The sequence below is a fragment of the Mixophyes fleayi genome, chromosome 6 (assembly GCF_038048845.1).
Source record: "Mixophyes fleayi isolate aMixFle1 chromosome 6, aMixFle1.hap1, whole genome shotgun sequence".
NCBI lineage: Eukaryota > Metazoa > Chordata > Amphibia > Anura > Limnodynastidae > Mixophyes > Mixophyes fleayi.
The window spans coordinates 191,106,399-191,250,577 of record NC_134407.1 but is presented as its reverse complement, the minus strand read 5'-3'; the positions used below and the strand labels follow the sequence as shown (position 1 = coordinate 191,250,577).

The following is a 144,179-nucleotide window of genomic DNA, read 5'->3' as shown; positions in this document are numbered from 1 at the left end:
AGTTTTGACACCAAGATTGTGGTTGTGAGCAATTGTGTTTATAAAGTAGTGCATCCCTCACTTCAAAATTAATTAAATAATTGCTTTTTTTGCAGGACCCCCACCTCCAGGCATGAGGCCGACAAGGCCGTGAGTCAAGCAGCTCCCTGCGTCCATCTGCAATACCTTTTCAACCTCCCTGTTTGTTTTTCCACCACAGGACTGTTCTGGTTATTGTTTTGTAACTTGTATTTTCTTTGTAAATTGACTTTTTAATAAACAAGTAAACTAATACTATGGTTATGATTACTACCCAGGTCTCTGATGGAATGTTTCTAGTATTGTGACTAATCCTCTTGCAGAATGGAGGCAATGCATTGAATGTCTTTGCCAAACTAATGTAGATGTAAATTTTGCATGAAGGTTAAGATAAAATTAATATAACAAATGTGTAATTCCACACTGAGAGGGGGAAACCAGGCCACAGGGAGGATGTTCCAATATCATGTTCAATGTTGCAGCAGCAGAATCACAAATGGGAGGATGCACATGTAGCCTGAGTTATACATGTACCCTGGACAGTCGTTTTGAGAGTTGCAGAAGGAACAGAATCTATATTGGGACCCCCCCAACTTAAACGTGTTATGTTAAAATAAAAATTGATATCCACACGTTTTTCATCTTGTGCATCCTTATGTCACTCACTAGTTGAAATTAGTGCATCACCCATCTGCTGTCTAGTCTATACCTTTGTCTACAGGAAAACTATGCAGAGAAAATACATTTTAAAGTCTGGCCCTTTGGCTTGTCCTAGTTCAGGGCTGCAGACCGCAGGTACAGTAATTGTAGGCAGCAGTGATTCAGAACTTTGAGATAAAGGTGTGTTGGTAACCAGGATGGGTTTCCCTTTGATATGATTGGTTACGTCATTCTACAGCCACATGTTTAAAGTCAACTGGAGAGGAACTTTAGATGAGAAATTGGTTTTAACAGTGGGACTGAAGTGTAAAACATACTGTCCTTTAACGCTTTCAAAGAGTTCCTGCCTTATAACCTTTCCTGAAGTCTACGGTCACAGGTCTCTGGGCATTTCAAACTAGGCCATGCATGGGTATCTATTGTTAAATTGGTTTATGTGCAGTACGACCCTTGTCAATCCTTGGTGGGAAAACCCGTTTTATGGTATGCCTCCTGCAGAGTGTGATAAAGCTTGCGGAGGATTATGAAACTGCTCTTTGCAGGGACTGTATACCACAGAAGATCTAGATCAGCCTCCTGCATAATGTAAAGAACTTAAAAATTGGGTGATGAAAGCTGTGGCAATTAAAGGATCTTTCTGCTTGCCAAGGATTGAAGAGCCAGGTCACAAATGCTTGAAAGCAGTGGACAGATGACAGTCTAATCCCAGAACATTGGATGAACATTGGCTAGCAGTAAAGACTAGAAGGTCTTTATAGGATGGATGACCTTTAAGGGATCCAACAGTAAAGAAGATTGAGAAGTCTCAAGAAATTACATGTTCCCTAGCAACCTTTACAAATGGATTAACTCCAACTGATCAAAAAAACAGGTAAAGGGAAACACCTGAACACTCTATTTGCACCTCCAGCTGAATTGGGCGGATGTCCGTGTAGAGTTTTGATTTCTTGAAAGGGACCTTGTTTTTCCTGGAATGGATCCAGAAGGTTTTGGAATGCTAGCTGAGATGGGGTGGCTTTCTGGACTACTGGATACTGCGTGCGGATTCTCTAAGGAGACATAATCAGTGTGTCACCAGTTGGAGACAGCCAGCAGCACACTTCTGCTTTGCCTGGTGTACAAACAGCAGCTGGTTACTTTCTTATTGCAGAAAGTGGTTGTAATATAGATGTTCTATATAATGGACCCAAAGCCTGCTGAGAAGCACAAGCTCAAGGTAAGCCACTAGGAAGAGTGTGATACTCAAAATACAGCATCTGTCAAATAGAGTACAAGTTGGAAGGCAATCATCCATACAGGAAAGTTTCAAGTTTCTAGGAATATTCTATACCATGATCTGAAACATACCATGGACAAGATGGCATATGTGAGATCTCCAAGTAGTTATTGACAAATTGGAATCAAAGTCCAGATATTGATCTGGAGATCAAAATCCAAGAGGGTAAGGAAATCACTATTGGTAGCATCCAGCATTGAGAGATCAGGGAGTAGCTCTCACAGACCCAGAGTGGGAAGTATTGACTACAGGCTGGGCTGCATAATGGACATAGCATGTAAGACATCTTTGTGCAAACAGTTTAGCTACCTACAGATAGACCTGATGTCAATGTGTCAAAATACCAAGCTAGTTTTTATTTACCCGTCACAGGGACCCAAAGCAGAACTATAGATGCCTGAATGAGGCCAAGGGTATCTTCCTTCCTTTGCTCCTCATTCACCAAATACTGAAGATAATTTGAAGGGAGGAAGAAGTAATAGCGGTATTTACCCTCTGATGGGCCTACCATACAGGGTTTTCGCTAGCCTGAAAGATGCTCCTGTACAAAACCTATGTCAAGGCCCAATGTGTCACCCATATCTGGGCACTGATGGGGATGGAAATTATGTGGGCGCTGCTCAAACAAAGACATTGTTCAATAAGATAATTGAAGTACTTTTACAAGCTAGGAAGAAAAATCAATGGTTTATTACAAAATCTGGAAAAAATATCTTCTGGAGTAAGCAAAATATAACTCGGGCACCACATTTATCTCCAGTCCTTGGCTTCTTTCAAGAGAGCCTGGAGACAAGGCCTTGTATGACACCTTTGCGGTACAGCTTAGGAAGTTACTCATATGTGAAGGACCTTCTGAGGCATTTCCCTTTCCTGCATAAAAATGGTTCCAGAACAAAACAGAAACCAGGAGGGAAATGTTGGATATATGTAGAATCGAAGAGCGAAAACGGAAATTGTGTTTCAGGGCACTCTTTTTGCTTATGGAGAATAATCCAATAATAAAATGTTAAACTTTATTAGTACACTCTAAAAACATGAATAGCAAAATATTTAAAAGAAATGCGTATGGAATGTTGAAAAAGTACTGTTAAAATGGGTAGAAAATACCCAGCTGTCTCGCTGTCCTAATGAAAAGAATGTATGTGGTAATCCACTCAAATAAACTACACAACAAAACCACAGTCTTAGTTTATCAAGAAAATTTATCATTTCAATAACAATATAGTATGCCCGTAAGATGAGGTGCGTACAACTAAATCTGTCCGGACAGAAAGTATAGCCTCAATAGGAAGTTCCTCATAAATAAGTTCCTTCCCAGGTATTCAGTAGTAACAGCGGCCTCTTGGATCCACACTTAGAACAGGCAACAGATAATCAGCTGACGCATTTCATCTGCTTATAGCGGACTTTCTCAAAGTATTTGGATCCTAACTTCTTATACTAGCAACATCTTTGGATTTTATTGTTCAATCTTGTCATTTGGTTATGATATTGAATTACTTCTATCTACCTCATTGATTTTACTCAATATTACTGGGGTTTATTATTATAATATATATTATTGTTATAATGTTTTAGAAAACAAATACTAGGTTATATTGATTTAGGATTATCAATAAATACATTAAATTTTTATACCGATTGGGTTTTCCTTATCATCTCCCATTTTTCCCTCCTGGTTTCTGTTTTACACTGGAATTCTCTGTTTTATGCTTCTATGTTCTATTAAGTGTTTTGTATTTTTTCTTTATTTAAACAATGGATTTATATTACTAGTGCATGTACAAGCCAATAAATAAAACAATAGAAGACTCCCTTTAAAAATAAGAGCTTGATGAAAGGTATATTTTGACCAACTCTACTTAGTGACTTACAATTCAATAAATCTAAAAGCAAATCATCATGTAAAAAGAGAAAAAGGTCACTAGAGGGGCACTCAGGGATGAAGAGCATAAATTAATTTATAGTCAAAACTTTATTGGTAAGTTATTAAAAATGAGTAAACCTGTTTGTATACACGATAGAAAAATATTAAACAAAGGCATTGCCAAATGCAATGAATGTAAAATTTCCCCCTTAAGTAGTTTTTTTCTCAACAAATTAAAATACTATTGTGCAACTAGAAGCACCAGGAAGCCCGGCATACACCGACTGTTTTGAAATGCTTGTGAATCTTACTACATGCGTTTTTCATCATGATCCCCTTAACGTACATCACTGCATAAAGCATCAGCACTTCTCTTTATAAAGGACAATAACTACCAGCCCCAGCTTGGTGGAACTACAAGCAGCAGCATGCCCTGTTAGACCACCAGGTATGCTTGAATAGTTTCACAAGTATTACATTGGTTCACAGTCAGTCCCGTTCTTTCCAACAGGGCTGGAGGGTCAGTACAGCGAGCAGCTGTGATTGACATGTTAACACTGCGATCCAGAGATTAAAGCCCATATAGCACCTAACTCAACAATACTTTTGTTAGGCTCAATGCCACTGTGTCAGTACACATTTGTATGGCACAAGAGGCTATTGGTAAAAGGAGAAACCTCTTTAGCTGAGGACAGTAGGTTGAATATACAAGTACAGTTAATTGTAAATGCTGAAGGTTATCTGGTTTTAACTCATCCATTTCTAATGATTTTTCTTTTATTACTGTATTATTATGGATGGGTCATGTAAATGATTCTGTGGTATTAGCACAATATTGTGAAATCACTAAGCCATATGAAAATACCATAGGAAGAGATTCCTAAATAAGTTATTAGCATAAACTGGCTTCAAGCTGTCACACAAGTACACAACTTAATTAAATCAAATAAAAACCAACTTTTTTTTTAATAAACATTTTGTTTTAGATCCCAAGCGCACAACTTCCAACAGAAGTCATCTGCGTAGTACGTCAAGTCCTTTTATCCACTGTTTTGAGAAGATAATCCTGGTAGAAGATCAGACTGAGCTGGAACAGGATACACTGATGATGGATTGGACACATTGTAAAACTGTACATAGCCCATGTGAAGGGCTGCTATAGTTGGAAATGATTCAGTCCAAACGCTGCTGCCCTCTACACTCAAAATGCGTGAGCGGTGTAGTACACGATCACTTCCTGCGATACCTGAGAGACACAAACATACTAATTAAAAAAAAAAATTGAACATTATAGTCATTGCAGCAAATAAAAATGTCACGGAATGCAAATTTGATTTAGAACACACCAGCATTAATTCTTGTAAATGCAACAACTTTCATTTTCTTTATATGTGTTTTTTAAATTTCACTTTCCTACCATCGCATCCCTCTGAATTTAGCCTACTTCCTCTTATCTGAGCTGCTGCACTTGCAGTAGGTCAGTAGCAGATGTTACTGGTCCCTGCTATTCTGCATATCCACTGCATATTGGACAGCCAGCACGGAGACGTGCAGAGGAAATGGTGTCCAACGTGGCGGCTGACAGCAGCAATGTACTGCAAGTGCCGATTACCCAATAATAGTTATCTACAGAAAGATCAATGCATGTTGCATTGTATACAGACATGCATCAGTTCTAAAACTTCAGCCATTGACTGTGAGCTGCAATGATCTCTATGACGAAAAAAAAAAAGTGTCCAGCATTATGCCACGACATAATTGTGTAATAACAGTATGTTTTATAATAAAATGTGCTGTATACACTGCTGCTAAAAGACCAGTTTGTTTATTGATAAAGGTCAGTGGCTTGTATGCAAAAAAAATAAAAAATACAGGAGTTGCCCAGATAATGTTCGAGCCATTTGGCTAAAAACGACAGAACCCCCCCGACTGACCCATGTTTTAGATTTTGGCACTGTGGGTGACCAATGCTGTGTGTCAATTGCATGACTGCTGCAGCTAACCGATCTGGTTCTACAATGCGCCACATCTACAACTCTTACACTAATTATCCATAATACAAGATTTTTTATTTTTTTTTGCTCCTTACATACTACATAGTAAATTATGCATGTCGAGTTGACAATCCCTTTAGTTAGATGGTTTTCACAGGACAGTCGTGGCAAAGGAAGGAAGCAGCGGTACTTGTGCCATGAATTTAGTGGTGTCTTCGTAGAGCCAGTTTTGACATAGTCGCCACAATGTACTTTTCTGCGAGCAAGCCGTCCATATGGGGTGCCAGATTTTTATATAATTATGGTAATTTATCTTTTACCTGTAAGTCAGATTTTCACTGAGATTTTTTTTTTTTTTACATTTTGACACATACCTGGATTTGGATTTAAAATTGCCTTTCCTACGTTGTTGGATTCCCAGCCTCTTCCTGTCCTCAAAGGATGGGCTGCAAAGAGAGACAGACCAATCAGAAAAAACTCCCAACACTTTCTCCCTTCATGAACCGTGACGTAGGATTCAGAGGTTTAAATGCTACGCACATGTCAGATTGTTGAATTCTGAAAATGTATTTATACGCGGTGACTAAATCATTTTCAGCACTTTCAGTAGCAGAACAACGTGTGCATGGGAACATTCTCTTTCGTTCTCTTCCTAGGGGATTCGAATGTGACAGAAAAAGTGCAACACATTCACATGATGTGGAACTACAAGCCCCAGCATAGCTGGCAGGGTATGCTGGGACTTGTAGTTTCACAACACCTGGAGAGCCAAAGGTTGTCCAGGCCTGATGTATATAATGTCACCTGCTGGACTCGTCAGCCACAGGTTAACCTACTGTTTGGGCTGTGAGAATATGACTTGGCGATCATATGATACTTATCTACAAAAGTAATTTGCAACCCCGATGTGGGATCATAGACCATTTCTGATGTGCCAAGCAAATATTTGTTGGTCCCTGGTCAACTCCTTTGACATAAGAGGCTTGTAGTAACTTACCCTGCTCTGTACTGTTTCAGGGCTTTACTACTTGTGTTCGTTAGTTCCTCATCAAACACTGTGTGTTTCTTCTGCTTCTTTGGTTTTGAAGCTTTAGCTGAAATAAATAAAATAATGCAGTTATCTACAAATTGCAGTGGCCACATTTTACTCATCCACACTGTCTCTCACTCCTGAACCTCCCAACTTCAGCAGATTCATTTTGAAGCTACACGTGTGGCACATATTGGGTTGTGTATGCTAACACATAAAGGCAGCTCTACTACGGATACCTGCAGCTTCCTCCTCAGGAGGCATTGCCCGCGCTCTCTTTGGTTTGCGGTCTCTCTTGGCTGCACGCTCTGCATACATCTGAGCTTTCAGCACCTCAAACTGAGAGCGTTCCTCGGGCTGTAAAGAGAGGAAGGACACCGGTCATGGGAGAACAGCGAACTATATAAAGAACAAAACAGTCTCTTGGGCTCTTCATTACCGTCAAATCTGCTTTATTTTTCGTTTTATCCAGGAATTTCTTCCTCTTTTTCTTTCCCCTCAGAGCCAGATCAAATTCCTGAAGAGCATGTGACACTGGAGTGGTTTAGAAATCAAAATATAGAGGAGGCGAAATATTAATCTTCAAGTCACACATATGACCCTATCATTTTACCATTCTGCATTAATTACAATTTTGATTAGATGATGATTTTTGGTGGACATCCTGTCCAGCATGCCATCTTGTCCATACCTTTAGTATGGAGGCAATTACCCATCTTGTAACACACTGGGGAGTAAGGATAGTGCGAGAGAACTCATTCACATCAGTCCCTGCCCCACTGGAGCTTACAGTCTAAATTCCCTAATATAGACACACACACAGACAGACAGACAGAGGGGGGGGACAGACAGACAGAGACTAGGGTCAATTTTTGATAGCAGCCAATTAACCTACCAGTATGTTTTTGGGAGTGTGGAAGTTAACCGAAGCACCCGGGGGAAACCCACGCAAACACGGGGAGAACATACAAACTCCACACAGATAAGGCCATGGTCAGGAATTGAACTCATGATCCCAGTGCTGTGAGGCAGAAGTGCTAACCACTACGCCACCGTGTTGCCCATTTATCCACTACCCTTGGGAAGTTCCTATTGGTGTTTACAACTCCATCATACAGTACTTAATAAAGCTGCAGTGAAAGTCAGGGTAAGAATGAACACTTAATTTTTTAAGTTTAATAGATGAGAATTTACTATATAAAGATCTATTATCTTATTGGAGCCTAAAAAAAAATAAAGTCTTGTTTTTTTGCTTTAAAAACCCCCCCCCCATGGCTTAGAGCTTTTGTACTTACATTTTTCCTTCTTTCGCTCTTCCCTTGTTTGAAACCAACTTCTTTCCATATTCTCAGGTTCTGCCCCTGACTGCAGCTTCTTTTGTGCAACACTGATCTGAAGTGTGAACAGAATTAAAGGTCTTCAATATGCACGAAAATATATAAATTACACACGGAGGAGGGTGTACTATCACAGCTTTATGGTGCTGCTTCTGCACAATATACCATATATAATATACCACTGCATGCAAAAGTGACAGCTACTTCATGGGACATCCTGAGCTACAACGCTTTAGAAATGGAGTCGAAACACTTAGTTATTGATAAAATCGATTGAGCAGACAGAGAGTTTGGAGATCATTCTATGACCAGAGTGAAGCCCACACTGCCTACATAAATCACTTGTATCTAGTTGTGTTTTATCCTCACTGATCTACTATGAACTCCACAGAGGGTTCCATATATAAAGCAAGTGGACAGACCCTGTCTATAGCAGATATACAGACAGAAATCAGGCGGAAAGAGGGCTTCTGCAGTTGGATAAAACATGTTTAAAGGAAGCAAACGCATTCACGTATTTGTAAAAGTCATCTTGTTAGTAGATATTCTTCCCACCTGAGCCTCAGATTTCTGCATCTCTTTCTCCTCTCTCTCCAGCTGTAACACCGCATAGATCTCCTTTTCCAATTTTGTAATCTTGTCCCGAAACTTGGAAATCACATCTGAGGAGAAACGTTACTGAATCTACTTGAGATATAAAGTTTCTCCCTCCCTGTAACCCAACCATAATGTTTAATTGGCCTCTCACCTTGTGGAAGGATTCTCGCCTTCACCGGCGCCTGTGCTTTCTTCACAATTTCCTTTAGCATCTTCCTCTCTTCTTCCCCAACTAGAGACACCGATCGTCCTGCCTTACCGGCACGTGCCGTACGGCCAACTCTGTGCACGTAATGCTTTACCGTGCCAGGCATGGTAAGGTTTATTACCTGAATAAATAGAATAGTTATGAACAGTGTTCTTTCAAATCTGACTGCCGTAATGTTTATTAGGTTACTGATGTAAACAGTTGTCTTGGTTTAGTGCTCACCGTTTTTACTCCGTGAATGTCCAAGCCTCGGGCAGCCACGTCTGTGGCAACCAGAATATCAATCTGCTCATCTTTAAATCGTCTGCAAAAGAGGAAGATAGTGGGAGGAATTCAGAGAGGTTGGAGATTTTCATATGTGTACACTGGACCCCATTACCCGGTCATATATAAAAGATGTAATCTGGTAGTTACCGGAGGGCCTCTAAACGCTGTGTCTGGGAGAGATTTCCGTGAAGTTCTCCCACCCGTAGCCCCATCAGCCCCAAGAGGATATGCATGCGATGGGCCTGCTTCTTTGTCTGAGTGAAGAGCATGACGTGGTCCTGGAAGGTGCGGGTGAGAAGAGCTGCAAGAGAAAACGGGTATGAACGGTGTGTGCCCAATACAACTGTTTTGTAGACATTGTACAGATATTTTTATATGTGGACAATAAATGATGGAGAACTATCAGATCCAGCCAAACAAGTAACTAATAAAAGTTGTCAGCCAGCACTTAAGTTTACATTGGCCTATGTTGTATAGGTGCTTCAAATGGAAACTTTGTATCATCACACACAAAACTTTGGAAGTTTTGTGTGTGACGATCAGATTGCTATCTGGCCTTTTTTGATCACTGATTGTTCCTATGCTGCCAGCTTAAATGGAATCAACATAAGCCACCATATAGATAACACAACATCTCGACAAATGGCGAGATTAAGCACCTTTACGCAGCAAGATGCCAACACTTTTTCAGGTACTTCTACAATGAGAAGTGGGCAGCGTTGTGAGGGCTTTGACGACACGGTGTCCAAATGAAAGGCGTTCCATTTGTAGTACGACTCGTGTAAAGAGCATCTATCACCAGACGGAGTGGCGTTTGTGTAAATTAACTTCAACATGACACAAACTTTACCTTACAAAAATACCAGACCAACATCACCTCATCCAAAACACCAATCTCTTCATCTCGCCAAATTCATTCCTTCATATTACTGCATGATCTAGATTCAGCACACTCTGCCAGTAGCTTGCCAATATCTTATCTAGACCATGCTAAACTAAAATTACCAGGACAAAGAGCTACTCAGGACAGGATGACATTATTTAAATACTACAATAACTAATGGTTATGTGTATCACACGATACCATAGTATTATAGCAGATTATCTTCTCACATTCAGCAAAGAGTCCCTGTGGGTGTTCACCCTGGAAATATAGCTGGTCCCTCTAGCTGTTAACACACACAGAAATGGCTTACCTGGGGTGCCATCTTTATAAATGATCAGTAAATAGGGCAAAGCAGGGGTTACTTGATATACTTTGATTCATTTAATGATCACTTGAAATGGAGAGACTAGTCAGTCTAAGAGGGCCAGAACACCTCCTCTCACGGACACTACCACCGACATACATAAGTACCACAGCGACGGTTGTATTTACCACAAGCAATGGCTTCCCGGTCACCCTCTCGATTTGGTCGGATCCTAACAAATTCTTGACGCAGAAACGGCGCAACATCGGTATTGCTGTTTACAAAGATACGCACAGGATTTCGAAGAGACACAGAGGCCAAATCTTGAACCTGCCAAAGAATGTAAGTCAGAATATTTTATTAGCTTTTGATATAACCATATATTCCTTACTTATCATAAAGATAAACCCTTATTTTCTTTCACACAATATTCATATACAGAAACAAGCTATTCCAGTCATCGTGTCACATGCACTAGTGTTTAGATGGTGACTATGAATATAAAAAGCAGCACCTCCTCAGACATAGTTGCTGAGAAGAGTAGAGTCTGTCTTTGATGGGAGCAAAGTCTGATGATCTCCTTCATCTGTTCTTCAAAATATTCATCCAGCATTCTACAGATAAAAGAATGACAAAAGGTTACGTCAATTCCTTGTAGCCCCGTTGGCCTATGTTGTCTATGTGTCCAATATACCACTCTTATATGACTGCTGGCATGTAGGGCTACCAACCCCCATCAGATGTCTGACTTCTCCTTCCCTGCTCTACGATACTCCTTGCACACCCTCAACAAATAAGCAGAAGAGACGTGTAGTCTGGCTCATCAGACACCACCCACCAACATATATCAACACACGAGAGGGGTTTATGTTTCACAGGTAAATTGAGTTACATGATCAAATGATTGCTTTAGGACTAAAAACTGACAGAATAGAGATAAACGGAGGAGAGGAAAAATGTATCAGGAAAAATGCGAGGAAGTATAAAATAAAAATAAAGGAGCAAGAGAGTTTGGTTAATGGGTAAGGGGTTGTATGTTGGTGGCAATCATTTTGTGTACTGAACAATAGTGGCAAGAATGCAGCCTAACGATTTGCTTTGAACTTGTGAGATCACCAAGGCAAGAAGTGTACAAAAGGACCACAAAATGGCTACCTCCATCGTGTATGTAGGAGACTTAAAGATGGACGTACGAAAGGACAGAATATAAACTGAAAGGTTGTCAGTAAAGTAATAAAATCATTGGAAATATTTCCTATGTACAGAAGATACACTGGCTATTTATAGTAATATAAAAACCACTTGTAGTACACACACCATAAATCTAAAAGCACAAATGAAAGAAGAGCACTTTTAAGAGGATTAGCACAGACTTCTCAGACAAGCACAGATGTTGCCTAAAGACCCTTTGTTATCAGTATGTTAGGTCGGGATACTCACCGATCTGCCTCATCCAGGATCAGCACTTCGATTGCATCAAGGCTGAATGAGGGGCAGTTGTGCAGATGGTCAATGAGTCTCCCTGGGGTGGCAATGAGAATATCGGGACCAGCTCTTAGGGCAGCTTCCTGAGATTTCACATCCAGACCCCCTGTAAGAAACCATAGGACAACCCAGTGTTCATACAGAGCAACACAATGTACATGAAGACACAAAAAAGGTAACAGATTTCTATGGGAGTGGACGGCACGTTACAACCCATCAAACAACCCAGGCTACAAGCGACCAGAGGAATCTATTGCTGGACTGACATCTACAGCGCACTTACCCACAGTCAAACAGCAGGTGACCTCTGTGAACTGGGCAAGTTGTCTGCTGACGGCATGCACCTGGATGCCAAGCTCACGCGTCGGGACCAGAACCAGCACCCGGGTCACTGGAGCCTCTCTCGGCTTGTAGATAAGACGCTCCAGAACCGGAAGCATAAATGCAGCCGTTTTGCCTGTCAAAGTAAAAGGTGGATCAGGGACAAGAACAAACATATGCAAACAATGAAAATGGCAAAATATTAATAGCACAAGTAACAATAGAAGCCTGCTGTAGCATACACGGCTGCCAAAGCCAGTAACTTAAGGATGGATTTTTAGTAAACATTTGACCATATCCGACAAGCAGAAATACACGCTTTTTCTTTTGTGAGCTGAGCGGAGAAGCACGGGAAAGTTACAAAATTTCAACACTAATTTCCCAGCTTTATTTGATGATATATGCGACACCCACTCCTCACCTGTCCCGGTGGCAGCACAGGCACAGATGTCCCTTCCCAACAGCCCCATGGGGATGCAGGCCTTCTGGATAGGGGTCGGCTGTGTAAAGCTCATGGCAGAGATGGCCTGGAACAGAAAGGTTGCAAATGAAAACATTTCCACAAAGTCCGATGAGACTGAAAAAAAATCCCAGAGAAGTGCACACTGCTTGGGTTCACAGGTTACAACACCAAGAAGTCTTCATTAAACCACGTCATGACCGGAGCACCTCTTATCTTCATGACCAGACTACAGTTCACAGCTTCTCTGTGTTGCTTAATCCGTGAATAACTTTACAATACTTTGGGTATTTAATATGATTTTATTTTACCTGACAAATAGGGAAATAGAAATAAATAATTACACATAGGGTGGGGGGTCCTAGTCGCCAAGTTACAAAATCTAGAAATACAGTTAGATTTTAGGTACAGCTGCTACTGATACCAAACGCCACTGAATATAACCAACATGGAACCACCGGCAGCCTGAAATGGCAATATTACAAAACAGAAGAACAACTTGCGCTCTGCTATGTAGAAGCACATGTTCAGTTTCAAACATCTAATAGTTCTGACAATGGAGTTTTTACAGCTATCTGCCAAAATGGATTAGTGGTATTTAAATTGACAAAGAAAGCATATACCCGTACCTTCAGCAGTGGTCGGGACAGGTTCATATCTGGGAAAGTCAAACTCTCATCAAACTGAGAAGCATCTTCAAAAAATCCAGATCTCTAAAAATGAAAGATCATAAGGCAGCTCAATTAGATACACATTAACATACATCCCCTGGACATTTCCCATGTCATACCGACACATGGATACATACATAAGCATATGAATATATAGTTAAAAAACAAAGGGCATATATAGGGAGACCACTTACATAACCAGATACATAGATAGGTAGTGTCTTACAAAGATTAAAAAGACCTAACAGACTATGTACAATCTAAACATAAATACATTATAATAAAAACACTAGTATATGTAGTATAAACATAAAACTGATTCATGAACATATCTCTAGTTCCACCACAGGCAATAGAGGCTACACAGGCGAGACCACAGAATGGATTACCCCCAAAAAGAGACAAGTCTATTGAACCAGTGACATAACACATACTAGCAGCCTGTGCATTGTACTTATACCAATGCTACAAAAGCTTTGACAATTACAAAGAACCATGTTGCACCAGTTCTAAGGCATCTTACCTGCAAATGTGCTCACATAAGTACATATTAGTGTGGATTGTATGCATACGTTGTACTTACCCCAGTGCCTTTTTTCTTCTTTTTCTCCTTTATTCTCAGTGTGTCTACAAGTAAAGCAACGAGAGGTGGTATGTTATATACTGAGAGAACGACAAGAGAGACTAGAAAAGGGGCGACAGTCAGACATCTCACCAGCTTTAGTTAACACACTCTCTTCCCCTGAGGAAAATTCCTCTCCGCTTTCCTCGTTTTCTTCAATCTCTTTCTCGTCTTCCTCCTCACTTTTTACTTCCTCGTCTTTCTCTGACTGTTTAACTTCCTTCTCTGCATTGTCCTGTATTAGATGGAGGAAGTGTTATAAGTGCATTGTTGGGAGGCTTGGAGACCAGAACCAAATGGTAAGTGGGTTACTGACCTGGTTCTTCCTCTTCCTTCTAACCGTCTCAATTTTGTCATCCAAACTGGTGGCAGTTCTCTGGGGGAAAAAGGAAATGAGGGTAGCGCAGAGTAATACCAAGGGAAGAGTTTACAGACCACTACTGGAATACTGACTGGTGCAGGGTCACCAGCTGTGGGAGCAAATAACCCTCCTCACCTTTTTTAGTTGCTTCATAACATCATCCATCACCCAGCTGTCATCGGCCTGTGCATCCCGCTCACCAAACACAAAATCTGCACTGAAGTCTCCATTGTGTTTAGCTTTGTCCTGCTTCTTTTTGGAGAGGACGATGGGCTTCTCCTGGTATACAAGGGAATCCACAAAGGGCAAATGTTATACTCCTTACAAGTTATTACCTCCTGCTATTACGGTACTTCCCATCCTACATGTCAGGCGTTATCTGTATTCAGTCCCGCGGACACACACGGAGAGCATGCAGGAGAGATCTGCTAGTACGGTTGGATGGGATATTCAAAAAAGCAATTTATAAATTATAAGTACGCTCTAATAACAAGACAGTATTTTTAATATAGTTGAAGCTACGGTCATCTCGTTAAGAAAGTGCTCATTAATCCTCTAAGAAACTCTCTTATGCACATAAGATTGCTGTCCCAATGGAACGTAAGCTATCTCATACTCTTAGGTTCAACAAATTACTTTTACATACATACATTCCTGAATGAGCCCAATTGCTGTTTCCTATAGCATGGATTTTAAGTACAGTATCCACCTAAACACGCATTACCACCTAGGAAAATAATTTCCTAAGGGGCTGCTCTGTGCAGCCGTTCTTCCCAGAATCCTCTGTTTCTCTCACAGCCCCAGCTGAAACGTTGGGGGAGAAGAGCCGGTTATGGGGAAGCAGGAGGACCAATCACAAGCTGCAAACTAGAGATTGCAGTTTGTGACACCCCCCCCCCCCCCCCTTTACATCCTCTGCTACCATTTGAAGATTTCCACTCTCTCACTATGCCCTTGGTGACAGCGGGGACATGTTTGAAAGTGATCTGTGGGTAACTGTGGATATAGCCGACAGGACAGTTACTGCAACAATGAATATAGGTGATCGACTGCTCCAGTCCAGACTTGGGACTTATGCAGCTCTACTACTGGGGGATGAGGAGAGGGTTATTTAAAAAATATTGATAATAAATGAGAACGCCTCAAAAGGAATACCAGCACAATCTTTACCTTCACTGTAGAAGGATCTCAAAGTACATATATTACTTCCTAACGCTAAAGGGCCTATTTAAAAAGGTGTGATGTGCTAGTGACAAAAATTAATATCACCACATTACAGTATTTTTTATTTTTTTTATATACTATTGCCAAAAAACTGCATAGAAGGCATTCATTATCATCCATATATTAAGTACCAGCAACATGATATTGACAATGTCTTTTAAACCATTAAAGTTGAAAACTTTTTACCTACTCACACCTGTCGTGAAACAAGAGTGGAGCCTGTATCATGTTATATTTACATACTAATGGGACATATTTTATGTTGACATCAAAATTGTCTTCTACACTTAACACATGTGCGCTCGATTACAGTGCCCCCCATACTTACCATGCCTTTTAAAGGAGCTCTATACCCCAATATGTCACACCATTCAGCCAGGCATTTGTATGGCAGACAATTGGTAACCTAGAGGCCTCCTTCGCAATAACAAATTAGAAACTGGGGACCAGGAAACACTTTCAATTTCCAACACACTTTCCTAAGTAAAAAGTGATATGCCATGAAAATCACTGAGTTCACCGAGTTAAGCCAAGGTACATTTTCAGTTTAACTATAGAACCCTGTTGCATTAGATTCCACTATACATCTTTATCATGACTTGCTGCAATAACAGATGAAAGCCTTTAGTTTTTTTTTATAGGCTAGGTGAGTAGTTTTCTAGCCAGTACAGGGGGAATGAACCATTAGCATGACTTAGTTTTTTTTCATGGCTTTTGATATGTATTTATATGTCAAACATGGACTATCCCACAGGACAGCCCACTACCCCTAATATTAACCTGCCACATTGATGCTTCTCACCTGCTCCTGATCACTATATCTTACCACAGGCTCCAGCTGTAGGTTATGAGGACTACAAGTCCCATCATGCCATGACAGCTGTACAGACACAACTTCCCATGCCCCCATTACAACAGATCGTCTACAGTAACTACCCCCGTTACCTCTTCCTCCTCCTCAGACTCCGGCTCCTCTGGGATCTCATCGTCATCCTCGATCGTCCCGATCAGATCCAGATCAGACAACATGTTTCCGACCAGAGTGTGTATCTCTGCAGGTATATGGATGTGGCCCTATCCTCCGTACACCCGGCTGTCTCTGTACGGACACTGTCTCCCCATACACTACACACGTGTGTACTACTGGCAGGAACCGGAAGTGATTGTGCACCAAACGCAGCCTCCCCCGGAAACACATGGTTTGTTAAAGGATTTAAGGAAATCTAAACACAGAGATTACTGTATCTGAGATGAGCATGATCTTTTCTGACAGGGACAATCCAATGAGATAATTTAATTTCTGTTAATATCTATCAACAGTGAGTTCTGATGTCATCACTTCAGTGTGCATTAGGAGATCTTATGTAGTGTAAGGAGTTGTACACTCCCTACTCCACATTCTTACTGGTATTAGAAGTCACATAGATGCACTTGGCCCTGGTGTATATTTTAATATCACACATTTGGTGATTGAGACACAGCCATGTCCCCTATAAAAAGGGGTGAGATCATATGTTGTGGGCACGTCATGTTGTTGATATGCTGCCCTAACTTCACTCCCCTAAATATACCCCTGCATACCGGTGCATGTGTGACACATACCTCCCAATCGTCCTGATTTTGGAGGTACGTCCCAATTCGCGGATCGCAAAATGGGTGGGACATAACAGGGAAGTGGATCATTTTTGGGTGGAATGTGGCGGAGCTTATTTTGACCTACCTTTAGGATTCTAAATGTTGGGATGTATGATGACAACCGACCACCACTGGTCGGCTGTGCAGAACGATGGTATGCAGAGACAGATCTCCAAATATTTTGACAGTAGGGACTGACTGGATGGACAGTCCATTTGAATTGGGACTCTCCAACAAAAATAAGGACAGTTGGAAGGTATTTTATATATTGTCATAGAACAGCAAGGCATACCTCCCAACATTTAGAACACAAAATTGGGACAAAATAAGCACCACTCCTGATCTGCTCAAATCCTGCCCAGAAATGGCTAATCTAAGCTGAAGCAACACTCATTTTCATATGATTTACACTCCTTTTTTCTGCAAAATTGGGACTGTCCTGCCTTTTGGGAGGTATCTAGGTGATTTCTAATATAATCATAATTTACAGTATGGAGTGCATTATTGCATTTATCGACTGCCAAGCTACAGGCAATTGTCAAACTTTGCATATTAATCTATGGGAACTGCGTTAGGAAACGTTAAGTGGGATATATATATTGTGACCGGGGTAGGGGAACAGGTGTCATCTCCTGGGGTAGATGGTAGTGTGTAACAGACGAGATATCACACAGGTCCAAGGCTTTCGGTACAACTGGCCTTAGCCAGTTTTATTAAGCAAGAAAATAAAAGAAACTTCAAAATAAACACCTTGCCTGTCCGGCACTGACTGCATACAAGTCACTCCTTACTACCAAACTAAAACAAAATATAAGAAGTTTCAGCACAGTTTTGTCACAGTAAAGATCTGGCTCCCTCTCACAGAGACTCTGCATCCTTTTCCTCAGGTGTGAAAGACTGAATTCACTGCCCTGCAGCCTTTTAAATAAAACCCACAGGTGCCAGCATTAATCGGTCTGACAGCACAACAGAAGACCCGGACTGGGCCTTGTAAATGGAGCCCATCCTTCTCTCTTCATTTACACCGTATTGACCCTACCAGCTTTTCCCTGACGCTGAACATCTCTCTGGGAAGCATTTCCCAAATATAATTTCCGGGAGGCTCCTGAATTTTGGGGGGTCCTCTCGGAAGAGTAGGTATCCTCCCGGAATGTGATGGAATAAATTTCCAGAGCTTAATCTGTGATTTTTGCCATTTTCTATCAGGGGGCGGGGCTACGTCCTCTCTTGCTCCCCTGTCACATGACCTCTCCTCTGGAATAAATTTGAAAAGTTGGCAAGGATGGTATATTGTTACTTTGTACTGAGTATAAAATATGTTTGTTTCAGTATAGTTCTTTCTATGTAGCCTATATATGGCCCATCACATTGCAGATTTGCAACGTGTGCCCCGTGGACTCTTTTGCCCTGCTTCTACTATTGCTGCAGAAGTCCATGGCCTTAACTTCCACAACATTGCAACCATATAATACAAATCAGCGTATTTAAGTATTAAAAGAGTGATAAAATGATCATAGATATTTTTATATCGCTACATATAAAAGAAAGCAAAAAGAAAAGAATCAAAAACTGTCAGAGGGACGTTAAGGACAGAATACCACCCCTGCAATTCTGTCTCATATGCGTCTTTCCACAAATCCAGGCTTGCTTTTCAGTCTGAGCTGGGTGCAATTTTCAAGATATATGATGGGTATTTGAGATTGGTTAAAAGTCAAGATGCAGCACAATTATATTTAGTTTTTTACATTACCATACATTAATTAAAAACTAAAGTATACAGCAACATATAATTTCCATGATGGATTCCAATTGAACATATATAATGGAAGAGTCCCAATTTTTTCAACAATTAGATTACCTTTTATGTCTAGGGTCACACAAGCTTGTGATGAGAACAAACTATTACTACATAGGACACATATGCTGCATCTTTCAGTCACATTACTCCTACAATTGTAAAAATGATTCAACCTTAAGGGTTAAATTTGACAAGCTGCGGGTTTGAAAAATTGGAGATGTTGCCTATAGCATCCAATCAGATTCTAGGGTTACTCCCCCTTTCTGATTTATCTGCCACTTGCTGACAACTGTCTCATTAACCTTTAGCATAAAGCTGACTACAGGCATCATCTCATAGGGATCAACTCACTGTCAGCCTGCCCGAGACTGTTGATTTTTACTATACATGTAATAAAAGAACAACTTTGAAAATAATATTTTGCAAAATCCGATATTCAAACAGTCTGTATGTTCAGTGGTGAAGATAAGCAACTCAATGTTAGTGAAAAAGATACCTCTTAGTTAGGCAGCTTGCCATCCAAAATGAATGGACATTTTAAGTCACCAAAAAGCTGCAATGTCTTATTGATACTGCAGGTTATTTAGCTTGTCTCAGCACTCTTTCGTAATGACACTACACTCATCACGTGTTCCCGTTCCTACTTAGGACTTTTTTTGGGCGGCACCCACTTTGTGGAATTTCCTTCTTCGCACTATAAGACTTTCCTCTAGTCTTCAAAATTTCAAGCATTCTCTGAAAACCCACCTCTTCAGGCAAGCTTATAAAATTCCTCAACCACTCTTAACCTTCCTAGATACCCTATTTCCACCCTTTACGCAGTTCACACAAGACATCAACCCTCTGACGCCCTGAGCAAGATTGCTGTGTGACTGGATCATATAGCCCACTAAGCGCTTTTTTCCTTTGAAATCTGGCTGGATCAATATGCAATATGTAGCTCTTAACCTCCCATTGCCCTATAGATTGTAAGTTTGTGAGCAGTGTCCTCTTACCAGTTTGTATTACCCAGTATTGTTTTATTACTGTGTTTGGTCCCAATTGTAAATCACCACAGAATATGCTGGCGCTATATAAACAAATGTTGAAGTTGAAGATAAAGAACCAAGTGTAAAAATCCACAAAAAGCAATATATAAATAACAGTTAATAAATAATGTTGATGTCACCACAGATCTGGGGTATTATTTGTTATTACTACAGAGATTGGGGTGGAAGGGGAGCATGTATAATAATGCCACCAGATATCTGGGGATTGCTTTCTGTCCTAATCTATGTTTCCTCTCTCTGAGGTTATCCATATAAAATGAGTACAATAGAGTTGTAATCTATACATTATTACTTCTATATAAACTATAATCCTGAATCGAGACAGCATTATGCATCTAATGATCAGTGCGAACATCAACCCCAGAACAATATCTGCCTCAGCTGCGCCAGAAACTATGTCTTCCACCAGGTAAGTTTTATTGTCAGGGTTAATGTAAGATACAGGCCATTCTGTTCTGTCTTGAGTATACTTGTCTACCCTGTATTGTATAATGGTCACTAGAATGCTCAACGTTTTGTATATAGGTCACTAAAATGTCTTCTACTGAATATAAATCACTAGAATGCTCTCTGTATCATAGGTTGGTGACTAGAATGCTCCCTGTATTATTTATTCATCATTAGAATGCTCTCGTTATTGTATATTCGTCACTAGAATGATCTCTGTATTATTTATTCATCATTAAAGTGCTTCTTGTATTTTTTATAGGTCACTAAAATGCTCTATGTCTTGAATATTGGTTACTTGTATGCTCCCTGTATTGTCGTCATTAGAATCGATCCTATATGGTAGATCGGTCACTAGATTGCTCTGTGTATTATATATAAGTCCCTTTAATGCTCTCTATAATGTATGGAGGTCACTAGAACAGTTTTTGCTAGGTTAGATGGAGCAGGTAGGTGTTTGATTATAGTTTTTTAACATAACACTTTTTCATTGACTATATAAACCACACCAATGTTAGACAAACCACGTCTGCACTGTTTTTGTCACTTCTATTTTTCCGTTGCAGCATGCTGGTAGAAAAACCAGGGTCACTTGCTTGTGTTTGCCCCCGGGCTAAAAGTTAAACTGCACAATATGTAGGCGAGCATTTTGTGTCAATGCACCTAAGTGTACCCCTTGCACATAACAAGGAGCAGGTTTGCTCTTGTAAAGTGTATTACTATTTCAAGGTCCATTTGGAAATGAGCTTGGTATAAAGAGTAAAAACATCACTTCAAAATCCAGCTGTGGTGAAATGGCGATACTGGCACATAATAATAGACCAACTACTTGGTACCTTAATGCCATCATTATGTTATGCGGACACGACAAGTATCGGCCTCCATCATATTCAGATGTACACCATAAAAAACTCTGTTTAAGTCATTGGATAATCTTGTTATACAAACTCACTGCGACTATTGTTCTACACTTATCAGGTTTTTATTAGAGTCCTGACACAGCCCTGAAAAAGGATAATTTTCCCAGTGAGGGTTGAAGATCCTGTTTGTTTTATTTTTTTATTTTTTTTAAAACTTGGTAGTTGTTGGCATGAAGACAGCAGCTCAGACAGGGCAATGCCATTCCTTGCCAACAGGGCTACCCAGGACTAAGAATGCAGACATTCTGTCTCTACTAGTGGGATTTGGTGGCTGTGACACCGTTGCAATGCGTTGGGGGGTGGGTAGGGTGGATCTATACATATACACCACCACTTGCAGCTCACTATCCTGTCAGACACCATGGAATCTTGCAGCAGAACACTCACAGAGACTACAGACTACACAATGGGACCGCTGCAAAACCTTAGTAGCCACATAGAATAACCTAAACTCGTCAGTAAGGTTCTGCTTGGGGCTATCTCCAACTGAGGAGATCGCTATAGAGCACTCTCATCTTATGAATGTGAGTGGTGGTCTGTAGAGGCTGAGAGACAGCGCAGAGGAAGCAGAAATGATGATTGGGGTGCTGGAAGTTACCTCTGGGTATAACTACTAAACACTACTAGCAAGCAAACATAACGCTGTACACAGTTGCAATGCTTTGGGGGTGGGTAGGGCGGGTAGGGCGGATCTATACATATACACCACCACTTGCAGCTCACTATCCTGTCAGACACCATGGAATCTTGCAGCAGAACACTCACAGAGACTACAGACTACACAATGGGACCGCTGCAAAACCTTAGTAGCCACATAGAATAACCTAAACTCGTCAGCAAGGTTCTGCATGGGGCTATCTCCAACTGAGGAGATCGCTATAGAGCACTCTCATCTTATGAATGTGAGTGGTGGTCTGTAGAGGCTGAGAGACAGCGCAGAGGAAGCAGAAATGATGATTGGGGTGCTGGAAGTTACCTCTGGGTATAACTACTAAACACTACTAGCAAGCAAACATAACGCTGTACAGTGATACTTAGATTTCTTAGACTTTACTTACATTTCTGAAGAAGAGAATGTGGATCTGGTTACTAGTCCAATAAAATTGAATGTCTACTCTGTCTCTATATATCCGGACTTTTCCATAGAGACACAGAAAAAGAGAGCACAATTCTAAGAGATGAAAAGGATTTTGAGAGACAGAAACCGGTGGAGGATCGATTGTACCTACGACTGAAGGTCCGATCAGTCTGGCGATTCATGCATACACACTGACACGATTTACTTTCAGATTTGTTCTCTTCATCTGGTCCTCTAGTCTTCAGAAAATGACAGCACAATATTTATTCATTCCTGTCACATTGTCACACTGATTAAAACGCCTAGTTATAGCTATCCACATGTCCTAAAGAATCTCGTTAGCTTCTGTGACTCTGAAACGAAATATTCTGTTTCAGAACATACAAATTCCTTCTACAGCACTCTCTACATTTTTTCACTGTTACATTCATCGCTAGCATCGGCGGAAAAGAGTCCAACTCTATGGAGATCATGAGCATGAGTGCATACACACTACATGATCGGTCGGTGATTGGTCAGAAAATATTAAACAGTACAACCAACCAAATGAAACGAAGATCGGCACTTTGGGAAGACTTTAGATCATTGTGTCACTATATCTACTCACACAATATCTGACCGAACGGTCGTATGTTGGCTGAAGTTCGGATGAAAAACCTCTAGTGTGTAGCCAGCCTAAGCCTTAAGCGAAGTCCTAGCCTTGTCAGATTACAGTATATTTCTTTGCTTATTCAATGTTAATATGTTTTTCCTCCACTGTGTCCATAGGTCTGTTAAGGGATTTGGGGAAACTTCTCCTGTAGCTATGGATTTTAAAGGATTTGCAGGATTCAAATATTCACCTGTTTACAGGTAGTTACATGGATATTTCAGCATGGCGACAGTCATAATTTGTATTGATACTCAATAAAAAAATTACCAACGGAGGGAATATGAACCACTATACTGAGTTCCCAATTAAAGATATAGGGGTATATTTACTAAACTACAGGTTTGGAAAAGTGGTGATGTTGCCTATAGCAACAAATGAAATTCTAGCTGTCATTTATTGAGTACATTCTAAAAATAACAGATAGAATATGATTGGTTGCTATAGGCAACATCTTCACTTTTTCAAACCCGCAGTTTAGTAAATATACCCCATAGTTTCTTGGAATGTAGTATATATGTACTTATGTACCAACATGTGTACTGTTGGCTGTAATGCACCATTTAACTTAATCAGGGAACTTAAACCCGAACTTTGTATTGTTGCTTGATGCCGAAAAGTTTTTTTATCTAGTCACATGGGATCATTTATTTGAAACCCCTCGTTGTTTCCTGATGGATTTGTGACACCTCAACAAACCTTATATAACAACCCACTAACCCAACCTTTAACTAATGGTTATCTGTCTGACCCAATATCACCATCAGGGCTGCCCATTATCATCGTTATTATTCGCTCTTGCACTAGAATCCTTGCCAATTGCCTTACGGTACAGTACGGCCAATCACAGTTGGTAACCTGGAAAACAAAGTGGCTTTGTTCGCTGACGACATGTTATTACTGCTTTCTGACCCTCTGCACTCTATTCCCTCTATCTTAGAAACAATCGGGATCTTTGGTTTCTTTGCTGGCTATAAAATTAATGTGCATATGCCGGAATCCCTTATTCTTTCTGACCACAAACTTTCTCCCGTTGTACGCAATGTGTTATACAAATGGTAAAGGATATACCGGCTAATTTGGCAAATTATAGTAATTTTTAGTAAAGTATAATTATCCACATACAATATATAGCATCTCCACTATTATTGACAATTATTGATCTGGCACTTGCCCGGTGGAGTGGACAGAATACGGTAAGAGGTATTGAGCAACCACAATGATTACAGCAGAAGTAATATCACAGCTGACTGGGAGCTGAAGGGAATCCTGTTGCTATTTACCTAGCAACCAGCTGAGTCAGTGAACTGCAGGATTGATCCAACACGTGATTGCAGCAGTAATGCACAGATGACAGATCAGACAAATGGGAGAGATTCTATTTCTTAACATTAGTTGGCTATTAATAAAAAAAATCTGGTGGAGTCCCGTGGTCACTATTTATACTACCATATGGGGCAACCCTGCCCTTGAACTTGAATTATCTAATAAACATTTTTTGGACTGGAAGTGTAGAGGTATAACTTCTATCAGATATGTATTTGACCCTGGGGGCTCTTTATATTACTTTCATCAACCCTCCCTAGATAATAAACAATTTTAAATGTACTTGCAGGTCCGTCATTTTAGCATGACTATGACTCATAAGAAACCTAAGTGGTCTGTACCAGATGTTTTGGATAATAAATCACATTTTTTGAAGACTAACACATTTAGGATTCGATTTTTATATCAAGATTTATTATACACTGATAACAGACTTTGGAAACACACACTCCAAAATCGGTGCATAGACTTGTATTACTATTACTAATGTATTACTATTAAGTACTTTTATTAATTATTAGTAATTAATTACTTGTATTAGTATTATTACTAAAATTGTATTACTAAAATTGGTGATAGACTTGTATTACTTGTATTACTATTTTGCTGAATTATTAGGATAATATTTGGAAATGCCTAACCTCAGCAAAATTGCAGGAAGTACATATTAAAACGATCCATCGAGCCTGTATTTCCCAGGCACAACGGAGACATTACATAACCGATGAACAGGGTCTTTGTTCAAAATGCCGCCAAGGCTCTGCTACCTTTTACCATAATTTCTGGAAATACCGGAAAATTACTTGATTTTGGAATAACATCCCAAATTTTCTGAATTCAATCTTTGAGGTCACCTTGGGAACGACTCCTATCCCACTGGTTTTGTGTAATTTCGATGTCTGCAGTGACAGCCTTCCTCCTATAAAATATCAAGCCAGTCCTAATAATTATACTTACGGTTGCATAGAAAGTGATCTTACACAAATGGGCGTCCTCCTGTCCTCATTTCCTAAGTGTGGTAAATACGGAATTATTGGAAGTTCTTTTCTTTGATAAGTGCGCTGCGTTTCCAGACATCGAAAAAGGGGTTCTTAAATTTTATTCCAAGTGGGGACCTTGTATAGAGATATTACCCAAAGTTAAACAAGTAAATATTATTAAGGTGTTTGAATCACCTGCAGATGTCTAATCTCATCCTGTGATCTCAAGTCTGATACACGTACTTCAACATCCCATATGTACGATGTCACTTGGCAGTGTGAGGATTGGATCCTGTATTACTATATTATTTGGTAAATTCTATTACTCTTCCATGGCTTTGGTTGGTTACTTTATAGCATAGGTTTGCCTGTACATATAGCATATCTCATATATTACTCGAACCTCCCTCTCTGCCGGTGACTAAGGCTATGCGTTGTATGTGTACTGGATGAAGGTTGTGTATCTCAGTGTGTATGGCCCACTTGCGTTGTTATTTGTTATATTGCGCATTTTGTTTTTGTTTAGTGTTTGTTTTGTTTTCTGTTTCATAATATTTCAGTATTTTCAAAGATGATGGTAATTCGAAGAATACTGTTTGTACATTAATCTTTCTTTGTATACATTTTTTCTGGACTTGATCAGTATTATATTTTGTGTAAGTAATGCCTCTTATGCTTTAAAATCTCCTAGCTGGGTATTGTTATCTTTACTGTCTGAAAATGCAAATATAAAGTTTATTTAAAAAACAAAAAAGGTATTGGGGTTGAGACCAGCTAAAGCAGGGAGATTCCAGTCTAATAGCATCAAAAGAAAGGAGTGTAAAATGACTCCCAGTCAGCTGAGGACACCAAGGGCTAGATTTACTAAACTGCGGGTTTGAAGAAGTGGAGATGTTGCCTGTAGCAACCAATCAGATTCTAGTTGTCATTTTGTAGAATGTACTAAATAAATGACAGCTAGAATCTGATTGGTTGCTAAAGCTAACATCTCCACTTTTTCAAACCCACTGTTTAGTAAATATACCCCCAAGACTTACCCAATAGATGTGAGAACATTTGGTAAGACAACGTGGTCATGCTGTGTGCATTATTCTCATTGTTAGCATGAGTTCCTCTTCTTTAGGGGCACACCTATCAACAGCCGCACAAAATGAAAAATAATTTTCAATCCTTATAGAATTGATAAGGATTTAAGTTTTTCTCATATATATTAAAAAATCTCCACAGGAGCAGCAGTCACTAAAAACTGCTGTTCCTTCGAAGTTAAAAACTAACCTTTTCACTGCCTCTTCGTACCCGAAGCTGCTGTGCGATCCATAGAAGTCTTGTGCGAATGCTCCGTCTGAAAACTTCCCTGCACTTCAGTGTTGCAGAGAGCGGAGTGTGACAGGCAGGGATCATGTGATGTAAAGCTCTGCTCTTCGGAGCAGAGCTGAACAGTGCTGAAAAATATCAGAAACGGTAATGTACGTTACCGTATGTGCTAAACCATTTCTATTCATTGTTAAATTGCGGTACATAGCAGTCCCCCTAGACATCCCCCCTAGACATCTACGAAAAAAAGTGCAAAGCAGCAGATATCTATTATATCTGCTGTGATGCACTGTTGATAGATGAGGCAAATACTTCAATTGGCATCTATTCCCCGAAAACTGCTGTTTTCAGGGAATAGACACCAATTGAAGGTTTAATAAATAGGCCCCTTAGTGTATTAAATATTTTTCATGCATGGCATCTCTTTCATGTACTGTTAAATTGAGTATTGTTCAAGATTTTGGTGTGAGCGATTATCTAAACCAGGAGACAGCAAGTGACGTGATTCCCTAACATTTACAGACAGAGAGAGAGGCTAGGTCAATTTTGATATCAGCCAATTAACCTACCAGTATGTGTTTGGAGTGTGGGAGGAAACCGGAGCAGCCGGAGAAAACCCACGAGAAATACAGGGAGAACATACAAACTCCACACAGATAAGGCCATGGTTGGGAATCGAACTCATGACCCTAGTGCTGTGAGACAGAAGTGCCGACCACTAGGCCACTGTGCTGCCCATGATATGAATTTGGGGCCCTACTGTGGGGCATGATATGAGTTGGGGGCACTACTGTGTGGCATGATATGAATTGGGGGGCCCTACTCTGTTACATGATATGATTTGGGGGCCCTACTGTGTGGCATAATATGAATTGGGGCTCTACTGTGTGGCATAATATGAGTTGGGGCACTAATATGTGGCATAATATGAGTTGGGGGCACTACTGTGTGGCATAATATGAATAGGGGCAATACTGTGTGGCATAATATGCATTTGGACACTACTGTGTGGCATAATATGAATTGGGGGCACTAATGTGTAGCATAATATGAGTTGGGGGCACTACTGTGTGGCATAATGTGAATAGGGGCACTACTGTGTGGCATAATATGCATTTGGGCACTACTGAGTGATATAATATGAATTGGGGGCACTACTGTGTGGCATAAAATGAATTGGGGCACTACTGCATGGCTTAATTTGAATTGTGGACTCTACTTTGTGGCATAATATCAACGTTTACTTGTTTGTCCCATTACTATTAATAGTATCATGTTATCAGCATGATAAAATAAAAAATAATTAAATGTGAGTTGGACACACCGTCCAACAGCCCCAGCAGTGTAAAGCTACATGTCACCTATCTCTTTCTGGTGGCTTTTAGCTGAATGGCTAGTTCCAATATAGAGGCAAAACTCAAACTATTAAAAAGAGTAAAAATGTAATTGTGTATGGCTTATGCTTTATTTGCAGTAATCACTTGTATCATTTTATACTTTTATATGTGCTATATATTTTTGTTATTGCATGATATATTTGAGTACAAAAACTTTTCCTAACCCCCCCCCCCCCCCCTCTTTCTATTTTCCTCCTCGTCCGATTCTAAAAGCGAGAATGGAAACTGAAAGTAGTGGATGGGAGTGTACAAAGCACACATACATATACAGCAGAGGACAGAATAGAAACTGCAGTCTCCTGGACTGATATAAGAGAGGAGAAACCAGCTGAGGGCGTACACTGAGACAGACGCAGAGAACGGGGCAACCGACCAGCTGATTGTGTGCGGTAGGAGACTGATGTGTTTGTATATTTGACTATAGATTGTTTGATAATATGATTCATTAAAACAAAGTCAGATATAGGTATATAAATACAAGCTGTCTTGAATGCAGACAAGTGGATACAATCCACAATCCAATATTGATGATTTCACATACAAGAGATGCTGGTATCTTAATTATACACTTCTGAGAAACTAGATGAGTAACTAGGGAGGGTTTGAGAGTAAATAAAGGAGCAGAACTGACATTGTTGACAGCCATTGCTGGTGAATAGACCTCACTTAGATACCAGAATGGAATATCTCTGAGCACACTGAAAATGTAGGCGCTTTCTGACCAGACTTGCGCAGAATATACTGTAGTAACTGTACTGTATTTTACTGCCCTGGAGATTTCATTACAACAGTTATTTTGTTGTGAGTGTTCCATCCGCTCCAGCCAGGCGACAATAGCTGAGAGTGTCTGAGCACTAGACAGGTGTTTTGATAGGAGCATTACATTCATGTGAAAATGACACTTGTAAGTTGTAACATTCATATATAAAGGTTTTTTCTCTGTCCTGCAAAACAAGAGTATCAGATTGTGGCAAATACTGTACTACATTCCAACTCTGTGCATAATATTACTAGAATCTATTTTAGTGATAAAATATTCCATACTTGCCATCTCTCCCTGAATGTCAGGGAGACTCCCTGAAATAGGAGTGATCTCCATCACTCCCTGAAGAGTCTGGCATTCTCCCTGATGCTGAGCCAGTACAAGACATGGTTGGCTTCACCATCTGTGTGGCATGATGACTGTTCAGAAATTGTGTCCTATGTCCATGTATTGATGCCTATGGAGGTGTCCATTTTCATGTAGACCAAGATTTAATCAAAGACTGACAGGTAAGACAACATGACTTCAGTAATGGAGAAAGAAATATAAAAGACACTTCAGTCTCTAGAGATTCATTAGCTGCTTTTCTTAAACGCATAGTTGCCTACTCTCCCGAAATGCCCGGGAGACTCCCGCATTTCTGGGAGACCTCCCGGGAGAGCAGGGCAACGTTCAGGTTCTCACCCCCACAATAGATAAGTGGCGGGAGCTGGGCTTTATGACGCAAATAGCGCGTCATCTTAGCCCCACCCCCTGCTGTAATTGCCCAAAATTTTGACAATCGTTTAGTGGGCGGGGTCAAAATTATGCGATTTTTCAAGCCCCGGCCCCGCACTCCCTCCTCCCCCGGGATCTCCCTGAAGCCAATGAGGAAATGTTGGCAAGTATAAAATATACTCTGAGTTTCTGTTAATTCAGTGCCACATTGCATAATACAATAATATGGCTTATATGTTTTACTTTCCTAATATTTCTTTGCAAACTAAAACGCGCCCTCACCACTCTCCTTCATACTCTGCAGTATCTCTTTGGGTCTATTATATAAATTGATATTAATATATTTCACTTTACTGCCTCTGAAAGGTGTGCTTGGTTTTAAAATGTATTCTCCTAATGTATTATAGAGGGGAGGGGGGCTGCACTAATTCCCTGGTACTACAGTACCCGAGCATCACATATTTTTTTTGCGCACCTCTCTGGAGTGCAAGGAAAAATCCATGATGTTACACGTGAGCCCACATTGCATCTGATATACGGGATAAAATAAATGATATTGTACAGTTTTGTGTCAGTATAGAAAACAATGAGCGATGTCTATATAAACAATGTACAAATGAATCAACATTCCGAGTCAAGGAGGGGCTGCGTGTCCCTAGACAAACTTTGTTTTGCTAATCCACCTGCCTTTTAGTAAAAGTGCTCAGTACTTCCATTTTTTTACAGGAAACTACTGAAAATATATATGTACTAATTAAATAATACAAGTATTCTACCATAATTCTAGCATCAACAAGGCCCACCCTCCTAGGAGTATAAAGGGTGCTGCGTCTGTAATCTTCTACACATAGTACAGGTCTCACTGCATTCTGCAGGCCAAACACATTCCACACAATTTTTTTTAAAAAACGAGATTACTTTCTTTAATAATGCAAGTTTTGTACCTATCTCAAAATGCCCCTTCTTTGTTAGTGAGATTAACGTATAAAAAATATTTTTGCACGGTTCCGGGCCATAATATCCTAATACAAAGCCGAGCTCACTCCATAGACAAAACCATAGCAGGACCTGCACAAAACTTATCCTCTATCGCATACTTGCCAACGTTTAGGATCTCCCCTCCGGGAGATCCCAGAGAGGGGAACCTGTTGCTGAGAGAGGGAGCTTGTGGCCGTGCGGATGGCATCATTAGGCTCCGTCCTCCGCTGCTCAAATGCCACAATTCGTGATACAGTCTGGAGTGGGGCTAGGATGATGCGAATCGCTGTGAATAATGTCATTAGGATTCACAAGAGTAGTGGGCAGATGCTGGAGGTAATACTGCTCTCCTGGGAGTCCAGGAGAACTACAAAATTGTGAGTGTCCCGGACATTCCGGGAGAGTATGCAACTATGCTGTAACGCTGCTAGTTAGAATAGGATAGTATAGCTTAGTTAATGATATAGCAGGTGATCTGTAACTCAGACTACAGGGGAATGACAAACCCCTGGAAATTCCCTGCTGACTGTACTACAGCAGCTCTCAGCTGACTCATCAGCCTGCAGTTCACCTTCATACAGTTCTCTATTCAGATAAGCCTCTGCTTTCTCCTGGATACCCTTAAGTGATTGTGTGTGTGTGTGTGTGTGTGTGTGTGTGTGTGTGTGTGTGTGATCCGGCAAGGTGTATGTTACATGCTGCATTTTCTTCCCCATTCCATCATTCAATATGAATGTCATGAGGCTGATGCAGAGTGAGTACTACGCCAGTTTGCTTAGTGCAAATTGCATTTCTCTGCTTTGTACATGCCTAGGCAATAATACATAGTAGCTCACATCTTCCAGCTAACAATCCCTATGCATGCAGAGGCTCAGGGAAGGGACATTCTCATAATAAAAACTAAACTGTGTGACACCCACCCCTCCAAAAATCCCAACCAGCGCTGAATTCCCTAGGGAATGCCAAAAGTGTTAGGGTGCTGGTGCATGTAAACTCCCACAGCTGTCAGAGCATTCAGGGCCTACTGGGACTTGTAGTTCACCTGTAAAAAAAACAACCCTGTAAAATATTTGTAATAAAGTAAACAAAAACACCTCCACACAACCTTGTTCTCCCCTTTATTTCTCACCTAAATCAACGGGGGTGTTGAGCAACATATGCCCGATGAGAGAACTGGTTGTGAGCCTGTCATTCTAACCAATACACTGTATTGGTTAGTAGTGAGATCCCACATTTTATCAACGAACCCCATTGATAGATTGTATTACATTGCTGTTAGTCAACCTCAGCATCACACCCCCTGTGTATTGTGATGGTGTCCTCCTCACACAGGGCACAGTTTTAGGGGACCAGAACTATCTGGGGTGCATGCTGGCAGTGGTGATCCTGGCTGAGAACTGTTTCTGAATCACAGAATCAGAAGCAATTTGTGGCTTTGATCATTGCCACCAGCAGGCCCTGAGACAGATGGAAGGAATCACCAGCCCCAACGAGGAAGAGACCGCCCCCATCAGTGTCAGTGAATATCATGTGAGGGTGACATCACACTTACAACTTCCCATCACTGCACATTGACTGTTTGCCAATCGTAGCGTAGCTATCTTTCTCTAAAACGTACCAGATAATTGATAGCTAAAATCTGATTGGTTGTTATGGGCAACATCTTCACTTTTCCTTTTTTACAATGTATCATACATTAACCCTTTAGTATTTCATTTATCTTCTACTCTACGCATATATTATTTCTACAAAATTTTTCCACACGCCGTTTTCTCAGATTTTAATTTATAGGCTGCAGTGGTTGTAGTAGCTATCAGACTTATCAATGCTGGGACCCACACGCTGGGAAAGTGGAAGGGTTCTTTGGCCATAATACCACAATACAACAATTTTAGCCTCAATTAGAGTTAGATACACACCTAGTAGGGTGTAAAGTTGCACCTGGACAAACCATGTTGTCAGGGAGGCTGAATGCAGTAAGCCTGGTAAGCTGGGCAGAGGGTGCCACGCTGTGTAGGTGCCCCGCCAGTTGGAATTTTTTTTACCAGCGTGGGCAGGTCGAAGGGGGCCTTCCACCTTCTGAGTCCCCCGCTCACAGCCTCTTGCTGGATTTACTCAAAACTCTCAATGAGGTTTGTCCCTCAACTACCCCTTTATTTTTGCGTACACTCATCCCCATATGTTAAACCTATAGTTGCTATTATGTGTGCCTCCACTTGGTGTGGTTAACATCACTCACTCTCCAGACTTGTCCTTGTTTCTTTCACCTATCCTTAATAGAATGACTAAAAAAAAAAATCAGAGTTCTGCCTTCATTGTGAACTGCTCCATAGGCGACTCTACCTTGCTAGGAGTGTCCAACCTTCCATGATGATTTGCTCACTCTTCTGGAATAAATTGATTATACAGCATCCCTGCATATATGATAATATAAAACAAACCACCTATTCGCTTATATCTTCTCATTTTGGTGTGTTACTGCAGCTAGGCCAGTGGGATATTGCTCACAATACTCACTACTGCTATCACTAGAAGAAGAGCTGTTCTGTTATCCACATGCATTTGCATCGCTGAACTGTGCCATTTTTTTGTTGTACAGGGAGTCCCAGGACCACCCATGGATCGCGAGGGAAGGCCTCGGGAGGAACCTCAAAATATTCCTTATCGCCCAAATCAAAGAAGTAAGACATGGGTTATAATCTGTAAATTTAATTATCGGGGACCATGGCATCTTCATTTAATACATGTAGTAGTGATTGTGGTACCAAAAAAAGTGAACATGCAACAGGATCTGACCCACACATTAATCTCTATACTGTACACTTAAATAAGCCACAATACACAACAGTACATAAAGACCACTTTTACCAGCTGAAGAAATCATTAAGGACCAAAAAAACTCACTTTATCACACAATATATCTATCTGACATATATATATATATATATATATATATATATATATATATATATATAAATATATATATATATATATATATATATATATATATAGATAGATAGATATAGATATATATATATATATATATATATATATATATATATATATATATATATATTGCACCAACATAAGAAAATAAAGAAAAGATGTGAGGTTTGTATCCTTGTATCTCTTTAAAAACGTGTCATTTTCTCCAGGCAGGACAGGATCAAGACATAGAAGAGAACCCAACAATGACCAAAGGCAAATACAGCATCAGCAGCAAGAACGAATGAATGAAGGTGGGAGACTAGAACTTGGGGCAGGACAGCCTGAGCTTAGAGCTGGAGGACGACCTGCCCAGCAAGCTGGTGGGCGGCGTGAGCAGAGAGGTGGTGTTCAACATGCACAACGAGGTGGTGGACGACATGACCATGGGGCTGGACGGCACTTTGGACAAGAAGGTGGTGGACAACATGCACAACGAGGTGGTGGACGACAAGAGCATGGGGCTGGACGGCACTTTGGACAAGAAGGTCGTGGACAACATGCACAACGAGGCGGTGGACGACATGAGCATGGGGCTGGACGACCCTTTGAACAAGAAGATGGTGGACAACATGCACAACGAGGTGGTGGACATCATGAGCATGGGGCTGGACAACACTATGGACAAGAAGGTGGTGGTCAACATGCACAACGAGGTGGTGGACGACATGAGCATGTGGCTGGGCGACACTATGGACAAGAAGGTGGTGGACAACATGTGCATGGGGCTGGTGGACGAAATGAACAACGAGGTGGTAGACATCATGAGCGTGGACCAGGACCACAAAATGAACAAAGAGCTGGTGGCCAGCAGGTTAATAACCAGAGAAGAGAAAACCACAACCAGAGAGGCAGGCAAGATGGAGAGGTAGAACACAAAGTTAGACGTTTGGGCTACAAAGCCCTTGAAGAACTGCTAGAAAAGGATCCCTCCGAAGTGGTGATCACACTAGCTGCACACTCTGGTCTCAGTGATTTGCTGTCAGCCACAGAAATGAGGCCAGATTTTGTTGAGTTGCTTTGCAAAGCAGTTTGCAGAGCATGTACCTCTAAGCTAGACAGGCAGAGCATTCAGCATCTCCTTGGACTGATCAAGTCATCCATGTACCTCCGCACATGCCTTCCACGCTACATAGTGGGAATGATGACGGAGGTTGTGCCTGAGAGGAGATATCGTTATCCAGATCATATTTCCAACATACTTTGTCTTCTTCAGGAACTTATTAGCTTATTCCCTGCCAGTAGCCTACAGGAGACCTCTTTGCTGGTCTCTCTCATTCCTGGCTCTATCAATGCTTTGCGTGCATCTGGAATAGATGTGAGAGAAGATATAGAGCAGAGCTTAGAAAGGTTATCAAATTTCTTACAGCACCTGCAGGATAGGAGGAGAGAGGGGACACTGCGAGTGGATACGCACATGGTCCTTGGACCAGAGGTTCCTGCTCAAGACTTCAGAACCATGAGTGTGTACCCTAATCATGATGAAATTCATTTGAATGAAAGTCCATTTCTTAGACCAAATACTCAAATGCACAAATATGAGAGCACAGGACTTTACCTGGACACTCACTTCCGACTTTTGAGGGAAGATTTTGTACGACCATTAAAAAATGGGATACAGGATATCCTACAGCTATATGACGATAAAAGGTTTCGCAAAATGAAGTTTGATGACATTCGAATTTACTTTGACACACGTGTGTTGACTCCTATGTGCACATCTTCAGGCATCATTTACAAGGTACAGTTTGACATTACACCCTTAAAGATGATTCGCTGGCAGAACTCCAAACGTCTGTTGTATGGATCTCTGGTCTGTCTGTCCAAGGATAATTTTGAAACCTTCCTCTTTGCCACGGTTTCTAATCGTGATGAAAAAGAGCTAGAACAAGGTGAAGTGCAACTGCAATTCAGTGAGCAGAGCAGAGGTCTCCTGGCAAGAACACGTCCAACAGATTCCTTCATGATGGTGGAGACCACTGCCTACTTTGAGGCGTATCGGCATGTCCTGGAGGGGTTACAGGAGATGAATGAACAGGATGTGCCTTTTCAGAAATATATTGTATTATGTGAGCAGAATGTGGAAGCACCACGATACCTCAATGCTGGTGTCCAGTATGACATTAACTGTTTAATAAGCAAGAAAGAAAAGGTCATTCCAACTATGAACAAAATCAATATCCTGAATCCAAGGGCGTGGCCTTCCAAAGAGACACTTGGCTTGGATGAGTCTCAAATAGAGGCTGTGCGACTGGCCCTCACAAAGGAACTTGCCATCATCCAGGGACCACCAGGCACAGGTGAATGTCTTAACGGAACAGAAATGTGAAAGGGAAAGTATGGGGAAAATACAGGCTATTGATAAATATGATTTATTTTATCTTTATGTTTCTATTAAAGGTCATTATCTACACCATACACACACATTTACACCACACACACACACAAACACACAAACTTCCGCACATCTACACCACACACACACCTTTGCACATCTACACCATACACACACACCTCCGCACATCTACACCACACACACACACACACTTCCGCACATCTATACCATACACACACCTCCGCACATCTATACCATACACAAACACACCTCCGCACATCTACACCATACACACACCTCCGCACATCTATACCATACACACACACACCTCTGCACATCTATACCATACACACACACACCTCTGCACATCTATACCATACACACACACACCTCTGCACATCTACACCACGCACAAACACACACCTCTGCACATCTACACCACACACAAACACACACACACACACATCCACACATCTACACCATACACACACCTCCGCACATCTATACCATACACACACACACCTCTGCACATCTATACCATACACACACACACCTCTGCACATCTATACCATACACACACACACCTCTGCACATCTACACCACGCACAAACACACACCTCTGCACATCTACACCACACACAAACACACACACACACACATCCACACATCTACACCATACACACACACACACTTCCGCACATCTACACCACACACACACACACCTCCGCACATCTACACCATACACACCCACACACCTCCGCACATCTACACCATACACACACACACACCTCCACACATCTATACCATACACACACACACCTCCGCACATCTACACCACACACACACACACCTCCGCACATCTACACCATACACACACACACACCTCCGCACATCTACACCATACACACACACACACCTCCACACATCTATACCATACACACACACACCTCCGCACATCTACACCACACACACACACACCTCCGCACATCTACACCATACACACACACACACCTCCGCACATCTATACCATACACACACACACACACACCTCCGCACATCTATACCATACACACACACACCTCTGCACATCTACACCACACACAAACACACCTCCGCACATCTACACCATACACACACCTCCGCACATCTATACCATACACACACACACCTCTGCACATCTATACCATACACACACACACCTCTGCACATCTACACCACGCACAAACACACACCTCTGCACATCTACACCACACACAAACACACACACACACACATCCACACATCTACACCATACACACACACACACTTCCGCACATCTACACCACACACACACACACCTCCGCACATCTACACCATACACACACACACACCTCCGCACATCTACACCATACACACACACACACCTCCACACATCTATACCATACACACACACACCTCTGCACATCTATACCATACACACACACACCTCTGCACATCTACACCACGCACAAACACACACCTCTGCACATCTACACCACACACAAACACACACACACACACATCCACACATCTACACCATACACACACACACACTTCCGCACATCTACACCACACACACACACACCTCCGCACATCTACACCATACACACACACACACCTCCGCACATCTACACCATACACACACACACACCTCCACACATCTATACCATACACACACACACCTCCGCACATCTACACCACACACACACACACCTCCGCACATCTACACCATACACACACACACACCTCCGCACATCTACACCATACACACACACACACCTCCGCACATCTATACCATACACACACACACCTCCGCACATCTACACCACACACACACACACCTCCGCACATCTACACCATACACAAACACACACCTCCGCACATCTATACCACACACACACACACCTCTGCACATCTACACCACACACACACACACCTCCGCACATCTACACCACACACACACACACCTCCGCACATCTACACCACACACAAACACACACACACACACACACATCCACACATCTACACCATACACACACACACACTTCCGCACATCTACACCACACACACACACACCTCCGCACATCTACACCATACACACACACACACCTCCGCACATCTACACCACACACACACACACCTCCGCACATCTACACCACACACACACACACCTCCGCACATCTACACCATACACACACACACACCTCCGCACATCTACACCATACACACACACACACCTCCGCACATCTATACCATACACACACACACCTCCGCACATCTACACCACACACACACACACCTCCGCACATCTACACCATACACACACACACCTCTGCACATCTACACCACACACAAACACACACCTCTGCACATCTACACCACACACAAACACACACACACACACATCCACACATCTACACCACACACACACCTCCAAGCATCTTATTTTTTCCCGTCATTTTGACAGGCTTTTACCTAGTATTCAATGTAATGATATACCTGTCATTAGTCAGTTAAATACAATCACTATTAGAATGTAGCCATAATGGCTCTTCTACGTGCTTTTTAAAAATGTTTCAAATGGAACCATTAGAGTTGACACGTTATACAGGTTCCCACTTGATAAATAACTTTAAAAAAAACAAATTGGAAATGTGTCTTTAGTTATATATAAATGATTTGTGCACTGATGCACACACACACAAATATATATATATATTTTGTAATTAGTACAAATATAAAATACATGCATTACTGAATTACTATTCTCTAGACATATTCCACAGCTAGATTATATCTACATCTCTGTTTCCTCCTCTTTGTTAGGCAAGACGTACGTGGGACTGAAGATTGCACAGGCTCTGCTCACTAATACTAGTGCCTGGCAAATAAATGATCGCTCATATCCAATCCTAGTGGTCTGCTACACCAATCATGCACTAGATCAGTTTCTGGAAGGTATGTACTGTATCGCCTATGAACAAACTTAACATACTCCTTGTTGCCAGAATTTATATCCAGACACACTGTGCTGTTGTGAAGTATAGCCTCCTCATGATCGTATTGCAATCATTTAGTACGTTTAATGCTTAAAGTTATTTAGTGTTTAGCTTAAAAACAGATAATAAAAAATGACATCCATCATTAAGAATAAAAGTAGTATTACTGTGCATTTGGTTAGTCTTAAAAATACACTGTAGGGTATAAAATCCTTGTTCAGAATAGCACATTTCTGTAGCCTTCTGAACATGCTGTCTGTTGCTTTCTGCTGTCACATTGACTGCAATACAGTTTCATTTACCTGTCGTATGGTGTTTAAAAATCTAACTATAGCAATATAAGCCTGAGTAAAGCCTAATTGCAATAAACAGCTATTGACACACATGAAAATAATTGTGCCGTCTTTTTCTCTAAAAAAGTGAATGTAAAAGTAACAATACAGCTGCAAAAGCATAAAAGCAAACACAAACAACACTTACTATAACACATGTTTATGTACAAGTTGCTTGTTCATATCATGTGTGTGGAAGAGGTACGTTTTTACAGATCACAGGACATTTTAGCTCATTGACCCTTGTTAGTATTAAAACCCCATTATGTTTTATAAATATTTGCATTTCCAAATGCATAAAGACTTTGTTTATAGATTATTTTTATGTATTTTGTTAATTGGTTATTGCATTTGGCTCTTTTAAATATTTTGCAACATATTCATTCTGTGCTAAGATTTACCCGTCAATATATGGTTTATTCTTATTCCATGTGTAATTTATATAGAACTTTATCATACCTCCCAACGTTTTAAGTTAGGGAATCAGCCTATCACATGGGGAATGCGTACCCAGACCCCTACCCCTTGTTAAAAACACAGCTTCAGTGTTACACGCACCCGCCACTCTGCAGTGCAGCGGTGAGCGGGAGACACCTTCCAAAATTCCACCTGCGGGATGGCAGGACAAAGCCATTAAACCGGGACTGTTGGGATGCAGGCTTCGTATACCATTTATATCCTCTAATACATATTGCACACAGGGCTGGCCAATTACTTGTGTTCCCCGTTTCTCAGAAGTAGCGACCCTTATGCTGTTTCTGATGGTCATGAGTGCTAGATTCTCGTCCAGAATTTTATTAAAATACTATTGGGGTTGTTAAAGCCCCTCTCTCACAAGCTTCTTCTTATTTAATTTTACCCAAATCTGCATTTTTAATTTGGGGTGGAATTATCCTTTGAGTAGTTATTTCTACAATCTCACCCTGCTCATTTCACTGAATGAGCCGACTTCTTTGGCTGCTGGCACCACATTGGTTCCTGCTCATAATGTTGGCTTAAACAGGGCATGCTAGGACCTGTAGTGCTACAACAGTAGAAGAGTGACTGGTTGTCTACCTCTGCATATCTAAGCTGAGGTTTCAGTGAATATGATCAGTGTATTTCAATGATTACATTTGCAGTTGGATAGATTGACTACTCTATCCGTTCATTCTAGAGCCATTGTGTAGATTTCTGAATTCTAGGCAATCTGAGTATCTTGGATTTGGTACATTGAGATCTTTTACTCTCATTGTATCTCATACTAAGTCTGTTATAGTAACTTTAAAATTAAAGTTTCATGAGTTGCGTTTCATCTCTTCTCACCTTTTCTATTCTGCAGTCTTTTACTGCAGTGCGACATAGACAAATGATACGTTATCCATTTTTGTCCTATTGGAAGCTGTTATACTACTCCTATTTCAGGAATCCACCAGTTCTTGGGTAAGGGAATTGTCCGTGTTGGGGGACGCAGCAGCAGTGAAGTTCTGAAAGAGTTTAATCTCAGGGAGTTGAGAGGACGTCATGACATCCGCAAGAGATTGCCCTTCCACATACGTCGAGCATGTGGAGAAGTGAGTTGTGATCATATTGCATCGTCTTCCATTTCTTTTTCTCTACTACTCTCCCATTGTTTCCTCTTTTCTTTTGTGGATGATATTATGCCTCATTCTTCTGTATATCTTTCTTTTCTCCTTGCCTAATTTTAGGTAATAACTAGTATGAAAGTATCAGAACAGAAGCTTCAAGAGGGGGCCCAGATTTTGCAGTGTTCCACCTCTGGGATCATCCGGGAACAGTTCCTTCAGAAATATATAAAGGATAAGCACTGGGATAGTTTGCATAAGGTCATGGTAAGAAAGAGCATCATCCTAGTGATTTCACATTCCTTTAGCTACATAGGCGAAACGGCAACATTTGATTGGCAGGAGTATCTGACCAAAGTCATATAGATGACATGGTGATGGTTTATGTTCATGCAGAATTCCCTACTAAAATATCATCTATTTATTCACCCATATGTATCATGGTGAGAAGGGTACTTGCAATACAACAGATTGGGCCCAATGCAAAGTAGAACACAACTTGGGCGTAAGTTACAACTCAAAATGAGCAGGCAAAAGTAACGTATTTCAGCCATATGAATCTCAAGCTCTGTGTCTGGGTTTGTGGGCGTACTACTACTACTACTACTTACGCCCACATATACAGAACCAGCTTGTAAGCTCAATCAAACTATGTACAGATTTGTTTTCATAGGGAACAGAGCATTTGCTATTAGGCAGCAGATATAACTTTCCTTCCCATGTACATGTTATTGACAAATACAGGTACAAGTACAATTTTTTTCTAAATACACACAGCAAATCATCCAACTTACACTACGTAAACAGTCGTACGTTCAACTCAGCATCAGCGCCATTGTGTTTTTAAATGTCTCCACTGTTATAACCATGCAGCAACCCTGTACAAATACCATGGCACTTAATAAATTTCCTTTTATATTCAGAATGAAGATGATTTCTTTATTGTGACTGGACGAGGAAAAGCATCAATAATCTTAGAGTGGCTTGGACTTGGAGTCTCTCCATTTATGCAGGCAGCAGATCCTACTGGAGCAGGTAGCCGCCATGTGTAGCTATAGTAACACTGACGTGCAATGGGGAATTAGTCTGTGATCATTATACTTGGCAGCAGAATTTATTTATTGCTGCTGTGCAGGACAGAAATTTGTTATAATCAATGGTGATAATGGGTTTGATGTTTAGATGGATACCAAAGGTTGGGCCACACTGAAACTCCTTTTAGTTAAAGTTTATGCTTAGCAGATAAGCTGCATTGGATAATGCTGTTTGAAGAACATGTATTACCTAAGTTGACCTTGAACTGGAACGTTCCCATTACATAAAACAATCAAATAATTCCTTAAATACAATATTCTGATGACCTAACAGTGTGGTCATTGCACATTTTGGGGTTCATTTCCAGGTTAGCCGGCGGCCGCGGTACCTTGATCCCCTCTGCGCCATAAAATTCTGGCAATGGTATTAAAACAAAAACACACGTGTGACCCATGAAATGAATCCAAATCCAGATATCCTCTCATTTTGAAAAAATGGCAAAGTGGTCCATATAACCAGCAGGACGTTCTTACATCTTTCAACATCTTGCCTTCAAATGGTTGCACAAAGCCTTTACAACGGGGCCCTTCTGGAGTGGGAAAGAGAACATGCTCTTATGTATGGTGGGACACAGATCCCATGTCTTATGTGTGAGGGACACAGATGGGTGAACTGGCGCTAAAGTAAATGTGTTGTGTGACCGTATTTGTTTTGGCTAGGAAATTACCTTTACTGTCAGATTAGCGGAAGAGCCGGGCTAATTTTACAAATAAAATGAAAACTTGGGATTAAAAAACATAATAAAAACAGACGTTATTTTTTTTGCACATTTATTTTACTTAATAATCTGAAAAAATGACTGATATCTTTGAGAGATATTTGGCAGACATTTATGCTATGTTTTCTCTCTTGGGATGATGGAAATCCTGTTTTGTTTTTTTTAATTTATTTCATTATGAGACGACAGTTACCTGTACATACATTTTTTTCTGCTATACAGGCTGAGGCATTTATTAATTCTCATTTAAGGAGTCATCCCCTCCATGTATAGGACTAATGGGTAAACAAAACATACAGACATCCATATAACTACAGAGTTTATCTGCAATCTTAAAAAGTGAGTAATGAAACTCATCTTGTTTGATCCTCTAGAAGCACAGGCTGAGCCTGATGAAGCGGAAGAAGAGGAACCAGAAGAGGACAGATTGATTGAGATCCAAGAGGAGGCTGACATAATTCAGGATGAACGTGTACTTGATGATGAGGATGAGGACGAGGCTAGGAGACACAGAAAAAGGAAAAGTAAAACTGAGGACAACACAGTGTCACAGCTCCTGCATGCATTGACATTAGAAAATAAAGAACCACAAGACACAGGGGAAGATGAAGAGGGCTGGCAGGTAATTGAGACTGTTAAGAACAGATAAATCTGCGTTGCCAAATTTGAGCATAAATATGCAGGACTACCAACTTTCTCTTCATTGGAGGCTAAGGACAAGATTTACTAAGCTGCGGGTTTGAAAGAGTGGGGATGTTGCCTATAGCAACCAATCAGATTCTAGCTTTCATTTTATAGAAAGTACAAAATAAATGAAAGCTAGAATCTGATTGGTTGCTATAGGCAACATCCCCACTTTTTCAAACCCGCAGCTTAGTAAATCTAGCCCTAAGTGTCCCTATCTCTGTGAATTGTACCTGTCTTCTTTCTCATATATACGGGTCTTTATGCATAAACTGCTCCATTGCCTTCCAGAAGTCTCTGTTTGGCTCTCACATTTATAATAGCATCCACTCTGTATATAACAGTATTAGATGTTGTAGTGCTTTGTGGTGTTTATAGCTGTGCGTATTAAGCTGCATTTTTGGTAACTTGCATATGAAAGTCTTCCAAAGGTCATGCCCATATTGAAGAAAGCATAAAGGTGTGCATTGTTCTTATAATGATTGTTAAATGTCCGTCTTGACTATAAGTGGTATAAACGTCTGATCACAATAACTCCTATCTTACACACAATGAATAAGAATGGGAACAGCGGGAACCTACTCAATGTAAAGATATAGCTTTCCTCTCTAGATGTCAGGGAAGCAAAAGAAGAGAAGGAAACAAAGGGTGAAGAATGAACTGAGAAAATTAGATGCAATGACAGAAGCTGAAGCTGAGCAGGTTACAGATCTGTGGCGTCTGGACCTAAATATGCGCTGGAGACTGTACAGGTGATGGAGGTTCTCAGTAAATAGAGATTTAACAAATCTGGGGTCGGTGGCAATGATAAAGAGAGGCTTGCTGGAGGTCCTAGTTTAAGTCAGAGCATCAATTAGATTTTTAATCTCAACATGCACGAAAAAGGAAAGATTTTTGTAATGGTTAATTACAATTGTGAGGTCTGACATCCCCTCAATTTGTGAGATCCTCAACCCTGATCGATAGCCAGTTCGTCTACAGGAGTAAGCAGGAAATGTTTGAATTTCAGCAATCCAAGACCTCTTGTTTAAATGGGATGGGTACCAAGCATGCGTTCGGTGCTGCTTCATATGCCTCCTTGTCCTCTGGCTTGGATACTGACTGATGATGGGAACGCCTGGTTTGTAACCACCATGGCTCTCTGTTTTGGTGAGGAGAGGGGATGTTATAGTATAATTTTACTTCTAGGTGGTCTTCTGTCATTACAAAATATCACATCTAAATCCAATATCTATTGTGTATTTCTTTCTGCCAATCTATAGACACTGGATTCAACTCTACCAGCTGGATATTCGTCAGAAGATACTGACTCACGAGCAGACTTACCAGGAGCTAGCAGATCGCTTGGTGGAGTTGAGACAACGGCAGGACCTGCAGATTCTTCAGCAGGCTGATGTTATAGGCATGACAACCACAGGTCAGTGCGTCTGTCCTATCAGTAGTGACCGTGTGGATGTGTGATGGTTTATATACCCTCTGGGTGTCTTAAACACTGCTGTGATCACTCTCTGCCCAGGTGCTGCCAAATATCGGCGTATCCTCCAAGAAGTAGAGCCGCGAATAGTCATCGTGGAAGAGGCAGCAGAAGTCCTAGAGGCTCATACCATAACCACACTCAGCTCGGCTTGTCAGCACCTTATTCTCATTGGGGACCATCAGCAGGTGAGGTCATATATATGTTATATATATCAAAATTCTCTGAGATAAAGACAGCACTGACTTCTGATGTAGATGTGGCAGTCGTCACGTAGGAACAGAGTCACAGTCCATTAGATATGGTACAACTGACCACAGACAGTTTTATTTGCAGTTTTAAATCGGCAATCCCCACACACATGTGGGTGGCCAAATTGGAGTAGACTTGGCTTTTCAGTGCCGGGATCACCTCTCGTTTCACCTGGACTTGTTATTGTGATCATAAGCCCGCACACACAGATGGATAGAGATCATATTCTGACTGTGTTTTCCAACATGTCTGCCATATCAGGCCAATTGGCAATTACTGCCTGCTATATGACAGTGTGTGTGGCTAGTATTACATAAAACATGGAAATAAAGCTAATGCCTGTCTGGCTCTCAATAAACAAGAGTCTAGCTATAGGATTCAGCAAAACACAATGATATAGTGCAACCTTACTTACCTGTGATGATTCCACAGGCTTTCTTAGGACACCAGGGGGTAAATGTATCAATGTCCGGATTCTTCAACTCCGGCGAGATCGGTGTCTTCAGCGCTTAAATTTAAAGCGGCGCTGCCTTGTAAAGGGAAGTTTCCCGTTACAAGGCAGCGCCGCTTTACATTTAAGCGCTGAGGACGCCGATCTCGCCGGAGTTGAAGAATCCGGACATTGATACATTTACCCCCATAACTGCTGCTCACCCACAGGGCTTTGTTGAACCACCCCTGTATATTAGGAAGAATATACCTTTTCAGCGGTTCAATGGCCGTAATCTGCTTGATATTCCAAAACCCAGATAATTTTATTTCACCCCATTTCACACCGTTCAAGCAAACCAGGCCCTTTAAACATCTCTAACAATGAGCAAATTAAAGGACATCCGCTCATTACACATTAACTCCTGGTCACTTTAATAAAGGTGGAATCTGGGCGACTCTGAATAAATGGTCAACCAGCAGGAAGAACATTGAGCAGTACAGATGAAAGTTTTAGATAATATGCAGATATAGCTGTATCTTAAATTGCAAAAACCACTGTGGCCTTGAGACTATGTAATGCTGTTCCACCAAAAATATTTGCATCTCATCATTCAGCAAACAGGACACTGCAATCAATACATCTTAACGGACAATTGATAGTAAGATTGTTTTCAATGGATTTATTGTAAAGAGACAAATTTCCATAACAAAATAATTGTTTAAATACAGTATAGTTTAGTATTCAGTATTGTAGTTCTCAGACCTCCCAAACTATATCTGAATATTTTTCACTACACTAATTTAGCAAAGCCAGGTACAGGAACAATAAATCGCCGATTTATTTAGGACAATCATTGACATGGAAATGATATTCTTACATTCTATTCCAGCTGAGACCTAGTGCTAATGTATATGACTTGGCCAAGAACTTCAACCTTGAAGTATCGCTGTTTGAGCGCCTCATCAATTCAAATCTACCATACGTGCGTCTAAACTACCAGGTGAGGAAACAGGGAGGAGTCCATAGAAGATTTGCCACACAGGATGCTGTGACTTAGGGAGCTTGCTTGTGCTTCATATTAATACAAACTGTGATTTATGTTATGGTCAATATGTCCTCCAACTAGCGGAATCCAATATAAAGACCCAGTATTTTCAATGGAATGGTAACCATAATTTTCATAATGAAATGACACAGTGTTGGTTCTATATGAGCCATACCTAGGATATTAGTGCTTTATTATAAAGATAATGGCCTTGGGTATTGGGATTGTGTACAAGGGGCCCCTATTTTCACCCATTAGTCCATCAGTCTTACTCCGCACCTACTGGCTACTAATTTAATTGACCTTAAATGATTTTAAAGACCCCCCTCCCAGGCTGTTAAGAACAGAGTGGGGGCCTTCTGACTGCTCCGTGTTTTCATGGAGGCTAGAGGGGTATGTGTGTGTAGTAGGGTATATAGATTGTAAGCTCCTCTGGGGCAGGGGCTGATGCAAATGAGTAAATATTCTCTACAAAACACTGTGTAATATGTTGGGTACTATATAAACAACTTTCAATATAAAGTTGGTTAATACTGGCTAAAATGTTACCTGCAATGCTTTAAAAAATTGACATTTACACTACTACTGTGACAATCCCTATATGTGAATTAACAATCTTAGCATTATTTGCATTGAAGCCATTACTTTATTTCTCCACTAACACTGGTATCTTATCCATTTCAGCATCGCATGCGGCCAGAAATAGCGAGATTATTGACTCCTCATATCTATAACGAGCTTGAGAATCACCCATCTGTACTAAGCTATGAAAATATCAAGGTGAGCAATATTGTTGCATGCAAGAAAGATCACAAAGACACTCGTTTATCGTTTAAATCAGTGTGTCACAATACCAGGCTGGATGTGTCACAAGAATATATAAGTGACTGTGGCATCACACTAGCTCTGCTTAAACATTCCATGTACAAGGGTTTATTTTGAAGTCCTATCAGGTCATGGACATCAGATCCCTGCTGCTCGGTTAGTTAGGAGGAGGAGGCGGTTTGACATTACAATACTTATTGTGGATGGACACAGTGGCGGTGCTGAAATCCCCAGCTCCCTCCTGCCCTGACTTTGCGCATGCGTCGAATCCTATACACCTGCGCTTTTTCCAATACACCATCTTATTAGAGGGAGCTTGGAACAAATACTTTTTCGGCACAGGTGGTCTGGCAGGGTGCCCAGGTAAGAGCCGAGCCCTCCGGCCACTCTTATTGTTCTTACCGTGTCCTGACGGTCCTGGGTGGACATCTCTCTTAAGGTGCTAGAAGGCTTCTATAAAAATATGATTGTCCCATTTACCATATATTGTACACAATAAAAACTCAAAGTATAATTTATATTGTTTTGCTTTCTTATATTAGATTGGAAATTATCAAGTGGCAGATGCACTTTTTTTTAATGATTATATGAGCTGTATTCTACATGATAGCTAATATCACAAAAGCTTTCACCTGTAGATTGCACTGTGATTATACCAGCTAAACCTTGTTAGGTGATTTCATAATATGCAATAAATGACGGCTATTACTGTACGACACATTTTAAGCACACTGCAGAAAATCCTTTAGAATGTAATCGCAAAGGAAACTTCAACGATCTCTTATCTCTTTTGTGAAATTCATAACAAAATACTCCGTAATAAAGCAGCACTGCACAATAGGTTGACTATATAAATTTAAATCATAGGGGGGAATTCAATTTCCCCCGAAGTACCGCCGCATTATAGATATTACTGTTATTACGGTATTATTAACCCGGCTTTCTGCTCGAGCAAAAAGCCAGCATTAGAACTACCGTAATAATAGTAATTACGCGCACTATTACCGTAATAATAGTTTTAGCGCTGTGGTACTTCGGGGGGAATTGAATTCATAAAGACCTTGGGAGATGTATGTGCAAAAATATGCATGCCATGTTATTAAGGTGTTCTCATTCACAATTAAAGTACATTTTTTGTAGTATTGACTATAAAACAGAAACAAATGAGACATATAAACTGCGGATTTGTAAAATTGGAGTTGTTGACTATAACAACCAATCAGATACAAGCTATGATTTTGTAGCATGTACTGAATAAATGACAGCTAGAATCTGATTGGTTGCTATAGACAACATCTCCACTTTTTCAAACCCACAGTTTAGTAAATATACCCCATAGACTGGATACTGTGATGGATTCATAATAATGGTGGTTTTCACTTATCTCGCTTCAGGGAGTCTCAACAAACATGTTCTTTGTGGAACATGAATACCCAGAGCAAGAGATTAAAGATGGGAAGAGTCATCAGAACCCTCATGAGGCGGAGTTCGCAGTGGAGCTCTGCAAGTACTTTCTTCATCAAGAGTATAAGCCGTCCCAGATCACCATCCTCACCACCTACACAGGGCAGCTATTTTGTCTCCGTAAGCTCATGCCAGCCAAGACATTCTCTGGGGTAAAGGTGCATGTTGTGGACAAGTACCAGGGTGAAGAAAATGACATCATCATTCTCTCGCTGGTCCGCAGCAACAAAGCGAGAAAAGTTGGTTTCCTTAAGATTTCCAATCGAATCTGTGTGGCATTGTCCAGAGCCAAGAAGGGACTGTACTGTATTGGTAACATGAATATGTTGAGCAGTGTCAATCTTTGGAGCAATATCCTTTGTACTCTACGACAGGGGGGACAGGTTGGAGACCATCTCACGCTCTGCTGTCAGAATCATCCTGAGAAACGCACCCTTGTAAGGAGAGGCAGAGATTTTAAGGATGTACCAGAAGGGGGCTGCAACCAAAGTTGTGATGTCAGACTGGACTGCGGCCATGTGTGTACACGCATGTGCCATCCGTACGATCAAGAGCACAAAGAATACCAATGTATCAAGGACTGCCAGAAGGTGTTATGTGACAATGGACACCGTTGTAAACGGAAATGTTTTGAGCCCTGCGGGCGGTGCATGGAGAAGGTGGAGAAACTCATGCCAAACTGCGGCCACGTACAAATGGTGCCATGCAGCACTCCTGTAGATAAATTCTGTTGCTCTATGCTGTGTAACAAGCTCTTGTTGTGCGGTCATCCATGTGAAAAGAGTTGTGGAGAGGACTGTGACCAACGCTGTAATAAACCGATAACAGTAAAGCTGAAGTGTGGACACAGTCAGCACAGTAAGTGCTGGCAGAGACGCGACATAGAGATGGGTATGCCAGTAAAATGCAGAGAACCTTGTCGTGTCATGCTAAGCTGTGGACACAAATGCCCTGGTACTTGTGATACTTGCTTTCAAGGACGTTTCCACGAAAGCTGCAGACACGCATGTAAGGCTCTACTAATATGTTCACATAATTGCAATGAGCCATGCATAACTGAATGCCCTCCATGCAATAGACCATGCCAGAACCGCTGTGTCCACAGCCAGTGTAAAAAGCGGTGTGGAGAGAGCTGCGTGCCATGCATTGAGCCCTGTAACTGGATGTGCCAACACTACGCCTGCACTAAGTTATGCTCTGAGCCCTGTGACCGCCCGCCGTGTGATGTGCCCTGTACAAAGAAACTCAAATGTGGACACCCCTGCATTGGTCTGTGTGGGGAGCCCTGCCCCCAAAAATGTTTGGTATGCCACAAAGATGAGGTCACCGAAATATTCTTTGGTTTTGAAGATGAGAATGATGCCCGTTTTGTGCAGTTGGAGGATTGTGGACACATTTTTGAGACGAAGGGAATGGATACACACATGGAAGAAAACAACAATTCCCAAAAGGAAACTGCAATCAAACTCAAAGTGTGCCCAAAATGTCAGACTACCATAAGGAAAAACTTGAGATATGGCACCGCCATCAACAGAACTCTCGATGAGATTGAGAAGGTCAAGGAAAGGATAATAGGTCCAGTAGATCAGAGAGCTGCAACTAGAAGCCGACTCAAAAGGACTCTAGAGCAGATGGTTGAAGTTAGAAGAACATTTTATGATGAATATTCAACTTTACAGGAGTCACTGGAGAATCCAGACACATCACTCAGAAAATTAAGTACCATAGAAAACATGATGTTGTTCTATAAAAGGTTGGCAAAACTGTTTATCAATATATCGAAAGTGGATGAGAGAGGAGAGCAGACGTCTCTCAAGGATCGCTTGTTAGAAATTAAAAAGTGGTTGGAGAAGTCTCGTGTATTTTTCACAGAACAGGAGCTCTCTGATCTCCAGAGTGAAGTGCAGCGCTTCACCTACCTTCTAGAACTACTTGTACGATGTAAAGAAAATATGGGGAGGATTACTCCGGAAATTCGTAGGGAATTAGAGAACCTAAGAGACATTTTAGAAGGAAATAAAAAGTTCACTGAAGAGAGTGAAATCTTTGTGAAGGGGAAATTAAAGGAGTTGAAGAGAATTCTTCCCCATTTAGGACTAGGGATAACAGAGAGTGAGCGAGTGATGATCGTACAGACTATGGGCCTCCAGAAGGGTCACTGGTTTAAGTGTCCCAACAATCACGTATATTGTATCACAGAATGTGGGGGAGCAATGGAACGCTCCAGGTGCCCTGAATGCCATGCAGCCATTGGGGGAGAGAATCACAATCTTGAGTCTACCAACAGGCTGGCACCAGAAATGGATGGAGCTCAACATGCAGCTTGGTCAGACATTGCAAACAACTTGATAAATTTCGAAGACTTAATATGAAAAGGATTGTCACACCAATTATTGAAATTATTAAATAAAGAACTCTTTACCCTATACTTTAATTTCTTAGACAATGCTCTTATAATAAGTGCTGGGTGCTACTACTAAACTGGGCTAAATATTAAAAGAGATAGAAAAGAGTTTCTTTTTGTAGTGCACATATAGTGCTTTTAATTTATATTACTGGTAGATTGTTAGTCTCACTATCATTAAAAACAACTTTTTTTCATTTTTACTTAAAACTTTATTAGTTCATTAAAATCAGTGAAATAACAGTGATTTGTGTTAAGTGACTAAATGAAACGTGATAATAAAATTGCTGAATTGACTGATATTTGTTGTATCATTTCAGTTTCTGTTCTTTATTGTGGTGCTGTTTGCTTTGTGGATCATCACATTGTAGATTTTATGCTAAAGAGGTTGTTAGGCTTAATTATTTGCTACGATTAAAACATCAAATTGTTCTCTCTCTTTTTAAATATCGAAGAATTAAGGAACGTGGCCTTATGAGCTCCCTGCAGCTAGAAAGAGATAGATGTGATGCACATGAACAAAACTTAACAAATACAAATGTCCAAGAACATAACCTTGAAAGCAGTTGGTAAAACTAGAGATTTTTCTATATAAAATGAATATAGACAATATTAATAAGCATCTATAACTAATATGCAAAATTAAAAGTGGGGCAGGTAAATAAAGTTGTGTAGAAATATATAGTCTGTATTTACTTCCAACTGGGAGATTGAATTATATAGGCAGGGATAAGGACAGTGATATGGCAGGACATGCTATGCTTTATTGTTTCAGATTTTTTTCCTATATCTTCAGAGCTTTTGACTTTATCTTAGAAATGGAGTGGTGGCTATGTCTGTTTGTGATGGAAGGGAATACTAATTTAAACTATGTTTTAAGAAGGCTGCAGTGAAAAGTTAGGGTAACACTGAAAAGTGAACTTTATCTTTGTGTTTCATATATAAAAGTCAACTTTACTTCAAGTTCTCACATTCTGAAAGGATGAACTACACCTAACTATAATACAAGGTTTCAAACACTGTGGGACACTGCTTGGGAGATGTATCAAAGCATAACCTAGACAATGTAAGACCTGAAAATACAGATCATCATCATCAACATTTATTTATATAGCGTCAGCAAATTCCGCAGCACTTTACAGATGTAATCTATATTAAGCATTTTAGATTAGAAAGAAGAGCTTGGCAACTTAACCTAAAATGTTTGAAAACATTTTTTATAATATTGAAAGGATAACTCCACCCAAAAATTGAAAATCCAGTTTTGGGTAGAATATTATAATTAAAACAATCCAGTCCTCCAACATCTTGTGCGTGCCCGGCACGGCTCAGTTTGTGCAGGCAGAGTATTGTCAGTGGTGAACACCCTACCCGAATAAAAAAAGAACAACTTTGCAGTAGCAGGTAGTGTGTGTCGGTCATCACTGTTTTCCCTTCATTCCTGCTGAGGCACTCTTTCTTTCAGATGGGCTTTCAGATGAAAACACACAATCAGTAGTAGCAAGCAGGAGAGCACATAGCAGCAGACTGGAACCCAATAAAATTATGATATTGGATTATCCTTTAAACTTAATTTATTCTCTCAAGGAATGCAATATGTAAGTTAAAAGTGGTTAATTTAAAATTGTTTTTCTACTGATTAATATAGCACTCCATAATCCATAATGCACCATATTTGGTAAGGTTGGAAATGCAGGCTATATATTATCAATCAGAAAGGTATTGTAGCATTTTGACTTGATGATCAATAAAAAATTTTTACAAACTGGAAAAAGTGCAGACCGATACTTCTTCTTTATGTGTATGTACCTGTCCACCCAGCCAATGTCAGGGGGCATGTCAACGTCACGGTCCTTGTAACTGCCCCCAGGAAACCTATACCAGGTTTGCATGATGTAAAGAGTGAAAAGTCCAATCTACTAACACTTCCCTTTATTCATTTAAATGGTGTCAGATTTTACCCTAAAATAAATAATAGTAAGGGGTCATTGGTACTATTATATGTTCAATTTTGTATGCTTGAAGAGTTTTATTACATTGGTGAAGTGTGCCACAGAAGTGCAACCAGGGCCGTCTTTCCGACTGGACACGAGTGGTAGGTGCCCGGGGGCCCAGTGGACAAGGGGGCCCGAGACAGGACTCCTTTAAAAACTTTAAAAAAACAAAAAAAACTTACCTTTTGCGGTCACCTGACCATTTAGGTCAGGTGACGATCCGGCTCCCTCCCTGGTCCCCTCTTCCGTGATGCCCTCGCAGTGAATGTTGGGCGCGATGACGTCATCACGCTCAACATTCACTGCAAGCACAACACGGAGGAGTGCAGAACAGCGACGAAGAACAGAAGAGGATTCGACTCAAAGAACAGGGCGATTGTAAGGTAAGGGGGATTTGAAAACAAAAAGTGATTTTATATATATATATATATATATATATATATATATATTTATATAATGGGCCCCAGTGCACTGCTTTGCCCGGGGGCCCATAATGTTGTTAAGATGGCCCTGAGTGCAACTGGAATATATCCCATTAAAAGAACAGAACGAGACATGATCTGATGCCAGATTAATCAAGTTATTCACTGGAGGAGAGAAAAAGAGAGTGTTTCCCCAAAACAGGGAACACTCCCATAAATGTGGCCTTGTCACCCCCTTGTTTTATTTAATCCCATTCCACAAAACAAGATCCCCTTTTTCATCTTGTTGCATAAGGGGACACACTCATGTTCCTTATCTGTACTCATAAAAGAATGCCCATGATCTGCCCAACTCCTCATATGATATGGTACAACATGCAACCTGCAAATCCATGCTCATGTGCAAAAGTAAGCGTATGACATCATTTGCGCTGCAGGACTGCACAAAAACTATTCTTAATTTGTTTCTACACTCCCGTCCTGCACTGTAACAATTAATTTTCATAGCATAATTAAAGATTAAAGTGTGACACAGTCCCCACTAGAGTATACTGGGTTTCATAACCTTTTAGCATCATAGCCACTACTTTTTTTTTTATCAATTTAGCTCCAGTACCCCCTAAAGCAATATTACTCAGCTAGTATCATTAAAGTACCACTTACCTGGGTTGGCGTTCGGGTGAAGGTCCGAGCTGAACACTGCTAAGTTTTGTCTTGAAATTTTTCTTTCTATCTTCAAGCATATGATCCACTATATTCAAACTATCTTAGTATCGGAAAATGGTTACAATCCAAGTAATGCTCATTTATGATTCAGAAGCTTTTTCCTGCTGAGACAGAGAACCAACAAGCAGCTTTGCAGATGCTTCACACAAGTAGTTGAGTTATTTCTTACCCGTTTCTAAATTTTGTTTTGTTTCGTAAATGTTGTTACATTACTACATTTTATAAGGGCCACAGGTGTGTTAAAATCATAGTGTCCATTCGTCCTTTAAATCTTGATTCTCTGTGTCTGCTTTCCTTTTGTACGCTGTGCTAGTCATGGCGTATTTTTCAATATCTGATAATGCTCTGAAAACTCAACATACATTCTCCCTCCAAGATTGGGGACATTGGGAGGTGTGCAACAAGTGCAATTGCTGAGCAATATGCATTAACATTCTGATTTAAAGGTTCTTTTTTGTTTGCCTGAGAGCTAAATTATATCAATAAATCCGATTTACAACCTGTGGTTCAGCTCTTGAATATTGATTATAGCCTCCTCTGGGGCAGCGGCTAAATGAATGATTAAATATTCTCTTTAAAGCACTTTGTAATATGCAGGAGCAATATAAATAACTGAAATAATTGATTAACAATAAAGTTGTAAAAATAATGGTTGTGAGAAAGAGACCTATTTGCCACACATCTCCTGCATAGGGACAGGTGAGATCCCGGGGAATCTGCTGGGGAAAGCTGCATACAGAGTTAATTCTTTACACAGTCAAACTCCTAACCTGCACACATACAGGTGGAATAATGAGGTAACTAGACTACTTGTGTATTTAAGCCTGTTTTTTTCCAGTTATACAATGTGACCGATGCTAGAAGAGCTGGCCGGTGTCTAGAGAGTTGGTTTCTGTGATTGCATTAGGGTCACCAGGAGGTGTAGGCAACTCGGTATTGTTTGCTGGTGTCATCCTGACAAGACTGCATGCTCTTATTGTGATGCAAACAGTAGAGCACTGTTTGGTTTGAAGCAAAAAGTTGTTCATTTATGTGTCAGAGTTGCAAGGTGTCAGAAGAACTACCAGTGGTGTCAGTGTGGGATTGCCAGGTCAAGCCAACTCACAGCTATCCACCCAGCTATCCAGATGAAAGTGTTGGTGAGCAAAATGTGTTGATTGCCCCTATTACTCACCAATCTTTTTATAAAGCTGTCAGTTGCAGAGAAAACAAATATTCTCAATGTGGAGAGATAGGAGCAATATTACTGTGAACTGTGCAGCACATGTTTTTTCTTTCCGAAGAAAGCAAAGGTTTTGAAAATTGCTGGGCATTGTAGTGACACACCAGTTGATTCACTGAGCTGTGAGTTGGGTGTGGTCCAGAAAAGTTTGCTATTTGCTTTTGTGGAAATCTAAAGCAATTGTGTGTTTTTCAAAGAAAGCAAATGTTTTAAAAATCGCTGGGCATTGTAGCGTCACACCTTGGTTGGTTGGTTATTTACGGAGCTGTGAGTTGAGTATGGTCCACAGAAGTCTGCTGTTTTACCTGTGTGAGGGGGCTAAAGCACCTGTTTTGCTAATTGCCTGTGAAAAGTACTGAATGAATGTAAAGATGTAGCTTGTGGTTTAAAGACTTCAATAAAAAAAGAGAAGTTATTGTTGAAAAAAATTGTCTTAATTTCAATCTCATGCTCTCTGCACAAAGCTGGTGTTACCTAGGTCAGATTACGTGGCCAGGGAAGAGTATGATTGCTTGGAGAAAACTGTTACAGAGGGAAACCTGCATGGGAGTTTGTAGTATGGAGATGAAGTTGGAGAATATCATGCTCTCTGCACAAACCTGGTGTTACCTGGGTCAGATTATGTGGCCAGGGAAGAGTATGATCGCTTGGAGAATTTTTTTAGAGAAGAAATCTCCTGGATTGAAAAAGAGTTGAGGAGCTCAAATCAACAGTTGTTTGAAAAAATTATTATATGAGGAAAGAGAAAAAACAGTAGAAACTCTTAAAGAAACTGCAGAGAGATTGCAGCAGAGAGGGCAAGAAAATGTGTTTTTTAAATCTTTGAAAGCTGAGGTGCAGAAGTCGTATGAAGAAAGAGAAAAAGCAATGGATGATCTTAAAGAGATAGCAACGGAGACAGACCAAGAGATTGCTGTGCTGAAACAAAAGTTGTCATGGTTCCGCAAGAGGTGCACACATCAAGTGAGTCTGTAAAGAAATTTGTGGAATGCAAATTAAAGAGGTTTCATCTGGCTGCAGAGTGTGGAAAGCTTGAACAATTGCTCCATGAGGAAAAGACTCTTTCTGATAAACATGCCGAGGAACGTAACAAAGCTGTGGCATTTGCATTCTGTCTGAGGCACCTAGTAAACACTATGGAAGAGAGTGTGTCCGATTGTGTAAACCTAAGGTCCCAGTAACCAAGGAGGTGTCCCCCAGCACTGTTCAGCCTGAGGTGTTCCCCAGCACTGTTCAGCCCGAGGTGTTCCCCAGCACTGTTCAGCCCGAAACAGGGCTGTTCTGTCAGCGGTGTCTCATAGCGCTGTTTGGTCAGAGATGCTATGTGGTGCTGCTGTTGGTCAAGGTCCGGTTGTGAAGGTGTCAGACTGGAGGCGTTTCAAGTTTTGGAGAGCTTGGACACCTTTAAAGCCAAGTGCACTAGTCCCCATAAACACCTTTTGAAAAAGGTCCGCTGTGAGCTGGTCCAACGGATATGCCGGCAACTAAGTCACTAGTCGGAAGCCCGGTCTTAAAGGATCTGCCAGGGAACTTACAGTTTGTAGCTCTCAATTGTGGGGAGCTGCTATCCCAGAATGTTATCCTGGGGGTCATGGCAGGACTTCCACAAAGGTCTCAGAATTCAGTCAAGCCTAGACAGCTGAAAACAAAGTTGGCTGGTGACATTGTGGATGAGACACTCCCATCTGTTGGTGATGGTATAGACTGGTCTAATTATCCAGAACTGTTGCATTTGAGAAACTTTGCACGAGACAAGAGGAATGATATGACTTTACAACATGTGTTTAAATAGGCTAATGTTGATGTTATGGTGGATTCTGTTAATTGGGCAGGCTGTATGCCATCATATGTTCTTAAAGAAAATGTGTTGTTTTCAATTGCTGCTGTGAAGGGGAGGATGGTAGAACAGCTAGTAGTTCTACAGGTTCATGTACCCTTGGTGTTGGAAGCTATGCACACTCAGGTGGGTGGCGGACACATAGTGGAAGGGAGAATGAGGGAACAGGTTTTACCTAGCAATGAATAGGTTGTGTAGGACTTGTGCGGTGTCAGAAAACCTACCCCAGGGTCACAGTACAGCCACCATTAGAAAGAGCTCATAAGCGCCTTGTTACAAAAATAAGGGGCTATGAGTGGAGAGAGGACAGGGTTCTCAGGTGTCAAGAAGATAAGAGCCCAGTACACGCCCTGATAGATGTGGTTGAGATGACACTTGAGGTGGTAAAGGAAGCTCTTTCAGAGATGTGGTGTCCACGCCACCAAGGTTGGCGATACTAAGGGGAAGGATATGTGGTAAAGAGGCCTATCAGCAACAGTTCTCCTGCATAGGGACAGATGAGGCCCCGGGGATTCTGCAGGGGAATGCTGTATACAGGGTTTATTCTTTAAACAGCTAGCTCCTGGCTTGCACACACACAGTGGTATAATGAGGTAAATAGACCAAAGAGAGGAGATTTGTGTAAGCATGTTCTTTCCAGTTAAACAATGGGGCAGATGCTAGAAGAGCTATAACGTATTTGCAATCATTAGCGACTGTAAAAATGTATTTTATGTTCTGTAGACATTAAGATCATCCTAATGTATTTCATGGAAAAAAAAACCCATAAAAGAAACATTTTTTTGTTTTAAACTGTTTTGTCATTGATTCTTATATTATTAACAGGTGACATTGTTTTTTTTGTTTTTTTTATGCGGGTTCTTTATTCAAATGTATATTCCACATAGGTCTTGGATGTATCCTACAGTCTCTTGTGCAGTAGAGTACAGCAGACCTACACACCCCTATTCATCAGCGCATGTATCTTCTGATCCGCTTTTTGTTGAATTCGGGAGTGCACAGAGTCGATTAACGTTAAATATTTTCCATAATAATCAGGACACAGACTGGCATTAGTGTATATAAATTTATAAGACATCAATTTAAGATAATTAAACTTGTGTGTAAGCCATATACTGCTTTTATAAATAATACCATTCTTGAAAATAATATGTTTTTGAGGTGTTCTTCTGGGGAACCAGCCAAGGAGCATGTTTTGAATGAAAGTGGAATTGAATAAAAGAAAGGATTTGACGTTCACCTTCCCTGCAGTACAATAATAACACAGACAGCGGTTTGTTATAGTAGTATCTATTGATAACTGAAACCTTCACAAACTGTTTATCAAAAAATATTTGAAGTTCATTGCTAACAAATAGTCATCACCTGATCAAATACATTTTAATCGCTTACCATTTCTTCTTACGCTACTCTCTTTTAAATCTTGATTTTAATATTTACATCTTGCAGAAATAATTCATTTTGATTTTAAGCGACGTTCAATAAAGGAATAATGTTATTATTAGTTATCCGGGAGTACACCCTATTATTATAACCACTGTCATTTTCTTCTACTCAGTGATTAAATGGCAATTATACATCTTCATATATAAGGCAAAGCAAAAACAAGCTCTATTGCCAATAGGCTTTTCGCCCTTTGATAAATTGTCTATAGAACACTCAACTCTAGATATATATGACATAAGAGCATAAACTTGGTAGCACCCAACTGTCCTGAAAACACAAATCATTTTGATCTACAGTGTTCTTCCATAAAGCTCCACCTCCCCTTTTAACTCCACCTCTATTGTCTCTCCTGCTAACTTCTCCCGCCCCCTCTCCTCCTACTAACTCCACCAGCACAACCTGCTAACTCATCCTGTCCCCTCTCCTCCTGCTAACTCCACCAGCACAACCTGCTAACTCCACCATCACAACCTACTAACTCCACCAGCACAACCTGCTAATTCATCCTGTCCCCTCTCCTCCTGCTAACTCCACCAGCACAACCTGCTAACTCCACCAGCACAACCTGCTAACTCATCCTGTCCCCTCTCCTCCTGCTAACTCCACCAGCACAACCTGCTAACTCCACCAGCACAACCTACTAACTCATCCTGTCCCCTCTCCTCCTGCTAACTCCACCAGCACAACCTGCTAACTCCACCAGCATAACCTGCTAACTCCACCAGCACAACCTGCTAACTCATCCTGTCCCCTCTCCACCTGCTAACTCCACCAGCACAACCTGCTAATTAATCCTGTCCCCTCTCCTCCTGCTAACTCCACCAGCACAACCTGCTAACTCCACCAGCACAACCTGCTAACTCATCCTGTCCCCTCTCCTCCTGCTAACTCCACCAGCACAACCTGCTAACTCATCCTGTCCCCTCTCCTCCTGCTAACTCCACCAGCACAACCTGCTAACTCCACCAGCACAACCTGCTAACTCATCCTGTCCCCTCTCCACCTGCTAACTCCACCAGCACAACCTGCTTATTAATCCTGTCCCCTCTCCTCCTGCTAACTCCACCAGCACAACCTGCTAACTCATCCTGTCCCCTCTCCTCCTGCTAACTCCACCAGCACAACCTGCTAACTCATCCTGTCCCCTCTCCTCCTGCTAACTCATCCTGTCCCCTCTCCTCCTGCTAACTCCACCAGCACAACCTAACTCATCCTGTCCCCTCTCCTCCTGCTAACTCCACCAGCACAACCTGCTAACTCATCCTGTCCCCTCTCCTCCTGCTAACTCCACCAGCACAACCTGCTAACTCATCCTGTCCCCTCTCCTCCTGCTAACTTCACCAGCACAACCTGCTAACTCCACCAGCACAACCTGCTAACTCATCCTGTCCCCTCTCCTCCTGTCCTGCTAACTCCACCAGCATAACCTGCTAACTCATCCTGTCCCCTCTCCTCCTGCTAACTCCACCAGCATAACCTGCTAACTCCACCAGCACAACCTACTAACTCATCCTGTCCCCTCTCCTCCTGCTAACTCCACCAGCACAACCTGCTAACTCCACCAGCATAACCTGCTAACTCCACCAGCACAACCTGCTAACTCATCCTGTCCCCTCTCCACCTGCTAACTCCACCAGCACAACCTGCTAATTAATCCTGTCCCCTCTCCTCCTGCTAACTCCACCAGCACAGCCTACTAACTCCACCAGCACAACCTGCTAACTCATCCTGTCCCCTCTCCTCCTGCTAACTCCACCAGCACAACCTGCTAACTCCACCATCACAACCTACTAACTCCACCAGCACAACCTGCTAATTCATCCTGTCCCCTCTCCTCCTGCTAACTCCACCAGCACAACCTGCTAACTCCACCAGCACAACCTGCTAACTCATCCTGTCCCCTCTCCTCCTGCTAACTCCACCAGCACAACCTGCTAACTCCACCAGCACAACCTACTAACTCATCCTGTCCCCTCTCCTCCTGCTAACTCCACCAGCACAACCTGCTAACTCCACCAGCATAACCTGCTAACTCCACCAGCACAACCTGCTAACTCATCCTGTCCCCTCTCCACCTGCTAACTCCACCAGCACAACCTGCTAATTAATCCTGTCCCCTCTCCTCCTGCTAACTCCACCAGCACAACCTGCTAACTCCACCAGCACAACCTGCTAACTCATCCTGTCCCCTCTCCTCCTGCTAACTCCACCAGCACAACCTGCTAACTCATCCTGTCCCCTCTCCTCCTGCTAACTCCACCAGCACAACCTGCTAACTCCACCAGCACAACCTGCTAACTCATCCTGTCCCCTCTCCACCTGCTAACTCCACCAGCACAACCTGCTTATTAATCCTGTCCCCTCTCCTCCTGCTAACTCCACCAGCACAACCTGCTAACTCATCCTGTCCCCTCTCCTCCTGCTAACTCCACCAGCACAACCTGCTAACTCATCCTGTCCCCTCTCCTCCTGCTAACTCCACCAGCACAACCTGCTAACTCCACCAGCACAACCTGCTAATTCATCCTGTCCCCTCTCCTCCTGCTAACTGCACCAGCACAACCTGCTAACTCCAATAACCTCCCCCTCTCACACAGCCATAAGTACTGTCCTCCAGCAGTGTCACATGACCACCTCCCGTTCTATCCCTGGAGCCGCTGACTCTATGACACAGGAAGTGACATCTATGTGTGCCGTCATTTCTCTTCCGATGGGCTTTCGTGGACAGCCTCCTATGGTTCCGGGGAACTATGGAGCCGTTACAGAAACTACTGGATAATTTGCGTGCTGTGCTGGGGAAAGTTCGAGGCGAGTCCGGGCTCTTTTACCTTAACCCACTACGGGGTTTACCTGATTAGTCTGTGTGGAAGGATCTTTATATGATGTTACAGAATATGAGGAGTGGGTGTTTGGTAACCACATGTTAATACTTGGCTGTCATAGTCCAGGCTTGCACCAGGGAGGGGCTAGTGAACGGGGGCTCTATGCAGAGGAAGAGCCCTTGTATGATGGTGTTTTATATTTTATTACTTACAGTTTTCCTACTACACTTATTAATTTCTTCCTATTATTGTTTTTCCTGCAGCTATTCTACCTGCCAGCAGGGGGCGCCCTATATGTTACAATTGCAGTCTTATGGTGCCTAGTGCTGATGAGGGATCAGTTTTGATTGGATGTAGATGTCATGCAAAGTAGTTGTTATCTGCAAAACATATTGAAATAGACAATTTGTGTATCTGATCTCCCAGTTTTAAAAATGCAAGACATAAACAACAGCAAACTTGTACAAATTGAAAACAAAACGACTGCCAAGAAGATGTTAAAAATAGTGGACTAGAAGAAAACAATATAAAAACAGTATTAATAGTTTAAACCAATAAAGTATTAGTTTTACACGGCAAGACAGGCATTCAATGTTTTAACTCGATACATAAATATTTTCTTGGTGAACCTTCATCAGCATCATCAACATTTATTTATATAGCGCCTGCAAATTCCGTAGCGCTTTACAATTGGGAACAAACACTGATAAGACAATACTGGGTAATACATACAGACAGAGAGGTAATAGGACCTTAAAATTACATTGAACCCCAATGCTAGCAGCAATCTGCTATAGATTCAGCACAATCTTGTACAAGAGAGTAAATTACTATTTTATATTTTAGCAAGCAGTGACTCTTTTACTAGTGCTTTGGGAGGAGTAATTAGTAAACTTCCTTACTTTAACACATCAGACAAAGATTATGTTGATGTTTTAAATATAGTTCTTTGTGGGGTTTTTATGTGTGTTTCATACAAAAATTAAACTATTAACACAGGATGCTGGTTGTCATGTCCAAAAACTCCTCCAGAAAAGAGTCAGCGTTAAAATTTGCATTGTCCATCAGCCTTATCTCTTTAGCTATATGTATTCTGGTACTGATATGGTTTGTGTTATTCAGCTACTTGCTTTATACTTACAAACATTTGCATTTAACAGAGCATCTTTCTGAAGTCTGCAGCCAATTTCCCTGTTCAATTATTTTATATTTTATTTATTTGTTTAAATAAAACAATGCATATCTTCTTAGTTTGTGCAGAATTTTAATTAATATAAATAAACATGATTACTTCTGTAAAGACGAGTACTATTTTGAAAGCAAGACAATACTATTGAGAATACTAATATGGTTTATTTTGGTGCCTTCCGTTTGTGCAGATGGGGAATCCAGTGAAAACAACAACTTTAATCCACAATTCTTTTGGGAAACACTGGGTAAGAAACTGGCTCTGGTAACATGAGAGATTCATCATTGACCTTATGTAAGCTTGCTGTCAATGATGAATAGACTTTTCAAGAACTGATCTATTCTGTTAAATAGGGTTGTAAAAGTAATTGTTTAACAATATTTTTTTTTTTTTTACCAATAAATAATTAGCACTTACTGATTCACTTCTATATCAAAGCCAGTGATGAATGTATGTTATTGCAGTTGCTCATATTAGTTACTTATATTTATATCTGTCTGTGCTAAACTTTTATATTGTTATGGCAACCCCTGATATTTTTCTTGACATTATATGAGCACCATTTATTAGTTTTAAAAAGAAATATGGCCACTTCTACCGTAACTGGGGAATTGTTACAAAACAGCTTGTCCTGCCATCATATTTCCTATATGAGTAATGAGTTTAACTGCAGCTGACTTGGGTATGCTGTGAACACTGGTTAAAGGAAATAGGTCAGTGGTTAAGTTTTCTTGTCACCAACACACAAGAGAGGCAGCCATTTTGTGAGCCAAACTAATATTCTTGAGAATGTAGCCTATCAGGTCACAGGGAATTAAGAGACATCACTGAGGTATGAAGCCAATTAGGTGATCAGGCAGGATTGAATGCACTGGGAACTATAAATTTGGTGTTTAGTCCACACTGGCTACCTCCATTATGGACTGTAAGAAATGGACATACATGACGGAGGTTTCAATTTTATTTATAAATAAAAATAGTATAATAAATCATCTCTTTCCAATAGTAGTGCTTTGGTTGCTCTATACTTTTTTTCTGTGGAGGGAAATTACTCCTCTTAACATTTTGAACCTTTTATCGGCAATTCAAACATTCATTTTTTGAGGCAAACTTTCAAGAGACCCCTCTCTTCTTCAGATCTAAAGAAATAAAGAACACAATCTCTCAAAGCTTGTTTTTAGAAATTAAATGCATACGTAAGTGAGTATCAACAAACATTACAGTACTCCCACTGCATTACTACATCTGGACCAATGAAGCTATTAATGTTTACAATAGTTAGTGATCATGTTAATATATTTAGTTGGAATAAATATAACACATTGACTTTCAAAGTAATATCCCTCTGAAAAAATATGGTTTTCTGAGTATAAACCAAATCTGGGAAAGTTTTCAAGTAACAAGGTTATGACAAAAGGAAAAATATCCCATTGTTACAATGAAATTGCATGGTGTTAACATTTGCTTTTCACAAGGGAATAAAAAATAAAAATAAAAAAAATTGCCTATTTTAAAAACTCACACAACTTATCAGAGACACATTGATGACACGGGAATATATTCGAGTTCAGTAACGTGGCTCTCGGTCAGCTGTAAAACTACAAATTTTAGCTTGCCCTATCAGAGGCTGGCAGTGCCTGCTTAGACTTCTAGTTCCACAGCAGCTGACAAGCGTCATGTCACTTAAACTTGGAATAGGTGGAAGCAGTGGGCACACACATGACTGACATGATGAGGTCCATTGACCGGGATAACAACAGTGTTATTTCATTGGCTCAGCCATGGTCCTATCATGTGTCACTGCTACATCTAGCCTGCCCGCCTTCCTGCTAAAGCGTAACCTCTCAACTTCCTGCTGTCCTGCTTTGCCAGTGGCCACAATATTGAGGAAATAGAGCAGGATCACTGCTTTTAAGGGGCAGAGCCGCAGCCAGCATCCTTGGCAATGTACTTTGCCCCTACTAACAGACTGTGGGACTAACTGTGGGCTTCTATAGCGCATTGGTCATTTTTATGCTCTGTGCCAGGTGGTCAGATTTTTGAGTTGGGCTATTGTAAGGCTTCATAGATGCCTGTACATGCTTTGATGTGATCTCTGTGGGACTCCTACCATTCACTTATGCCTTACAAAAACTGAAGTTAAGTTAGGGACTATGAACGTCTCTGTATCTGTGACATGAGAATGGTGAAGCGGAAAGGGCAGGTTGGATGAACACAAAGGTGCATTGATAAAGATGAGATGTACCTGTGGTACCCAAGACGAAGACAGAGTCAAAGGTGGCAGCACTAGTCCAAGGATATTAATTTACAGAGTCAGTGAACTGTATGGTGTGGTAGAAAATTGTTACATAGGCATGACATGTTTTTTTTAATTTTCTTTATCATTCAGAAATGAAAGTTTGATTGGAGAGCACACCCTTTATTTCAAAGGAGACCAGGAACATGGTACATGACTTTCAGTGATCTAATGTCTGTTTTTCTGATTTGTTTCTGCTTTCTTAGAACAAGCTTTTAAAGCCACTTCTCAGGAAGCCACCAAAATAAGCCTGGCTTACTCTCAGCCTCCAGTGCCATCAGGAGAGGTGGGTAATTCCTCCGGTAGACGATGAGGATTACATGTAGGCCACTAAGGTAACATCGTCATCAGTCACTCCTGCCTGACGTTTTCAGAGCAGCAACTGACTACATCAAATAATTGGACTTCTCCAACCTACCTAACCTTCAAATGTTCACTGAAATCTTTCTGGACAGGCCTTTGGTCAGATGTAACACACCTCACTGTTTCATTATGCAACAAAACCACAAGTTTTCAACCATTCCTTTATATCCCAATTCTGTTGTATTCTTATTCATTACTAAAGTCACTGAAGTTCCGACAACAGCATTGTTCCCTGCCACGATAACCCTTTGCCTCTTACATAATCAGACCTTGCTAGGAGGGTGCATCCTCATCCCCTTTATATATTTATGTAAGATGTACCTAGTTGTTTTCCTACTTATGTGTGCTGCTGTGGAATATCTACTGTAGGTGTTGTATAAATGCAATTAAATAATAATGTGTCACTTTCTAAATAACACATCCTCTATCTTGTCTGCTTGTTATAGGACTGTCAGAAGTTAAGTGATGGACTCCTCAATGCTGTTTTGGCAGCTTCTGCTTTGTATTACTCCCTCCGTAAGGAGCAAGGTGAGCAGTAGACCTTGATTGGTGACACTTAGGGCTAGATTTACTAAGCTGCGGGTTTGAAAAAGTGGGGATGTTGCCTATAGCAACCAATCAGATTCTAGTTATCATTTATTTAGTACATTCTACAAAATGACAGCTAGAATCTGATTGGTTGCTATAGGCAACATCCCCACTTTTTCAAACCCGCAGCTTAGTAAATCTAGCCCTTAGACTAGTAGTTAGGGTTTGTGCATGTCCCTTTGTAAAACAAAAAACAAAAAAAAATCTTAAGATGAAAAATCAGAAGTATTCTTTTCGCTTTGCATTGATTGACCACAGTATATTATTTAGTGAAGCCACATTTTTGCTATAATAGCAGCGTTCAGTCTATTGCAGTATGTACCAGTTTTCACACAGTTTGGGAGTGATTCTTCCAGGCAGATTTTCTCAAAGTTATTCAGGTCAGATGACTGTTGTGCTCCCCCATTTCCTAATATATTTTTAAATGGATTCTCAATGGAATTGAAAAAGGGCTTAGTCTGAGCCATTGTAGGACGTTCGCCTTTTTATTAATGAGCCACTCCAATGTTCGTTTCCCTTGTGTTTGGGATCATTGTCCTGCTGAGACATTGTTATGCTCTGTAAGACAAGAAACTGTGCTAATCACAATTGGCGCTGGCAGACCAGGGGCGCAGAGCTCCCTGTGTTCACCAAGAATGGGATTGGCCTTAGCTGCCGAGAACTCAAAGGACGCGGCCTCCTGGGACTGTTTCAGGATGGCCCCAAAAGGTAGAAGAACGTACCCAGAAGCTATAGCAGTGATAGTGAGAGCACTGGAACTGTTTCTGATTCTGCTTTGGCCTCCACTTCCTGATATTTGAACCCAGTGTCCACTTGGAAATCCAAACACATGGATGCATTGTTTTGTATCTTTTTCCTAATTCACTCATTCACATTACGTTACCTCTTGCTTCTTTAGGTTGATTTTTAGTCTTCAATTTCACAGCTGACCCTTTTTTTGGGCTGTATCCTCTCTGTAGAATTTACTCCATGTACAACAATTTCCCCTAGCTCCCAAGTTTTCAAGTGTTTCCTGAAAACTGCCCTGTTCAGACAAGCTTATCAAATTCCAGAACTATCTTATTAATGTCCTAATGCTTTTCGACCTCCCCTCTACAGAGTTCACACAAAACTTACATTTATTCCCTTTATATTCTGAAACAGCCCTCTGATCCCCAAACCAACATTGCTGTCTGAATAGAACATATAGCCCCACTAAGTACTTACTTTTCCCATTGCAATCTGGATGGACCAGTATGCTCTACGTGGCTCTTAACCTCATGTTTCAAATTACTGTTTTCCTATAGATTGTAGGATTCATGATCTGACTCTCTTCCTCTGCATCATCGTCAGGATGCTGCTTCATCCCGGCAGCTCCTGCCTGTTGGATTTATTGGATTTTATTGTGTTCTTTGAATGTTCTCTCGCAGTACCTATTATTTACCAGAGGTGCTGCTATTGTGCTTGTTTCTTCCTACTACTATGAGTACCTTGCTGCATTATTTAATCACCCGCACCTGATTCTCTCTCTGTTTATACCTGCCACTCCCAGTATACCTTGCTGGTCATTGTTGTTATATGTTGCTGTGCTGTTGTTGTGCTCCTAGTTCACCTGTTCCCTGGGATTTCTACAAACTACCTGTTCACATTCATCAGCTGTGTTCCTGTTATTTGCTTTTTGCATCTTCCTGCAATCCCTGTTCTATGTCTACACCATCCGGTTTGTACCTTACTGCATTTTCTGGAAACATATCTGCAATAAATATTCAGTATTTCACCATATTCTGGGCTCCTTAACTGTTATTTTCTGAAGTGAAGCGTGACCGTATGACCAGCCCAAAAAACAGCTTTGGAGCCGTGTGAAAGATTCTGCTTCAGAGTTTTATTCCTTTTTGATTTGATTTTTTTCTGCAATTGTATTTATTCACTTCCTCCTGCAAAATGTTTGCCTTACAAATCACTGAGCTTCCTCATCTACAGACTGTACAAGCAGATATAATTTTATTGCGATCACAGCTGGTTCAGTTTTCTGCCTTACTTATGGATCCACTATGGAAACTTAGATTCCGTTTCTAACAATTCAAATACTGTTGATTTACCTCAAAAAACTTTCTCTGCTGCTGAGTCTGTGCAATCCGCACTTTTTATTAGTGCTATTACTAATTTGCAGTTTACCAAGAATTATAGTGTAACAAACTCCAGTTTCACAGGTGATCCAGGCCCCCATCTCACCGAAGAGGAGCAGCGGCACAGAAGACCTAACAAATTATGTCTTTACTGTGCCAGTAATGTTCACTTCTTATAAGACTGTGCTCTCCGCAGACCACAACAGCCTTCAGAACCGTCTTCTGTTTTTTCCCATTTTCATTTGTTTGCGCTTCACTTCCCGTTTCCAAATTTCAGTGTGTTCTGCTCCCTGGGATGAGGCCCAATCTACCAACTCCAGTTTCTGCCGCCTGTCCTGAGGTGCCAGTTTCTGCCGCCTGTCCTGAGGTGCCAGTTTCTGCCGCCTGTCCTGAGGTGCCTTCCTCCGGCTCCGAGTCGCCGGCCTTTTCCTCCAGTTCCGAGTCGCAAGCCTCTGTCTCTGTTCCAGAGACATTGTCTGCCTCTGAGAGGGCGCTGCCCCTACAGCCTGCCTCAGAGAGAGCGCTGCCCCTCAAATCTGCTTAAGAGATGTTGCCAGTCAATACGGTCCAGCCCGAGTCGCCATTTACGACGGTGCAGCCCGAGTTCTTACTTGGTGCTGTCCAGTCTGAGGCTTCTTCCAGTCTTCCTAGTGTGCCCAGTCCGGGTCCTACTCCAAGTGTGCCCAGTCCCATGTTCATTTCTGTTTCCCATTATTTGTACTTACTCCAACCAGTGACTAATATCTCATTTTAGTGGGGATGCTTTGGAATGGGTAAACTCATTTATTGAGACAGATCACTACATCCTAACGGACTTGCAATCCTTTACTGAGGCAGTAATCGGCAAGTTTGCAACATTTTCTGCTATGCCATCTTGTGGGGCCTCTGTACATTCGGCAATACCACCTATCACATCAGGCCAAGAGATAACACTGTGCTCCACCCAATTGGTTCAGGCTCCTGTTTCGAGGTATGCTTGCAAGAATAAAAGGCTAAAGAAGAGAGCTAATTTTCCTCTGGCATTATCTCCATCTCTTTTCCGCCCTTAGACGAGGACTTGCATGCCAGGCCCCTTACAATGGACTACGATTCAGACTGTTTTAACCACTTTTGGTAATACGGACGTCTGGAATCCACCTTAAGGGGAAGGGGGTACTGTCAGGATCTGCCTCTCTTCCACTGCAGCATTGTCAGGATTCTGCTTCATCCCGGCAGCTCCTGCCTCTGGGATTTATTGGACTTTATTGTGTTCTTTGAATGTTCTCCCACAGTACCTCTTATTTTCCAGAGGTGCTGCTATTGTGCTTGTTTCTTCCTGCTACTATGAGTACCTTGCTGCACTAATTAATCACCTGCACTTGATTCTCTCTCTATTTATACCTGCCACTCCCAGTATACCTTGCTGGTCATTGTTGTTGTGCTCCTGGTTCACCTTTCTGCATCTCTGCAATCCTTGTTCTATATCTACACCATCCGGTTTGTACCTTACTGCATTTTCTGGAAAAATATCTGCAAAAAATATTCAGTATTTCACCATATTCCAGGCTCCTTAGCTGTGATTTCTGCATTGAAGCGTGACAGTAGACTTTCGAGCAGGGCTTTCTTTGTCTGTTAGTACACAATCTTGTTTTATTGCTATGTTTGTTCCCATTTGTAAAGCACCGATGATTACGCTGCTACCTATAAATGAATGTTTTCTCAACTATGGATTTTTCTATTCAGAAAATGTGGGAGACATTTCACTCAATCAGGAGGGATTTGGTCAGCAGCGCCCACTCACCGCTTGCTCTTGAAATCCTGGTGGTGCCCGTATATTTACAATGTACTATGAAAACTAATCTTGCATTTAAGTGCTACAATATAGAAATATCAAAGGGAACAAAATTTCAATGTAGAATTTTTTTTTATATTCAGTAAAAAAAGAGCCCTGCGCAAGGGTCTGAATATGTTTACAAGTCACTGTATTTGTGAGTGATATACAATAATTTTTCGTACTAGATCAGTTAATTATAGGTTTAATAAACTGTTGTATTTTCAAGTAATTTAGGTCCTTTTCCAATAAGAAGTATCTGATCTCAAACTCTGTATTGCGTTTAGCAGGCATATGAAAAGTTGCCCATCCAAGGGCAGATCTGGCCTTTTGGCCATGCACGTGTGTAGCCAAATTAGGAAGACCTGGCCATTGAATGCTCAGGGTAAACAGCCGCATCCTATGGGGCTTTATTAGTGCAGTCATCGTCTAGTTGCGTTTTCCACCAGACTGAAAGATCAGAGAACCTTGTGATCAGTGGTTGCTTTGAGTCCATGAACACTGCAGGCGAGAGCAAATGTGGTCAACAACAACCTAATTGGCCAGCAGGGTCACAATGTGTCTGGGTACCTTTTAGTAGTCCTCACTGTGTTGTGCATTGCAAAACTGTCCAGCCATCAAATACCATACCGCAATATATTCCTTTCCCCTGTATTTAGGTACCACTCTGCGTAAGACGGTGCGAGAGGCGGTAGCAGATGTGATTGAGGGCACCATACAGCTGATAGAAGTCATACTGAGCTCACGTATACAGAGGTATTACTTACTGATAACTAGCATTGAGGCTAAAGTACATAGATACATTAGTGTATGCCCTTCATCTCTGATTCTCACCTATTATGTCGTTGTAGTCTGTCCCAGGCACAGCTGGTATCCACAGGCAGTGTGTGGGAGGCTTGTGACCAGTTTGCACACATTCCTAAAGGTAAGTCATTGCAAGTTTCCAACTTATCTTATCTGACCGTTCTATTACTCTGTGACTCCCAACAGAGTGTCCGTGTCCTAACCTAATGTGACCCACTTCTCAATTTCTCACCTAATCCCGTGTTCATTTCTGTTTCCCATTATTTGTACTTACTCCAACCAGTGATTTATAAAATAAAATGTGTACACACTTTTCTGATAGAATGTAACACTTATGAATCCAGGACAGCAGTGACCTTCATAGTGACTTGGTTGCATAACATTTGAAATATATAATTTAGGTTTAAAAGTAGCAATTAGGCCAACTTGCAATGTATGACTTTCATCTGACAGATGGTTCTAAAGTGCATAATAACTACACACACATTTGTTTCAGAAATGTTCTCAGCATTCGATAGTAAATGTGTAATATATTTTATTGCTCCTGTATGTTTATTCTATGAAATCTTGTATGTCCTTCACAGATAACCATGCAGCGGTTACGTCCATCATATCCGGGTATCTTGGTGTTGTCAAGGATGCCTTAGAAGAGATGGAACAGGTATCATTCTCTCCTTTCGTTTTTTAAAAATGTGCTTACGTATATAATGTATTACACAATGTCAATGTTGTATTGTTGTTTTATGTGGTATGTTCGCATAAGTTCACTCTTATCCGATCAACTATCTCCGTACCAATGTTCCAGTGACACAGACACCCATGTTATACAGCTATCCTCATGCTTCAAACCCCAGTGCTTAACGGACACAAGACGTGCAATTTGGGGCCTTGTCTAAAAAGACAGTGTTAGTATAGGCTTTTAAATTCCTCATCCATCTCATCCCCCAATTATCCCTTGTAAACTTATTTCCCTCTCTCTTCTATTCCCGCACCTTCTTCCTCTCTTTCTCCACTTATAATTTACTCTTTTTAACTCTTAAATGAGATCATATGTGGACTAAGCGAAGTATTATTCAACCAAACTGGAATTAAAATGATCAGTCTCAAACTACCTGACCTGTTTTAATGATTAGATTTTAAACCACCTTACTTGTGGTGATAGTGGCTGCTCACAAATTCAGCTGGTAAATTGGTGTATCAACCTTGCATATATCTGTATTCCTCCCCCCCCCCCCCCTTCATTATTTATAAATGTCCTTACTCTTTGTCATATGTGGAAAATGTAATTAAATAAAAAAAAATGCATCTGCAACATGACATTTTTGGTGGCATGACATGGAGACAAGCCTTTAAGGACGCTGCCTAGCATAAACTAGATTGTTTCCTCTGACAGTCAGGAGGAGCTATGGAAGTTCCAGGCAGTGGTTGCACAGACTATGTGCCAAGTAATGATATTATCAGAATTAAACATTCTAGAAGTAAGAGGGGCGTGGCCTTGATATCAGGTGATCTGGTTGCATCTGAACTGAGCTGCCACTAACATAGTGATCATTCTCCTAATAATGGAATCTTCACTTTTGTTTTCTATTCTGCTGAATTTCCCATATGGACATATGAATACAAGAGAGGCAATCGCAGGTGCTTAAATTACACCAGCACCCGAACGACCAGGAATACTTGCCTATACAAAGCAATTTAAGATTTGTGGTATAACTGAGGGCTCCGTGGGAAAGAATGTAGGGACCTTCCTGGTAAGGCGGCTCACTAAACAGCTGGGCAAAGATAACATTTCACAGTCTGGGATGGCCAATCATATGCTTTCTTTATCTCCTCAATCCGGCACCTCCCAGAGCAGCCTGACTGCTGGCTACAAGTACAGGTATACTTGTTCTCCAAACTGTGTGCTATAAGGGCTGCTATTTTCTCCAATACAAGTACTTGTGTACCATCGCTTTTGTTGGATATGCAACTGCAGAGAGCAAAGTTCACTTGGTCAAGCAACGTCTGCAGGAAGCTACTTACATACCATGTTATACCCTCACTGCCTAAAAGTTATTGCCAATGACCGTCCTACTTCTGTAATACTATAGATGAGGTGCACAACTGGCTGGACGCCACAGAAGTGCCAGTTCCTGTGCCCAACAATTGAGTGTATGACATGCTGGCTGGCATGTCTATCCTCCTCTCCAACATGGATGTTTTGAGAGTGTGTGAAAGGAATGAGAAATACATTTAATTTAAACCTTCTAAAGTCAAGTTCTCATTTAACTAAGAAGAAAGACCACAGCGTTTCTACAGTTCACATAGAATAATGTTTATGTTAGTACTTTCAGGGATATTTCTTGAGAGGTCAGTCATCAGATAAGGTGTATCAATATGGCTGGCCAGAGAGTTAGTGAAACACACTCACAGGTCTGGTGTTTGCAAGAACTTTGCTTTACTAAGACATCAGTTTTTGAAGTTCAGATTACGTTTCCATATCGTAATCGTGCAAGCTTATAATATAAGGCATTATTCCAACAAGTAGCAAAGTACATATCTCAAGGCTAATCAGACTACAGCAAAATACATTAGATGTGGGTATAATTACATTTCAATATATTTCTAGAAATATTGCTACTAACCAGGTGCATTATGTATGCACCTCATAAGACCTTGGGGTAAATGTATCATACCCCGGTTTGTTCAACTCACGGGAGTTCGGCGTCTTCGCATCTTAAATTTAAAGAGGCGCTGCCTTGTAAAGGGAAGTTTCCCTTTACAAGGCAGCGCCGCTTTAAATTTAAGCTGCGAAGACACCGAACTCCTGCGAGTTGAACAAACCGGGGTATGATACATTTACTCCCTTGAGTTTAACAAGTAACAAAGAGCTGGTGTGTATCTTACAAAGCACCGAGCCAGCGTAAAATCTATGCAAACAATAAGACCTTGATTTTGCCAACTGACAAAATGCAGCTGCAGGCTATAAACTAAACTGCTTGGTGTTTTCCTTTCATACTTCTTTTTGAACAAGAAAAACAATCTGACCGTTAACTTGTTCAGTACTATATTATGTCTTTGTTTTGGTTTTATTTATTCATTTTTGTTTTGATATTTAGCTTATATAAAATATTTTGTTTCCCTGTAACTTGGCAGGCTGTGACCGGAGGAGAGGATCCTTTCAGTGACATCCTAGAAGATGATGAAATTGGTGCTCGTGGGAACCAGGATACGTACTGGTCTGAGGCAGATCACAGGCTTATAGCCCCCTGCTTGGGCCTCATTAAGGCCTCTAAGGCCTGTCTGAAGAAGGTTCTTGGGACCCTGAAGGCCCATGGGAAGGTGGAGACCGCAGAACAGGTGGCCCAGCTAGATGACCTGGCAGATATTACACAGGAAGTCAGCCCCAGGTATAAGGAGTCTGATTGTGTTCTCTTCATTATGTATTCCCACAAACCATACTATCAGGGATTATTGATATACAGCAGAATATTTTATAATCATCTTACAGACTTTTCAATTTAATTTGTTCTATTATTATTATTATTATTATTATTATTATTATTATTATTATTATTATTATTACACTACAATACCTACTTGAAATGTCTGTTGATTTAAGAATGAAAAATCCTAAGTGGATGTATTACTTGTTGAACCAATATGTTTGTATTATATATGTATATATTTGGAAAGCGTATTTCAGAACTGAACACATGGAACAAAAATAATCTAAGCTATTGATGTCTTACTTGTACTACTTGTCCCTCCTATCAGTAGTACAATCTCATCCACTTTCATGTCACCATTTCATACATTATGTAAATTAGATATGGTTTACAACAGCTTTGCCCACAATTACATGTGGGCTGTATGTGTCCTGCAAAGAACATATGATGTCTGTAAAATAGCAGAGTTATGTAGTTGTGATGGTTGGAAAAGGTCCATCAAGTGCAGCTTTCCATACACTCTAATGGTGTTGATCCAGAGGAAGGCAATACAAACTCCCAATCTGATAAATTCCCTGGACCAATCTCCTCCATAATGCCAGTTATAGTCACTGACACCACTCTTTGTAAGAAAGGCATCCAGTCCATTAGTGAATTTGTCCTAAGGAATTTTACAGCGCAACCACCCTTCTAATAAATAATCATTTTATATTAAAAAAAATCCTTACCTGCACGACAATGAACCTTTTTTTTTCCCCATTTGCAATTTATTTTCTCTGTATGGTACTTGGTATAAAAAAAAAATTCCTTGGACAAATTGTAATATTGACCTCAGATTTATTTATACATATGAATAAGGTCACCTTTAAGATATTGTTTTCAAGTAAACAAACCTAGTGTTTCTAACCTCTATTTAGACACTAACATTTATATTCCCTTTATTTATAATGTAACCTGCCTTTGAATCGCCCCAAGTTCCTTTTCACAGTGAGGTGCTACAAACTGTACCCTGTAATACAGATGTTGTCTAACTAGTTACATATAATGGGGGTAATATGTCTGCATGATGTGCACTTTATCATGCATCCCCCAGGGTTGCCTTTGCTTTTGCAGCCACTGCCTGACACTATATGCTGCTACTCAGCTTTCTATCAACTAGTATCACTAGTATAACTCTCTTCCATCTAGGATTTATAAAAATAGATAAAACTTGTCTTCCTTTGCCAGAACAGTTAGATTTATTGTTCCAATTTACGTCGAGAGTTAAAATCCCCCATCAGATGAATGGACTGCATATTTCTTTGCTGTCCTTTCAATTTGAAATAATAATCAAATTTTAGCACTGTACATTGACCTGCTGCATCATGCACTGAATCTGATAACAAGGCATTGTGTAGTTTAGCCCCTGAGTCCCAAATAAATGCAAACATTTAGACACCTGATCAACAAAATGTTCCCTTGTACATGTAAATTGTTAAAAGCCTGTTTTTCTTTTTATTATTTTTAGTGTGGATGAACTGGCCCTGAGCATGTACCCTCCGATGAATCATGTAGCCGTACGCCTCAATGTATGTATTGCTTACTGTCTTTTTCTCCTGCACTCGCCTCCCATGTTCTCGTCTGTGATTCCCGTCCTCGCCTTCCATTCTCTAGTCTGTGATTCCCGTCCTCGCCTTCCATTCTCTAGTCTGTGATTCCCGTCCTCGCCTCCCATGTTCTCGTCTGTGATTCCCGTCCTCGCCTCCCATGTTCTCGTCTGTGATTCCCGCTCTCGCCTCCCATGTTCTCGTCTGTGATTCCCGCTCTCGCCTCCCATGTTCTCGTCTGTGATTCCCGCTCTCGCCTCCCATGTTCTCGTCTGTGATTCCCGTCCTCGCCTCCCATGTTCTCGTCTGTGATTCCCGCTCTCGCCTCCCATGTTCTCGTCTGTGATTCCCGCTCTCGCCTCCCATGTTCTCGCCTGTCATTCCCAACATCGCCTCCCATGCTCTCGTCTGTGATTCCCGCTCTCGCCTCCCATGCTCTCGTCTGTGATTCCCGCTCTCGCCTCCCATGCTCTCGCCTGTCATTCCCACCCTCGCTTCCCATGCTCTCGCCTGTCATTCCCGCCCTCGCCTCCCATGCTCTCGCCTGTCATTCCCGCCCTCGCTTCCCATGCTCTCGCCTGTCATTCACGCCCTCGCCTCCCATGCTCTCGCCTGTCATTCACGCCCTCGCCTCCCATGCTCTCGCCTGTCATTCCCGCCCTCGCCTCCCATGCTCTCGCCTGTCATTCCCGCCCTCGCTTCCCATGCTCTCGCCTGTCATTCCCGCCCTCGCTTCCCATGCTCTCGCCTGTCATTCCCGCCCTCGCTTCCCATGCTCTCGCCTGTCATTCCCGCCCTCGCCTCCCATGCTCTCGCCTGTCATTCCCGCCCTCGCCTCCCATGCTCTCGCCTGTCATTCCCGCCCTCGCCTCCCATGCTCTCGCCTGTCATTCCCGCCCTCGCCTCCCATGCTCTCGCCTGTCATTCCCGCCCTCGCCTCCCATGCTCTCGCCTGTCATTCCCGCCCTCGCCTCCCATGCTCTCGCCTGTCATTCCCGCCCTCGCCTCCCATGCTCTCGCCTGTCATTCCCGCCCTCGCCTCCCATGCTCTCGCCTGTCATTCCCGCCCTCGCCTCCCATGCTCTCGCCTGTCATTCCCGCCCTCGCCTCCCATGCTCTCGCCTGTCATTCCCGCCCTCGCCTCCCATGCTCTCGCCTGTCATTCCCGCCCTCGCCTCCCATGCTCTCGCCTGTCATTCCCGCCCTCGCCTCCCATGCTCTCGCCTGTCATTCCCGCCCTCGCCTCCCATGCTCTCGCCTGTCATTCCCGCCCTCGCCTCCCATGCTCTCGCCTGTCATTCCCGCCCTCGCCTGTCATGCTCTCGCCTGTCATTCCCGCCCTCGCCTCCCATGCTCTCGCCTGTCATTCCCGCCCTCGCCTCCCATGCTCTCGCCTGTCATTCCCGCCCTCGACTCCCATGCTCTCGCCTGTCATTCCCGCCCTCGACTCCCATGCTCTCGCCTGTCATTCCCGCCCTCGCCTTCCATGCTCTCGCCTTCCATGCTCTCGCCTGTCATTCCCGCCCTCGCCTTCCATGCTCTCGCCTGTCATTCCCGCCCTCGCCTTCCATGCTCTCGCCTCCCATGCCCGCCCTCGCCTCCCATGCTCTCGCCTGTCATTCCCGCTCTCGCCTCCCATGCCCTCCCTCGCCTCCCATGCCCTCCCTCGCCTCCCATGCCCTCCCTCGCCTCCCATGCCCTCCCTCGCCTCCCATGCTCTCTTCTGTCATTCCCGCCCTCGCCTCCCATGTCCTCGCCTGTGATCCCTGCATCCACACCTTTTACTTTTGGTTCCGCATTTCTCTTCCCTACTTTGTGTGTCTTTCCCTTCATGTATTATTTCCTTCCTATGAAATATATATTTGTTCCTTAGCTTTTCTTCTCATATTTGCCTTTTTCTCTGACGTTTGTTTGCCCTTCAAAATGTTTTGGTATCTGTGATATCATAAATAATTGTATTCCTACCATTTCATATATTGGATTAAATGAAACTATTCTTCCATTTTTATTTAGGCAGCAAAGTTATCCTCTGTGCTGAAGAAAGTACTTGAGATCACAAGGTTTGTGGCTCCTTGAGTATTCATATTGAGATAGACAGGCCATCATCCTTCTTCTATAGGTTTGACCAGACAACCTTCAGGTGGTAGTTATCCCTGCCTTGTGTTCCAATCTGACAGTAAAACATTACCAGTCATAGATCTGTTGATCAATATGCACAATCATTGTTCTAACAGAATTGGTCCTGGGCATGATTGCTGCTAAAACAGTGAGTTGAAATAACACAAAGTAGGGGGGTATTTATCTATAATAGACTCCTATACCTAAAACAAATGAGATTACGGACAGGAAGTCTGTTGTACGTAGGAAAACGTTTCCCCCATGATCACAACGTTTATCTTGGATATTTTCAGATCTCTCCTGAAACCATTTTATATTTTTTGTGAAAACTTTTATTACTACTTACATGGAATAGAAAGAGAGGAAGCAAACTGTAGGGAGCAAGGGTGATGGAAAACGAGGTAAACCTATTGCTAAAGAGACAGCACAGGAAAGAGGGAGGGCAGGGAGTGGGTATGTACATGTGACAATACATTCAATTTGTGTAATGATGAATAAACAGCTATGGTTCAACACATGTTGTTTCTCTTCCAGTGCCAGCCATGTATGCCCTGATACCGAATCCAGTTGGGTCCAGTTCCTCCATACTGCCATTGACCACAATATGAATAAAGTGAAAAACTTGACTCAGGATGCTCTTTGATATTTTAACACATCGTTCAACTAATGTCCGCCAGTGATGAGAACTGCAGCAAGTTTCATTGTACCCTGTCTGTAAAGTAGGCTTTATATGTGAGGACAAGTCAAGCCTGCTGGCCACTTCTGGCAGCAGGATGGGATTGCTGAAAGACCTATGGGGTGTATAAGATGGTAAAAGGAGTCTGCGCTTAATGACTTATCACAGGTAGAAATGTGCACTATGAGACCTTGTTATACAGACTGTATCATGGAAAAAAATGTTTTCCTCCAGTTCAGAACCTTAGTTTTCTCTGCTTCATGCACTGGCAGCAGCTGATTGGGATGGGACACCGCAACCTGATCAGGCAAATGTAATAAATGTGCTTAGAAGTGTATAGTACTTGGAATGCAGTGATGCAGATACGCCTCTGTTATGTAAGAATTAAAGTATTTATATCAAAGTTTTGTGTCTGTAATATATCCTGGCGACTACACAGAGGGCATAATATCTAGGGCTGCTCTCCGCCTTCCTTAAGACCTGTCAATTAACATTGTGCAGAAGGAAAAGCTGAACTTGATTGGTGGAGTGCTGGGACCTCCGTAAAACTGCTGTTAAGTGGAGAAGATGATGGGTAAGCTTTGGTTACCTCAATGTCTCTATCCTGACCTGCTGCTTGTTATTGACTCCATCCTGCTAATGAGAGGCAAAATCTTCCAAATAAGAAATAAAACTTGGCTTTATTATTGGAATGTTTATAATGTGGTCGCTACCCCCTTCCTCTCTTCATACTGAATCCATCAGATACTTAGATAGTGGTGCTAGACAGTTTGTGAGCCTTTAGAATACTTCTAATTACTGCATAAGTGTGACCTTAAATGTGTTCAGATCTCCATCTAAGTCATACAAATAGACCAAGAATCCAATACCCCAAATAACACACAAAGGGATATACTTTTTCCTTCTTGTATTGATTAAACTGATCCAATGTTCCATTTTTATTTTTTTTGCCAGAAAAGTTATGCAAAACTTTACTATTAGTAACTGATGTGACCCCCTTGAGCAGCAATGACTTCAATCAAGCGTTTACTGTAATTGTTGATTAGTCTGTTATCAGTGACATTGCTCTTAAAGTATATTTAGTGCTGCTAGCTGGATGGTTGTCTCTGCAAACTCTTGTGCTGGAGTTTTCTATTGGACCCCTCGCTGACAACTTCCACTATTTTTAGAGTCCTGTACCACTGTCTTAATAAGAATCATTTTCGGGGTTCACCATTTTTACTGTTTGTCAGATTATTTAAATTATGGGCTTGTGTATATTCTTCTATCAGATACATGGTTTATCCTTTTTTAGCGCCATCCGCCCTTTTAAGCAATGCCTTCATAATATGAGTTATTTATTATGGTTGCCCTTGGATAGTACAAAAAATTACTCTTTGAAATTAATTGTACTCAATGCAGACAATGAAATCAAACATCTCTGCCAGATTTTTCTAAGAAGGACAACAAATTCAGAACAATATATACATGTAATAAAGGATCCATTAAGGTATATACAGCCAATAAATTTACATTCTCTTTAATACTAAACGAGAAAATATATGAGAAAGTTCTGAGTCTAAAGCAAACGGTTGAAGAAATCCTCTCTAGTGAAGAAACGCGTTAGCCTGTTTTATTTGTTGAATATTACGATCATTTGAATACCAAGATCAGAACTCTTGTTTGGTGTGAAGCTCAATATTATAACCCCAGCAGAAGGTCTGTAAGTTGAAAGTATCACTTATTTGGTTTTACCTTTGATTCTGAAATAAGCAGTGCCCAGGTATGTTCACTCATAGTCTTCTTTAAAGTCAAGATTGCATCTCAACTAGAGTCACATATACTCTTTATATGGCTTCCTTCTAGCTAGATATAAACATTGAATGCTTATACTCTATATTTGAGAGCAAATTGAGGACTCGTTATTACGAGAAATTATTTCGGAATTAGTTTTTTTTTTACTGGAAAGTTTTTTTCAACCCTGCTTAATACCCTTTGCTTTGGGGATTGATATAACTGACAATTTCCACAATAAACAGATCCCTTTGAATTTCATCGGGTTTTTTTTTTGTTTGTTTGTTTTTTTTAAATTTTGAGAATTTTGTCTATAGGCTACGCAGTTCCTTTAAAGAAGCTGTGTTGGTTTCCATATCTATGCTTATCTCTGTTGATTTACACATGAATACATGTTTTTACTATAATTTCCTATTTCTAATAAACTATATGTAATACTTTGTATAATGCACAATATTTTTGATTTACACATCTAGCATTCTTATCTGTTCTCTCCTCCTGGATTGAGGTTGGCAGTAACCTTATTTAGGAAGCAGTGAGTGCTTATCAGTTTTTGGGACCAGTCAGATTCTGATGTTTTTATATTGTTTATTGGTTAATATGAGGATTGCCGGTGTTCTCTTTTACCTTTTTATTGCACCCTTTTCCTAGTCCCTAATGATTTTGTTTCACTTTAATAATAACTTGGTCAGTTCTGTCACATTGGTGTTTCCATAAAGATGTAGTTACAGCAATATTTCATTTAGCAGGTGTATGATTTCAGTGAAACGCGCTGGTGCGGACGGTGTCCATAAGAGAGAGAAACAAACACCGCTGGCAGCATAAACACTAGTAATAGAATTGGCACTGTTTAGGTTTAAACCACAAGCCCATGGGGAAAAAAAGAGACTTGAGTAGGACATTATTGTATTGGAGAATTGTCCAGAATCCCTCTTGACCTTTTTTATTATTGTATCTTAATTTGGAAATTTTCCAAGCTTACCACAATCTAACATTTGTGTTTCTTTCTTGAACACCGTACAAAGATAATAAAGAGCACAGTAAATACTGTATTATGTTTATTTCAAATCCTTAATATATAAATATAATGGTTCTAAATACGAGCTTGCTGTTGAACATGAATATATTGAAGCTCAAGCTGCGGGGAGTTGATAGTGTTTCACTGTACTAATGGATGGACAAAGTCAAAGGAGTTAAATGCAACTTAGAAACCCAAAATAATTATTTTATCATTGCTAAATGGTACTTTTAAATAATTTCATCCAGCTCTGGGCATCCATGAGTATTGTGGAACACTTGAGATTGAGTAGCATAAAATGGTTCTGATTTAAACCATTTTGCTGAACTTTTGGTGATCAGTGAGTTATTTTAGTTCTAGGATATACGATAAGAGCTGATGAATCTAGGATTAGGTTATGGAATCTCTTGTGAAATGTGTCCTGTATTGGTGGAAGACCAGGTAACAGCTGGTTGTTTTCTGATCACGTGACTCTCCTCAGTAATTTCAGATGGCAGAACCTCCATATTATGGCAGCTTATCACATCTCGGAACTGTCTGCAGTTGAATCTGACATACAATTTTACCACACCCATTTGGCTTGGTGAAAAAGTGATGCTGTATTCGCCTGGACTGCCTGGGTCAATGTCATCACACCTATAGTGAGAGGAAGATAAAACAAGGCAATTAGGTTTGCAAACATCTGGCCAACATTATGTCTGATCTTGTGGATCATAGAGTTCTACTCATACTGATGTCTTCTGATACTTCTAGGTCAGCTAACATTTCCTTTCATGGACTGACCAAGCCCCGTAGTCAGGCCAAATCCTTATTTCAAATAACCATTCACATTACACCGATCTGGTCTCTGGTTTCTATTTAAGTGCTGGGGGAGATCCAGTGCCTTTTATAAATGGAGGTAGGTGACTTGCATTGCAAACCTATCAACTTGCTAAATCTGGGCAGCACAGTGGCCAAGTGGTTAGCACTTCTGCCTCACAGCACTGTTGTCGTGAGTTCAATTCCCGACCATGGATTATCTGTGTGGAGTTTGTATGTTCTTCCCGTGTTTACGTGGGTTTCCTCCCACACTCCAAAAACACATACTTGTAGGTTAATTGACTGCTATCAAAATTGACCCTAGTCTCTCCCTCTCTGTCTGTGTGTGTCTGTCTATATTAGGGAATTTAGACTGTAAGCTCCAATGGGGCAGGGACTGATGTGAATGAGTTCTCTGTACAGCGCTGTGAAATTAGTGGCGCTATATAAATAAATGATGATGATGATAACTTGGGGGGATGGTTTTAAAAAAAAAAAGATTTTTAGGGAAAATACATTAATACTGCAAATTATTTGTAAGTTTTTAAATGAAAATAAATCCACATTTAGTTCACTATTCACTGATCATAAGTACAGTAATGAGATTTAATGTTAGGGCTAGACTATTCTGATCATGAAGTTATATTCTTAAACAGAAGTGGCTTTACTTAGTCCATACAGTACAATATTGTACACTCGGTATACTTACCCATAGGTCCTCTCTTTGTGAATTAGGCCTTCTCCTGACAATGTTAAAACGCAGCTCTTCAGTTCCTCCTCCAGTGAGTTGGTGACCCTGATTATGGCTGTAATGGGCCGATATTGCAGTGCATCCTCTTGCATCTAAACGTGATGGATAATTAATGCACGTCAACAGATTGCTGGAGTTGGCCAGGTTTAGTTTCCTATTTCCAGCTTCCGTCTCTTACCTTAATTAGAATCTTAGGTTTGTGTATAGCCAGCCTCCTGCTTGTACAGTGTGTGCTGGTGACATCTTTCACAAGAACGGTCAGTCTGACCACACTGCTCTCCCAGGGGGAGCCTGCATATTGCAAGTGAAGAATCTGGGCTCTGAATGTGTTGTCTATAAGTAGAAATGTATAATTATAGGGGGTACTACCGTTCAGCTTTGATGTACTACAAGTTAACCCGTGCATGATACTCATGCATTCTAGTCAAATCAAGCTACTTAAGGTGTTAAAAAGGTTCTTGTCATGCTTTGGGGCTAGCCCAGGCCTCCTCAGGGGAGGAGCGTTACTTCCAGACGTAAGCGCCCTTTTTTAACGGGGTTTTGTCCACATGTCACCACCTCATCATTCTTCTCCATCACCTCATCCTTCATCTTCATCGCCACATCCTTAATCTCCATCGTCTTACTGTTCTAAAACCTCTCGATACACAACGTTTCTGCTAAACACCTTATCGCTGTGCTCAATCAGTCTTCCTTGAAGGGCAGTATTCATAACCTGCACTTTCACATCACTGCTTCTCCGTACTCGTGAAAATGCGACATACCATTGTCCATGACCAAACACAGGCTCTGGTAAATAAATACCCACACGGTCAAGAGTTTGAGCCCTCAACTGGTAAATTTAGCCTTTACTACCCCTCCCACGGGGGGAAGGGGGGATGATGGAAGTTAACTGACTTCACTATTATAATTTTTCTGTCAAATAATGTCAGTATACCAAATTTCAGGTCAATTGGATGAGCCCTTTCTGAGAAAATTGTTTTTTATACACACACACACACACACACACACACACACACGCCGCTAGGCTTATATATATTAGATTAGATAATAGAAATTCTACTAGTTGTAAGTGATTGTAATGGCTAAAATAGAGAAATATTGGCATAAAAGAGAGAATGTTTTTCAGCTATGTAAGTAAATGTGAAGAGATCAAAAAAAGTTTTCTTTTGCTTATTTTAATGCTGAATTAAATAGAAAAAATATATTTATATTATACATAATAGAGTGGCCAACTTTATATTACTAGAGCATTGTCTTTTCAAGGTTTAAAACCTAACCTGTTAACAATCATTTGTACATTTTTACTTCTGGGGAAGGAAGTATGTGAGAAGCACAGTAATGAAAAAAACATGGACACTGTTCCTCTTAATTAAAACTGTTTTATCTCAATGTATAAGGAGCTTTGGGCAAGAATTACACTTATTCACTCCCCTTACTCAGTCTCACTGTGGCGCCCGGAAGCTTGGCGGCAAGTACTTTTTTTTTTTTTACCTATTTAGCGCCCCTCTCCACACTCACTTGTGCATGAAATATTAAAATATAGATTTTCAGTGGAGATACCGTTTAAACGCGTGTGTGGAAGTGGAAGCGCAATCTGATATATATTTATTTAGCCTTTTGTATGTGGAAAAAAATGATGGTAATAAATAATAGAATAGCTATATGAAATCTATCGCCCCTTACAAAAAAATAGATTATTTGACATGATGGCCAGCCAAGTATCTTGTGGTTGGGGGGAAATGTTAGCCAATGGCCAATAACTGCGCACACTGGACAGTGCAGTCCGAAGAACAGATTTTCGGCCTTGACAAATCAATTTGGATGTTTTTTATGATCTAGGATCACTGTTTGAGTTCCCACACAAAGCAAATATCTGCCAATGTGTGGTTATCTTTAATATGATAACAAAGGACAATATTTTCATTTAGTTTTATAGCAGATGTGTGTACAATCAACACAATCAAAGGTTTGTAAGGATATAGGAACGTATACATACAAATATGTGAATTCTACAATATGCCTTACCTTATACTACCAACCCTCACGCAGGTTCATATAAGGATCACCTCAAGTATACGGTTGTTTAATTAATTACCTTCTTTTGCCTGTAAGCAAAAATCAAACTGTTTCCTCCAGAAGTGTGGGCAACCATTCCCGTTTTCATCAACGTATTGAGCAAAAAGAAAGCCATGCATTTTCTTCTCTGTTTTCCTGTGGTTGATGACTCTCACTGCAATGGGGATGTCTTGCCCATACAAGACTATATCTTCTGATTGGATGCTGAGGTATAAAGGGGCATCGGACTCTGATTGACCACTGGAGTCATAGCCGACTGCATATCTCTGGAAATCTTCCCAATGGTGAACGGACCCTGTTATCAACATGAACATTTGCTCAATTTCCTCTTAACAGTGATATGGTTTTGGATACAATAGACATCTATGGCCAAGATTATGTCAAAGATCATAGCTATAAGGAGTAATTTTCCATGCAATGTTTAGTTTAAAAGTATGCTAACTTGGGATAGGAGAAATGTAGTTTAGAATTCTATAGCACTCATAGGGGTACATTTATCAAGTTGCAGGTTTGACAAACTGGAAATGTTGCCTATAGCAACCAATCAGATTCTAGCTGTCATTTTGTAGAATGTACAAAATAAATAACTAGAATCTGATTGGTTGTTAAAGGCAACATCTCCACTTTTTCAAACAAGCAGCTTCTTAAATTTACCCCATAAAGTCGTTTTACTGAATACTTAATAGTTATAATTCCCCCAACACTCCAACCAACTTAAATTGGTTTAAATGAATTGGATTCTCCATGAACATGGAGAATAAAGTCTCTTCAGCTTTTGATAGATACAAAGAATTTACTGCCATTGTTTTTATTGGTTAGAATATAAAGAATCTGAGCAGTACAAAAAAATATTTGGAATCTGTATCTGACCTTGATACTCTACCCATACTTGCCTTCCTCCGCTATCAAATTGTTTCTTACTGACTCTTCCCTCTGTTTCTGTCATGTTAATCATAATCTTATTATCTTGGGTATTATGTTTATCTTTTTTATTTTTTTATTTATACATGTTGATTTGAGTTATATTTAATAAAAATAAAATGCACAAAAATTAATTATGGTAATAATAACAGTTAAAGGGTTTGCAATCCTTGTCCCTCATTTCATTCTCAGTATTTCTGATCTGTTCCTCTGTATTACCATGTTATTCATCTGTACTACCAAGTACCTCTACCCGTACTACACTGACTTCTTTCTATGTCTCTCCACACTGCCTCAGCTTCCTCTCCACCCTTCCCCAGCCTCCCTGCCCAATATCCTTATCTCCTTCAACCTTACCTTATTACCACTTAAACGCTCTCTTCTACTATTAAGCCTCCACCTCTACTTCCGTCCTGCACTGCTAAGCTTAATATCCCTTTAGCTCTTATTGCTTCTAATTACCCCCTCCCTATAGAATGTAAGCTCTCACTGGTAGGGTCTTCTACCCTATGTCTCATTTTGTCCACTCTCTGACGTCCTGATCTGCCCCTGTCATATCGTGTACTAAATTGTTTCTGTATGCCTGTTTATTGAATTTATGCATTTATTATTCTGATTTGTTCCTATGTACATATTGTTATGTTTACTCTTTTCATGTATGTCATATTGTACTACTATGTTAGGCGCTACAGAGTCTGTGGCGCTATACAAATAACTGATGATGTTCTTTTCCACCTACGTGAATTGGTCTTAAGAATCATCTCTCCCCCCACATCAGATTGTACTACATAAATTAACTTACGTTTGTGACTCTGTTTTTTTAAGTATTTGTGATCTCATGGCAGGAAATGTGACAAGTCACTTACATTCTTGGACATCACTGGGTAGAACTTGCAGACCCTGGAAGCCATTGATAACGCCAAGCTTGTCGCTCTGCAGCTGCACATACAGTCTTCTGTCACCAACTTGTGTTGGAGTGAAGGTAATTGGATAAAGTAAGTTGCCTTCTGGCAACACGTCTCTGCACCTAAAATAATAGTGAAAACACATAATGGGCAGACATACTAACAGTCCAGATTTTGGCGAGTCTGTCCTGATTTGCGGTCCACAGTGAAGGACTTATTTTTAAGGGCCCTAGAGCTAGAGATCTGTGGGTAAATGTATCAAGCTCCGATCTTGAATATCCTGGGATTTTCTTGCGGTTGTTTCATCTCATAGATGTATTAAAGTGAGATTTTATGTAAAATTGCCAGAGTTGTGTTTCTGTCAAAATCGTCATTTCCAAAATCAATAGAGATCAAAGTCCTGACTTTTTGCCCACTCTAGCTATACAAGTCTCAAATGTATGAAGCTGCGATTAAGCAAACTCTCCCGAGTTTGCGTTAAAAATCGCCAGATACAACACGCTGCTTCCTAGCTGCATGATTAGTACACACATCACTGTTACACTGTCTGCCTATAGAGGCGGAGGTCCGGCAGCTGTCAAAAATGTAAAAATAGATAAATGTTAAAAAATAAATAAATTGTGGGGTCCCCCCTTCTGACCACTATTAGCCCTAGTGATGCCAGCCTACTGCTGGTTACGTGTCCCCCTTCTATAGTGGCAACTACCCCGGCTGGTTTGCCTAGTGCTTATTATGTGAAAATCGGGGGGACCACACTCAAATTTTCCCCCGATTTTCACGTAACCAGCAGTAGGATGGCAACGTGTCTGGGATTTTTAACCTCAACACAGGAGGGCTTGCTAAACATGGGAGAGTTAGATAAACACGGGAGTGTTTGACATCGCAGCAAATCGCCAGAGATGATCAGCGATTTTGAAGATCAGAGTAAAAATCACAGCTTAATACATCTGGCGACTTGAGGACTAAAATTTCTGCGATTTTTAAATCGCTGAACAAAATCGGACCTTGAAACATTTACCCCCTAATGTGTTTGTGGTTTGGAATATTGGGTAGGGGTTTTGGTGGTCCAGGAGCTGAGCTTATTTTATCTAGATTTTGCACTTTTAAAGGTTGGGCGGTATGTAATATGTACTGTATTTTATATCACTGCAGATTATATAAATATTAATAACAGACTGTCCTGTTTACCATAATAGTTGCTAATTCCTAGTTATCACTGCAGTAAACATGAATAGAACGATGCAGTGACTGGGTACATGAAAACACTGGAATAATGAAGGCATGCAGCAGACTGAGACCCAGTCCCCGCACCCACAACACCCTCATCCTCCACCCAAACACCAAAATCAATACATATTTTTCTGTGATTTAAATATTTACTAAATATACCTGTATGTCTTCTCTTTGTACAGCAGTCCTTTGCCTGTTACTCTTATTACACATTTCTTCAGAGTCTCCTTCAGAGGGTTGGGAAAATTCACCATTGCTGTGATTGGCTGATATTGCACAGAGACCTTTGGCATCTAAAAGAAACAAAAAATATCAAGTAAACTAAACATAAGCAATATTTGTCCTGTAGAGCTTCCATGATTGGACGAGTTGTGGCACATAGGACATATGACTGACCAATGCACAGTCACCGTTTACCACCTCATATCATTTTTTTAGGAAGATAGCATCCAGCTAACTTTGATCTAATAAATAGGCTTCACTAGTGTCTATGAATCGCTGGCCCTGATATCATGCTATTAAATTGCTACCTCCTTCTACAGTAGTTTCATCACTAGAGATGCTCGAAAAATTTCATACCGGTTCAAAATTTGATAAAATTTCACTAGTTCAATATCCAAAAACATGTTCATGGTACAATCATCAATAGACCTGATTTCAAATTTGTGTTTGGCCAATAAAGTTTCAGGTTCATGTTTGTGTTAAAAGTAGTGTTTTAACTACTCAATTAAAGTAGTTTGACATTTAATCTACACCTAGCAAGGAACTCTCTAGATCCACCATTATCCTTTAGATCTACCATCATCTTAGCCAACAGTTCCATGGTTTAAATCAAGGACTAATCACACACAAGTTGGTGCATCATGCCACTGAGAGCATTTCACTATGGTATTCCACTTTTGCTGTTGGTAAATGACCCTTTCTGATACTAATCTCACCATCCTTTCCTATGAGCCGTTGCCCAAATATTCCATTCACTTTATTCCATGGCCGACTCTTGCTATATATAACTAGAAGTACATCAGTCGGCTCTATTTCCATACTCATCTACTTGACAGCCTAACATAGCTGAGAATTACAGGAACTTCTGCAAATGCCCTTAGCAACCAATCAGATTCTAGCTATCATTTATTTAGTACATTTTAGAAAATGATGCTATGAGCATTATCTCCATCTTTTCTACTTAGGAGGTTTGATAAATCTACCCTAAGTCTATGAACAAGACTGACTACTCAGGTGCTAAAATATAATCTGTATCTTACAGTAAGGCATTGCATGAAGAGTGTTAAAATATGCAAACAATAATTGATATTAATACTAATACTTTAGACTTCAAAACCCATTTTGGCTCCTCATCAACTGCAGATATTGACATGTACAGTGACCATCGGTGTTGACACCAGAAGAGACAACCTTTCTGTTCTAATCGATGAACGTGGTGATTGCTTTATTTTAATTTGTATGGCTGGACATGGTGTCAGAGTGACAGCATTAAGGATGAGTATTCTGGCTGAACATCATGTAGCTGTATCTGGAAAGCATAACTATAGGGTACTTTGTGGTAGGCATGAGGCTGTACATAATGGACAATCTATGCTGTGTCCTATGGTGAACATGGGGCTCTATAATATGCTGGACAATTGGACGAGCTATGCTCAGTATTTACTTTTTTGCATGGCATATGCATATCTTTTCTACCATACCACTATTGACTTTTTGGACAGGACCATGATACTATACATGCCAGAAATCTATTTTTAGCCTTGAACTCTACATTTAAGCCTTAAGCTAGGATCACTTTTCTTTCATTCTGACTTCAACATCTATCTAATGCACTGTTCGTGCCTTAATAACTGGTTTTACCTGAATCGTCAGGGCTGGTTTGCACACCGTCAAATCCTTCTCTGCCAGGGCATAGCTGCCATTTGGACATTTGGGCTCCTTGACCAGAGCAGTGACTCTCAACAGGTTGTTGTCCAGAAGCTGCATCTTGTACATGGAATGACTGATCCTTCCAGATACACTTCTCTCTGCAAGGTCATACCAGGGTTATAAATGGTCTCTGCAATTCTTCTTTCCTCACAGACTAAACATGAAGGGTTCATACTAATAGCATGACAAGCATTTGAAAGCTAATTGTTTTTAGTAAGGTCACTTACATTTCAACTAAATACTAATTGGTTCTTATTGAGCTGCTTATGCTTTCTCCTCCACCCAGAGCCATAACTAGGGTGGTACGAGTCGGTGCCGTCGCCCAGGGCGCAAGCCCAAAGGGGCGGAGCAGCCACCCGCTACCTAGCTCTGTTGTCAGTGATAAGAAAAGCCTTTGACTTCCGCAGTGGAACGCATGTGCGTTCCACAGACGGGAAGTTCGACATTTGCGTTCCAAATACCAAACTTCAGAAGTCAAAGGCACATCTTGACTGAAACGCTCCGCTGCCATGCACCGCTGCGTCGTATCTGCAATCTCCTCTAGTTCTGCTGTTTGTCCCCTCCCGTGTCTGCAGGTCCTCCTATGTAGGGTAAATAACATTGTTTTTTTGGAGTCTCTCTCACTCTCCTTCCTCTCCTTCCTCTCTCTCCCATCCTCCCCCCCCCCCATTTTTTTCCCCACAAAATATTAAAGTCACTTCAACCTACACATACTGCAGTATTTCACTTACATTGACCCATTATACAAATAAAACACAAAATTTAGTATCACAATTCTTATTTGAGTATTAAGTGCAGAAAATATTAGAATACCTATCACTATATATTTTTTTTGCATACTTTAAATAGTCATTAGGGCAGAGAGCCGGTTGTTAATTTATTGGAATCCCACCACTGTATGTATATGTGTATAAAATATATATATATATATATATATATATATATATATCTGAATTCTTTCAGTAAAGTGCTAGCCACACCCACACTAGGTTGGCCAAACCCACTTGCCAAATGCCACTCCCACTAACATGGGGGGCGCCTGTGCCCTGTCTCGCCCAGGGCACCAAAATGTCTAGATACGGCACTGCCTCCACCATATATTTCTATTAATAAAACTGATCTATTATTTGCTAAAACTTTGCTGACTGTGAATTTATTTTATGTGAAGGCGAGTAGTGACTTCGGGGAGTCATTTCTTGGTTGAGCATCAACCGTTAAGCCTTTTAAGAATTCATGTTAGTAAGTTTTATGCAAGCAATATACCCTGCTCCACACGTTTATATTTACAGTACCTGCAGTGAAAACAAATAGGACAATATTTTGTCTAATTAAAATCATTAGGCTGGATACCACCACTTACTGGAATAAATCAGCAGTTAGGAGAACTGTACTTGGCTGTTGTTGCCATTAGACATGTTAGGAATATCTAACACTACTTAGAAACATCTCTAGTCAGAAATCCACAGTACGTTTACATAGTCACAGATTGCTAAGTAGGGTCAGATATTCACATGTTTGCTAAATCATCCAAATGCTGATTTAGGACAAAAACTCTTATTTCCAGTATCAGGGGAACATCTTTCATCTTGTTTTGCATGCAGACATTTCTTCAGGAGGGTCTAACCTGCCGTGGTCAATAAGGGGTAATATTTTGACCACATCGAGCAATTTATGTTGGTTGTGTTTTGTGTGACAACTGTTACAGCAAACACTTGGGGGTATATTTACTAAACGGCGGGTTTGAAAAAGTGGAGATGTTGCCTATAGCAACCAATCAGATACTAGATTTTATTTATTTGGTGCATTCTACAAAATGACAGCTAGAATATGATTGGTTGCTATAGGCAACATCTCCCCTTTTTCAAACTCGCAGTTTAGTAAACATACCCCCAAGTGTGGAAGTTTAGACAATGGCTGTTGTTCAGGCAACACTTTAAGTGGCCTGTGTGCAGTTCACAGTCCCAAGATAGAGGTTTGGCTATCTGATGTGTGTCCTATCCAGTGACACCCAGACTGGTATCCCCAGCAGTTCAGGATTGCTATAGTTCTCATCCTCTACTCCTATTCGTTCCAAGCTCCTATCAAGGTTGCTGCACAGTTTTGCTGCCTAGAGTACAAGCTCATCTGATGTCTGTCTCCTGGCTCTGACAGTCTTGTATGTTAGAGCCAATATCAGTGACTGTTTGTGCCCTCTTATTTCCACATTCTCTCATTCTTCAGCCTAATACCATCCAGGCACCCTGAGAACTGTACCAACCCTTTAATACATCTAAAGTAAGGTGAACTGTTACAACTGGCCAGGAAGAAGACTTTTATAGGAAAGTCCTTTTTGAGTGTAGTTCCTAGTTGGTGTCTGAATTACCTTCTCCTGCCATAAGGTGAAAGTCAAACTTCTCACTCCAAAACTGTTCCCGGGTGATGCCATAATCATGTGCAGACTGAGCACTGAGGACAAGCTCCAGATCCTTCTCCTTTTCACATACATTGCTCACAGTCACCGTGACACTAATGTCTTCTCCAAAGAGCTGAGCATTCTGGGATATGATGGACACAACAATGGGGCTAAGGAACATAGGGTTGGTCTCACTTGTCTGCTGATTCTTCAACATTAGTTGCTTGGCTCTCTGTACGGCTTCATATTCTTCTGTAGAACCTATTGTGAAGCACAGCAGGATGGTAGGTAAGTGGATAATAATTATGTATGGCATTTTATATTCTTAGGTTTCATTCTGCAATTAACATTTTTAAACTCCTATTCAATGTTCATAGAATGGAGGTGTTTCAGGACATGGTAGACTTCATGCTCTCAAACTTAACATATTTCCATACTTATTTGGCTCTTATTTCCTAGGTTAGCTGTTAAATAGCTAGGACACCCCTGGGACGGGATCTGCTCAGTACCGATACAGTGATACTGTACTAAGAATATAGGCTGCTGTTAAGTATGATTGTCTAAGTTCAACAGAAACCTGAATTCTAGGAAAGCTTTCCAGGGTTAATAAAAACAGGACTATCCTAAGAGAAGCAGGAGATGTGGCAGCTGTAATCTTATTCTGTAATCCTTCTTATAGCCATTTTACTTACCAAATGGTAAATGACTTGAGTCATATGTTCTAAATTACTAACTTAATTTCTTACGTCTTGTGTGACCTGCGGACAGAAGTTATTTCTGACAAATCTCAAACATAGAACATTTGCGGAAGCTGTTGGTAAATGCTGAGGCGTGTTTCCTCACAAAAACTAGGTTGTTTAAAGGATCTGCTGGACTACCATCTCTGTTAAGCTGCTGGACCCACTGAGCTTCATTATCATTGCTGTCGCCATATCTCTTCTGCTGCTGGACCCACTGAGTTGAGCTGTCCTTGCTGTTGCCATCTCTGTCAGGCTGTTGGTCCCACTGAATGTAACTGACACCATGTGTCCAAGCTGCAGAGGCTGCCCACTTCATTATCCCGGGGGTGGCAAAGGAGCCTCCACCTCCTGCATTGCTCTTCAGAACTGTAATCAATTGTTCCTCCCCAATTTCTCTATACCCACCATAGCAATTACACATAATACACATTCAACCACAACTCTCATATCTCACAACCATGCACCTACTCAATTTACCTTCTCTTTGTCTCCTACCTGCTTCCACCACAATTATCTGCAAACTCCTCTTCATTCACCAGATTTCTATTTCTTGCGCTTCATCATTATTTCCCCTTCACTTCTTCTCTCCTTGCTAGTCTGCACCCATGAACGGTTTTGTTTCCTGCACCCACCTCACTCACTGACCTACATAAGAAACAAACCTCACACCTACAAATAATCAATGCATGTTCTCTTTCTTGCCCTGCTCCTTCTCTTCACTGCTGGCAACATCAAATCTCACTCACTGGCAACATCACTGCTGGCAACATGAAACCTCACTCACTGGCAACATCACTGCTGGCAACATCACTGCTGGCAACATCACTGCTGGCAACATCAAGCCTCACTCACTGGCAACATCACTGCTGGCAACATCAAGCCTCACTCACTGGCAACATCACTGCTGGCAACATCACTGCTGGCAACATCAAGCCTCACTCACTGGCAACATCACTGCTGGCAACATCACTGCTGGCAACATCAAGCCTCACTCACTGGCAACATCACTGCTGGCAACATCACTGCTGGCAACATCAAGCCTCACTCACTGGCAACATCACTGCTGGCAACATCAAGCCTCACTCACTGGCAACATCACTGCTGGCAACATCAAGCCTCACTCACTGGCAACATCACTGCTGGCAACATCACTGCTGGCAACATCAAACCTCACTCACTGGCAACATCACTGCTGGCAACATCAAACCTCACTCACTGGCAACATCACTGCTGGCAACATCAAACCCAAATCGAGGCCACATATATCACCACTACCTGCTCACGCTCATCTTTCTACACCAAAACTTCTCATCCACATTATACTTCCAGTTCTACAAACCGTATCAAAATCTCTCTTCTACCATCCCTCCCCTTTTTGAGTGGTCATTGGTTATAACAAACTTACATCTATCCACGGTCTATTCATTATTAAATCCTTCAACCTCCTTGTCATTAGAAACATGGATTACCTCCTCTGACACTACATCCTCTGCAGCCCTCTCCTATGGTGGACTCTCTGTCAGCCAGACTCCCAGACCTGGATACAGAAAAGGTTGTGGAGTAGGCAACCTATTTTCTCCATGCTGCATCTTCCGACTCATAGCCTGGAACACTATCTCTTCTCCTCGTCCACACTAACCATCTCTTCTCTCCTTTCCACCTTTATGTTGCTATCATTTATCACCCCACATAGCGCTTCCCAATTCCTTGACAACTTTGCTGCCTTGCCCATTTATTTACTGATTTCAACAATCCCATGGAAAGCCCCACTGTCTCTGCTGCAACAAGACTTTCAATTTCAATTATTTTCTGCTTCTTCCTTTGGTCTCCCCATGTGGACTTTTTCTCCCACCCACTGTGATATACACTTCCTTGACCTTGTCTTCTCTCGCTTTTGTAATATCTCTATCTTCCTGCTCTCTGGCTGCAACCTATTCAGCCTTACCTTGCCCCAGCAAGTGCTCCTCTCCCTGCACCCAAAACCACGCTCACACAGCAACACCTTAATACTCTATTACTTCTCACCTTCACTAAAACAACTGCTCTTTCCAACAACAATACCTGTCATGCAATGATTTGGCTGCCTCTTCTAAAGCAACACACTCACCTGCAATAGACAATGCACCTATAGCCTCCACATATAATCTCTGATGATCTCAGACATGGCACACAAAACAGTCCCACCACCTGCAAAGTGTGCCAATACTGGTGCCTGCCACTTGGGGAAATTACAATCTAAAGCAGACTTCCTCCTCTTTAATTTTTCCTTTCATCTTACAACACTGCCCTTTCAATTGCAAGCAAATATACTTCACATCTCTAATATCCCGCCTGCGGTTTAACCCCCAATGTCTCTTTGCCACCTTCACCTCCCATTAACTCTCTTACAGCCCATGATTTTGCCACCTACCTCAAAGACAAAACTGACACCATTCAATGAGATATTTTCTCATGACAGATCCCGCACACCCAACTAACCTTTTAACACACTACCCAATCCTCTGTCATTGAGGATTATTGTCCCCCAAAACCGAGGATGAAATTTCTACACTTGTCTCATAATCTCACCCTATAACTTGCTCCCTCGACTTTCCACCAGTGCATACACAGTAGCACATTTCCATCTTTCTTTAAGCACACACTCATTTCCCAGCCCTAAAGAAACCATCTCTTGACCCAGCCTCTCTCTCTCAAACTACTGCCCTATTTAACTTGAACAATATCCTCTCACCATCTTACTTTCCCTCTCCTCACTCCATCCTTGACTCTCTGCAATCGGGGCTTCCAACCCCAACATTCCACTGAGACTGCCCTCACAAAAGTGATGAATGAACTACTTATAGCAAAATCTAAGTTGTTTCACCATTTCACTTAGTCTCCCAAGCCCAATGCCATGGTGTCACACTTGGTTTGCATCTTGTTTTATCTCTGGTAACCACCTCTGCTTCACACCTACAAGACTTCTCTCATGCTGCTTCCCACTTATAGAATCTCCTACCACACCCAGATCTCCCACAACCTTAAGATATTTAACCACTCACTGAAAACCCATAAATCAAGTTGCAGACCCATGGCCCTGTGGAAAATGTTACTATAAGCAAATATAATACAGTGCCAATTTATTAGTATTTACTGGTTTAAGGACTGTGGCATCAGCTATTCCCACCAGTGTGTCAGGACACGTTTATGTTTCACAATTCAATTTCTGTTCATGAATGTGTCCTATGAATCCAAGTGCAAGAAAAAACCCTTCAAAATATGTGCAATAGCCCTTAAGCATATTCCAATTTTAAAAAACCAAAGTTAAGTGTAAACCACTTTGTTTTTCAAGCACACCTTTTTTTCTACAATTCTGTCATTATTTATTACAATTTATTAACATTAGTGTTTGCGATATTTGTGTGACATTTCTGTCACAGCATCACAAAGCACAGCACTTTATTTGTATGTATATTTATAGAACAGAGCTGCAATAAAGAGGTTCGAGGTGTAGCAACAGGTCAAATTTTGTGGACTTCTCTGATTAGTGAAGGTTCTGGCCGTCAAAGTAACAATTTTGTGGTTTAGTGTAGAAACAAGATTTTATACTGTGGGGTGTGATTACTGTAATGAGATAATGGGGTGAAGGCACATTTTTAAGGGCAATCTGTGTTGTGCAGAGGGGCTCACAGCCATTTCCACTCCACAAAAGCACTTTTGACTAAGCTCCAAGCTGGTGGTCTTCGTGTCTCATTCTATACTTTTAGTGGGACCCATTTTGTGCCTACATGTTGCATTTTGGTGGAGAAGCAAATTTCTAGGCCAATGTAAAAAAAGTAAGCTATACCCCCATAAAAATGACACCTATAATAGAAAGGTATTCTTATTGTCCACTCACTCTCATGCTTCATATAAATTCTAACTGAGACAAAACTTCTAATTATTATTACTGTTTGTTTTTAATTAATAAACGGGTGGTTTAAAGTGGTAACAGGTTGGTCTTTGATGTGAGGTTTTAGACTTTTCCACCGTGCTGCCTCGCACATATAGTTGCACTCCTAGTTTCCGAGACATATCCTGGGAGTGGAGTGTGGATATGTACTTTAATGTGCACTAGGTGGACCGTCCAGACACACCAATGAAAAACCAAGGTGTTTTGTGGTGCTTCGAAGGTGAGGCCCTTTTCTCTTTAATAAATACTAGCCTAGCCCTGGGAACTTGGGACCATCTAGCTACCATGCAAATAATCAGATAAGATTACTATGACAATTCTTTGATACGGTTCCTGTATGATATGATTTTATCTCACCTTAACCATCTGTAACAAACATCTTGGTATATGATTGATGTATTGTAAATTGAGGTTACATTCAATAAAAACAGGTTACATAAAAAAATATTTCTATGAAAGATGTATATTGACTAAGAACAGACGCCAGTCTGTGTTGTTCATTGTTGCCTGACAAAAATGATACACACCTTTTGGGTATTTGTAATCATGGGTAAGATCATTTTGGACATCGCTTCCAATGCTCTTTGTACTGATTCCATCTCCGACATGTCTGGCATTGCTATATGCCTTACTGAAATATCCCTTGGTGTCCCGCACCCAGACTACGCGGTCTGTGAACACCTTGGAGAAGATAAGCTTCATGTCGTAATTGAAGTCTACACGCCCTTCCTTGATGGCTACCACCGGGGCAGGACCACAAGAGTACAGATCACCTGTCGGGAGATAATCAGATGCAAAGAAGATATTGAAATTGGATAATGCTTCTGTACATGCAAGGCTGTCTTGAACATTAATATGGGTATCTACACTAAAAAAAAATAAAAAATATTACCTCTCTTTTTAGCAAGTAAGCAGAGAATCTTTTCTAGTGTAGATATGTATCTGAACGTGATCATCTTGTCACTTTACATAGGTATATATAATTTAATCAAAATATGCATCTTCACTTTATAGCAGATACTATATTACATGTGATTTGGCAGGGTTATCTATACATATATTTTCTATTCTGCTTAGTATGTTCTTATAGACAGTCACAGTGGTTTGACACATCTCCACGCATTTGAAGAATTGGAGTGTGCAGACTAAAATTCCTTGTTTCTGTGTATTATTTTAAGGGTTGAGACTGTCTGTATTTTGCCCCAGAACCCCTCTCATCTAACCATTGGTGTTTTACGTAGATCAGCATATAGCCAGCCAGGTTCCTACCATTATTGGTAGCATGCAGTTAAATGTTAATGAGAGATGCAAGTTCCTTGTTCCAGAAATAGAATGACATTTACACTGTCAGAATAATGACCGCCACCAATGAGAATATGCACTAAGAACCTAATTTTTATTCTAGATAGTGTTATTACATAGCAGTGTAGCAGAATGTATTATAGATATACTTCCTATTGTGCTTAGCATGTTTTTAATATTTAAAGTGTGTGTACCTGCATTTCAGAATAATCTCATGCCAACTAAAAAGAACCATATGCTCAATGCTGTAAAAGGAAAGTAAAATTCAGTAATTCCATCAAAATTACAAACAGTATGCGCAACAAGGTGTAATACGTCTACCGAAATGTAATATACAATGTGTTAAAGATGCCACGGTGATGTGGTCAGTAAAATGCCACAGCATTGATCCCAGCAATATTAACATAGATGCCAACCTCACCCATTCTAACCTGGTGAGAATTATCTGCTGCCAAACCTAGCAGTGACTTGTAAAACTAAACGTGCTATGTGACCGCATCTTTTACAGTTAGTAAATGACCTTTATTGAATCTTTGAGCAATATATTGACATTATATATTAGTAATAATTCTAATAATTTAGTGCTTGGAGTTGCTCATATTCTTACCATTGTATTTCTGCTGTGCAGTGGCATCAAGAACCTGCCATCCACTGTATCCTTTCAGCAGATCTTTTCTCTCCATCCAGCACTCGTTCCACACATGAAAATGCCTGCAAGATGACACTGCATTACAAAATAAGCAGATTATCACTGAAGTGGGCTGTGACAAAGTAAGAAGTGAGGACCCCATGTTACACCCAAACCTGCATGTTTTAAGTAATAGGCAAATATGTAAATGAGTCTAGAGGGGGGTAACCTTGAGGTTCAGGAATCTGCATCCTACAGAAGTATAATCATGGTTATAAAAATCATTGTCTCTGCAAAAACCTTGTTATATATATATTTTATGTAGATCATATGGTCTAGTGACAAGCAGTGAAGAGCTACTTGGCTCTATAGATAATGACCATGTACTGCTAAGTTTACTACATACAATACTGAAGACAGCTGAACCAATCACAGAGAGAGGATTCAGATGAGGGGAAATATACATCACTGTGGTTCTACACAGGAAGTGGGATAATGGGGAACATTGGACCATCATTTGTTTGGGCAGGAGCAACAAGCAGTGATCATCAAGATCTGCTATCACAGGAAGGGAATGAAAGGTTATTAAAAGAACAACCCTACTTGGGATTTGTGGGAGAAGATCTAAAGATCGGGAAAGGTTTTTGGCAGGATGGTTCTTACAACTTCTATCGAATACTATATTGAAAATCTCCCTTTTAATCAACAAATGTTTGTAATTAGTTTTGAGATTCACTAAAGAACCAAGGTGTCCACAGACATGTTCTCTATTGTGGAAATAATACCTGATATTTTCCATCGAGGATATATAACTGACAAAGTTTTTGGGGGCTAACCTGGTTGTTGAGGGGGATGGGTATTTTTAAATTTTTTAGCTATTAGTACCTTTGGCATTAGCAATATATGGGACATTCATTTCTTAAACTTTTTATTTAAGTCATGGGGAGGGTCGGATAAGAGAAAGAGCCAATGATCTGAGACACACTGATTGAAATGATAGTAAGTTTTTTGACATTTGTTCTGGTGGAAGGGGGGTTAAGAAATGTTTATTTTAAATGTATTTAAAAGGGCAAAATGTTATTTCAGGGAACTTTGTTCAATATCTATAAAGGATATACAGTATTGCAGATATCTAAAAGGAAAAACAAGCAGTAGAAATGCCTGCTGTGGGGGGAGGGGGGGGGGAACTTGGGTTGTTACAGAGAGGAGTGATGGGAGAGTCAGTAGTAGAGAAAACATATTTAGGAGCAGAAGAGGGGGAGATTGTACTGTTGGTAGTATATTTATACAGAAGGGATCTGTGTAATTTTTGAAGGAACCATATGGATGAAAGGAATATTAAGTTTAAATACTTGGCTTAAATATCTAACTAAAGCTGGGTACACACTACACAGTTTTCGTCCAATAATCGGCTAAATCAGCCGACATACGACCGCTCGTTCAAAAGTTGGGTCAGTGTGTGCAGTGGCACGATGGTCGAAAGTCTGCCCAAATGAACGATTGTCGCCTCATTTGGTTGGTCGTACCGTTTAATATTTGTGTTACAATCTTGTTTCTGTTGTGTAGTGTGTATAAACTTCCGACCGATCCACTACAGTGAGTATGAAATTACATCGCTAAAGGGACATCCGCTTTTCCCTTTATCGTCCTAAACAAGGCTAGTGTGTATGCAGTCCATGGACCGAGCGATCGGACCATCGATCGCATGTAAAATTGCTCGGCATAAAAAGTTGGTTGAAATTTCTGTAGTGTGTACCCAGCTTAAGATATTGCTCTGACTTGTGCAAGGCTAGCTGCTATCTATGAGACAAGAGAGGCCAGATAATATAATTTGCTGTCAAGGAAACTTCTACTGTCTCTTACTATATCCTGTCAGAGGATTAATGCTGAGCTCCTCGGGGCCAACCATTGCACACAAATCCAGTTAGTGCATACAAGGAGTACGGGATTCTTGCTGGGATAGTTTGAAACCAATAAAGTCATTTTGATAATGTTAATTTTTACTGATATAATCCTGCCCAGCCACGAAATTATAGGAGAGCACCAAGTGGTCAGATTGTAGCTTAGACAATAGTGGGGGGATGTTATCTTGATGTAATTTATCATAGGTAGATGTTATGAAAATTCATGAATATTTTATTTTTTTATGTTGCCATTTCAGATTAACGCTGGTTCCACAGAGAGAATAAACGCAGCATGGCCTCCGATTTGGGGTAATTGTAAAGTCAGAAATCTCACTATAGCTTTGATTGATGGTGTAACGATTAGGAAGGGAGATCCTAGGTTGTGTAAGATTTAGCAAGATGTCATCCTCAAATAGTTTTTGAGTTACTGTCCCCCACCTGCACCTTGTGAATGTCTTGTGTAGATCTAATAACTGCAGCCAAGGGTTCTATAGCCAGGGCGTACCAGGCAAGCATTTGTTCATTACTGTCACTAGAGGTGACGTACATGTAACTAACATGTTCTTTCAATCATTACCAGATGCTGTCATTCCTTGACCTGTGGATCCGTGCCCCATTCTCATTGTAATATATATCCTTCTGCAGAGTCTGGTCTGTGCCGTAGGCTGAGTTGTAATTCGTGACAATTCGTATTGGAATCCCCAGACAGCGCAACACTGTCAAAGAATCCAAGTTAAAAGATTCTAATGTTACCAATACACATTAACAGGCTAGATAACAAAAGAGATGCAAACTATGCACAACCAGACATGAGATAATGATCTAGTGCCAGATTTTTCGCAACTTTTAAGATCCAAGTTGAAAAAAAGAAAAGTATTTAAAAAACAGGTTCCTGTATTAGAACTGTGCTTACTTAGAACTAGTGATACAAGATTACCATTTTCTCATTGACGTGAATATATAAACCATCTACATTTTATTTGTTTACTAACCTCTCTATATATCTTTATTTTTTTGTCCTGAGCCAGGTTTATCTGACAAAATTGCACTTCTCTCTTTTAACTACATCACTGATAACATTGTAATTAGGGGTTGATCACCTTGGAATAAAGCCCCCTTTTTACTAAGTATCCAGTCAATCTAGCTTTTTCCTGAAAGAACCACTTCATTGCATCTGTCGCCCCAGGAAGGAAAGGAGAACATATGAAACCAGTTATTGGTGGAGACTGGGAGCATGTGGGCAATTCCTACATCAAAGGATGGGTTGTAGGTGTGTCTTAAATGTGGCACCTGATTGTAGAGGAGCTTTAGCCATCCAACCAGGGGTCTCGTATAATGCAAACATTTCAGTCTGAAGTCTTCTTGCAATAGAATGTCTCAGCTCCTTACTGCCTCCAGTGGCAAAAGAAGGGAATGTCAGCAATATGATGATTGCACATCAAGCTGCCAGCTGGTCCTCCGTGTGATAGGCTGGTAGCGTGGAGCTGCGCTAGAATACAACGCAGCTCAACTCTTCCAGGATATTATTGGCAGGGTGGAGCAACAGTCAGCAGCATCACAGCAATTCTCCCTCCTCTGCTTAAAGTAGGAAGCGGTAGAGAAGGGGAGGGCTGTGTAGAGGACAGAGTGTGCTCAAATAAATTTAAATAATTGAACACCCTTCTCTTCTCCATTGTCAGCCAATAAACAAGGGGGTGTTCAATGTAAATTGACAGGGCGGTCGTTGCTCATTCTGGGGGCTCTGCAGGAATACTAAAAACACTGAATGAATGTTTTAGACACGCTCAAAAAGTTGGTGCTCTAGGCTGCTCTCTAGTTCCCCAAATGGAATGATCATTTAAAGGCATGCAATGATTGACTGTTAAAGAAGCTGATTTACATTTTTGTACACTTTAACTAAAAAATTAATTCAGATATTTTAATGAAAAATATGTCTCTATTGTTACACTGACATGTCTTATGAGGTTATTTGACATCACTACCTGTACACAGCACGGCTGAAAACACCCAGTGATGTCCATAAGTCTGATGATTTTTATCTTGGAACCACAGACGCAGTATAGGGACACTGCTTATCCATGTGTAGGATAGTCTTCCATTCTCACACATAAAATCCACTCTGTCTTTCTCATCCCTCCTGCCAATCTGCACATAATAAACAGATATATAAAGACTACAAAAGAATGGTAAGTGGATTGCCATGAATGAGTCTTCTCCACTTACCATGTCACCGATCATCTGGCTGATATAGATAGGATCATTTCTCCTCGTATAATGCTTTTCTGGCTCCTCTTGATAACGAGGGTTCATATCCAGAAACTTCATACATATGTCAGGAATTTCAGGCTCAAACTGTGGAACAATGCAGGCAAATTAATTTCAGCATTAAAGGGAAACTAAAGGCAAAACCTTACAGTTCCATATTGCTTCTGTAGTTCTGTTGACTACAGAGCATGCTCAGGAGTAATTACTAGGAGGAATTGCAGAATATGAAGTACAATGGTACACAGGACACATAATTGCCAAAGTTGTTCCTTTTTTGAAGGTTTCCAAAATGGATACAAGTATTCAGTTCATACATTGCTGGATTCATTGAACTTTGTTTTTTTTCCAGCATTTTTGTTGCAAACATAGTACTTGTCAATCCATGTGATCAGGGCCGGATTTACCACTAGGCAACCTAGGCAATTGCCTAGGGCCTAGCGGTCCTCAGAGGGCCCTCCCAGGGCAGGCGGTGAGACCAACCTTTAAAAATGGGCCGCTACTTATGGGCTAGTGCTATGTGCTTGTCCCCCGGGCTAAAGTCTGCCAGCCAGCCCCTGAATAGGGGTATATGTTATGCTAAAAAACTATAGTGCTATGGATTTTTTCAGGGAGGGGGCCCCAAACCAGTATCTTGCCTAGGGCCCCATGAGGTCTAAATCCGGCTCTGCATGTGATGTTTGTTTGGAGTACTGAATATGTGTTTAGTTGTCCTTTTGATACAATTACCCTGATGCTCTGAGGCATTTCTGTGAATCTCAATGCAAGATTTGCTTTCAGCATTCTCCTCTTGAATACAGCCCAACACCAGATAGCCGACTGATGATAACAACTATGAAGTACATAGAAGAAGCTTGTATGGTGGTGGTGACAACGTACTTGCCCAAAGTGCCAGGGATGCGGCTGAGCGCAGCTTTCAGTGCCCAGGTAGATGATGCCTTCCTCATTTAGAATATACTCTTGTCTTTGAGCCTCATTGTACAAGTACACAGGATCATCTAGCGAAAAGGAAAATGAGGAGACAATGGAAAGGCTCCATTTCATTGACATTCAGAAGAAACATTAGGTCGACAATTCAAATGTAGACAGAATTATTAGGTTGACAATTTGAATGTATACAGTATTACCTGGTTAGGGTTAGGGATATGATTGTCAACCTAATAATATCATCATCATCATCATTTATTTATATAGCGCCAACATATTCCATAGCGCTTTTCGAAAGGGGACAAACATAATAAACTAATAAACAAACTGGGTAAAACAGACAAAGAGATGAGAAGGCCCTGCTCCCAAGCTTACAATCTATGGGACAATGGGAGATTGACACATGAGGTTAAGTCTACATTTTGCATTTTGGCCCAGCCTGGCTGTAAAGGTAAAAGTGACTTATAGGCTAAATGATCCTGTCACACAACAATGTTGGTCAGGGGGTAGTTGTCTTGTGTGAAATTGTGTAACAGGCGGTAATAGGCTAAGGTAGTAAGGTTAAGAGGGTGGTTGAGGAATATTATAAGCTTATCTACATTAGAATTGTTGATCTAATAATACTGTCTACAATTTAACTGTCAAACTAATAATACTGCAGATGTTATTATTGACAACTTTCCATCCCTGACTTTATTATGGTATCGACCATATAAATGTTGATCATGTGACTGGCGAACATATGTATGAAACCCATGAAAAGCCATAGCAGACACGATTTCTGTATAATTAAAGTATGTGTTTACCAGCATGAAAGGTAAAAAGTATTTTCACTAGCAATTACCTGTTTGTAAATGTGCCAGGTTGTCAAACCCCATGACCCATCTGAAAATCACACTTACTGCCAGTGGAGGCTCTCATATCCTGACCTTACTAAGAACTAAGATGTCTACTAGTGGGCGGTGATAACATACATCTTGTAGCTGTACCTTCTTGCCTTCTAGTTCAATTATAGAACAGGACAAAATCACTGCAGAATCTAGTTCCTGGCAAGCTTGTGTGGAGATGGGCACATATCTGGATTTCTACCTAAATATGCTGCAAGGTCATGACTAGGATTCCCATGTACCCAAATTTTATTGGACAGTCCAAATTTTGCCATTGGAAGGATATCATTTGAAATTCCTGGTCTGGGCAACTAGAGTCTCTGTTCAGGACGTAAAGATGCAATCCCATGCATACCATGGGTAATCTCAGAACATGACCATTGTACTCTATCACCAATGAACAAACTTGTTTAGGACGCAATAATGACAGGTTTGTTTGTTTCTGTGGTCCAGAATATAAACTTACCTTTACACCAAGGGTTAAAAAGCAGCATGAAATCCCCCAAATCATCTACTAACGCACCAGGGATTTTGATTGACAGTGAGTAATATCCAATGATGGCATTGGCTGGTGAAGTGACCGAAACTGTCCACGTGCCCTGGACATTGTCTATCACCCTGGCACTCCATGTTTTCCTGTCACCAAGGCTGGAAATGGGAAAAGAGTTCTTTGTTCCATTTCGTTTTGAAGGATTGGGACCTGAAAGCAAATTCAGGCAAGTAAGCTAACTTAGAAATACATTGTTCCAATACAGTCCCTCTAGGACCAAAGTAATACCTCACCTGTTTTTGTAATGAGAGACAATTGGTCCAACTTCGCCTGTCTTATAGTCTGGTCTTTGAATTTCAGAGTTATGGTGAATTCCTGTCCTCGTCTCAGGAAAAGGCGCGCTTCTTTGCTTAATTCAATGGTCCGATGATCTCTGTTGTTTTTTGACACTTGAAGATCATATTTTGCAACAATCGGATCTGATAATTAAAATCACAACATACACTTAATATAATTCTGTGTACTGAAGCTGTAATGACATATTCGAATAGCAAAGAAAGTCAGAACAGTGTGATACAAGCCCTAAGCCACAGATATTAGATAGAAAGGTTAGGTAATATTTCAGATGTTTTATAGAGCAGCTGTTGTGTACTATGCTAAGGAATAGAGACATTTGTACCACTAGTTATTGCAAGTATAACTGTGAGCTTTCAGACAAGCTGATCATGTCCTGTTTTACAAAATGAAGTTTTCATTATCAACATGAAATCAATCAATTTTCACCCGTGGTCCTAAAATCATAATTATATCGTGCAAATCCGCTCAAACACGTTCTACTTAAATTTTAATAATTTGGGCGTTTTGTTTGCAGCGAAGCTGAAACCAGAGCGGCATAGCTTGAACAGCGAACACACAGTAGTGAATGCAGTTTGATATAAAAAAAATTGTTAAATACTATTATATTAACTAAAAATATTATTTTGTTTGTGTGTAAATAATATTAATTAAAAAACAGTAATTTTAGCGCAAACAGCAAATATAAACAGAAACCTTAAATGCTAATCCGCACCTTTCAAACTGCAAGTTTGAATTTGAGTCCATAGCCGACTTACTGTACTGAGGAACGTGTTCGGGGTCATTGAACCGGTGAAATTTGATCAAATTCTAACTAAGTCAGTTCTAATAATTATCAGTATTTGCATAGCTGTCCTTCAAACTATGCCTGTTTCAGAATTGACCGATTGAGCAACACAATTCCATTTGTGCTATACATTAAATGCATTTTCACTTTATAAGTTAATATATCTAAAAAAAAATGTACTTGATAACCTGGGACAGTAAAAAATATGTTGATGAGGATTGTACATGAATATATGCCTAGATCAGTGCATACTTACCTACTTTCTTCAGCTCTCTTCCGGGACCCAGCCAGTGGAGGTGGGCGTGAGGGTGCGGGGCGGCCAAAATTGCAGCATTTTGGCCCCGCCCCCTGTGACGGCATGACGCAAATTGCGCCATTTGACAGTGGGGGTGGGGCCAAACGCCGCAATTCACCGGGAATCGCGGCGTTTGGGATCTAATTCTGGGGCACTTCTTAGTGAAGTGGGCAGAATTCGGGAGATTGCCACACTCACCCGGGAGTCCGGGAGACTCTCGCAAAATGCGGGAGTCTCCCGGATATTCCAGGAGAGTTGACAAGTATGGATCAGTGTTTGCTAACCTGTGACACTACAGGTGTTGTGAAACTACAAGTCCCAGCATACCCTTCCAACAATAAGCTGCTATATATTGACAAAGCATGCTGGGACTTGTAGTTTCACAAACACCTGGAGTGTCACAGGTTAGCCAACACTGGCCTAGATAGTACCATCCTTCATTGTTCTAACTGATCTAATTTGTTCAGCCACAAAGTGTTCCTGGATATGATTGAGAAATGTATATGATAGTAACATATGATGGAATAGATAACAACGCAATCATTGAGCAGGGATCTTGTGGCTGAATGATGTGATATGTGGGTCGTATACCCTGAGATAGGGGTGTTTCTGCCATGAGGACAGAGGAACACCTTACCTGGGGTACTCAGGTGGCAGACATTTGGCAGAGAGAGAGAGACTGTTCAAATTCATTTTAGTTTTTTTTCTTGAACTAATGATAAAAAGTTTCACATTCTGATGCAGGAGTAAGAACTCAGTGATTGGCCAGTGAGTGACCTACAGATATGTATGAGCGGTGTGCTTGATGACATTGGGGTGGAGGGTACAGGGAACAGATGAAATGTGAGAAATAGATCTCACAGACTTCTCCCAGATCTACAGGTTACAGCAAGCCTCAGGCGGTGGGTGAACCAGGTCTGTTAGAGATTTGGCTAAAAACACTGAGGGGCTCTGCTAGGCAGAAAGGGGGAGGGAAGGTTTGGGCAAGCGTAGGGCACATACAATAATGGTGAGTTCACATACTTGCTACCCATGTAGAGGTTGAGACAGGTGCATAGACGCAATGAGCTACATTGATAAAATGTATCTAATCCTATTTAGCACTGATCTGGGCAGTGAAAGTACTGTTGCAACCCTTCTTCATCTCAGGAAGGCAATAACAGGAATAAATTTAAAAAAAAAATGTTTTACAAATTTTTATTTATTAGTTGAACTGAAAGCCCAAGTGGGATCAGTGGGGATCAGTACGACTATGGGAACATTATATGTGCTGGGATCTCTTGGACAATATACGTGCTGAGGGTCACTACTCCTACTGTAACAGTATATTTGCTAGGGCTCACTTCTACTATTTTGACAATTTGTGTTCTAGGGGGTAGTCTCCAGTAAGGTGACAATATTAATTAAATTAGCAGTAAACTCTCCTGTTAAAATAATGATGCCACAATCCCTCTCCCTGTTGTACAGGGCTTCAGTCCAGCTAGGGTATGTGAAGATACCGGGTTTAGGTATGGTCCACTTGTGCCCACTCCTCGTTGACTGGCCATCCGGGGCACCTTATGTGCTATGTGAGGATAATTGAGACCTTTTAGGGGTTTCTAAGTCACTCAGACAAATACAGTTCGAAAGTACAAAGGTACTTTTATTGTGCAGAACCACAAACAATAGAAAATACAATATTAACAGATGCCAGACAGGTTTACCACACTGTCTCTTATCTTATTAACCTAAAGGAATGTGGTCACTTTGCTTGTCTCACCCCCTTGGTCCCAGGCACTTGGCACGAAATTTGCCCCTCACCAGCGTGGTAGGAGTCAAGTCCATGGTCTTCCTGCTCCAGCTGGCTCACCAAGTTAGATGACTCACAGGGTTATAAGAGGTGTATAACAGTGGTAGCAGGATGCCCAGCCTAGCGGGGGCCTAAACTTCAACACATAGACTATGCCAAGCAGACACTACCTGGGCCCAAATTCCTTCTTTTAAGGCCATTTTGGTGTCCATATTATGGGGCTGGGCCACGAGAGTGCTACTGTCAATACCACTATTGTAACATAATATATGCTGGGGTCACTATTATTATGGGGACAATAATCAGACCAGGGTTCATTATCACTATTGTAACTATATATATATATGTGCTGGGGGTTTCTTCCACTATTTTGACAATATATGTGTTTGGGTTCACTATAAATATTGTAAGGACTTGTGTATGTGTGTATATGTCTTATATCAGCCCGGGCATCATTGTAATATCCACTAATACTTACCCCAGATTGTTATATATGTGTCCACAAGTTCTCTCCCAACCTACAACATTATCATATGCAGTTGTAGCTCATTCAACAACTGGAAAGTCACATGACTTGTGTCATTGGCTGCGTCTAAAAGTACAGTAGCGAATATATTTCTTTTGGAACGAACAGTTAATTTTCTCAACTGGCCTGTTAAAATAATTATGTCCCAAACCCCTCTGCCTGGTTGTGCTGGGCTTCCGTGAAGCTGGGGTAACATTGTTACCCCATAGCAACAAGGGGTCCATCATTGACCGTTCCTTTAATACTACATATATATTAGTAGATTCTCTTTCCTCTCATTTGCATAGGATGCAGTAGAGACGTTGTCAGGAAAAAACAGGAGCCTTTCAGAAGCAAATAACTAGCAAAGTATACATTTCACAGACTATAGGTCCAGTTAGCAAATAGTTCATAATATGACTGTCCAAACCTCTAGCGGATTAAAAAGATACAATCAAGCCACAATTCCCATTCTCACCTTTCTTCATATTGTCTTTGGAAGCCAGAACCCAGCACCTGTTGTTCCACAGCTGATTGTCCGCGTTCTGACAGTTGCTGGTGGTTTCTGTATGCTCTTATCTGTCCCCCACACAGTGTTATCTGTCACTGCAATGTCTTCATAGCTTATGTGACAGCAGTAGTATGGAGGGACGGGTGGAGTGTGTGTGTGTGTGTGTGTGTTTATATCTTTCTTTTCAAATTCAGGATTAATAGAAAATATGAGTGACAGTTGATGTTTTTTGGCGTGCTTTTCCACTGCCCCCTCCTGGTTATCACTTGTATGACATAGTTGATTTTAAAAATGTTCAGACAGTGTGAATAAAATCCTCTCCCAGAAGTCAACATGGCTGTCAGCTCTTGAAAATAATTTCACTGACAATTGGGTGGAAATTTACTTACATTATTTATGCAATTTGAAAATGCATTATAGCAAATGGAATAATGCTCCAAAACCCATAGCAGAACTACAGATATTTATATATATTTAGATTTAATATTATTAATATGGTATTAATGTATCCTATTAAAGCGCAATACTGCAAGACCACATTTTTTATACATCATGGAACAGCAAATGTCACTTCTAATATCATTTCAAAGTTAAAGTAGGGGGGACATTATTTTTCATAATACATGTTTGAATTTGAAACAGAGCGGAGAAAGTTGCTTGTATGAAGCGATCTTCATATATACATGTCTTCTATCTTCACTGTTATACATTCCACAACGGAACACTTTCAACACTTTCCAATTGAGTCAAGTGAAACAATAATATAAGCAAAATATATATAAGTATAAGTATAATATAAGTAATATATATATATATCTATATATATATATATATATATATATATATATATATATATATACATACAGCCTACTTTCGCTGGAATTCTGAGAACCTATACCTGAGCCCATGTGCAGAAAAAAGTGGTTGGATTTTTTAGATGTGTTTTCTTTATGGTATATCCTGTCTAGTTTTCTGGAACTGAACCAAAGTTATAGAAAAATTATTATACTTGTTAAGATTTTTTTTCTGTTGTGTTTTTTTTTGCTGTTTTTGTCTGTCCCTCTATTTATGTTTAACATTTACAATGAATAAGCACTCCCCCCCTAATATTGCATTGTACAAACTCCATTTAATATGGTGACTATACCTACATTCTGTATTCTACTTTGTCAGTTTGTTCCCAGCAGTTCCAATGTACTAAAGGGAAACAACTGTCTAAATAAAAATATTGTACGACATAATATGGTGCACAAAATAGGAGAACAACACTGACAGAAAAGATCTGGAGTACCAAGTAATATAGTGACAACCCTGTTGATAATATTTTTGGACTGAAAGATGGCTCATGGATTTTAAATGTGTGCACTATAGATAAGATAGAGAGGACAGAGGAGTGACATTTATAGAGCTCAAGCTGACACCATCCTATGTGTAAATCTTGTGCGCCTCCTTCTGAAACATTGCACACTATAGGTCCTCAAATATATGAAGCCACACAGTTTAATAGCAGTGTCTCCTTGAGAATGAGTTGGCTTATTGGTTAGTAGTGTGTAATATAAAACATTGATACAACACAGTCAAATCTTTGTGAATAAGTCACTTTAACCTCCAGGCATTAAAAATGAACTGCCTAAATTTTGTGGACCAAAAAGTGCTCAGAATGAATAAATAATATTATTTTGGATTTATACTAGATTAGACCTTTACAAAATCCACTTAACTTTCACTTATTTCTTTGGTTAACTATCTATCTTCTAAGCAGTAAATTGAAAACAGATAAAATAAGTGACCAGTAATTATGTCCCATAAAGTAATAAACACACACACTGTATTAAGTAAGCATCAATGATGTTATTGGATACTGGTGAGTCCATAGGTTGTATTCTAATGAATGTTAGGCTGCACAGAAAATGGCTGCCTCCATCACTTTAACAACATATTTTTCTGACTGGAAGAATGACCCCCCTAAAAAAACATTCTTTATTACTTTTCAGTAGCGCTCAGTTTCAAGGGGTATATATGTGCTATAAAGAGATTTTGGCGCCCAATCATAGTGAAATTTTAATAGTTTTGAGTACATACCTCCCAACATTAAACAAAAACGATGATTAAAATAAGCGATGCTCACAGTCTTCCAACCACTTCCATAAACTAGTCAACTAGTTTATGGCGCGACCCCTGTCTTGGGATCCGAAATTCGTGACTGATACATTAGGTTGTGCAAAATGTTGTCTTTATCCAGTCAAAAGCAATTGGAAAGTGTGGCATAATGTTTACTTGTACTTGGCATAAGAAAGCACCACAAAATTTGTGGTATAACTCTTTACACAGGTATCTTCCATTTCTTATACAGATTGTTCACACATTTTAAACGTTCGAACGTCAGCTATGGACTGCCTATGCAAACAGGTAAACAAGTAAGAAAAACTCCCTTGGTCGCTAGTCTAATGGTGTGTGTGTGTATACTGTAATATATATATATATATATTAGGGATGTGCACCGGCCACTTTTGGTGTTTTGGGTTTTGGGTTCTGATTAGCTTGATTTTTGGGGTTCTGATTTGTTTTGCCAAAACACCTGACGAAAGGTTTTGGTTCTGATTTAGGGTTTTGGGTTCTGATTTATTTTTTAAAAAGCATAAAAAGTGCTAAAATCCATTATTTAGGTTTTTTTCACTCCTACACTATTATTAACCTCAATAACATTCATTTCCACTAATTTCCAGTCTATTCTGAACACCTCACACCTCACAATATTGTTTTTAGTCCAAAAGGTTGCACCGAGGTAGCTGGATGACTAAGCTAAGCGACACAAGTGGGAGGCACAAACACGTGGCCCAACACGTGGCAGGATCAGTGGACTTAAACAGCAGTACCACTGGACTTATACGGCAGGATCAGTGCCTTGCTTGCAGTCTCCTAGGTAACGCAAATAATCTGTACAAATATGCACACAGGGGCATGGCCAGTAAAATATGGAACACATACTTTATGGATAAACAATGTCACTACACTTCATGCCGAGAAGCTAACCAAATAGTTTTTTCCATACAAGATACTCCCAACTATTCACTGAAATACCTAGCTTTTATCACCACGTAAATGAACTCAGCAGTCAGATCCATAATAAAGTGTGTCATCACACAAGTCAGGTTCGGGATAGACTCATCACAGTTCAGGTAAATTTAAGTTTGACATTTGCTATAAAACAAACACACAAATAGTCAATTAGTATGTTTTTTTGACATTGGGAGGAAACCAGAGCACCCAAATAAAACCCTCACAACTCATTAGGAGAACATACAAACTCCACATAGATATTGCCAGGGTTGGAATCTCAAACCCATATGACCCCAGCACTGTGAGGAAGCAATGCTAACTACTGTGCCACTGTGATGTCAAAATTTTTGGGACTGCAGAAATAGTGAACGTAGTAATTTAGATTGCAGTACCTATTTTTTGGGGACTGCAGAACCAGTGAACGTAGTATTATAGATTGCAGTTCCTATTTTTTTGGATTGCAGAAACAGTGAACGTAGTAATTTAGATTGCAGTTCCTATTTTTTGGGGACTGCAGAAACAGTGAACGTAGTAATTTAGATTGCAGTTCCTATTTTTTTGGATTGCAGAAACAGTGAACGTAGTAATTTAGATTGCAGTTCCTATTTTTTTGGATTGCAGAAACAGTGAATGTAGTAATATAGATTGCAGTACCTATTTTTTGGGGACTGCAGAAACAGTGAACGTAGTAATTTAGATTGCAGTTCCTATTTTTTGGGGACTGCAGAAACAGTGAACGTAGTAATATAGATTGCAGTACTAATTTTTTTAAACTTTTTTTATAATTTTTTTATAAATAATTTTTTAGATTTTTTTATAATTTTTTTAGAACAATGGACTTAGCAGGACAGAGCACAGGCCACAGCACCACTGGACTCAGCAGGACAGAGCACTGGACAAAGCAACAATGGACTCAGCAGGACAGAGCACAGGACACAGCACCACTGGACTGAACTGAGCAGAACACAGCACAGCACAGAGCAGGACAGAGGACCAGCTAACACACCCTCCCTCTTCCCTGATCAATGCCCAAGTGAAGATGGCGGCGGCAAGCGGGGAATTTATAGAATCCGAGTATCGCAAGATCCGACAGCGGGATTATGAGTCATAGCCTCGTTTTGAGTTTTGCAATTGGCGGGAATACCCAGATCTGGCTCGAATCCGCACTGTTCGGGTGGGCTCGGATTTCTGAAATCCGAGCTCGCTCATCCTTAAAATATATATATATATACACACACACATATACATATACACACACACACACACACACACACACACACACATTATATCAATGTTACTAACCAGATGAAGGCAGCTGTCCTCAGAGGTTTGTGCTAACCTCACATATTGGATTATGAAAACATATAAAGAAATACGCAAGGACTGCGTTGGAACCTGGTATTAGTGTAACAGTGGTTTTAAAAAAAACAAAAAACCTTGTGCCGTAACTCCTTTCATGTACAAACAATTCACATATATTGCTTACTAAGCTATACAATCAAAGATATATAAAAATCAAAAAATCATCCAGATAAAAGCTAAATAGTATACAATATTATCACGGTCTCTGTAATGTACTGCACATAATATATACTAAAACCTCAACGGGAAGATGTTATCAATCATAGAATGTTCAGGATCCTCAAAGAGGGATAATGCTGCACTAAATCTGATGAAAATTGTCTCCAAATTACCGAATAAACGCTCTGATCTTACGTAAAACAACATCATGCTCGGTATAGATCCTCTTTAGTTCTCTTATTGTACACACTTTATTAACCAATAAATGTGAATTGTTTGTACATGAGAGGAGTTGTGAAGTTTTTTTTATCTTCCATTCCTTGCAGTATTTAAAGGGGCCTCATCATTAGTCTCTATTTACCTCTTACTATTACATTCATGTTGCTTTATATAAAATAACATGATATATGTATGTCATATAACAGAAATAAAAGAAACAAAAACTTTTTTAATGTATTTTTATTAATGATTTTATTATTAACAGGTGTTAATGTATTGAATAATAATTTTTTCTATCTGTGCGTTCTGATGGGATTGTAAATATACATACATGCAACGCATTGTGCATGTCTTGCAGTGTGTTCTGTCTGTCTGCATGTGGCAAGTCTAGTATAGGCAGAGCATGAAACGTTTCTTGAGATCCTCCGTAAGGGCGTACCTGATGAAATTTCTGTCCAATTTAATGACAAGTGAGGCTTCATGGGAGGAACGCACTTAAAGGGCGACAGGGTTTGTAATAAGCTGAACACTAACCTGAAGGGGTTAACATTGGGTTGGGCCCGACCAATGGGAGCTCCAGGGGGAGGGACCTTGATTGATATAGTAGGCTGCACTTCCTGGAATGCCTCATTCCACAGCACGAGATCCCACCCACCCACTCCTCGATGTGTGCATTTCTGGGTTAATGTTGCGGTAGGAAGGCACTGCGTTCAGCGGCTGATTTGTGGGCGCACAGGTAGTTGGTTGTAGGTCACTGTTCCCTAGGAGGCACCAGTAACTCCCTTTTTGGTCCTTCGGTGAGGAGGGTCCCTGTCTGGCTCGGTGAGGGAGGGCAGAGTGAGTTTTTAAAGGGGCAGTCACTCTGACGCCAACTCAGCGCAAGTTATGATGGGATTTGTTCCCCTGTGGTTGTGGACGTACGGCGGTTTGCGCCAGTCCACTTGTGATATAGTGTTACCAACTTGAGATCTATTTCGCAGTGCCCTTTCTCCGCCACCATAGGTTTAGTTAATTTAAACATATAATAAAAGTTTTGGCAATTTTTTAATAACTTATCCAAGTCTCCGTGTGTTTATTTGCATGCAAATGTTTAGAATTTTAAAGGGTGATGTGAGGTTTATGGGGACATACACTGTGAGCCCTTCAAAAAAATTATGTTCCCTTTGTGTTACTGGATGAATCAGGGCCACTATTTCTAGTTGTTCAAATGACCGAGTAAATTCAGCTGTGGTTACAAGAGTAATGGTGATATGTAAATGGTTGTTGGTGAAGGGCTCCAAAAATACCACATACACATTGTGCAGTCTGATAGGTGGGATTGTGGCTTCCCAGATGCTGCAGTGGCACAATGTGGTCAATAGCCAATAAGAACTGTAGACTTGTAAGAGATGTACAGTAAGTGCAGGATTACCATAAAATCTATTTTTATTTTTATTTATCTAATTTTGGTTTTATTAGTAACACGACATTCAAGCAGCAAATATACTATGCATAATGAAAAAACAAATAGAGTCCACATATTTTTTAAAAACAGGACACTTTTGCAAAGGTCTACTCAAATCTTGTACAAGATTAGACATGGTTCATAATATAAACACTGTGCAAATATACAATACAAAAACATATTTATGTAAAATGCTTAGCAATAGCTAACAAAATGATTACTAGTTCTTATACTGAGGAACCAGTACAGTTCCACACGTACAAACCCAATATTTAAAAATCTCAGTTGATTGGCTCCTCATGTCGTCTAATACATCCCGATCGGAGCCTCTAGAGAAGATCAAGAAAGCTCTTTATGCCATATCTCCATTCCAGCCATGAACAACCATGTAATCGGCAAAGCATCCATTATTGGTCATGTGCAGCTGTAAAACTACCACATCCCTTCAAGTTTATAAAGTGTGAGTTTAGGGATTAACCAGAACGGTCTTGTAGCCCTTGAGGACACGGAATTTGTTGCTGCTTAAGTTCACTAGGAGCTGTTTGAGGCCTGTTTTGTAGGGAACCAGCTCAAACTCCAGAATTGATTTTTCATTCTTCTTCATGGTATCCACCCTAAAAGAAAAGAAGGGTAGGAGTTATAATTCAGTGGATGTTCTATGTGTAATAATAACTATAGCTAAGGTTTTTTATTCTGTGTTGTCCTAATATGGATTCTAATCAACGTAATTACAGAGCGACTACTGATTAAACAAACACAATTCACTTTTATTTTATAACATCCACATTTTGGTGCGGCAGCACACAGCCATCGAGACATATACTAAAGACATACATCACACCATGTTAAATAACCCAGATGGTTTGATTTGGTTGCATGTAGCCTTGCAGAACATATTCCCTTCAACTAGGGATTGGCCATAGGCAGCCAGCTAGTAGGGCTGGTAGTAGCAAGCTGGCGCTCCTCTGATTTAAAGTATGTGTGTCCGGTGTTAGGAAAAGGGCAAGCTCCTGTACCTTTCTACTTCATTATTAAACTAACTTGACAGGGGCTGTAACGTAATCCCAAGACTAACCCTTGCCGCACTGTGCCATGCAGGGCTCCTATGTAACATCCAAAAAAAGAGAAAATGAATAGTGTCCTGAATTTACACTGTTGGGCACATTGTTTAATTCACTAGGGGAAAATGATAGTTGTTAGGTGGCACAGTTCGTTAACTTTAAAAATGAGAGCAACTACCCAGCCTAATTGATAAATTGTCTGTATATTAACTTGATCATCTTTGTTAAGGCTGTTTGATGAGTAAACATTGAAATATACTAATCATCCATAAGCTTGTTCAAATAAATCCTGTTAATGAAAGTTAAAGATTGAATGCTTGTCCTGTTCATGAACTACCATTTTGGTGGCAGCGGTGGGATCTAGAACTGAACAAGAGACAGCAGCTAGAAGATTTACTTTTTGTCACTCTGAGGCGTTGACGACTTAATCCAAACAGCAGAATGAAAATAGAATAGACTTATTACTGCTGCTACTGAAAGAACAGTCTCAGTCAACATAACACTGCCTGTCAAAAGTGCCTCTGTTGTGCAATACCTTGTACCTCCCAACAAGTGGTTCAAAGAAAAATGTGGTTGTTGGAGAGAGGATTTACTGTTAAGAGACCGGAGCTAATAAAAATTATTTGCAGAGATTGCTATAACTGAGTAGCATGAGCAGGTGCAGCAGAGGGATTGCTATTAATGAATGTGTGAAGATATCCCTGTGACTAATGTGTTGTGTCTTCAAAATAAAAGTTTATTGCTATGTGACTGTAAATATAATTTTGTAATGACCTAAAAGTTACAGAGGTAGAAGCCATCTTTCTTCCTAAAATCAATCTCTTTCCTCTCATTTGCATACAATAACAACGGTAGAGGTGAGGGTAGAAGCAGAATATTAACTGACTACAAAACTAGGCATTATTGGAAAACATGTCCTGCTCCTGTGCACATGATACGTAAATGTGTTACAATGGGTTACTTGACCAGGGTGAAGCTGTTCCCTTCTTTGCACAGGATTGCTGTTCCATGGTGTAGAAGACCTTGATTGTGGCACCACCTCAATAGTGTTATTATCCATTTTCTTTTTACCATCTACACTCTCTAGATGCACAGTTTAGTGTAAGTAAACCATTTTAATTCCGAAGATTAAATCCATAAATATGACATTTAAAGACCACAGAGATCTTCCCTACAGAAAAAGTGGAAACACTGTTCATATCTTCTGAGCTAACCTAACCTCCAAAATAGGTAACCACCATCACTTATATAGTTCCTGTTTTTGTCGCTAGCTAAATCTAAATTTGTTCATTTACTTACAGTAATTTCATCTGAGTCTTCAGAAGACCACAGCCCTCAATCACCAGCAGACAGTCCTGAATGTCCTCACTGAGAGGATTGGAGATTGTGATCTGTACTTTGCACGGCTTGTTCACTACAGCAGATCCCAGGAACTACAGGACATGAAACAGAAATGTTAGAGTAGTTAGAATGTAGTAGATCTGTTACCTTCTCTCCACAATCTAATCTTTTCCCAGGTTGCAGATAGGACTACTAATACCCTGGACATTTAGTGGAGATGTGCAGAATTGTAATGATATACATTATCAAAGGTTGACAACAGGAATTCTCAGGATTTTTAATACATAGAATAAAAATCATCCTTATCTTGCCAATAAGGTCTCAATTGGTAAATAGGCACCTAATTCATTTAACTTGTGTTATAGGATGGAAACAGTTCTCAGTATTGCTTACTATTCTGTATGGATAGATAACTGCAGCATATTGTTCGTATATATATATATATATTTATTTATACACAAGTTAACCCGTGCATGATACTCATGCATTCTAGTCAAATCAAGCTACTTAAGGTGTTAAAAAGACTCTTGTCATGCATTTGGGCCATAGCCCAGGCCTCAACCACCAACCACTCCCCACTGTCACCCCCGGCAACCACCAACCACTCCCAACTGTCACCCCCGGCAACCACCAACCACTCCCAACTGTCACTTCTCCTTCAAGAAATATATATATATATTTTTTTTAAATCCTTATAAACACTTTTAACAATTAACAAATTAAATTAACAAATTAAAAACATCTTAGTATACCAAATTTCAGCCCTTTCTGAATTTTTTTTCCCACACACACTAAGAATTTAGTAGGTCAGTGTATAACTCCGCCCTGCAGCTTGGTTTTATTTTTTCCACACACACACACACACACACACACACACACACACACACACACACACACACACACACACACACACACACACAGACAGACAGACAGACTAACACACGCCACTAGACATTTATATATTAGATATATATATATTAAAAACTTCTGTTTTTTGATGAACAGTTTACTTAAATCAAAATGATTGATACTGTGGTTATTCTATCCCTGTCCACTTCAAAAATGAGGATGTATGTACAGGCAGGGCCGCCGAGAGGGGGGGGGAGCGGGTACTGATTACCCGGGCCCGGGCATGCCAGGGGGCCCGGCCCGGGGCCTCACTGTTCAGGTTTTTTTTTTTTTGCTTTTTTTGTTTTTTAATCTTACTTTTTTTCCTTTTTTTTTTTTTTTGCGTGTGGGGGCGGTGGCGGTATAGGGGGGGTGGTGTGCCGCGGTTCGGGGCTCCGCCCCTTCGTTGGTGGGGGGGGGGGGAGCAGCGTTGTAAAAAAGTAAAAAAATAAAATAAAAAGATACTTACAAAATAGCGGCGCCGGCGGCCCCTCCTCCTTCCTCTCTGCTTTGTTTACACTGACTGCCGGGCGTGACGTCATCAAGTCACCCCCGGCAGTCAGTGAGGAGCAGGGCAGACAGGACCAAGACAGAAGACAGAAGACAGAAGAAAGAAGACAGAAGACAAAAGAGAAGAGAAGAAAACAGCTAATACTAATGTAAGTAAAAAAAAAAAAAAAAAAAAGGCACAGTGTGAGGAACAACGGTGGGGGGAGAGAGAGGCACAATATTCAGAAAAAGAGGGGTACAGAGAGGCACAGTATTGAGAAAAAGAGGGGTACAGAGAGGCACAGTATTGAGAAAAAGAGGGGTACAGAGAGGCACAGTATTGAGAAAAAGAGGGGTACAGAGAGGCACAGTATTGAGAAAAAGAGGGGTACAGAGAGGCACAGCATTGAGAAAAAGAGGGGTACAGAGAGGCACAGCATTGAGAAAAAGAGGGGTACAGAGAGGCACAGCATTGATAAAAAGAGGGGTACAGAGAGGCACAGTATTGAGAAAAAGAGGGGTACAGAGAGGCACAGTATTGAGAAAAAGAGGGGTACAGAGAGGCACAGTATTGAGAAAAAGAGGGGTACAGAGAGGCACACCATGAGGAAAAAGGGGGAGAGAGAGGCACAGTATGAAGGAAAAAAGGGGGGCAGCAGAAAGGCACAGAGTGATGGAGAGGGGGAACAAGATGGCACAGTGATGGAGAGCGGGGGGGGGGGCAGGATGGCACAGTGATGGAGAGCGGGGGGGGGGGGGCAGGATGGCACAGTGATGAAGTGGGGAGGCAGGATGGAACAGTGATGGAGTGGGGGGGGTAGGAGGGCACAGTGATGGAGAACGGGGGCAGCATGGCACAGTGATGAAAGAGTTTAAGATGGGGTGGTTTGGGGGCTATTGAATGTGGGGGACAATGAGGTCTCTTTATTAAATGTGCCTATGAATTATTTAATGTCAGTGATGGTTGCGGTAAATAGGTATATTTCTGAAATGTAAATACTATTAATTTATTGCTGGGGCTGTTTGTAGGGAGGGAAATAGTATTCTCATTTAATAAATAAACCTATTATTTTAATATTGGGGCTGGAGGAAGGCCTAATTGTTAATCGTGGGTGCTATTGATTTAACGCTGGTGCTGGCTGTAATTTTCTAAAAGTACCCATTTTTTTTCCAACATTCCAGGTTCCTGCCAAGCCGCAGATAAGGAAACCTGCAGCCACAGTTGGTGAAAGTGAGAAGAACAGGTAGGAGAGAGCAGGAGCGTGTGAGAAATGTTGTGATTCTAGTGGCACAATCCCAATTTTTGGTGACACAGCAATGCAAGTTTTTTTTCTGTAAGAGGGTTTCCTGGGCACGCCAAGTGATTCATAGCCATGCCCCCAATTGTACGACCACACCCACATGTGTGTATGGTCGTACAATTGTGGTTGTGGGCGTACAAATTTTTAGTGGCGCAAAAAAATTTTGGGGTGTTTTTTTTTTTTTTTAGCCGCACCAAAATATGTTGGTGCCGAAAATGTAGTGGCAGCACAAAATTTTTTTCATTCTCAGCTTTAAGGGGGGCCCCATGAAGTTGTTGTACCGGGGCCCTGAATTCCTCTTGGCAGCCCTGTGTACAGGCAGGAGATGAAGACTAAATACACAAAAGTGCTCGGAAGGAGAAAGAGTCAGAGCTGTACTCATTGTTCAATCTGTTGAAAGATTTTTTGTATGCATTTAAATGTTTGTATCGAGATTTGTGTTTAACACATGTTGCCATTCATGATGCAAATAGTTAGGTTTGTGTTTTGAACAATTTAATGCTATTGCTACAGGTTGGTCTATTCCTGTGAGTGTTCTAGTGCACTGATTGGTTACAGGTTGGTCTATACCTGAGATTGTTCTAATTCACTGACTGACTAGAGGTTTGTTTATCTCTGGGAGTGTTCTACTGCCCCGATTGTCTTTCCCTGTGAGTGTTTTAGTGAATTGATTGTCTACAGGTTGTCTCCAGTCCTGCCAGCTTCAAAGCTGTTTACAAATATACAATAGGTGTACACATCTAATTATTTATTACATGTGTGTTGCATGCTTAGGCGTCATGCAGAATAGGTGAAATATACAAATAATTAGCATAAGCATAATGTTGTAGATAGATAAATATGTATCTGTATAAGAATGTCTCACATTGATCATGATCTGTGGCATAGCTAAGTTGATGTCCTTTTTCACTAGAACTTTCTCCCAGGTTATGTTCTGTTCCCCAACAGCAGTTACTCTTATCAAATTATTGTCATCAAGGAACTTTCCATACTGTGAATATGGAATTTGTAACAAGAGCCATTTCTCTGCAGATAAAAAGAATGACAAAGGCATTGTTAGTTATTCATACAGTACAGCACACATCACATGATTGACGAACCCTCCCAAAGCCATTGTACTTATTTTTATCATCCATTCTACACTAGGCCCTAGCAATTATCAGATGTTCCCAGTGTAAATATCCAGTATACTTTCAGTTCCATAGCCATTTTTATAATGTCATACATTACATTAAAAAAAATACTGATGGTGTTAGGGGTTATTACTTTGTTTTGAATGGATTTTTGTTCATCACGAGATCTTGTGAGCTGTCAGCTAGCCTTTTTTGCTTGGTATCCGACTTGCTGTATTTTACTTAAATCATAATCATTTACATCATAATTGCCAACATTTGTATAGTTTACAGATATTTTTAAATACATGCTGCCAATAAATGTTTGAGGCTTTGGAACCCCCTCCCTTCACACACACACGCGCGCGCACACACACCCAGACGCGTACACGCGCACAAACACACACACATACCAGCTGATCATATCATTTAACATCATCAGATAATGGTGTAAAAGGAGTGTGCATTCCAGACCGGTATGAGCTTCACGTATTTGGATATGAGGAGGGTCCTGTGATGCTCAAATCCAATAGCCTGCTGCCTTATTCATCCAGCAGGAAATATCTCTGCTTCAGTCTCTCCTGGCCAATGATGTTAAATGGTGTCATTAGCCAAGTGGGTGTCCTTATGTCTTTAAATTCTGTATCATGGCAGCATGGTGACTCACTGGTTAGCACTTCTGCTTCTCAGAGCTGGGGTCATGAGTTTAATTGCTGAACAGGGTCTTATCGGTGTGGAGTTTGAATGTTCTCCCTGTGTTTCCGTGAGTTTCCTCCGGGTGCTCCGGTTTCCTTCCACACTCCAAAAACATACTGGTAGGTTAATTGGTTGCTGACAAAATTAACCTTAGTCGCTCTCGTTCTGTGTGTGTGTGTATGTTAGGGAATTTAGACTGTATGTTCCAATGGGGCAGGGACTGATGTGAGTGAGTTCTCTGTACAGCGCTACGGAATTAGTGGCGCTATATAAATAATTGGTGATGATGATGATGATGTTGATGATATGTGAATAACTTAGCAGAGCACTGCTCTGTTAGTTGATTTGATAATTGGGAACTAAAGTAACTGAAAAGTGTATTCTAAGCTAGCTTGGTAAAAACACCCAACATCTGACAGGATCAGGAAATATGTTCACATGGACAAAAGTTATAGGTTATAAAATCCCTCACATTGTTTGACAAATTGATGCCTTCCCTTAGCTTTGTGATATGCTACATTGTGCACAAATGTGCTGTAAACCATAACAAACATTCAGATATTTTGTTTTTAAAGCACAGTTTAGGAAATTATATTTGAATCTGAATGGCTGCTATGGGTTATATCACAGTTATTGGCCCATAACCCCCAGGTCCATAGAGCATATTATGTATATGATCATTAGCTTTCAATAACTGTCTACTGTAGATGTTTGTCAATAACATTTACTGGACATCTGTTAGAGTTTCAATCTGTTCCTTCTTTTTAGACACATGAGCCTAGCAACAAGTATTTTGATTATTTATAAAACTAAAGTTTCACCTTATTTACCTATTTAAGGACAGCACTACTCCTGTGCTTGCACCATTTGAATCTCCTGTTTGAAATGATCAAATCAATTCTTACAGGAATAATGAATATTTAATATCACATCTCTCCAAGTATTAACCTCAATATAAATGTTCATTCTTTGTCATACATGTAACTGCATTTTTGCTACTAGATAAGTGTAGACTGCATGAGGCATGCTTTCCTGTATAACAATATTTAGTGACATCCTCGACTCCCCCCCCCCCCCTACACATCCAATCCCTCACCCTACTCTGCCGCCTTCACCTCCACAATATGGCTCATATCAGACCCTCCATAGACGCCACCAAAAAGCTCATCCATACCCTGATCCATCTTACTAGTCTCCCTCGCACCCATCTCACTACTCTTCAGTGCATACTCAATGCTGCAGCGAGGCTAATCTTCCTCTCTCGCCGAACTACATCTGCCACCCTTCTCTGTCAAGCTCTCCACGGGCTCTCCCTTTTCTACAGAACTCCTCACCCTCACCTACTAAGCCCTCTCCAACTCCACTGCTCCTTACGTCTCCAACCTCATCTCATTCATTCTCCCTCTCGGTCAGCTAATGACCGCGCCTCACCTCCCATCTGGTTAACAAGTCTCGCTCCCGCATTCAAGACTTCTCCCGTGCTGCCCCCCTTCTCTGGAATGATCTCTCTCACTCCATCAGGCTATCTCCCAGCCTGCATAATTTCAAACGCTCCTTTAAAACCCAGCTGGTCAGGAAAGTCTACCCTTCTTCTGTCTAACCCATCCTCTGCCACAGGTTCAGCTTATTGCAGATATCTTGCCCCTCTGTAGTTTCTTAGTGTCCTGGCCTTCACTTGTACCTCCTTGCCCGGTGTACCTGGTCAATAATTTAATCTCTTGACAAAATCAATTTGATTAAGAAATAACAACTTTATATAATTCAATATAAATAAATGATTTACCTTCATTAGGCCCAAGGTCAATGTACTTGGAGTCCTTCCAGAACTGATGACCGGCTTTCCCTTTGTGCTTTATGGACTGTGCATTAAAACTTAGCTTTAAGGTCTTAACAACTGACAACAAGTTAACAGCCAATAGAGCCAAGTTGATGGTCTGTCCAAGCTGTGGAGACTCTGTCAATTTAAACTTCAGTACTAATTTAGCTTCTTGTAGTGGATGGTTGAGGGCTTCATGATCAGATAAGGATCTGTTTTGTTCAGGCGATACACCATTAGAAGAAATACCATTGGTAGAATTAGAGTGCAGCATGCTGTTTGTAGAGGACATATTTCGCCTTTGTAATCTTTGCGAAGCTTTCTGGAATACTTTTCTTTCTTCAATGGTTCCTTATTAAGATAAAAAAGAAGCATTTAACTTGAATACATGTTTTAAAATAAGGCAATAAATAAATATATTCTTGTACACACCATGTTGCCTTCTGGGTAGAAAGGCATAGACCTCTATGTGCATGTTTCTAGGACATAAAAATATGTGACAGCAATATATTGTGATATAGTGGCCTGTATTTGTAAAGTTACGTTGAAAACTTGTTCGTTTATTTTGATAAGAAGTTTTGTAACCACAAGAACAGCAATCACCCATAGAGGAACTTCTCAATATCGGAAACAGAGTCAGTTACTATATAGATCCTTATATAGACCAGTTACTATATAGATCCTTTTTTTATTTAACAGATCATACTATGTATTTACTTTCCTCCAACATGTAAGTGTCATAGCAATGTTCCTGTCAGTACTATCTGCATTTAAGCCTTTGGTGCTTTATAGCATACAATAACATAGACCATCTGCAGATCACATCAAAGTTACCAAACATTAAACAAGCAAACTCTTATGACCTGCACTTGGGTAGGTCAACACATTTTTGAAAAGCAAACATATACAATGGTGTTTTCTCTTGCTAGCATAAGTGTTACAGTATTGTTTTATGATTCATACTGTAAAGGTTAGAAAAAAAATATCAATTTTTCTGATGCAATGAATCGACTTCTTATGCTGATGGATAACATGACTGTGCCAATGTTGTGTACACTTAACATGGCCCAGCATTTCTTTTTACGTCTAATATAATGCATATTTAATTATACATCTCTACCCCGTTCGCCGCCGACCAAATTCTTATTTATATACCCCCTCACCTCCAGCTGCACCATAAGTTCACATTTTTTTTTTTATCCATAAATGTTGTGGTGTTATTTGTGATCATTGTTATGTGTTGTATACCTTCTTCATACTTATAGGTGTGAGTTATATCCTCCCGTTCATCCGTCCCCACACACTTTGTGCTGATGCGATTTCCAATCAAACGCGGGTCACAGAAATGCTTCTCTTTCTTTGTCCCGTATATTGTCCATGAAACACAATCAGCATTCACCATGGAGAACACAAATAGGGAATCGTAGTTGAGGTGGACCTCCCCTTCTTTGATAGCCTTCACTGAGGCAGGACCACAGCAATAGATTCCTATTGAAAGGCAAAGTGTTTAACACAAGAGACTTACCCAGTCGGTATATGACATGAAAGACAGAGTTATCTTACCATCACTTGTTTCCTGTGGGGTAGGGTCTAGTACCTGCCACCCTCCATAGCCTGGTGGTAAGTCTCTTCTCGCCATCCAGCACTCACACCATGCATGGAAGTTCCTAGGGAAAAATATACAAACGTAGCTCTATGAATTTTGGTCCACATTACTTTGACACACCGAGCCTCCACCTTGAGATTTCACAAATGTCTGGTATAAACATTGGTTTGGTTACAGTTTTGTGCCCTCATAATTGTTCCTAGAAATAAAAGTCTTTTTTTATTGTTGTTTTTCAGATGACGGAGAAGTTTTACTAAGTGGCCAGATATGTTCTTGGCTCTAAGTGAGATATAGAGATGTTCTCATAAATATCTAGGGCATTTGCGGTGGACTACTTTGTATAAATGTTATTTATGAATCTGTGATGTTATCTGCACGTCCCCCTTTCTGTTCTTCAACAAATGACTCTAGATACATTTTATATTATTTATTCGATTTGGAATCAGTTTTTGCCTTACCAGATGCTGTCGGTGCCTTCTTCAGGAAGTTTCTTGCCGGTCGTATCATAATACTCATCAATAATTAGATTTCTAGAAGTGTCGTGAGCAGAGTCAAAGTTTGTCACAACCCGGGTGGGGATTCCTAAGCTTCTCATCACTGGACAAAGAATGAAATGGGGGTTACTTGTAATAAAACATATTTTGCTTTTTACCATGCAAACCATTACAATTAGACTCGCCTCGACATCCAACACAATATGTTCCCAAAAAGTCTACCTGGATGTTGTATCCTAAACCATCTTCATCTTGATTAAATCGTGTACTTCAGATTGTCCTATACCCAGTTACATTAACCACTTCCCACAATGTGAAACTTATAAAAGTTTTTCTTAATTTTGAGGACTTTAAATCTATTGGATGAGATGGAATAAAAGGGGGATTTGATACTTGTATCAAAACTTGTGATCATGGGGTCACTGCCGCAGAAGCCGCATCCACGTCTGCTATAGCTAAAAAATAACTCAGGATGGTGATAACTGAAGAAAATGAATAAAATTATATTTTATTCTTAGAATAAAACATTTTCTTCAATGGCCAATATTTTCTGTTTTTAATGTTTTGTTTTCTTTCCACAACATAAGGATAACAGAGAGCAGGAATTGGCTCGAAGTAGCATAAATGCTGAGGTTGTCTAAGCAGAGAAAAATATTGAGCTTAGCAAGGGTCAATTTAACATGGAAGGTTTGGGTGAGGCTCAGCCAATCAGTGTTCGGGCTTAAGGAGGGGCTATAGCTAGGGAAGGATTATAAGGACAGTTGGTTACAGTTCGCTTTCTCTTGCCTGTCTGGAAGTTCCTGGTGAGTATAGCCGTGACTGCCCTTGTTGGTAAATATTTGATAGTGATTCTCTCTGTGCTTCTGATTGCAGAATTGCTCTCTATTTTCTCATCATTTGCATCCTTGTCTTTTCCCTTTAGTTTTCAGGTCTTTTGCCCATTAATTAGATTTTACTTTTGTCTATTTTTTTTTGTTCTTCCCCACTTTTTTCCTTTTTATTTCTTACTACTTTAGCTCTTATTTTGTTTGGTATTCTCTTATTTCTCCCTTTTCCTCTTTCCTTTTCATAAGTATCCCTGCCGGTGTTACCCAATCCCCCACTCCTAGTAGAGAGATGCTGTGCTCTAAGATACACCGGGTTGCCCCACATCGCCTCATTGAGGCTTCCCGGGGTCCATCCACTGTGGCCAGCAGCGAGTCCAGGTGCAGGACTCGCCGCAACTCCCTCCCTCCCCTTGTTTGGTTCGTGCGCCATCGCAAAAAAGGTACCTGCGCATGCGCGGCGGCGTTGACACACCCAGGCGCAATATTAGGCCGTTGATGGCAGATGGTCTCGATCTCCAGCGGCGCCGGAAGGGGAGAGACAATTTTGCCCCTGTCAACCCCTCATGGTGGCCACAATGAACCCGGCATGCAGGGAGGGGCCATGTTAATACATCAGGGCAGCATACCCAATGCACCTGTAACGAGTGCCACCAATCCCTTTCCTGGTAACAGTGGTGGCAGTGCTTTTGGCGTCCCACCCCCCCCCCCCCCCCCAACCCCTCCAATTTAGTTCCCTTAAATACTGATAAAAGTGGTAGCTTCCCTATATAGTAACATAAATTTCTGGTGTGATAATCTGGGGGTTGTACATGCTATCAATAATCAAAGAGCCACCTCCCCTCCTGCTTTGAGGTTACAGAGACATTTGATTTATAAATGTTTAACTTTTAACATTGTTTTTAAAGGCAAGGCATGTGCCTGGGTCTTTTAAAGGGATTGCAGATAATTTGCCAAGACTTGATTGGCAGAACTTTCGTTCTCTAGCCCCTGATGCTAACGATGTTGGTGTTCCATGCCCTGATTTTGTCTGGCAGATTATAAATCCGGTATAGAAGACCTTGCAAAAAATACAGTAGATCCAGGTACTTTGAATAAGGCCTGGTCAGCTTGGGAAGGGTTTGGTTCATCAAGAAAGGCTGGAGGTAAGACTGATGAACAGAGCATTCTGTCCTTCATTTGGCATTGTTTTACTGTTGGAAAATCTAAAGCATATATGGTGGTGTCCCTGTCAGGCATCTCTTTGTTCTTTAAGCTTAATGGTTTTCGTGATGTCACTAAGATTTTTCTAGTTCGCAAGGCGTTAAAGGGTTGGCCTACATTTTTTCCAAGTGTAGAAGATAAAACTAGGCCTATTGATAGGGGAATGCTAGTTTGTTTTTTCAATGTTGTTTTTGAAGTTGCAACTGATATGTTTGAAGCATCCATGTTTCATTTAGCTTTCTCAATGGCCTTTTTCGGAGCTTTCAGAATAAGTGAGTTGGTGGTTTCTTCTAAATTGGCTTAGGGAGTTTCTAAGCAAAATATTATGGCTTTGGGTAGATGGAAGTCGAAGTGTTCAAAAGGTATATTAGGACGTCTATAGCGCTCTAAGCTTACTTTTAATGTCTTTAATTTAATTTTAATTGCGAGGCTGACCCATGGCATGCATTGCTTGTCTTGTTAAAAGGAGGCAAAGAGGGATTTTTCAATATTTTGCCACTAGTGGGGGCCTGATTGACTGGCGGCACCCTGAGGTTTTCGGTTTTACCTCCATATGGGTCATCCTGTGCTTCGCTCGTCTGGCACTTTGTTAGTTATCTGTTTACATGTTTTTGTATTGGTGGTTGTCTTATGTCTCCATCACTCTATGTTACGGTTAATCGGCGGGATGTCAAGATGGTTTGCATGGTTGGCCATTCATTTGTATTTTGGGCCAATAAAAGTGGCCCTGCTCGTGACTTGAGCATTTTTCCCTGTACTAATTTAGTTAGATGGTTAGGCTATAGAAGGCTACACTGGGCGTCACTTTTAAAGATTAGTTTTGATAGCGAGGCTAAGTTTGGCCGCCCAGACATTCTGATAATTCATTTGGGGGGACAGGGGGTGACTTGGGTAAGTTGAAAGATTTGGACCTCATTGCCCATATTAAATCGGATGTGGAGGTCATTAAATCGCATTGGCCAACAGTACACTTAATTTGATCAGATATCATCCCTAGAATTAATTGGAGCGGAGTTGGTAAATCAGCTTGTATTGAAAAGGCTCGCTCAAAAGTTAATAGAGCAGTGAGGAAAATATTCATGGATTTCGGTGGCAAAGTTATCAGTTATCCTGAAATCAAGACCCATTTCACGCAGTTCTGTAGGGCAGATGGTGGGCACTTGTCGGATGTGGGACTATCTTATTTTGTTGAGCAGATTTTTTGTTCTCTTTTTCGGCTGTGAGAGGTCAGTTTGGTGGCGGGCTTAGGTTCCTGGGGTGTGGGAACCTAGCTGTGACAGAAAGCAGTCCAATCAGCGATCATTAGGACACATTTGAGTGGCGTTTTAGGCAATCTCCCCTGAAAGGGATTGATCAATTAGTGAGAATACCCCTCTGGGGTTATGGGGCTCCGCTTGGGCGAACGCTCAGCTAATGAGCCAAATGGGGTAGATTTGACCCCCAATGCCTAGTAGTTTCCCAGTTTTCGGTTCAAAGTTTACAGCTTATGGGTGAGGTCTAAGGCTGATTGGTCTGCTTATATTTGCCACCATTTAAATAAATTTACATTTTCAATACATTTCTGACCATTCATTTCTCCAAACAAGTGTCTTGTGTTATTATTTATAGTGCTAAGATAATATTCTTACACCTAACAAAAGTTAAAAAAGAAACATCAACCGCTAAGCGGATTATTTTTTTTTTTTTTAGTTAGTTGTACTCAAAGACCAAATCCTATATTTCAGTACCACTGCACATGTGTGAACCAGCTAACTAAGTGACGCATGTGCGTATTCCCTCCCACTGGCCTCTTGCTCAGCTGCCCTGGCGAGATTTTATTGATACATTATGGGAATAGGAAATCAGTTCTACCACCAGATATCAATAAGTAGACTCCTTACTTTTCTTCTCTATATATGAACAACCCAGTGTCAGCACTGAAATGGCAGCAGTGGGCACGTTAGTATAGGTCGGGGGAATGCCCTCTCAGACACTACTCCTTACTGTACCTTATGCTAAATCTATTTCTGTCTGATTTGAATTTCCATCTTAGGCACCTATTGGAAAGAGTCTTTTGTCACTTCAATATTCTTTGACTTATAGACATGTTAGTAGGAAATTTGGCAAGATCTGTCTATACAGATTGTACATGTTTTTGCAAAAAGAGCGCGTTTGAAGGGCCAGTCGTAGGGCATGTTAATTGCGCCATACAGTCCTAACTTCGTCCCATTAGCTCTGAAGTACAATGGAGTGGATGGGGTTACTGTGGCATGATCCAGCGCGTACACCTCACTTCAGTGGTTACTGGATTTCCCCATTTGATTAAAGGAATTATGCAGTATATATGTATATCTGTATATGAAAGGGTCATTCTGGATGTCTTATTTAGGTCTGCCTCAATACAAACTGGTAACAAATTGTAAATCTAGCTATGTTGTTTATCATTCAGCTTTGCTTTCTTGTATTATGCATGCTAAAAATAGGACTTTACACATACTGTAACCCCAAAGCAACATCATAAAGTATTGTCCATTACCTGTGCACATCACCGCAGCAAAGACCCAACACTGCCCGTATTTGACAGGTTGACATTCCCTCTTATACCATTCTCTTAAAATGGCAATGCTCCCGTTCCACGCAGAAGGGCAGACTCCATTTTTATACTCTTCGCTCCAGTTACCTTGAAGGACTCCACTGTCATCATTAGCGTTGATCTATAATTTTAATGTAAAACCACGTTATTGAAAAATGACGGGGGTTAAAATACAATAGAAAACCTTCTGAGTGGCCCCCAACATAAAAAATATATATAATGTAGTAATATTATTGCTGTTCATCACATTTTATTCAGACTCAAATGAGAAGTATGTATTTTAGGACAGACACTGTAGAGGGGACTGAGAAACCCCATTGTGCTGCTGCTCCTTTGTGTACGGCGCTGCGAAAATCTTGTGGCACCTAACAAATAAATGATAATAATAATAATAATAATGCTTCTGAATAGCTTTTGATTTTATAGGGCAGCAGCTATCTTTCAAAGAAATCTGGAGACTCTCCCACTTTAATTCATAACCCTTGTCCCAGAATCTGTTTTTAGCCTGGGGAGAATAAATTGGACACTGGGAACAATGTTTTCATACCTACAACTAAGACTCTGGTGTGTTAACAATATTCTTGAGATGGCATCTTTGTGTAATAAATGGAAATCTTCAGGGTCTCTCAATTTGGTATATTGTGGTGTACTACCAGTTTATGACCCTAGGTGGCAATAAATAAAAAAATCAGTGAGCACATATGAATAGAAAGTTACTTCTTGGCTGCTTCTGTTGTAAGTAGATCTTTATGTGAATAAAATCTGTGCTGGATGTTATGCTGGCACTTCTATCTGCATCTTGACTACTAGGCAACATATATTCATCTTAGAACCCTGCTGAACTGCTGGGAGAGGAATTTTCAATATACTTTTGCTATATTCCAGTTAACAATAATCTCTCTTACTAAACAATGATAAACTTAAAAATATGATATCAGATTACTTCACAGAGACGTCATACTACTATCCAATGTCCTGTTTACTAAGTGGAGGTGGACCCAAAATGCACAATTTAACAAGTCAACTTTACCTGAAGAAATTCTGCTATCCAGCACGTTATTGAAGCCCCCTTTTTACATTGAGGAGCTGGGCACTTTATTACCCAGCCACTGGGTTGTTTCAACAGTACTGGCTTCAAAGCATGATGGGGATGATAAAATAAATAAGCCTACAACTTACAGCTCTATGCCCCTACTTGCTCATCCTGGGCAGTAGGAACATGATAATAATATGATGGTTTATCCCAGCAGCCATTTAGTAGTGGGTACTGGTTGTTTTTACTACCTAAACAAAGCCCTTACCCCCTGTGCCTCGGGACCTAACCTTGCCCCTCTAGCTCTGTTGGTTAAGTGTTTGCCCCCCTTACATTTGTGCATGCCTATCTTAATGTGGGCTCTTTACTGTGACTTCCTATAGCAGGAAGAGGGGCTGGCATTTGTCTTAAAAGTCCTACCTGGAGCAATGGCAATGAAGATAGTGAACTAGCTCCTGGTATACAGCTATGGACGCTCACACAGTAACTCTGGAATTTCTTTTTATGCCACTGTGTCATTAAGCTGGGAGCTATTACTTCCTCAAGGTCAACCCCTTTTGGCCCAAAGGTGCCGGAAGACTTAGTCGTTGGGCTCCCACATGGCACAAGATAAACTGGTTTTACAGCCCCCAGGCCCCTCCCACGCTGAACAGTTGGACAATATATTGCAGGTTTTTTCAGTCTTAATAGTGATCACCTCCATTCATTATATTACACTGGTTCAGTTTTCCACTCGTTGCATAGCCACTGCAGTTTAATAAACTAACCCTATAATCAAATGGGAACAGTGGCGAGATTCAGTTGTAATTCAAACCAATCTGTGCAAGGATTCACTTGGAGGCCTGACCAGAGGAAAGAGACTGTTCCATCTCTGAGTATGCAGGGACTCACTTAGAGGCCCTGCTAGAGGAAGCAGGCTGGCCCATCTCTGGGTGTACAGGGACTCACTCAGAAGCCCTGCTAGAGGAAGCAGGCTGGCCCATCACTGGGTGTACAGGGACTCACTCAGAGGCCCTGCTAGAGGAAGCAGGCTGGCCCATCACTGGGTGTACAGGGACTCACTCAGAAGCCCTGCTAGAGGAAGCAGGCTGGCCCATCACTGGGTGTACAGGGACTCACTCAGATGCCCTGCTAGAGGAAGCAGGCTGGCCCATCACTGGGTGTACAGGGACTCACTCAGAGGCCCTGCTAGAGGAAGCAGGCTGGCCCATCTCTGGGTGTACAGGGACTCACTCAGAGGCCCTGCTAGAGGAAGCAGGCTGGCCCATCACTGGGTGTACAGGGACTCACTCAGAGGCCCTGCTAGAGGAAGCAGGCTGGCCCATCTCTGATTGTGGAATTTGAATTTAGAGGTTGAGAAAAATTTTGTTCAAAATGTTGCTTCATTTGCATATTTATTCTATGTTATGAACATATATTTTGCAGTGTGGTCAGATAAATAAAGCATTTTTCAATGCTCCATCTGATGGAATGCAGTTTGATTTTATTTCACTATTTTTGTTTGCTTTTGTAAAATTATTACAAACAGTACCTTTTTATTCCCAGAACAGTGTCCCTTTAGCCACAATGATCCCAAACAGGCGGTACAAACACCCGCAAAATAATTGTGGCATATTGTGATCTAATAAAATAATATATTATACATGCCAATGGTAGTTTTGGTTGATATAATAATAAGTAAAATCAGTTTACTTAATTAAATTGCATACTCACCATGGCACACACTATTCTGCTAATGTATACAGGGCTGTTTCTGCAAGATAAATCCTTAAATGCATCCCGTAGGTAGTTTATATTCTTGTCCAGAATCCTTAGGCTGATATCCAAAATATTGTCTTCCCACTGCAAAGAAGGATTGATTTAGTATTAGTTGATAATGCATCCCAAAGTCCATTCATAACCTGTGCCATAAAGTACAGTGCATTGATTTAAGCATGTTGAACAGTCCAGCTGTTCCTATTGTGGACATCAGCCTCCCTCTTTTTATATTTTTCCTTTCTCTATCTTAGGAGCCTATTTAAAATCTGGGGTGATAAGGATTCATAAAATATCATTGTGTGAAAAAAAAAAAGAAAAATGTTGACATAGCATAATACCATTACATCAAAAAAAAAATGTGCTCTAAAACAACCCTTCACAACATGTAGTGTATTGGTTGATATCCAAGTGAACTTCGTTATTCTTATTCCCCCAATGGGAATACACTTACTATACAGACATTAATTTCAGTGCCTTATATGAACTTACTTCTTTTCAATTAAACCACAATCTTCTGCCTTCACCATAAGGCCCAACGTGCTCTATATCTGCAAAAAATATATACTGCATCCAAAGTCTACTGGATTTAGCACAATTGCAAGTGCATATACTTTTGATTATTACTATGGTTTTATTCATCCAAAATCTTCTGCCATTTGATCTACTGTGACTTTATTTTGATCTTTTATCCTTATTGGATACCACAACATATTTGGGAACTAGGGGCCTGATTCTCCTGGACAAAACCATGTTACAATGCAAGGGGTGCAAGTTAGTATTCTGTTTTGCACATAAGTTAAATACTGACTGTTTTTTCATGTAGCACACAAATACTTGATAGCTTATTTGTACACTGAAATTTAAAGTTGATATTTGTGTGCTACATGAAAAAACAGTCAGTATTTAACTTATGTGCAAAACAGAATACTAATTTGCACCACTTGCATTGTAACATGGTTTTGTCCAGGAGACTGAAATAAGAAGATTCTAAAGTTAAGATCCTTAATGAATCAGGCCCTTGGTTCCTAGTTACTTGATCACCTGAAATGTCATTAATATCAGCTGTCTACAGAATGCCTCTTCTGTATTCGGGAATTTTAAGTCTTTAAATATTTTATATCACAGTAGCCTTTTAAACTAAAATCTTTTTCACACTGCAGTCACTCTTACATAAAACTCCTTTCTCCTTACCAATTATACCTTATTTCTAGGTAGAGCATGCACACAAGAAAACACAACAATTATTTTTAAAGAAAGAGTGGATGAAAACAATAGATTAATTACCTGTCCATAGTTCCAGGGACAGGTAGAAATCCACTTATGATTGCCTTGGTAAACAAATCCATAGTCATTCATGATGTATTCCTGACGCTTGGCTTCATTTTCCAGAAACACCTCATCATCTGTCAAGTTGAGACAAGATATGACCAGATAAACTCTTGTAGCCGCTGAAACAAGTACTATCATACATAATTGTCTTTCAGCTGGATGACATCATTTTATGTCCTTATTCAGGCTTCACAGATATATTCATGCACAGACATAGAAAGGTTACATGAGCTGTTAGTATTTGGTTACATCTCTGTATGAATTAACTGATAAGATACACTTATTTCTCTTCTAGAAAGCCTATTGGGTTTGTAGGACAATGCACTTAATTCTACTGTGGCTATGGTTGTGACAACATCATGGGGTAAATGTATTAAGCTGAGAGTTTTCCGGCGAGTTTGAAAAGCCAATCAGATTCTAGCTATCATTTATTTAGTACATTCTACAAAATGATAGCTAGAATCTGATTGTTTGCTATAGGCAACATCTCCACTTTTCAAACCCGCCGGAAAACTCTCAGCTTGATACAATTACCCCCATGTCTCTTAACACAGCAAAATGAGAAGAGCTGGTGAGAGATAGTAGTCGCCTCTACTGACTGGAGAGTACCTGATAATTCCTAATAAACAAGTCATTCAATGAACTTATTTAACCTGCAGCAATAATATAGAGTATGTTCACAGAGCCCCTACAAGGTCTCCCTTTCTCCTTATACTTACACCCAAGTACCATCACCATTTATTTATATAGCACCACTAATTCCGCAGCGCTGTACAGACCATCCTCCAAAGGTCTCTCTGGGATTCACACCAAGCTTTTCGTCTACATGTGCCCATGTTTTCATCTCTCTGTCAGTCCTGGAGATCCTTGATGTGAATTAACCATTCAAGATTGTTTAACTCTACATTATCTCTATGCCTACCTTATCCAAGTCTGAGCTGCAGGGTCAGAATCTTAGCTATTGTTATATACACTTACACAACAAGAATACCCAATGCACAAGGTAACTTAGTCAGAGACTTAGTGCACTGATTACTGATATCTACTGCTCAGCACTGACCCCAGTTTCATTAGTCTACTTAAGAATCAGCTAATCTGGACTGGGGTTGGGAAAAGAGGTCATAGTTAAATCCCTTATCTATTGGTGTCAAAATCATGCTTTTGCTAGAATTGTTAATGGTGATAGAAGCCTATATGGTAAGGAACCCATTGGTTGATTTACCCACTTGCACTTTTGTACGGAGAACTTACAGCAGGCACTGCATTTTGGATGCTGCCTGTTCTATCTATTTGTGTTCAGTGTAAACCAACGTACTGGGGTCTGGTTACCACTGCACACATGACTGCGTTTGTCATGCACTGTCACCGACCTTGTCAGAACACCAATGGGTAACCAATCTTACCGTTCAGCACCCAGCTGGAAGATATCAGGAGAAAGAGTGAATGGAAGAATTAATTTCTCTGCCCAACTAAGCAGAGAAGGTTTGAACTCCACAAGAGTAAAGGGGCACAATACCTGTGCAGTTTATCCTTACTGTAAATTGAAGGGAGCAGAAATGGGCACATTGTATAGTTACAAGACAGACACAACCCTACTACAGGGGCTTTTGGTCTTTGTATCTTAAGTTACTTAAGCTGAGTACACACTACACGGTTTTCGTCCAATAATCGGCTAAATCAGCTGACATACGACCGCTCGTTCAAAAGTCGGGTCAGTGTGTGCAGTGACACGATGGTCTAAGGTCTGACCAAATGGATGATTGTCGCCTCATTTGGTTGGTCGTATCGTTTAATATTTTTGTTCCAATCTCGTTTCCGCTGTGTAGTGTGTATAAACTTCCGACCGATCCACAACAGTGAGTACGAAATTACAGTCATTGCTCAGGATAACATGACTGTAAAATGTCGCTAAAGGGACGTCCGCTCTTCCCTTTATTGTCCTAAACAAGGCTAGTGTGTATGCAGTCCATGGACCGAGCGATCGGACCATCGATCGCATGTAAAATCGATCAGCATAAAAAGTTGGTGGCAAATTCTGTAGTGTGTACCCAGCTTAACACGGCACCTAAGATACTGTAGGATACATTTTAGACTGACAGAACAACCAGCTTTAATTAGTTCATGCCTTATTTTGCCTGTAATCTACACTTCACACACAGATTCTGCAGCTCTATTTATCACTTGTGTTCCCTGGATGTTACACTGTAAAAACAAGGCTGAGCAGTTTAATATTATGTGAAGACTCTGTGTTGCAGATTCTGACTGTGTGGTCTTCTTTAGTGCCTATAAATGCCATGAACTGCTCCATACAACACTCACCGTTACCCAGATTGAACACCGGTAGAGTTGTATTTCACAGCTAACACAAAGGTGATCATACAACAGCATATACACAGTAGCTCACAATGTATGTTTTTCTTTTTTAATAGAACCAACGAAAAGACATCAGGTGGTAAATTTATCAAGCTGCAAGTTTCTGGCGGATTTGTAAGTGGAGATGTTGCCTATAGTAATTAATTAGATTCTAGCTATCATTAATTTAGAACATTCTACAAAATGACAGCTAGAATCTGATTGGTTGCTATGGGCAACATCTCCACCTTTCAAACCTGATAGATTTTCTCATTTTCACTGTAGAGGGATAGAATCTGAAACTCTGGCATAGGTTTTCATTGTGAGATGGAGATATGCAAGGGAAATCTTTGCATGTGAAATAATATATAAATATATGTGTATTAATGTATGATGATAATCTAATCTATAAACCCATCCCAAAAGTTTCTGGATATAATCCTGCTGGTCTAGAGCAGGCCTGTCCAACCTGCGGCCCTCCAGGTGTTGTGAAACTACAAGTCCCAGCATGCCCTTCCAGCTATCAACAGGTTGTCTACTGGCAAAGCATGCTGGGGCTTGTAGTTTCACAACACCTGGAGGGCCGCAGGTTGGACAGGCCTGGTCAAGAGGGTATAAAATGTATTATAAGACATTTTCCATTGTCATTATTTCACTTGTTTGAAATGTAAACTGATTGCCATACCTGCACACCAGGGATTGAATAGTAGCATAAATGTCCCCAGTTGCAATATGGTGGCTTTTCTTCCTTTGGAAATTTGAACTTTTAGAGTATATTGCCCAATTATAGCATTGGGAGAAGGCAAAATGGCGATCATCATTGAGTCGCGTCCATTGTTCTCAATGGCTGCACTCCAGGCCCTTCGATTTAAAGCCTTTGTTAAAGTGAATATTGCTTTAGTTCCCGAAGCTTCATCAGGCCACGGTCCTATTAATACAAAGCAATTGGAGGATATGAGTTAAGGTGGATCAAAGGTAAGGCGGAACATCAAAGCTCTGCGTTTCTGAAGGAGTCATATTAAATTATTATATGTTATGGGATAGCTTTGTTGTCATGCTAATATTTACTGTATATTGGAGATCTTTTATTACTTCCTGCTGTCACTTGCCTGCTTCTGCAATGAAGTTGATGTTGTCTGTTCCTTCTTGAAATCCCCTTGCTTTGAAGTGTAACGCAACAGAGAAAGGCTGCCCTCTTCGAATGATGAGATGCCTGTCACTAAGTTCCGCTGTATGATGTAAAGTGTTATTTTTCTGGCACTGAAAATCCGAGAAAGCCACATCCAGCACTGAACAAACACAGAAACATTAGTATGTGTAAACGCTCAAAAATATTTATTTTGGCAGAAGTTATAATAGAGGTTTCAGAAGGATAATTTACAGGAAAAACAATATAAGTTTTGTAAGGCTCTGATGAGTATTACAATGTGGGTATTTCCATGTTTCAGCAATGTCTTATTTTGGTGGTTATTTACACAGTGCAGTAACCCACAGTAACCAACCAGACCCTTGCTCTGATCTTCCTTGCATTAGACAGATCATAGTTAATTGTTCATCGGTTGTTATGGATTACTGCCTGGCAGAATTTTTCACCTATGTTGCTTTTTTTATCTCCAATATAGTGCTTGCTAATACCAAAAAGAGTTTTTGGGGTAAATTTATCAAGCTGCGGGTTTGAGAAAGTGGAGATGTTGCCTATAGCAACCAATCAGATTCTAGCTGTCATTTTGTAGAATGCACTAAATAAATGACAGCTAGAATCTGCTTGGTTGCTATAGGCAACATCTCCACTTTTTCAAACCCGCAGCTTGATAAATTTTCCCCTTCTTCTATGTCAGTATACCACGTTCCTTTTGCTTACTAATGAATACTTGTAATAATATAAATGTAAACTTGGGCATGACTTATTATTATTTATATTCCCCAAACCAGTTTGATTATTATTTTTCATATTATGCTTTTGACATTGTTGACTGAATCTTAATCATTGACAGTAATTATAACAGTGAACCTGAAGTTTATAATAGGTGCTTTATAATAGGTACTAATAATGCCCAAACAAAACAATGAAATTATTTGTAACGCTCAATTACGTTTAATTACACGAATCCTATAAAACAACTGCGTAGTTTAAAGAACAATAGTGTTTTATAATAAAAGTTTCTGTACTCCAGGCATAAGACATTTTAGTTATAAGACATATAATTAACAGTTAATAGCTGAACTTTTGTCTTTCTCTAGTGACTGGGTGAAATTATCAGGAGACAGACACCTGGCTTTTCTGTTTTATGGGTTGGAGGTTTTAGCATAGACATTAACCTCTTCCTGGTCAATATTTCACATATAAAAACAAATACTTTCACTATATGAAGGCTAAATAGACAAACAACTAGATTTGGCGGTGCCTTTGATGTAAAAAGGAGAAAAGTGAAAGGACAGAAAAAGAAATGGTTTATGATAATAGAAAAATATGAATCTATACTGATTTACATGTAAATAACTGCTTCCTATATCTGCATAGATTTTACTGAAAGTGTTCGTAGATAGCGCTCGATAGGCTGCTGTGAATATATTGGAACTGAAGTCAGAAGAGTTGGGACCTACCAGTATGTACATAGTGAAACGTATTCTAATGCTTAGCATTGATTGCTTGATGAGATTAGCACAGAACATTTTGTCATTTGTCTGCATCGGTTACATGGCGCCGTCGCACATGATGTTAGTGCTGAAGGTTTATGTTATTTGACCTTATGTATTGTTATATATAGCAGTAATTCTTTGCCATTTTGTTCAGGACATTTTATGAGATTTTATGATCAAAAGGGGAAAGCACAATAAATAATAGATTTACAGGTGGGATTATATGTGAACTATATTTTAAAGTAAGTTAGGCACAGTTCACTTTTTGGTTTCAAACACAATCATTAATAATAATTCTAGTTGTATTTATTGCAGTAGCTTAACATTGGTGTGTCAAAGGCTTTAGTAATGTGTCATCTGTATCTGCAGATGTCAAAAAGGATGGGAAACACTGGCCTAAGGGATAGATAGATAGATAGATAGATAGATAGATAGATAGATAGATAGATAGATAGATGGAACTGGGCTAACTGAGTTAATTTAGATACAAATATCAGAAATTAAGAACTAGCGACTGCTCGGAGCCCTTGTAGGGACACACTGTATACTGACAAATCAACATATATAATGAAAGTATGGTTTTTAAATTGTAACCTCACAATAACACAACCCCAAGCCCTAACTCTGGTAATTGTTACAGATCTCCAAAGCCGAACATCAGCCTGAAATCACATCCTTTTGTATATTTATCAATTAATGGATTTTGTATGGGAAGGCTACATTCATTAAAAGGTGCCCTTGATAACAGGGCTGCTGGAGGCCACAATGTCACTTGGAGAGCCTAGACCTAGACCAGGGGTAGGCAACCTGCTGCTCTCCAGGTGTTGTGAAACTACAAATCCCAGCATGCCTTGCCACCTATCTGCTGGTTATCTACTAGCAAAGCATGCTGGGTAGTTTCACAACACCTGTAGAGCCGCAGGTTGCCTACCCCTGACCTAGACAATATCAACAGTATTTATATTTTGTTATTTGAATATACTTTGATTATAACATAGACGCTATTATGAGAAACTAAGAGACCTATATAACTTTCATCACAAGAGGAAAATTAATGTCAGCGGAACCTTGCTCGAACAAAAGTTAAATTAAAATTATAGCAATACTCTAATACTGCGCCCAAATTGTCATGAGACAAAACCCCAAATTCTTGCTAGGCTTTAATTTACAGTAACGTGAATAAAACATATCTAAGACATTGGACTACTTGCTTTTTATCCAGAAGATCTACAAAGCATATATAATGTATATTACAAGGAATGCTTTAGTACAGTGTACTTTTATTTTATAGTAGATTTTCTTGCAGAAGCTTCATCTTCATGTAAATGCATCATACAGTATTTATACTTCTATTACGCACGTCACAAACGTTGTTTCTACTTCTTATCCTATAGTACCTACCTTGTGCCATATTTTTTCTTGCCTTTGTCCTTGCTTTGCTCTAAGGTGGAACCAGATCCACTGGACGGACTATAAGGAGACAGTGACTGCTTTGTTGTCTGCTGTATGGGATATAAAACAGAAGAGATGAGGTGGGGCAGCCGTCATTGCTGTGTTTCTGACTTGGTAGAATCACAACTGGTTTGCTCACTTGGAACACAGTTTTTTTTTCTTGGCAACTTTGTTTGAGAGCAGGTGCGGCTATGAATGACTAGGTCTCAGCCTTATTTCATCACTCTCTTGGAGAAGCACTTTCTTTTGTATTGTCTGACTAAATGCTATTAAATATGTTAAGACGCACTTAAGTGAAATTGTCATAACTATCTGTAGTTTGGATTTCTTTTTGCATACTGCATTTTTAAGTATTTTTTTTCCCACACATTGATCCTGTGCAGTGCTGACTCCGGTGACAGTATATAATACAGAACCCATCCTCTGGTGGTTAGTGTATAATACAGAACCCACTGTTGTGTGGCCAGTTAACAATACAGAACCAGTTCCATAGTAGGCAGTGTTAAATTCAGACTTCGGATTATAGCCACTCTCAAAAAAAATTATAGCCACCCTCAAATGAAATCCCAAAAAAACCCCAATGAGTGAATAACGCTGAACATGTCCAATGTGCCAGATAGTCCCCTAAAAGAATTATAATTACAACATATATTTAAAAAAAATCTCTATATGCACATAAAACTAAACACAAATTAAATCACGTATATATAACAGTAAGAGGTAAATGTATCAAGCTGAGAGTTTCAAGGCGATTTTGAAAAGAAGAAACGTTGCCTATAGCAACCAATCAGATTCTATTTATCATTTATTTAATACATTCTACAAAATGTCAGTTAGAATCTGATTGGTTGCTATCGGCAACATCTCCACTGATCAAACCCACCAAAAACTCTCAGCTTGATACATTTACCCCTAAGTCTCCATCAGATAAAATATAGTCACTTATGTCCCTATAAATGTATGTATCAAGAGTATCCGCTTTAACTCTAAGAATATTAGAGTTAATATCACAAAAATACTAATGTACGGGGTCTTCATATCTCAGTAAAATAAAAATAACCAGATTAGGAACACCTTTGTCTCACACTTATATTCTCAAATTTGTTCCAGTCCTTTAAAATCTGGCATCTGTCTGACTAACACACAACACTAGTAGTCCAATACAGATTAAAGATAACTATCTGATCCACAGTGAGGATAATAACAGCACACTACCTTTCATAGGAGGTGGCCACCTGAAGATTTCATGTATTGATACATACATTTATCAAGTGATTATATTTTATCTGATGGAGGCTTAGTGTTATATATCATACTTACCTACTTTCTTCAGCTCCCTTCCGGGAGCCAGCCAGTGGAGGGGGCGTGAAGGGGCGGGGTGGCCGAAATCGCGTCATTTCGGCCCCGCCCCCTGTGACGTCATGACGCAAATTGCGTCATTTGACAGCGGGGGCGGGGCCAAACGCCGCGATTCACCGGGAATCGCGGCGTTTGGGATCTAATTCTGCCCACTTCACTAGGAAGTGGGGCACTTCCTAGTGAAGTGGGCAGAATTCGGGAGATTGCCACACTCGCCCGGGAGTCCGGGAGACTCTCACAAAATGCGGGAGTCTCCCGGACATTCCGGGAGAGTTGGAAAGTATGTTATATATGTGATCTCATTTATATATCATTGCCCAGTGGCAGACGTTCAATAAAGAGCTCATTGCCCGATAGTCAGTTTACAATACAAAATCTGTTCCCTAGTGGCTAGTATAAATTTAAGAACCCATAATCTAGTAGCTAATGTACATTACAGAACCTGGTCCCTGGTGTTCAGATTACAATACATTGTCTATTCCCTGTTGATCAGGATATAATAAAGTCCATTCCCTGCTGACCAATATCCAATACAGAGCCCACTCTCTGGAGGCCACTACACAATACAGAACGTACTGCCTTGTGGCTGGTATACAATATAGCGCCCATTCCCTGCTGACCAATGTCCAATACAGAGCCCATTTTCTGGAGGCCACTAGACAATACAGAACTTATTGCCTTTTGGCGGGTATACAATATAGCGCCCATTCTCTGGAGACCACTACACAATACAGAATTTATTGCCTTGTGGCTAGTATACAATATAGCGCCCATTTCCTGATGACCAATGTGCAATACA

At 40.6% G+C, this 144,179-nt stretch overlaps 6 protein-coding genes and 1 non-coding gene across 8 annotated transcripts in view; 3 read left to right on the top strand and 4 right to left on the bottom strand.

Annotated features, from left to right (window-relative positions):
- The window catches only part of SNRPB (small nuclear ribonucleoprotein polypeptides B and B1), a 2,980-nt gene extending 2,709 nt beyond the window's left edge, over positions 1-271 (top strand). The window contains exon 7 of the mRNA XM_075177678.1: positions 96-271. Within this exon, the coding sequence (XP_075033779.1) occupies positions 96-133 (38 nt within the window). The 3' untranslated portion in view covers positions 134-271. The remainder of the gene's footprint in view (positions 1-95) is intronic.
- Positions 272-4,769: 4,498 nt separating this feature from the next.
- Positions 4,770-16,752, bottom strand: DDX27 (DEAD-box helicase 27). The gene is made up of 21 exons (XM_075177677.1): positions 16,534-16,752; positions 14,500-14,643; positions 14,320-14,379; positions 14,097-14,238; positions 13,965-14,008; positions 13,340-13,423; positions 12,672-12,777; positions 12,213-12,386; positions 11,885-12,035; positions 10,959-11,058; positions 10,633-10,774; positions 9,402-9,555; positions 9,210-9,291; positions 8,931-9,108; positions 8,738-8,844; positions 8,141-8,237; positions 7,285-7,379; positions 7,085-7,202; positions 6,813-6,909; positions 6,190-6,261; positions 4,770-5,067 (listed from the first exon to the last, which is right to left on the bottom strand). Exons 1-21 carry the CDS (start codon positions 16,615-16,617, stop codon positions 5,052-5,054), a joined length of 2,247 nt encoding a protein of 748 aa, XP_075033778.1. The 5' UTR covers positions 16,618-16,752; the 3' UTR covers positions 4,770-5,051.
- An 11,710-nt stretch (positions 16,753-28,462) lies between these two features.
- Positions 28,463-51,567, top strand: ZNFX1 (zinc finger NFX1-type containing 1). Its single transcript, XM_075177676.1, has 14 exons — positions 28,463-28,570; positions 33,239-33,320; positions 33,795-35,924; positions 38,804-38,935; positions 40,713-40,861; positions 40,997-41,140; positions 41,797-41,908; positions 43,061-43,308; positions 43,983-44,122; positions 44,633-44,787; positions 44,887-45,032; positions 46,419-46,529; positions 47,259-47,354; positions 48,794-51,567. The coding sequence occupies exons 2-14, from the start codon at positions 33,257-33,259 to the stop codon at positions 51,233-51,235; spliced, it is 6,069 nt and encodes a 2,022-aa protein (XP_075033777.1). The 5' UTR covers positions 28,463-28,570; positions 33,239-33,256; the 3' UTR covers positions 51,236-51,567.
- A 10,036-nt stretch (positions 51,568-61,603) lies between these two features.
- CCNDBP1 (cyclin D1 binding protein 1) lies at positions 61,604-79,102 on the top strand. Of its 2 annotated transcripts, XM_075177674.1 has the most exons (11): positions 61,604-61,722; positions 63,116-63,172; positions 65,428-65,507; positions 66,031-66,112; positions 70,747-70,843; positions 70,939-71,012; positions 71,476-71,552; positions 74,027-74,280; positions 75,827-75,887; positions 77,919-77,965; positions 78,558-79,102. In XM_075177674.1, the coding sequence occupies exons 1-11, from the start codon at positions 61,665-61,667 to the stop codon at positions 78,664-78,666; spliced, it is 996 nt and encodes a 331-aa protein (XP_075033775.1). In that variant the 5' UTR covers positions 61,604-61,664; the 3' UTR covers positions 78,667-79,102. The 2 variants fall into 2 exon arrangements, with proteins under 2 accessions (XP_075033775.1, XP_075033776.1); XM_075177675.1 differs by lacking the exon at positions 63,116-63,172.
- Positions 79,103-81,515: 2,413 nt separating this feature from the next.
- LOC142094982 (protein 4.2-like) lies at positions 81,516-109,959 on the bottom strand. Its single transcript, XM_075177670.1, has 17 exons — positions 109,778-109,959; positions 105,863-106,048; positions 105,546-105,779; positions 104,145-104,263; positions 103,227-103,355; positions 102,986-103,148; positions 101,581-101,719; positions 99,079-99,182; positions 97,697-97,942; positions 92,469-92,759; positions 90,038-90,204; positions 88,334-88,467; positions 86,906-87,066; positions 85,138-85,413; positions 83,218-83,372; positions 82,998-83,131; positions 81,516-82,126 (listed from the first exon to the last, which is right to left on the bottom strand). Exons 1-17 carry the CDS (start codon positions 109,785-109,787, stop codon positions 81,886-81,888), a joined length of 2,889 nt encoding a protein of 962 aa, XP_075033771.1. The 5' UTR covers positions 109,788-109,959; the 3' UTR covers positions 81,516-81,885.
- Positions 109,960-112,915: 2,956 nt separating this feature from the next.
- Positions 112,916-112,987, bottom strand: LOC142095523 (small nucleolar RNA SNORD50). The gene has a single exon (XR_012677789.1). It is a non-coding gene; the product is annotated as a small nucleolar RNA SNORD50 (small nucleolar RNA).
- A 3,014-nt stretch (positions 112,988-116,001) lies between these two features.
- Positions 116,002-142,174, bottom strand: LOC142094983 (protein-glutamine gamma-glutamyltransferase 5-like). Its single transcript, XM_075177671.1, has 13 exons — positions 141,971-142,174; positions 139,039-139,218; positions 138,615-138,857; positions 135,533-135,651; positions 134,204-134,332; positions 131,401-131,578; positions 126,823-126,961; positions 126,322-126,425; positions 126,007-126,246; positions 124,726-125,109; positions 122,000-122,160; positions 118,415-118,548; positions 116,002-116,668 (listed from the first exon to the last, which is right to left on the bottom strand). Exons 1-13 carry the CDS (start codon positions 141,978-141,980, stop codon positions 116,521-116,523), a joined length of 2,169 nt encoding a protein of 722 aa, XP_075033772.1. The 5' UTR covers positions 141,981-142,174; the 3' UTR covers positions 116,002-116,520.
- Positions 142,175-144,179: the final 2,005 nt, after the last annotated feature.

Coding starts and splice junctions, on each gene's coding strand:
- DDX27 (XM_075177677.1), bottom strand. CDS start 16,617: ATGTTGTCTGATCTGGATCTGATCGGGACGATCGAGGATGACGATGAG. Junction 14,239..14,319: donor GAAGGAAGAGGAAGAACCAG/GTCAGTAACCCA, acceptor CATCTAATACAG/GACAATGCAGAGAAGGAAGT. Junction 12,387..12,671: donor CTGTGCTGCCACCGGGACAG/GTGAGGAGTGGG, acceptor TTACTTTGACAG/GCAAAACGGCTGCATTTATG.
- ZNFX1 (XM_075177676.1), top strand. CDS start 33,257: ATGGATCGCGAGGGAAGGCCTCGGGAGGAACCTCAAAATATTCCTTAT. Junction 45,033..46,418: donor TCATTGGGGACCATCAGCAG/GTGAGGTCATAT, acceptor ATTCTATTCCAG/CTGAGACCTAGTGCTAATGT. Junction 47,355..48,793: donor TAAGCTATGAAAATATCAAG/GTGAGCAATATT, acceptor ATCTCGCTTCAG/GGAGTCTCAACAAACATGTT.
- CCNDBP1 (XM_075177674.1), top strand. CDS start 61,665: ATGGAGCCGTTACAGAAACTACTGGATAATTTGCGTGCTGTGCTGGGG. Junction 66,113..70,746: donor CTCCCTCCGTAAGGAGCAAG/GTGAGCAGTAGA, acceptor CCCTGTATTTAG/GTACCACTCTGCGTAAGACG. Junction 70,844..70,938: donor CTGAGCTCACGTATACAGAG/GTATTACTTACT, acceptor ATGTCGTTGTAG/TCTGTCCCAGGCACAGCTGG.
- LOC142094982 (XM_075177670.1), bottom strand. Junction 97,943..99,078: donor TGCACAGCAGAAATACAATG/GTAAGAATATGA, acceptor ATCTCCCGACAG/GTGATCTGTACTCTTGTGGT. Junction 92,760..97,696: donor TGATTACAAATACCCAAAAG/GTGTGTATCATT, acceptor GCTTCACAATAG/GTTCTACAGAAGAATATGAA.
- LOC142094983 (XM_075177671.1), bottom strand. Junction 126,426..126,822: donor GAAGGCACCGACAGCATCTG/GTAAGGCAAAAA, acceptor ATTTTTCCCTAG/GAACTTCCATGCATGGTGTG. Junction 118,549..121,999: donor TGCCACAGATCATGATCAAT/GTGAGACATTCT, acceptor CATGTCCTGTAG/TTCCTGGGATCTGCTGTAGT.